Below are 138359 nucleotides of genomic sequence, written 5' to 3' on the forward strand. Positions count from 1 at the left end.
CGACGGCTAGGTAGATGGTTTCGTAGAAGTTTGTGGCGAGGAACATTATTCTTTGAAAGTACTCGAGCCGCCTCAGGAGTGCTGTAACGTACGTCAGTCATTTCTGAACATTGCCGGAGATATATGGCCGCCTCGTCGAGCAGGATGATAGCATTCCAGTCGGCGGTGTTTGCAGTGTGTCAAAGGAATACTCAGACTACTTAAGTATATACTCATTGAGTATTGAGTAGACTATAAGTAGGACAAATTTTGGTTGAGTAGAGTATGAGTAGGGCCTATTACTCTACTCTACTCATTTGATACACTTGTGTTTGTCATTATATCGTCGAAAGCGGGGTCGACCAAAGTGGGTGTCCCCATCTCGCTCGCAGCAACATGATATAACGGCAACCGGATCTTGTCAGCGATTGCTTCGGCCATCAAAGTCTTCCCAGTGCCTGGAGGTCCTGAAAGTAAGACGAGAAGACCTCGGCCTTTACCCGCTATCACATCGTCGCTTCTTTTCGGGTGACCTTTGTGATGTTGCACAAGGGATCATACAAGATCTTTGTTTTGTTCTGGGTAGACGAGGTGGTTGTTGGCTTCATCAGTCAAATGTAGAGGAAATATTTCATCGTTCTGGAAACCCCTCCAGGATTTCGAGGAGAGAGGAAAGCCTCCAGTATAGGGGAACATAATGTGAAGGCAAACCTCGTCTTTACAGACGATTCTGCAGTTTTCTTTCTGTTGCTTTGCTCCGGGTCGGCGGAGTTAGAATTATTCTCGCTGGGTGGATCGAGCGCGGATGAATCAAATTGGCCACCACGATCGTGTTTTCTCTTTTCAACCTTCTTATAGCCCGGCAGAAGCTCTCCGCTAATGGGATCAAAAATACATTTGCGGAATCCGAAGAAATCAATTATGACACGAGTCTGGATCTGTATCACAGTGTTATCAGCACTCAATATTGCGATACGGCTTCAAGAGATTTTACCAAGTTGCCCGTAAGGTTACCCCCTGGATCGCCTGGAATGCCCTGTCCATCATTGCCTAGATCCTGAAACCGCATGTACTCAATACCCTGGAAATCAAGTGCCCGCCGTCCGCGAGCGCAAAATTGTTCCTTAAGCAATTTAGGACCAGTCGCGGCATCAATTGGGTAGTAGGTAAGAGTATTGATCGGTTTCTTTCCTTCAAAGAAGGGGATTCTGAGTGTCATCTCATTGATTCGGTAGCGGATCCCATCGAACCTGACATATTCGACCTTGACTTTGAAGTTTGAACTTGAAGAGGCCATTCTGGTGCTTTGAAGAACGCGGTATACAGACTGCGGCTTTTGCTTTCTGCTGCCATTTTCCACGGCAATTGTCCCTTTGGGGAACAAGGTCCAAACCAAAGCATGTGTGATCTGATTATGCTTCTCGAGGTCTTCGACTTCATCGATGGTAGGGCCCAGTTCGTCATTGATAAGCTTACAAAGTTGTTCTAGATGAGCTTGAACTTCTTTCTCCTGAGCGACTTTCGAAAGCTCCGCAACCCTCTCGCGCGCGAAGTATATCGGCTCGAGATGCCAATGGATTGTTGCCTTGTTCTCCCAAATTACACCACGGTATGTGAGTACATCTTTCAGCTGATCCTTGATGTACGCAGTGTGGGCTCCGATAAATTATCGATCGGGATTATCGATTAGTAATCGTTATCGGCTAAGCGATCGATAAACGATCGATATCGATAATTATCGTCGATAAAAGTGGGCCCAGCCATTAAACGAGCCCCATTACGGCTTTCTAGTTTAATTATAAACCGATTAGTATTAAGATTAGTATAAAAGTAGACTATTATTATTATACTATTAGACTTTTTAACTTTCCATTTAATAGTCTATTATATAATATAGACTAGCTAGTATCTAATCCAGTTATTAATAATTCCATTAATAAAAGTGGGCCCAGCCAGCCATTAAGCAAGCCCTATTACCTTAATAATCATTAATAAAAGTGGGCCCAGCCAGCCCTTAAGCGAGCCCCATTACCTCGATAATTATTAATAAAAGTGGGCCCAGCCAGCCCTTAAGCAAGCCCCATTACCTTAATAATCATTAATAAAAGTGGGCCCAGCTATTAAACGAGCCCCATTACGGCTTTCTAGTTCAATTATAAACCGATTAGTATTAAGATTAGTATAAAAGTATACTATTATTACTATACTATTAGATTTTTTAACTTTTTATTTAATAGTCTATTATATAATATAGACTAGCTAGTATCTAATCCAGCTATTAATAATTCCATTAATAAAAGTGGGCCTAACCAGCTCTTAAGCAAGCCCTATTACCTCAATAATTATTAATAAAAGTGGGCCCAGCCAGCCCTTAAGTAAGCCCTATTACTTTGATAATTATTAATAAAAGTAGGCCCAGCTAGCTATTAAGCGAGTCCTATTATATAAACATCTCGCTTTCTAGTTTAATTATAAACCAATTAGTATAAAGATTAGTATAAAAGTAAACTATTATAAATATACTATTATACTTTCTATTTAATAGTCTATTATATAATATAGACTAGCTAGTATTTAATATGTAATACTAAGATTCATATTACTATTTCTTCTAAAAAAGATTAAAATTTTCATACTCTCTTTTATTCTCTCTTTAATATATAATAATACTTTATTTTCTATTATTTAAATATGGCTTCTAAATCTATCTTATTAATCTACTAAGCCTCTACTAATATAGACTCGATTCAATCCAAATCTAATTCCAAATAAAAAGATCTTGCAAGAGCTATTTGGGCTTATACTTGTCTTAGGTATCTAGATATAAGAGAACTATTCAAATACTACTATTATCTTCCTTATAAAAAGGAAAATCTACTAAATATTTATTCGACTTTAGTCTCTACTAATTAATATAATTATCTCAAGTTAGTATATAATATTACTATTAAGAGTAGATTAGAAATTAGTCTATTTTAATTAAAAGTAATTAACTAGCTATAATAACTTTATTTATAAGTAAAGTTATCTGGCCAAATAACTGAAATTAATATATATATCTTTTAATAATACCTTAATTAGGTAGTAATTTATAAAGCTTTAATTTTATTAATTATTATCTATAATTTATCTTTTCGAGTAATTAAATAACCCGAATTTTATATCTTTTATTAAGTACTTAATTCAGAATCTTAGTTCTTTCTTTTTATAACTTACTCTTATATAAGAAAAAAGCTTAGGGAATACTAGGTTAGCTTAAAGAATATTATATAATAAAAACTCTAGTCTATAATTTCAAGTATTTATCTCGCTCTTAATATCTAGACTTTTTTATAAGAATATCTTTTTTTAAGTATTATTATATATTTTATTAAATAATAAGATAAGAATTATATAAAGGCCCTTCTAGCTCTTTATATAATACCAGGTTATTTAGGAAAAGACTAATTTACGGTTTTATAACCTATATTTCAAGACTATAATATTACTAAATAACTTGAAACTATTATTAGTAATAATACTAGTATAAATAATATATTATATTAAGCTATTTAGGCTTATTTACTAAGGAAAAAAGAATTAGAATAAGATACTTTATAATAGTAAGTTTATTATTTAGAATATATTATTAACCTTTTTATATAAATCTTTTTATTTTATAATATTTTTATAAATAGAAAATTAGAGGCACTTAATAAATAAGAGAACTTAGGAGATTTAGAAGCCCTATTAAGTAATAAGAAAAAACAAATGAAATTTCGACTTTTAGGACTATTAGGCTAGCTTTATAATATTATTATATATATTTATTATTCTCCTAGTCAGATTACCAGATTTAAAGCTCTTATTAGAAGAATAATTCCTTTTAATAATTAGATATAATAAAATAGCTAGTATATAATACTTAATATTACTCTTTAGTAATATACTTATCTTAATACCTATTATAAGAAGTATCTTACAGATCTGAAATTAGATTACCTTAGTCTAAAAAACTAAAGAAGGCTTTAAATGATTTCTATCTTTCTTAAACTATTTTATAGAGCTATTCTTGAGATTTAAAAAAATACTATAACTATTAATTAAGTGCTTTTTATAATAGATATTTTAATTCGAGTATTTAATAAATTACTAGTAAGTAATAATTTTTATACTAATCTTTATACTAATCTTTATACTAATCTTTATTACTTGAATTAATAATACTAATTATAGTATAATAAAATATATATATAAATAATAAAGACTTTTATACTTGAATCCGGAAAAGGTAGGAGGTCTTTAATATATATTATTATAAGTCTAATAATATATCTCTTTATATTATTACTCTTATACTTTATCCGAATTACTATATAAAGTATATTAAGGCCAATTAGAAGAAAAGATAGGTTTAGTCTACCTTAACTAAAGTTAAAAAGCTTTAGGAGAAATATCGAGATTAGATATCTATCCCTAATAGTTTAATACTAGTTAAGGAAATTAAATAGCTAGTAAAGAAAGAACTAGATAATTTTAATAAGATTACTTAGATATTAGGGGAATATATATAGCTAGTAAATTAAGACAAATATAAGAATTATTATTAGAAGAAGCCATATAATATTAGGGACTTATCTATACTTTAATAATAGTATTAAGATATATAAAAAAGGTACTAGCTAAAGCTCTTACTTATAGTAATTAATATTCTCTTAATTCTAGTAATAAGTATTAAAGTAAAACAAATCTTTTCAGGTACTTACTATATAATATTATGAGATAGGACCTAAATAATAGCTAAGACTTTAAAGATAATAGAATACTTGAAGTATTAGAAAAGAAGTAGGATTTTGAGTATTTTTATTAATACTAGTAAAAAATAATAAGATTAGTATAAAAATTAATATAATTATAATTATTTTCTTTATAATTTATAACTTCTAGTATCTTAAAGATATAGTATCTAGCTAACTACTGCTTTTACTAAAGAAGTTTCTTAAATATTATTAAGTAGTTATAATATCTTCTATAACTTATAACTCAGAATTAGATAAGAAAATATATTAGTATAAGCTATTCTTTAGCTTCTTTCTAGTATATACTAGTAATATTACTACTTTATAGCCTTTTCGAAATTTAGTAGAAAAGTAAAAGCTAGTAGTATTTAACTTAGCCTCGGATTCTGGCTACTAAGTAATAAGACTAGGAAAATCAATCTATTTATTATCTTCTTATATCTAACTAGCCAAGTTTCTCTAAATAGCCTTTTTACCTAGTATAAAGAATTTAGTAGAACTAATAAGTATAATATAGTTACTATATAATAATTAGTAATTAATATAAAAATAAGTAAAATCTATACCTACTATATAATAATCTAATCTTATAAAATAAGAATCTCTTCTTCTTTTACCAAGTTTCCTATTATACTATAAACTTAATATACTTATATTTCTATTTTGGTTAGTTTTATACTAATTTTTATACTAATCCAAAAAGAAGTTATATACCTTAGCTAAAGCTTTTTATATACTATTAGCCTTTTATTTTATTTTATTCTCTAAAACTTGCTTAATCTCTTTCTTTTAATTAAGCTTTTCCTTAGTCTTTTATATTTTCTTAAACTATATATTATTCTCGGAATTATATTTAATATCTTCTTATACCGGATTACTATTATTCCAAGCTATATATAAGCTATTATACTTACTATAGCCAAGTAATTATTTAATTACTTTCTAATTCTTTTCTTATTATTTTCTAAAGCCAGATTAATATAAAGATTAGTATAGGAATATTCTGAAAATACTTCCTTAATTTAATACTTATAATAAACTCCTATACTATTTCCTGCTATTTTAATAATAAAGTACTCTTATATACTACTAAGCTTATTACCTTGCATTTTACTACTATAATTATACCTTAATCTACTATCTTTATTTTCTTAATCTTAGTATAAATAAAGTCTTTTATAAGAACTTTATTATATTTATATACTTTTATAATATTTGGGTTTTGAGACAGATCTATTAGTACTTTTCTCTTATAAATAGTAGTATAAATAGATCTAATAAAAGAAGCTAGTTAAGATATTATATTAATATGGCTACTATCCTATAATATTATAATTAGTATAAAAATTAATATAATATAAGTATAAACTTATCTTAGGTTCTAGGGATAATTTAATAATAATTAGTAATATTTTATAATTACTAATATATTTAGTATACTAATTATAGTTTATTATTATAGAATATATTATAAGGATAATCTATATAGAGATTAGTAAATTAATTAGTATATTAGAATACTAATTTATAAGTTATAGTATAGAGTTATATAATAGTATAATTAAGTAATTAAGAAGAGATTAAAAGATAAGCGAGGTAAAGTGAAATAAAATTAACTTTATAATATAAAATAATTCACTTTTAAGGTATATAAAAAAAATTTTAAGCTATTATCTTATTCTTTTCTATTATTTTATCTTAGCTAATATCTTTCCTTTAATTATACTATTTTAATCCCTTAATTAATCCCTTAATTAACCTCTTCTATAGTATATCTCTTAATTTATATTAATTACTATACTAATTAAGATATAGTAATTATAATCTCTAGTTAATTATTTAATTATAGTATAAATCAAGCAAACTAATAGCAAGCGTATTACTTCTAGGAAGGCTCTTATAAGCAAGGCTCTAAGAAAGACACTTGGCAAAAAAGGCCATATTCCTGCTATTATATAAAAAAAGAGAAAATATAGGTTTAGATCTAGTAATTAGTTAATTAGTAAAAATATTAGTATATCTACTAACTGGATTTATAGCCAAGATCTTTTAAGAAATTAGAAAATATTAGAAGAATACTAATTTATTAATTCCAAAGATATTATTTCATTAATTAGTAAAGGAGATTTTGGCTCAGGAGAATAGATAAGATATATATATCTAAGCTTCGGCTTTATATACTTTATAAGAGTCTGCGGAAATGCTTCTTATTACGGAGTTTAAGTATAAGTCATTTTTCTTAATTATACTAATTTTTATACTAATCTAATTCTAGTAACAAACCTTATAGCCATTTATATAAAGCGGGTTACTATCCAGAAAAAGAATATAAAGCTAGTCTAATAAATGAGATTAGGAATAATAGGCATTAGTAAGGTTAGTAAACACCTTATAATAGTACTATAGGGTAGTTAGTTTATTTAGATTACTAGTAAAGTAACCAGATCAGGTATTAGGGAATTAATCTTTATATCTAAGGCAAAGTAGTTAGCTAGCTATTAGATTAATAAAGCAATAACTCAAATTATTACTTTTTTAATATATCTCAAATTAGTTATATTCTTTAAAGAACTAGTATAAAGATTAATTAATTAATTAATTAATTAGAATAGAGAGCAGGAGGGGCAGATTCTGCCGGGCCCCTCACTGCCTAGAATAATAATTATCGCCAATTATTAATAATTATCGATTATTAACAAATTAGCGCGATTATCTAATCATCGCTTATCGAGCTTATCGGAGCCCACACTGGATGTACGAACTGAGCAATGAGATGGATGAAACTTTGAAAGTTGTCACGTTCCCGAAAGACCGATTCGTTTCCTGAACTTTGTAGATTTGTATTGCGTAGCCTTCCAATTTGACCTTCTTTTCCCGGGAAGAGTGGGAGGTTGCCATTCGACCCAATTGATCTGACTCGAAGCCCTATCCTCTAGAGGCGCGAGAAATTACTTGGAATTAAGAACGAACTTAAAGACCAAGAAAAACAGGATTAGTTAAAGTGGGGAAAGGGCACGAGAGAGGGAAGCGGAAGAGAAGTGGTATATAGAGAATATATAATATAATTGTGCTGACGGACTTTTTAATAGTTGAGACTAATATTACCACAATTTATGGCTCGCGAAATAAGCTTCCGGGCGACTCGTTCTCGTCGAGACTGCCAGACACCTTAGCCATGTAGTGTCCATGTTGTACTGTACCAGGTTCTCGTCCCGCATCTCGCGCTCAAGGGGAGTCAAGAACGAGTCTGACCTTCCGCACGGCTTCACCAAGTTCGTCCATCCTGCCGTCCAAGCCGCCTTTTCTTTTTCACCAAATTCCTCCCCGGAGAAGTGGATACTGCCTTGGACCAACTTCTCGTTGGCCTCGAAAACCAAAACCCTGGTGTTACCATTGTCCTCAGCCCCGACGGAAAATGTCAAGAGAAAATTCGAGCTACCAAGATGCTCCCAATTATCCACGTCACAACTCGCAACGGAAAAGCGAACAGGTTCTTCTCTTCCGAAGAGCAAGCCACTTGGTTGTTGCGAGATCTGGAAGAGATGACGAATAGCAAGCTTGACGGTCTTGAATGAAAGGCTATCGCACTGTCCAAATAGTTTGGCAACCCAAGGCTTGCGAGGCCGGCACTGGCTAATGCTGGGGTCGAAGTGCCATATGATGGAAAATGGAATCTTCATGCGGACGTGGAACGCGCCATCTTCGAGAGGGAACCGGATCGAGCTATCGGCAGTGAAACCGGGATAGCCGCCATTACGATTGCTCGAGACACGTATCGATCTGACGCTAAATGGGGAGATTTTATCGATAAGTTAATTGAAAGGAGAAGCCTGCTACTAGGGAAGTGACTTGATCCGTGGGGTACGGGCTCGGGTCTTAAATAATGTTTGTATTTGCGGATTGGATAACGAGTACTAAGTGGACCTGATCAGTAGGCGATCTTCGAGGCAGCAAGGCAGGGACGCCGCGTAGAATTGTGTCAATGCTAAACGGCCCGATTGACGGGAGGCGTGCGAGTTGGGCGTTATCTGCAAAGTTATCGGATGGCCCATCGCCCAATGGGCAGGCTCTGATTCGGCGGCATCTGTTGGAATCTGCTGAAGGCTTGCAGCCGGGTATCCTCTGGGACTCGAGAAATTCGACTTCTCCGTCTTTCGCCATACTTGGTGATAAATCGGAAAGGGATTGGGGGACATTGCGAGAGACAAGATTGAAGGAATGAAGGAGACCTCTGTTGACAATTTCACTTTACTCGGAGAAAATGATACAAGTGAGCAAGTTGAAACATCCCGTCAAAGAATTTCCTGGACTATATGGGTTCTTGCGATGATCCTGTGAGACTCGGAAGCGGCAGCAGTCGGGGCTTAACACCGCCGGTCCTCCTCACGTACTCTACATCTCCGTTCCGAGAACAAGCAGTGGATGTTTGCCGAGACGGTGGCTTGTAGACTGCATGGTCTGGGTGCATGTCGGCTCCGCAGCCTTGGGTTCCTGACCCAGTTAAGAGTTGTCACAGTTGCCCAGCATGGGGTACCGTGCTTGGGGCGTATTTGTGATCCACTCGAACCCCAGATATACAGGAGGTGGGGAGCAAGAAGTTTTGGTGTGTGGAGAGCTGACATGGCATTCTCTTGGCCATCGGAAAGGGGGGAATATGTAAAACGACACCACCCCGGGTGTCGATTGGGGTGTCAATTGGGGGCCACTAACCCAAAGTAAAGGCGCTCTGACAGGCACACCAAAAGTCCAGCTTTCTCTTTAATTTAATACTTCTTTGATTTTCTTATAGCGCTACTAAAGGGTTATTCAATTATATATATATTTTAAAAATATATAAATTAGTAATGGTTTTTTAAATTAAAGAATTCAAAAAGCAAATATTTTATAACTTAAAAGTAAGCTTAAGAAAGTCTAAAAATTTAGCGAATAAGTCTCTAAAACTAGAAGTGAGAGCCTTATAAGCCCCTAATTTAAAGGACTTTATAGGGCCTAAAAACTAGAACTTAAATAATTAACATATAAATTCGTTTAAATTAAAATTCTGTTTCAAGAAATTATTTTATTATAAGTTAAGAAGCACATGATTATATTATAAGCCTTATAACATACTAGCTTATACGTATATTAAAAATCTCAACTTAAGGTCTTTAAACACCCCGGCCCCCAATCGACACCCCTATCGACAATCGGGGGTGGGGGGTCGTTTTACATATTCCCGGAAAGGGGGGGTTGGCCAATCGCAGTAGCTCGGAAACTGGAGACTTCGGAGACGCGAAGTTGTCAACAGTATTGATACACGGCATTGTTCCTACCGGAAGTAGGACAGCACGGTTTTTTACAGAACAATGATGGAGTAGAATTGCACGGAGGATCAGTTTTGTAGTGAATGATTGTTTGACCCGGGGTTTGGACTTTTAAGTCTGTTCCTGTCTTTCGAACGAATTTTTAGTAGGTATAGCTTTAAAGACTTGACGTTAGCAAAGCATTCGCATCCTTTGTTTCCTTTCTCAAAGTTTTGAACGGTTCATAACAGTGGGATTGTTTTCGGCAATAAACACGGTCTGAATAGGATATTTTACTCGGAAGAAGTTTAATGTGGCACGTTTGGGTCATTTCTCCTCTGTTACTTTCTCGACACTGAACTTGGCCTATGTCTATCTAGGTTTCCCGTATTCTCACCCTTCGGATACCTGCTCCATGGAAAGCAACCTGGGAGTACCCTTGAGTACAAGGAAACAATTGCCCCTTTAGGGCTACAATCCCGTTCCCGTAGACTTGTATCGTACTCCCCATTCCGTGCCACCCCTCCATCCCGTCCCGTACCATGCCATAGCGGGTTTGCTTGAAGAAGGTAGGAAACGAGCACCGGATACTTGCGGTGTCCAAAACCCTTCAAAGGTCATAGGATATAACACGGAAATTTCCATCACAAGGTAATTAACCAAATGGAGAAGGATTTTCTGTTTAACTTGAAGGATGACGTTGGCGATGAGGTCGAGTTGGAGACTCAGACCATCCTCACCATTGCATTTCCTATCACTGCATTTCCTATTCTGGATAAAGCATTCTTCTTTTCTTCCCTTGGGAATCAAACCAAATCCGTTGAGGCTTTCCGAGGCTGATCCGTATTATTGGGCGACATACAAGAAACAGGCACACATGCAGTTTACGACCATGCCAGCCGCAGCATCCACATTAGTGTCGACACGCACCGATTTAAGAGAATCAGAGCACCACCTAAGCAATAAATGGCTTCGAGCCAGCTGATGAGCAGTTGACAAAGTGGTGGCTTTCCCGCCCGCTATGGAGAACATGGGATGAAAATCCTAAGTCACAGGCACTTTTTAAACTCAAAGACATGCATAGAATGGTTAGAAGAGCCAAAGGGGGGAGGCAATCCTTGAGTCTTAAGAGAAGACAGAATTTCCAGTAGAATATTTCCAGCAACAAATGAACAGAATCAAATAGATTGATGAAATACATAAGCCACCTTCCAAATTAATTATCCTCCCCCTCCCTGTAGGCTGACCCCGCGTCGGCCGCGGGGAAGCATTTACCCCACCTTTGAGCTGTAAGGTAGCCTGAAACGCGTTGTATATTTGAAATCAGCGATGATCGTAGGCCAATTAGGCTCTTGAACCCCCGTCCCTATCTTGTATCGCTTATCTGCCCCCTACTTAAAGTACCACCTTCCCTCCTAGGCAAACCACTGACATGATGCGGGAGAAAACACCTTCCCAAAATCCCAAAATCTCGAATAACGACGTCGAATGTGGAGAACCTCTCGACGAGAGTTCCATCTTTAAACGAATTACAATAATCCTGAGAATTCCCTTTGGAGTCGGAAACGGCGACCCATGCGACAATGCGATCGCTTCTAGATTTTGCCGGCCTCCTTTGCACGGCAATACTCATTTTTCGACCAGGGGTATTTGCTTTATCAGACCACTCACCGACCTTCGGAAGCAATGGTTTCGCAAATTGGGGTTCGGCAACATGGCCACTGTCCAGCGTAGGAGTACCACTCGTCCCGCAAACAACAGACCATGAAACTCTCGAACTATTGAAACAAATAGACTCGAAACGAATCCAATCAGCAATACAAACACTTGTTAATTTTGGCACACGGCATACAGCTTCAGACACCACGAGTCCTACTCGGGGCATCGGAGCAGCACGAAAATGGCTATTAAGTGAGATGACCGGGCTGGCGAAACCGTCGAATGGAGCCATGAATGTTTCCATGCCGTGTTATTTTCAGGCAGCTCAACCGAGTTCTGGGATGCCAATTGGGGCGGACGTGTGTAATGTGCAGGTTGAGATCAAAGGTGCTGTAGACCCGAATAGGACTTATGTTTATACCGGGCATTACGACTCGAGGAGGTTGAATAATAGCAACAACATGGACGACGCCCCAGGGGCTGATGATAATGCTTCTGCAGTGTCTATTGCTTTAGAACTTGTTCGCATTCTTGCTCCCATTGTTGCAAAGAACCCGCCTGCTGCCAGTATCATCATTGCAGCTGTTTCAGGTGAAGAGCAAGGATTGTATGGCAGTAACTTTCTCGCTCAAACGCGTGAGTACTAATTCCTTCCCACCTGCTCCCGAGTCTGGTCTGATATCGAGAAGTGAAAAATGCCTCAGTCAACGTGCAAGGAAACTTCAACGACGATATTGTAGGAAGTGGTTCGAACGCCCCCTTCGACCCTCAGAACCAGCACACCGTCCGAATTTTCGGCGCCGGAACAGACTATTTGACTCTCCCAGCCCGCATCATCACAGAAATCATCGCAACGGGCTATCAAGATGACACTCCAGCTCGCCATCTAGGACGTTACGTCCAAGAACTCAACGCAGGTGCCGCATTTGTGACTGATATGGATGTAGCACTCATCTACAAGCCCGACCGTTTCCACCGCGGAGGCGACCACGAATCCTTCCCCAAAGCTGGATTTCCAGGCATCAGATTCACGGAACCGCAGGAGGATTTCTATCATCAGCATCAGGATCCGAGGACTCAGGATGGTGTTATTTACGGCGATGAGATTGAATATGTAGACTTCGACTACACCGCGAGAGTGGGGAGAGTGAATCTACTCAGTCTTTGGAGTATTGCGAATGCGCCTGCTACCCCGTCGAATTTCACGTATGATGTGAATATTGGGTTCCTGGCGAGCAGCCTGACGACTCCCGCTGATTATCTTGATAATATTATCAAGCTTTATTGGAATACGAATCCAGTTGATCCGTTGCTGGATTATTATGAGATTGTGTGGCGGCCGATGTCTAGTCAACAGGTGAGTTTACTGGAGATCTTGGGAGAGAGGATGCTGACTTAATTACAGTGGACACATATGGTAAATGTTGGGACTCAAAACACGACTCGCCTTCCGATCAGTAAGGACAACGCGGTATTTGGATTGAGGGCGGTAGGCAAGAATGGGAAGAAGAGTCCAGCTACCTATGCGTTGGCAGTGGAGTCCGAGTACTTCGGTTCTTAATTCAGGGACAAAGGGGGAAAACAAAGCGAACAGCAGGGAAGGAAACTTAGGAAACAATGATATTGTTCCTTTGTGGATTTAAAAGGGCGAGGAACATAGCAGATAGAACAGTATATAACAATAAATTATCAACCTTCCGATCCTTCTGCATTGCTCAACATACCAAATACGTGGGAGCTTTTGCTGGCTAACACCCCAGACGTCATCAAAATGCCGAAAGGAGGACACCATGACAAGAAGTCCGAAGACAAGAGAGCCCACGACCGGAAGAAAAATCATCATGACAAGAAGTCTGACGATAAGAAAGCTCACGACAAAAAGAAAATCGATGTCAACGATTCTCGCCGCAAGAGGACTCGTGCTCTTCATCTCTCATACCTGGATGGCCATGATCCTGGCAACACCAACCATCCACAGTTCCTCGATGAACTGCCCGAAACTAAGCCACACCGGTACCGCCCCAAAGAGCTCAGCTACTTGTTGTTTCAGAATGCCAGCAAGCGCCATATCTCCCAACTCTCGGCCACCGCACAACATAGATTGAAAATGCCAGTTAGGATATGCGACGCCAAGTCTGACGCCCAGAAGCTCGTCAAGGAATGGTTCCCAATCCTGGATGAGATCTTTTTCTTCAGCACAGTTGGTCCACATTTGATGAACGGGATTCATGTCTATAACGACCCGACCCCCGAAACGAATAAGAGCGTATACGACAGCGCCAAATCGTGGATCGAGGTCAACGTCGGGCATGAGCTTGGCCACCGGCGCTGCGAGCGCCAGTTTCTTGCTACCCTGCTCCACGAGATGGTGCATGCATTCCTCGGGACCTTCTCATGTGGGAAGAAGTGCTGTCAAGATAACGCCAAGGAAGTCAAAGGGCATGGATCAGTCTGGTGCAACGCTATGGTCAAGGTAAAGACTAAATTCGAACAGCTGGTTGGCTGGGAAGCAGACTTCAACATTGCGAGCTCCGTGATGTTGGAGATGGAAGAGAGCAGCTGGCAACCAAGAAAAGACCAGCTGGTTCGATGGGGTCTCTCAAAAACAACAGTGTTCAATGAAAAGCTGGGTAGAGACGTTGGCTTCATACGATCGGAATGGTCTGGCGTCGATGAGGAAAGATCCGATGACGAGAGAGAGTCCGGTGATGAGGAAGAGTCCGGTGATGAGGAAGAGTCCGGTGATGAGGAAGAGTCCGGTGATGAGGAAGAGTCCGGTGATGAGGAAGAGTCCGGTGATGAGGAAGAGTCCGGTGATGAGGAAGAGTCCGGTGATGAGGAAGAGTCCGGTGATGAGGGAAAGTCTGAAAATGGAGATATAAGCCATCAAACGCCCTCAGGAAGGAAAGGGCATCGTCACAAGTCCTCCCACCAGAGGAAGAAGCACCACAAGTCCTCTCACGCACAGTTCTTGGATAAGCTCCCCAATCCAAAAAAGCACCGCTTCCATCCCCGAGAACTCAGCAACATCCTCCAGCAGAATGCCATCAAAGTATCATTCTCGCGGCTCCCTGCAAAAGCCCAGCGTCTTTTCGAAAAGTCCGTCCCTAGCTGCCATTCGACCAGTGAAGTTTGCCACCTAATGAAAAAGTGGTTCCGCGTACTTGATGAAGTATTCTTCTTTGGCAAAATCCGCACACACCTAAAGGGCGGACTCACCGTGTACAACAAAGACTATAAACGCTTCTATGGAAAATTTGATCCGAACAAACGCAGGATCGAGATCAATAACGTTGCGCACGGCGACGGAGAGGGGCGACGTTCGCACCAACTCATCTCCACTCTAATCCACGAGATGGTGCACGCATTTCTTGGCATCTACACTTGCAGAAAGATATGCTGTTGGAGAAAGTTCTTCACGGATATTGATAGGTTGTTCTGTGGGGGTGGACATGGACCTGCTTGGTGCGATGCTATGATCAAGATCGAGACCAAACTTGGGGAGTTGGTCGGCTGGTCTGTGGATACTGGCATAGATGTAGCAGTCATGATGGAGATGCAGAATGAGCGTTTAGAGTGGCAGCCCACCAGAGAGCAGTTTGTGCGATGGGAATTACAGGGAGAAACGACGGCCAACGCAATGTTTGGGGATGAGGAAACGGGCTTCGTGAGGAAAGAGTGGCCCGATTCTCGCCATGACCACCGACACCACCACCACCACTACGAGGACAGTGAATACGACAGTAATAATAGCAGTGATGATAGCCAAGATCAGGACCAACAGTGGGTACTCTGTTCTGTCATGTAAGCTGCATGCACTTCCGCAGTTCCTTCATGGTTTGCGAAAATTCGACGACCCATTCTTTAGGTATTAATAGCAGTTACTAGACTCTTGGGATCCACGTGCGGCAATTCTGGCAGTAGACAATAGGATATTCTCTTACTATAACGGAACCTGAAATTGACGTGCATTGTTAAAATCTTGAAATGTAACAGCAGACATGTAGAACTGAATCTAATACTGAACTGATAACATACGATGGGAATTGATTGCGTTGAACACCGCCTAACCCTCATAAACACAATCGGCTTTGTAATGGCTCGTAGACCCCTCATGTTTTAGTGTGCTGTACCAGCCACCTTCATATTCAGCACCTGAGGTAAAAAGGTCTCGCTTAAGAACAAAGGGGGAACAAGCGAGATTAAATATGGAAATAAAGAAAACAGTCGCATTGTTTATTGTTTATTGGCGTCTTTCGTTAAAGCAGAAAGGAACTAATTTAACAGAGCAATACGTAATCATTGATAAAATATCCCACACCTTAATCTTTCCTCATTATCTGACAACCCAAAGGAAGCCGGACATTTTCTAACGGTAAGACTCATCACGATGGGGAAGGGAAAACATCACCACAAAAGTCTAAGGATAAGAAGAGCCTTGATAAGAAGTCAGCTTCTAAGGATAAGAAATATGACACCAAGAAACGTCTTCCCGACCACCTATTATACTTGAAAGTTCACGATTCCGGTGTCTCGGATCATCCAAAGTTCTTACGCGAGCTTCCCAATACTAAGCCCAACCGCTACAATTCTAAAGAGATTAGTTACCTCCTCCAACAAAATGCCGAAAAAGGAGACGCCTCTCAGCTCTCTACTGCGGCTCAGATCAGAGTTAAGATCCCTGTCCGCCTGTGCGAGAACGAGGCCGAGGCGCAGAAGCTCGTCAAAGAATGGTTTCCTGTGCTGGATGAGATATTCTTCTTCGATAAAGCACACTCAGTCCTAAAGGGAGGAATAACACTGTATTCCGACAACGAGGAGAATATTCATGGCGATTTTTCTAAAGATAAGAGCGATATTGAGATCAACTTGGCGTATCTACTTGGCAGATCAGGGTACTTGCAACCCCAAGGGGGCGAGCAACGGATCGTCTGCACTCTGCTCCATGAGATGTTGCATGCCTTCCTCCATTTCTATGCCTGCAGAAAGAAGTGCTGTGAGAAAAGAGTCTTTTTCCCTGAGAGCGGACATGGAGTTACTGGACACGGAAAACTTTGGTGTGACGCGATGGTAAAGATGTACGCCTCCCTCGATAGGTTGGTGGAGTGGCCTGTTTGGTGTGATATCGGGTCGTCAGTTATGAATGAAATGCAGAACGGTGGGACGAATGGGCAGCCAACGGAAGAGCAGCTAGCTCGATGGGGGCTTTCTGGGCAGACAATTCCCAACTTGAGGGGGAAGAGATGAGCTTCCTTCGGCATGAATGGCTAGGCGCTGGCCCGCTACCTGTACGGCCGGATTTTGGACTACCCGTTTCGGATCACGAGGATAACATTGATAACAGACATCGTGGGGATGACAGGCATCATGGTGACGACAGACATCGCCATCACCGCCCCCTCAGACATCGTCAACATAAGCATCGCCGACATCACGATAAGGAGCCTGAATACACATGGGTGTTGTGTGTTGTCATGTGAGCTACTGACAGCCTGACACTTCCGAAGTTTCGTTCTTCTGAAAAATGGGGGCAAATTGTATCTTAAGACGGTCACTAACTTTAGCCAACATGGGCCTCACTTCCAGGATACATAATTACAGCAATAGGGGGTGGAGAGCTTTCTTCCCAAGGTAATACTTTGATATTGATAAACCTTGTGAATTATGTGATATGTAATAGCAGGAGACAACTCAAGACACAATACATCTAACAGTATATTCATAAATTAACATTAGGGCATGGGATCCTTCAATGAGCCACTACTTCACAACTCCAATCAATAACTCAACCTCAACACCAATTCTAATCCATCTAAATCTAAACGAAATAAAGTCTCCCGGGAGCAGCTTACTCAAGTCTAAACCTCTAAACAAAGAACGCCCCAAAAAAGATAACACTCGTAAAGATCGTAACGCCCGAATACTGCATCTCATGCCAGAACGTCTTCTTCGAGTACCTTTGTTTCTTCAACGCCTCCTTCGGCCTTGCAATACCCGTCTTCGGGTCCCTCTCAAGCAACTCTTCTCTGTCCGGCATAGTGGGTGGCCAAATTGCATATTTGATCGGTTCACAGCATGCCGTGATACAAAGGAGCCACAGCATCGGCGGCCAGAACGCGTGTGTCAGGAGGTAAATGTACAGTTTATGCACAGTCGTATTCTCCTTGAATCCCATAACTGTGGAATAAATAACGGCAGCGAGTACGAAAAGGACGTAAAGGAGGTGGAGGTACACGTCGCAATCCCAAAGGATAACTTTGAGCCGCCGGAATAGGGGTGCGCGGGTTTTCGGATCCCGTTCATTGAGTTCCGATTTCACGCTCCCGGAAGACGAGAACGCCATTGCCTTGCCGCCGAGCCAGGTAGGCAGGATGAAGCTGCGGATGATCGTCATGGCATGGAAAGGGGCCATCCACATCTGTGCGCCTGTATCTCTCTGCGCCAGTCTGTAACCGGAGGGCAGGTAAGTGATCCATTCATTTAATCTCGTCAGCACAAGAGATGCGAAGCAGAGGCGGATCTGCCAGCGTAGTTGGTTGTTTGAGCTATAGGCGACGAGTTGGCCGCCCGAGATGAGCACGATGGGAATGGTGAGGAGAGCGATAAGGAGGAATATCTTGAAGAATGCGTCGATTGCGAAGACGAATGCTGATAGTCGTGCAAAGAAACTCATTCCTTTTACCAAATCTCCGTAGAGACAGAATTTGAGTTTTAGAGCGGTTTGTAAAGTGCCGAGCGTCCAGCGGGTGCGTTGCTTGAGGTGTCCAGTGAGGGTGTCAGGCACGGTGCCGTATTGTAGTGCTTCGTGGCAGAAGGCTGTTTTCCAGCCTGAGCCGAGAAGGAGGGAGGATGTGAAGGTATCTTCGGCGAGGGAACCGACGGGCCAGCCGCCGATGGACTCGAGGGCTTGGCGGCGGATGGCATAGCCGGAGCCGGTGCACCAGGCTACCCCGTTGGCGTCTTTTGTGGGCTCCATGACGTGGACGAAAGTGTCGAGAGATTGAACGAGAGGGTCGTTCTCAGGGATGTTGTAGAATAGCTAAGGTATCATTAGCAATGAAATGGCGATCACGTGAAGGAAGACTTACCTGCGGAGGACAGACCAGCGCCATCTCTGAATCGCTGACCATGTGAGCGATGATTGCTCTCAGCCAGTCTGGTTCCGGAATCATGTCTGCATCCAATGCAGCGATGAACTCCCCCTCACCACCATCTACCCTGGTCACAAAGTCGGTTCCGCCAGTCAAGTTCCCTGCCTTGAAGTGGTGTGGGACGCCCTTGATCTTGATACGAGCATGGTAGTAAAGGTTGGGGTATTCCTGGCTCAAATCTTCGATTGCCTTTTCTAGCTCAGCATCTTTTCCGTCATCAAGCACAACGACTCGAAAGCGGTCTTGAGGGTAGTCGACGGCACATGCAGCACGAGTTGTATCCAAGACAATGTCAACATCCTCTTTGCAACATGTAATAAAAACGTCAACAGTGGGAACGTTCTTGCCAACTAGACGAAGCTTAGGGCGGCGGCGACCGCGGATGGAAAGCATTTGGTACATTTGGTGTAGCAGTGCAGGACCTGGATCATATTAGACACGAAAGACCCTCCGGCTGAGAAGACTTACACGCAACACAGCCCTCCGCAGCAATGAACAGCCATGCCATTATATATGTCTTATGATATGCTCGCTGAGCATACACTGTGCAATGAATTCGATATCCATAATACAAAAAGTAAGCGGCGACAGCCAGGAACGTGAAAAGTGGCGAAAGGCGATAAATTTTCCGTTTCCAAGGCACGAGCAGGTCAGCATCGTCGTGTTCGTGTAAAGTTTCGATGGTGAAGGTATCGGGGTTGATGTATGTCTTGAACGAGCACGCACTCTTGGATGCTGCTGCCAAGTTTATGTTGTAGAGCTGGTTACCATCACCGAGGAGACTTTCCGGGTTGGGCGTCGGGCAAGCTGTTGAGCCGTCGCACTCATCGTATTCGGATGTGAGAGATGTCGATGAAGGGCTGCGGCGAAAGGTTGGCAGGGGGTATCGAGGCAGCTGCGTCGTTGAGTCTTGATTATGATTAAGAAAAGGTGTTGAAGAAGATGCCGAGTGCGAGGGCCCATGGGAGGTCAGAGGTGGGCTGGAAAGGGGGGAGCTTGGTCGACTAGGCAATGGTGACAACGGTTGGAAATGGCCGTATGGCGAACTCTGCCTCGACCTTGATGAGAAAGAAGCCATTGCCAAAGAAAAGGTTATGAACGAAAGATGAAAACGAAAGACAGTGAAGTGGAACGAATGTAGTGTTGCTGGTTGACGAAAGAGCTCTGGGGAGCGTTGAAGGACTATCGATGGAATACCCAGACAGTTCCTTACTCCGCCTGATATATAAGATTGAGAGATATCAATCGGGGCTTAGAGCCACACCTATCGGACAATCCGGCCCAGACTGCCTACTGCGGACGAAGCCCATCTCGAGAGATGCAGATCGTCCTGCCGGACTTGGCCACGTTCACAAGCTTGTTCAGATCTCCAGGGGTGGACCATAACTAATGGTCTTTAGCCAACAAGACCGCAGAAGAGAGCTCTCAACAAGTGCAATCACTACACTTGCCGCCACTAGCGCGCTCTTCGGAGCTGACAATAGTGACGAGTAACTTGACTTCTAACGGGTCGCATGGTACGCGCCCCAATGCATGTAGACCCTAGGTGCGGGACAGTCCGCAGGAAGGCCAGGAACCATTGCTTTTGTCGCATTCCAGGATATTGATAAGCTTTGTCCCTGGGGGGGGTTGGAAGGTGGTCCCGGAACGGTACCGATGTGCGCTGCGGCAGGGAGGCCTTCGTCGGGACTTTTGGTATCTCCTTTGAAGTGACCAGGTGCAATCTGGATGAAGTCATGCGGCGAAATGACTCCTGGTCTACATCAGCCCTGACTTGGTGTTCAACGGATGTGAAGGTCGACCTATCATCTTCATGTCCAAGAATAGACAGCCATGATTGCGCCTCCACCCACGGATCCGTATTAGCTTGCGCCTCCACTTGCGCGGAACGGCAGAACAACAGACGAACCTGACGGCTTGACAAGATCAGGGTTCGTTTCATGTGTCGAAGAATTCTTGTCAACGTCCTTGGGCTCCGCAGGCGCATTGACGTGTGGGTCTGCCACGCAGACCTTTTCGTATCGGCACCTGTTCGTATCGATATCGGTGAGCATGGATTCGGATGAAACTTCAAAATAGAACATCAGCTCCGACTTCTGGTCGATGGCAGACTCTGGGTGATAAGAATTGCACTCGTGGCTCGTGTGAGTTGATGAGCTGAGAGCCTCGCCGGTGGGATGTTCTTCGTGTGGAAAATTGTAGCTTTGCGGCTGATTTGGATTTTAGCGAGAAAGTTTACAGTAGTAACCTTAACCTTACGAGTCCCTGGGACCCGCTAGCGCTACCGAATCGGGATATTATCCAAATAAGGTTGCCCCTTTCCCCTTTTCAGTCATGATGCATCAATGGCGCCCCACGCAATTTCGGAGCAAACTCGATGATAAGAAAACACCCGAAACAGGAGATTCGAAGGCGGGTTCAGAATACGTCATTCACCCCCCCTGGCACTCACGGACGGTGGGCCTGGCCCCTAATTTTCAAATCCGGGCACGCTCAACGAGGTGTTTATCTCGAAAGCCATGAGCCAAAGATTCTTGAGCAAGTGAGATTACTGTATCTAGCTTTCATACAATCAGCAAGTGGCCAAGCACTTTATCTCTCTGTATCACAGGCAGGATTTTGGAGGCCTCCGCTCGCATGTATTGTGCACTGCACGAATATTTCCACAGTATTTTGAGCTTATCGAATTGCTGTCATATGTTGACACCCTATTTTGTTCTATTTTAAGCACAGGTTCGGGGGTTTTGTCGTGTTTGAGTCTGGTGCGGCAGAGCCAGAACTTGCATTCGTGAGACCCTGCGTTGTCCGTGTTACCGGACTTTCTTCGTTTACAGTTTTACTAGGTGAGAAGTATACGAAGGAGAGGGTCCAGTGGTTGATAGTCCCCGTGGTTGATTACGTGCCGTGTCTTTAGTACTTTTTGAGTGCTTGATACGAGCTGCTGAACTTTGGATTTACTTTTGTTCCACGAGCTTGTGGGTTCGAGGCGGCATGGGTTGACAATGGCACTTCTTGCCTTCTCCAAGGAGAAAATTTGGTTTATACGTGCGATTGCAGGACGAAGGACTTTTGTTCGGGGGAGGAGTAGCGTGGGAGTAAGGTAGAAACCCCGAGAGTGGAATGGAAGTGCTAACCCGGCTGGCAGCTGGCTCGAGGAGCAGACAAAGGGACATATGGGCATTCTCTGTCATTTACGAAGAAGATAGAATTCTATTTGAAAATCAATCTTTGAATTGCAATTAGGCTAGATTCTTCCCCTTCGGGAATCGGGATCCAGTGTCTTTTGCTGCACATATGAAAGAGACAAGATCAACCCGCTGAAAGCCTTTGAGAGCTCACAAAAGTATCTACTCTGAGTACCCTCAAACCCACACATCCTACAATTCTCCAACCTGCGAAGAAATCGTTCCTCTTACCCGAGAGTCACTGAGAGATCTTCAAATCCCATGACAACGCCCGTTAAGAAGCAGTAAATTGCCGTGGATAAATTCACAAAAGAAGAGATAAGATACGCCATCCTCATCTGAACTTAAAATGTCCTTCAACAGGGATATCTGATTGTCGGGCGACTTGGCAAGGAGGTTTGGGAGGAGCTGGAAGCAACAGGAGATCAGAGAGGAGATGGCGAGAATAATTTATGCGACGAGTGACATGAAAAATACGAGAATGAGATCAGGGTTCTCCTTGACGAGCTCATAATTGCCATTCATATTTGGCCATAATGGCTAGATTGATCACTGCTGATATTGTACAAAAATTGACAGTCCATTCAGTGATACAACGAGTCGAGACTTCGTGCTAGTCTTAATCGACGCACAATAAGCCCCAATATCATGCAATCGAGGCATTTATTATAGAGTAAGTCCTAATTCTTTAGTCTCTTCAGAGTCAAGCGAATGACTAACGGCTTATTCTAGGACGTTACTTTAGCAGTGTTTCGAAATGAGGATAGAGGGGTAAAGTTTGCTATACAGGTTATACAAGACTCACAAAACATGTTATAAAAAAGAAAGCATATGGCTTAAACAGTATTCTATGTTACGACAAGTATATCACTTGCCCTTCAACTAGACAGAGCACTAGTTCTGGGAGTTCTAAAGCTTATTTCTCTACTAATATTAGGACCTTAATAAGCTAGGGGCACGGCGTTCGGCGCCTTCGGCTCCTTACAGGAGCGTATATATACGTATATCTTAAGTACAGGAAGCGTACATATATTCTTGAGGATGTACTTCCTAAGCGATTACAAGTAAGGGATAGAGGAACGTGCATCTTGTCCACCTTTTATACGTATACCGGAGGCTAAAGAATAGCCGAAAAAGAAAGCCTTACTTTATGATAAAATTATAAAAATTAGCTTGCGAAGTGCAGGGGAAGGGGGCTAGAAGAGAATCTAATTCTCAATTGTATAAGCACCCGTTCTAGGGTTTACCCAGAGAGGGTGCTTATATATTCTAATCAGAGTTAGCCTCCTGTCACTTCCCCTTTGGGCGTACACCCATGTTTTAGGAATGCTATGCGAGCAAAACAGGGATGTTGCAGGGATTGGCAGGGGCACACTGTTTTTGTATCTATACAGAGAATCGGCATTGCCGATCCCGAAAAGTACTAGCGCTCCAGATTTTCGGTCCTTCATCCCCCTCCCTGCTCCAGGACCATCCAACCTCATATAGACCATTTTCTTGTATTGATATTATAACGATGCTCTTTAATGAAACAATGAATCCGTTCAATATACGTAGTACTGATCTTCCTCTTCCTCATCTTCGGAATCTTCGAAATCGTCGTATTCTTCGTCAGAGTCTTCGTCGGAGTCCTCGTATTCGCCCGATCCTTCAGCTTCTTCACTAGAGTCTTCTTCGTCAGACTCTTCTTCGCTCATACGGTGCACAGTAGCAGGCAAATTGCATGACATATGCTGATTATTAGCCATAGATATCAGATCATCCCACAGGTCATCCCTCTCTGCACGAAACTCCGTTTCGTCTCGCCAATGCGGCACCCATGCCAACCCATAGTCCACGTATAGATAATTCTCAAATCTAATCAGTTCCATGTGCGAATGGTGATTCGGAGGAAGAGCACTTACAGACCGAAGAGCCCGATCAATAAACAGGAAGGCGAAAGTGGCCCAGCTCTTAGTTGATTCCGCATCCGACAAAAATCTCCCGCCTCGAAACTCTACGGTTCCCGAACCATTATGGAGTGTGTTATTAAAATTCCAAAGAACTTTTCGCTCCTCGCCCTGCATATACTTTACCAACTCCGCCGTCGATCTGAAGCTACGGATTCGCCTGCGGCACTCAATCAATCCTTCCTCGTTCTTCAGCCAGCCGAAGTCATTCCATAGCTGGGTGTCCTTCACAGAGCTGTTTGGAATACAGTATTTGTTGTTCCTTCGAAATTCAGGAAGAATAGTGAGAATATGATCCTCATGAATGATCGTGGCAAGGGCGATTTGCTTGAGCTCCCCCAACGTGAAGCTCCGGGTCGAGGGAGCAACATGTATATGACTTCCACACGACAGGTTCGAGTCCGTTAGGTCAGAGCTAAGCCAGAAAAGATCCTCCATCGCTGTCCAGAATGCGTCAATTTCCACCTCCCAGCACGATGATACTTCGAATTTACGCGACACAGCCTCAAGCGCAACTGTAACGGGTGTATTAGCCGTCTGGCTCTTGACAAGAGAAGCAGTTAACCTCGCTGGAATGAGATATAGACAGTCGTACCCTCGTGATCCTCTGCTTTTAGAGATCCATCTCTTGTAATGTACCAAACGTTGTAGTTGGTGCCCTTTCTCCTGTTTCCTCTATTCCAATCGGCTCTGATATCGTAACATCCGGCGAGCCTCCGAGCAAGCGCCTCGTAATGCTGAACGTCATGTGAGCGATATTTTCTTGGCTGAACTACCGCTTCAATCTCGATTCCAAAACTAAGAGGAGGATCGCAACGTCCAGCGGTATTGACCATCTCGGAAATGTTCCACGGGTTTTGACACGTCCTAATCGGGAAGGAACGGCTGGGTCATATAATCGACTTTAAGGGTCACAGTAGTCAATACTCTAAAGTGATCCCGGCGCACAAATCCTCAGGTGGCGCGGGACGCGATTCCTTGCTTCGTCATGGTACACAAACTGCCTGACGCCTCAAAGCCTTGCATCGCAGACTTTGGTGGTGTGGCATCTGTCTATGTCCCAGAGCAAGAGAGAATGAGGCGAGGTGGCTTGAATTGTATACTTCCATTCGATGAAAATCCGTGTTCATTCACCTTCCATACCCTGCCTGGCACCTGGGCGGACCATGAGAAAAATTGCCAGCGATGTATATTCAGCCTCGAGGCTCCGCATGGCGTCAGGCTGTATCTTTTGAGTCATCAGCACCTGGCATCTGGTTCTAAATCATGTATGGCCATATCCGGATCACTGAGTGATTGTGGTGCAGAAGGCGTTGTTCGGTATTCTGCAAGTTCGAAACTTGAGAGCTTAACAGGGCGTATTCGCAAATTACGCCGTCACGGACAGCTGGGCTTGCATTAGCCCGCCGTTTGGGCAAGTATCCCGGGCGTTGCGCCCCATGAGGCGACCATTCAGGTTGACCACCTCTTGATATCCCTCACGGTGTGGTCACAAATGCACGAACATGATAGTCGATGTCCAGTACTCCGTATACTAGTCTTGATTCGTTCACTTGGCCACACCCACACCACGCTCCGCCTGAAACCTTTCAAATCAGCGGCAAACAGCACCGCATTCGACCGCGGACTTTGGGCCGACCTTCACGCCCAGGGCTCCTTCTCACTCATCATCTTGAAGCTACTTGGCAGATGTTCATCAATTTTCAGAAGCTTTGCACTGCTCCTCAATTTCGTCCAGAACCGGGCTACTTCTGCAGCCTTTCCATTGTGAGAGACACAATATGGCCCTGGAGAGTTTACAAGATTCTGCACCACTTGTTAGCTATGCACTGCTTTTGATTTCATGTGCTGCCTTACTTCTTGCAGTGCCATGGCAATGAACGTGACGGCAAAAGAAAGCCAAGCCAGCGTCCTCAAATGCCCTCGCATATGCCGGCCGCCCCGAAACTCAACCGTATAGGTTGGTGGATACCCAGCGGTTGGTCCTCGTGCCAAATTCTGGAAATTCCAAAGCGTTCTTCTACTCTTCACGTCTTGTCCACTTCCTTGCATATATACGACCAACTGACTAAAGTCTGCGCATGCCTTGATGTCGTTTGAGATCAGCCGCAAGGCGGCAGGGGTGCGCTGTTCGAACAATTCCCTCATTCTGCCCGGTCGTTTTGAGTTGCGTACACAATATGGATTATCTCGCCGTGCTGTAGGTAGGAGAGAAAAGACATATGGCTCATAGATACACGCCGCAAAAGCGATTCGTTTGGCATCATCGAGACTGAAGTTCGCACCCAGAGATCCGATGTGAATGTGGGTCCCGGCTGATGGGTTCATCTGAACTTTGAACACAATCCTCAAAGACTCCCAGAACAATTTGATTTGATCTGCGTAGTCTCCATTTAGCGTCATTTTTGGCGAGACGGCTTCCAAGCTCACTGGGAAGGTTGTTAGTACCATTTTCAAAGAGCTTCCACTTTGAGAACTCATGGAATGCTCTACTTACCTTGTGGCTCCACAGCGTGAAGGGATGCATCAGTTGTGATGAACCATTTATCATAGTGATCGGGTCGGTCAACTGATGCTGCAAGACCTCGGTTCTCCAAGGCTTTTTGAAGTCTGTCGTAATACTGCTGGGGCCTCCAACCCTCCCTTACTTTCCAGGGCTCGCCAACAACCTCGATCTCGACCCCGAAACTAAGCCGCCTCAGGGGGGTAGACATGATGCAAAACCACCTCTAGAAGTGCAAATATAGAAAGAAAATGTATTTGAAGATGGTGGGCCTGAACCTCTCCCTATACTCACAAGGTCGAGGAGAAGATTGTGATTGCCGTCCCAGCCATTAGATATCAGGCAAATGAGGACGTGAGACCAACGCTAACAGTACTTGATCGCCTCATGAACTTGCGCCCAAGCAAGGCCAACCCTTCATTCGTGTTGCAGGACGGCAGAAGCTTGGAAGGACTCTCATTTCAAGACACCGTCCATGAGCTGGACGGGTCGACTTGGTTGTCCGCAAACGAACAAATCACATATCCCGGACGAGCTGCAACAGCTGTGAATAGGCGAATAGAGTACGGACCAAATCACAAAATCGAAACTCCGTTGAAATTCTCATCAAGACCTCAAAAGCTGGGCGTTGGTTGTTTCACATGAGACCACTGGTCTTCGTGTGCAACTGCAGCTCATGTGCAGAAATTCGGGCGCAGCATGCAGCTAGTTGTTAGCTCCGTCACCTCCCCGAGGCTGTGTGCAAAGGCACCCTGCAAACACTGCGTGGCAAGCCAAACGTCCACCCATTCTAGGCTCCAGCTGCTCCACGCAAGACTCACACTACAGGGCGCAATGACAATGGGAGTTTGGCAACTTTTGATAAAGCTCGCAACCGTGTCGTCTTTCGAAAATACTAACATTTCGCAAACCTCACTACAGCAAGAAAACACGATGTTTTCCAAGCCATCGGGAAATGGCCAGACGATGTATTTTGCATATGGTAGTAATCTCCAAATGAAGCAGATGGCGAAACGCTGTCCAGAGAGCCGCTTGATCGGTTCCGCGACACTTCACAGTTATCGATGGCAGATCAACGAGCGGGGTTATGCCAACGTTGTTGCAGATAGTCAAAGTTCTGTCGAAGGAATCTGTTATCTCCTCAGCGACAAAGATGAGGCCAGATTGGACCGCAGTGAAGGTGTTCATACGGGGGCATACGAGAAAGAAGAGCTTCATGTAGAGCTAGTGTGCGCACCGGTAGCTTTTGTGGGCCGAGACGTCGAGCAGATTGTAAATGATGGGAGCCTCGATACACTTTGCAGAAACGCCGAAGAACAGCACAGATGGGGCGACAACCATCGGAGATCGAGTTCGGTACCAGTCGAAAGAAGATCCAGGACAATATTGGACGGGCCTAGGAAACAGGGCGAGTTTGCGAAAGCCTTGGTGTATTTGAGCACGTCGTATACGAGGGATGGTCCGCCTCGAGACGAGTACATTGACCGCATGAACTTGGGCCTGATTGATGCACTTGCATTAGGTGTATCGCGACGCTTCGTCAACAACACGATCAAGCCACGGATCAGCATAAAGCCCAAGCAAAGGCCCAGAGGAAAGGGCACGATAGCTGCCAGATCCAAACAACCCAAGGCAACCCAAGAATCGGAGAGAAGACTGACTCGTGGACGGAGGACTCATCCGGCATCACGAGTTGACGTGATCCACGGAGATGGGTATGATTTGTCGTATGTTTCAGGGCCTGTTTCGCAGGAACGCATGTCTTTTGAATACTAGTAATTATCAATATCCAATACTGGCACTCAATACTCGTTATTCAACGTTAGTATCCGTACAAATTAGTGGTGTTTCGTAAGATACATAACTATTATAATTACGGAGGTTTCAGCATTATAGCCACTAACTTATTTAGCCTCTATTTTTAGCCTCACTAATCCCCCACTTGTTCTTTCCTAATAATTAGTAAGTAGTGCCTATAATTATAAAGTATTATAGCTAAATATTTATTTTTATTAAGAGGCTAAAGTAATTAATTTATTAATTACTTTATTATACCTTTATTATGCCTTTATTATAAAAAAGATATTATAATATTATATAATAATTTAATTATAATTAAGTCGCGACTCTTTAAAGAAGCTTATAAATATAAATAAAATAAGTATTTAAATACTAGTAATTAAATATATAAGAAATATATTTGATTTTAGTATTTAAAGATTATAAAATAAGTACTTAGTATTTTAAAATAAGTATATAGCAGAAACTCGATATAATAATATTAATTTTAGTATTCTTTTCTAATAATATATTATAGTATTATTATATTAAGAATTATATATACTTATATAAAAATAACAAAAGTTAAAAATAATATATTAAGAAACCCTTTAGTAATAGCTTTTTAATGCTTTTTAAGCTAATAAGGGCTTATAAAATAATAAGATTAATAATTTATAACTTCGAGTTACCGGAATTTGAGAAATAAAAGGCCTTATAAAAAAGTGAAATTAATTTATTAAGTTTAATAATTTAAATAATATTATATTAAAAGAATAATCTCCGAATTATAAATTCTTATAATAATAATTATAAGCCTAGGGCCAAAAAATAATAAGGCTTTATAACTATATTATATTATTAAAAATATTACTAAATCGAGACTTATTATATCGAGTTTTTATTATATAATTAATAAATGAAATTTTATAAAGAAATTTAAATAGTTAATTAAATAATAAAACTAATTCAAGAAATATTTAATGTAATATAAATATAAAAAGAAGATTTTTTTAAAAAAAAGTAAAGAAGTATTTTCTTTATAACTATTTATATTAGTTTTAATTTATATTATAAAAAAAGTATAAAGTATATTATAATATATATAGGATCGCATATAACTAAAAGATATATAATAAACCTCGAATATTATAGGTATTAATGAGGGAGATTAATTAGGGAGATTAATAGCCCTTTAATATTATAATTATATTATTATTTATATTATAGGCTTTAGGCTTATAAATTACTAGATATATATATATATATTATTAGAAGCTTCTATTTAGAGAAGGCTTCCCTGAACCTTATAAAAGAAATAGAGATTAGTTTTATACTGAATTTAATACTATAGTTTTATAACTTACTAATAAATACCTTATATATATTTTTAAAAAGTATTTATTTTAAATTTCTTAAGAATTTAAGCTTATTTAAGTAGCTTTTAGAGTCTTAATTAATTAATACTAATATATAACTAATATACTTAATAATTACAAGACACGAAATATAAGTCGAATTCTATTAAATTCCCTTAAACAGTGGTCTAACTAGTATAGTGGGGAATCAGGGGACGGTCACGTGGCTGGGTCAAGTGCTCTCGGCTGTCCACTACCCACATATATAGCTCTCTCCCCTCTCTTCTTCTCTCCTTCTCACGATTATAGTATCCTGAGTACTCGAGTTCTCAATATATATTTTAGTGTCCCCACGTGCCCCTCTTCACTAGTAGCCCAATTAGTGGACAACTAGTGATATAACTACTATCTTAACTAATTTCTCATAAGACATGTTTCGGGAGTTTATATTTTTTATAAGACAGCCTAAAAATAGCAAAAATCGAGAGAAGGGGAAGAGTGCTCTCCATTCTCATAGGCTATTCTGGGAGTACTGGGGCAACTTCAGGGTGAATAGCCATGATGCTTTTGCTTCCACATAGAGAACAAGCGTAAATCTCACACGTGATTATTTGGAGGTTGGGGTTTGCTCACTTTGTCGCAATCCGCGTCTGATTGGTGCATAAGCATGTCGGACTTCAACCCGAGAATCTTCATCCATCTCACTTTTGCAATAAGGAAGCACCTCCACAAATCAGTATCTCTCCTATTTCTGGTTAGCCCGCCCATGGGCGAAGCTCTGTAGCATTCGTTCAAACGTCCCTTCTACGCGGGGTTCCAGTTGGTCGAGGCCACAGACCAACTCAAATCCTCTCCTTGCCGCCCCTTATGCGCTTACAATCCCCTTGGCCGTTTTTGCTGTACTGCTCGAAATTCTCCCTCCCCTGCTCATTCCATTACACATATAGCTTCATAATGATCTCATTCTATCTTTAAGAAACGAGCTTAGCCAGGATTGAGATTAGAGTCCAGCTTTCGTGGTAGTATGGGATGATGAGGACGGGTTGCAACATTTTCGGCAGGCTTCTTGATAGGGGCTTTCCTAGCGTCTACTATCGTAGCCATCGTAGTTTTGGAAGGGATTGAGCTTCTCCCCTCCATGGTTTGCATAAGGCGTACTTAACCTCTCCGGAGTTGGAGTTGCCTTTTCTCGGGGCTTTCTCACGGGATCCGGGCCTGCACCAACACCGGGAAAATCTTTGAAAATATCTCCATCCCGGCGGAATAACTCGCGGAATACGGACTCCGAGTCACTGAATCTGAAAACGAAACGAGCTGGACCAGGCTCGCCGGATATGTAGCCTCCATCGCTTACGCCAGGGGCAGCGCTGGGCTTGTCACGTTGCGTGACGTAGCTTCCTCTCGGTGCTGGAGGCTCGTCGCCAGCACCAGGTGTGTTGGGCATGAAGCCTTTCCGATTCGTAGCACTCGAGCTGCGTTCGACTTTGCCGTTGCGTTCGCGTTTCTCGCGCTCGTGTTTCTCGCGACGACGGCGACGGCGTTCCAGGGCTTCTTCCTCGTCATGGGCAGCTGGGATAATTAGCACTTGGTACGTTCGATTAAGGGGCAAGACAAACCTCTGATTTGCTGAGTGGCTTCTGCATAGGCTTGAACTTCCTCTCTGGATAGAACTCTCCAGACGATAACGAAGTCTTCTCTAGCTTCAAAGCGCTCCTTGCCAAGTTCTAATGCTTCGGGGTTTACTAGCTTTCGACTGATCTTCGTCCACCGAGCGTCGGGAGGAATACCGTCGTTCTTGGCGTCCTTGAGGGGAGCAACGCCTTCTCGGATTGGTTCTGGCGGTTCAGGGAACTTCTCACGGGGAGGACGAAGGATGCCTTTGGGTTTTCTGAGTGGTTCATTTTCTGGAGGAGGAACAATGACTAAAGGGACCTTGGCTGTTGGATCACGAGGCTCTGCGCCAGCGCCCTGCACAATATCCGTCCATCTATGAATTTCTCGTAAATTTGAATCTCTTCTCTCGTCTCGTTCCGTGGCTTTTGGTCTGCGGCCTGTTGTATGTTCTTGCCCTATATTATCTTGTACCGTGCCCTCCGGATGACCGTGGTAGACTTCATCCTTCTCGAGCAGGGAAGATTCGTTGGAATTTTGCAAACTATTCTTCCCCAAATTAGGCCCTCCAGCTGGCCTAAAGTCACTATTCAAATAATTTGTAGCCTCATCGTTGCGGATTGGTGATGTGAGGCCGGGCGAAATCCCACGGGGAGTACCGGGAGTCGTCGCTTTATATGTGCGAATTGTTGGTGGTGGTGTGAGGCCGGACGACATCCCACGGGGATTACGAGGAGCGACGTCCACGGGCTTGTCACTTGCTGCAACAGCGCCAACTTCACCTATGTTGTTTCGAGGATGATTGGGTTTCACAGTCTGGGATGTTTCGCTTGCAGATTGATATGATTTGAGTCCAGCATGAGATACAGTGTTGTAATCGTCACCAGAGATTGTGAGCTGTTCAAGTCCGGATAATTCTTGTAGCGTATCCTCATCCGGAGTTTTCTTAGCAGTGCCTACAAGAGCATGATCAGCTAGAGGTACTAAAACGTTGCCAATATGGAAATAAAAGAGCTTGATTCGACGCTTTCACATGCGCAGAATTCGACAGCAACAAACAAGTGTCACCTAGAGTCCACAATACTTTGAAGCCTACAGCACAGGTAGGGAAGTCTCAATAGATTGACTCATTATAAGCTCCAGCAGGCAAACAAAGAACATATACCAGACTCTTCGAACAGTAACATTAAAAAGGGTTGAAAAACTTACTGGAAAGAATCCATTCATGTTGCAGTGCTTGCGACGCTGACGGCCTATCCTTTGGCTCCGTGACGAGAAGGTACCGAAGGAATTTTGAGCCCGTACTCTTTATACCACAGTCGAACAGGGGATCAACTGGAAAAAGAGACTTGTCTTGACAGTATTGTACCAAGGCTGGGATGGTAAATGGAACACTCCCAGAGACCAGCCGATATGCAATGCAGCCCACAGCCCAAATATCAATTGCGTCGGTGTAATCGGAGCTCCCATCTGGGGAATAGAGCATTTCGGGGGCCATATATGACTGTGTGCCTGCTTTCGTGTGATATGCCGTGGTATCCGTCAACTTCTTGCTCAATCCGAAGTCTGCTAGCTTCACCCACCACATCGGTGGGCCGTGAACGACCAAGACGTTCTAGAAGACACAAGACATTAGCTCCTCAGTTTCAGGCAAAAGAAAGAAACTAAGCCAAAGAAGTTTTGGTATAACAGTAAGAGCTGACCTGCGGCTTCAAATCTCGGTGCGCAAACATTTGCCCGTGCATAATCTCTAGTCCTGAAAGTATCTGCTCGATTATGCTCTGAGCCTCGCCCTCCGATATCTTTCCTGAATGTGCCGTGATATTTTTCTCGAGATCCCCCAGAGGAACGTATTCCATTGCAAGGAAAATATCGGATTTGTCCTTAAACCAACCAAAGAAGTCAATAAAGACTGCAGCTTCTCGAGACTATATATATGTAAATAATTAGTCAGAGCCTGGTGGAGGGGACAAGGCGGCTTTTACCTTTGGCTTGGAAAACTCCAGAAGAGCCTTTAATTCTTTTTCGCACTCCATATTTGTCAGGTTAGTTCCCATCATCGCGATCCTCTTCACAGCTCTTGCTCTCCCATCCTGCCTGTTCCTTTCCAGACGGACCTCCCCAAAGCCACCGCGTCCTAAAAGACGCTCGACCTGCCATATTGTCGTCTCTGGCCGGCGTCTTATGTTCCTAGCAGGATCAGATACATAATGCGTCTCCTCCACACAATCTTTGTGAACGATTGCGTTGATGTGCCAATGTTCTATGTCGGAGGACATACTCCAGGGTGGGGTGAGGCTAGCCAGGCGCTGACCTTGCCATGTGTTCGAACACCAGATCAGCAATAACAATGAGAGCTCGTAGGCGCGAGGGCTGTGCGGTAGCATAAGCAGGAAGTAGTCCTTCCAGCAAGTTTCATTCTCGACGATCGTGATCCCAGTCGGACGGTGTGTGGGTGTAAGTTCTGCTCCGGATCTTCTTGTGCGCTGCTTCAGCCTCAGCCACAAAAGCTGCAGGGCGCATCCAAACAGGAAAAGCGGCGCTGAATGTATCAAGTTGAGTTGGAAGATTTTAGATGTTATCTTTGCATGATCTCCGTTAAAGCTCTGGTATGTTTAAAATTTACTTCTCCGGATGTTTTTAGGCGATTTTTATTACTAGATACATTATTCACCCTTTCCAAGTCTGATGGGACTTTACTATGATTTGGGACATTGAAACAGAGTGCCGCTTTTTCTGTCCATCACGAGGCTGGCTAGGGGCCACCCGGGAAAACGTAAAACGAACCCCCCATTTGGGGTGTCCATAGCCCACTAACCCAAAGTAGAGGCGCTCGGACAGGAACACCAAAACTTTGGCTTTTTCTTTAACTTAATTTAATTTAATGAGGAATTGATATAATTTAATACTTGTTTTATTTCCTCATAGCGCTAATTAATAGCTATTTAAATATAAGCTTTTTATAAAATTTGGATTAGTAATGGCTCTTTAAATTGAAGAAGTTAAAAATTTCATATTTTCTAGCCTGAAGGTAAGCTTAAAAAAGCCTAGAAATTTAGCAAATAAGTCCCTAAAACCAAATATAGAAGCCCTATAAGTCCCTAATTTATAGGGCCTTATAAGGCTTAAAAACTAGAACTTAATTAATTAGTATATAAACTCCCTTAAATTAAAATACCAAGGAATGTTTTTATTATAAGTTAAGAAGCACGTAATTATAATATGAGAGTTATAATATAGTAGCTTATACTTATATTAAAATATTTAACTTGAGATTTTTAAAGAGCGTAGATAGCCAATTACAAGTCGCCAACACCCCTGCCCCAAAAGACAAGGTCGTTTTACTTTTCCCCCTAACCCCCTGCAAAGGCCTTGACACCGAGGCGCTGAATGCGCGGTCCGATTTTGGTGCCAAAACACTGCCCTCTCTCCAGACGTAACGACTTCCTCCTTTCCAAGAACCATCCATGGAAGGTCGAGCACGAATAATCATGGATGTTGGCAATACAATGGCTGCTATAGCCTTCGCTGATCAGTGTCTCAAGTGAGTCGGTACAATCAAGGCGCACAGCGGCGACTGATGCACTCAGATACGGCAACAAGTTTGTGAGCAGGTGCAAGACCTATCTCCATGCCGAGGATGAGGCCAAAGAGCTACTTATCTCTATCGAGAGCAACTGGATCAAGATGGAGACTCAGATGGAGATCCTGAAGAAGGTGGCCCCAAACCTGGATATGAGGCTCCAAGACATGCAATCTCAAGTGCTCTCTCAGCTCGAGGGTAAACTCAAAACAGCAAGTTACATCATCGAACAGTTTAAACCAGACAGATTCTCAAGGGCCAAAGGGGCGAAGGTCAAGCAAGGTGATTGGAACCATGATGCTGGGGAACTAGAAATATTGACCGATGCCTTCTCCCACATGAAGCCGCTCGCAAAGTCCAAGTTCTCTTTGAAGAAGGAGGCACTTCTCGGGATTGTTGATGAAATAGAGAAGTGGCAAGCAAGATACGACCCAAGTTGGATTTTGATCATGCAAATGGCCGTTGGGGGAATTGATGAGGCAAGTCCCAACTTCCCGGAGTACTGATCCCTTGTAGCAATACCTCAAGAGTCCATGGTGCATTCTGCTGGCAGTTTCCTACAGCCCTTGAAACCTTCTACTCCCGAAAATCCTTGGAAAATATGCTGACTCCGATTTCTTGGGAATAAGGCCCTCCAGAAGACACAGGAAGGGCCGGAGTCTGAACAAGTGCCTATCATTGTGGCCGCAAAAGGACTTCGGGATGCAGCACGAGCCAACCAAGATTCAGAATCGAAGGACCAGAAATCAATCTGGATTGAGCCGGATGATATCGAGCTAAATATTCAGAAGATTCGGAACTCAAGCGTCCAGCTCTCGCTCGGCCCGGACGAAAGTATGGTTCTCATCGACACTATGGCCTGTAATCCTGCAGCCAATATCACCAAGACCACGAAGGAAGTTCGAAATCTAGCTCGTGTCTTAGCAGAAGTTGATCCTTCTACATTCGGTTTACTCAAATGTCGAGGTGTGATGCGGACTTCCAAGCCAGGTTCCGTGCACCAACTTCTCGATTTCAAGTTTATTTTCGATGTGCCGCACAAACTCACAAAACCTCAAAGTCTTCGAGCGGTTCTTCTTTCCGAAAACCCTTACCCACTGGATGAAAGACTTGAGCTAGCAAAGAAACTCACTGCCTCGGTTCTCTTTGTTCACACAGTGCAATTCGTTCACAAAAACATTCGACCAGAAACTATCATTATTTTCCAAAACGAATGCTCGGAGATCGGAGCACCATTTCTTTCCGGCTTTGAACAATTCCGTCTCGAGGATGGTGCTACTTTTCTGTCTGGGGATGATCTTTGGCACCACAATCTCTGTAATATACGGCCCTCCCCGAAGAGTCTCAAAACTAACGTCTCTCCTATAGACCGACATCCTTCGCGCCAAGGCATGCAACCAGAAATCGAATATGTCATGCAACACGACATTTATAGTCTTGGCGTTGTTCTTCTCGAGATCGGACTCTGGACTTCATTCGCACTCGAAGATTCTGAGTGTGATTCGAATCTCCCAACTCCAAGCAATATCTTCGATATAACCAAGCTTGATTCTCTATATCCAGTATCAGCTGCAGTAGAAAAGAAACAGAGGCTCGAATATCTCGCTGCCTACGAACTGCCTCCTCGCTTGGGAAGACGGTATGCGGACATCGTACTTCTGTGTCTTCGATGTCTCGATCCCGGAGATGGAATGGGTGATGAGAAATCGTCGAGTGCGTGGACTGACCAAGATGGTGTTGTAATTGGAGTAAGATTCATCGAAAATGTGCTTACGAAAATGCAGGAAATCAGGGTTTAGAGGAAAGATATATCTCACCTTCCAAATACTTATTCCATGCACAATTCTTTCAACTCCGGTTATTACGGAAATGATAATAAATGATACAATGTATCATTGATTAAATTCATACGGGTTTAAAGTGTGTCAAGACAACTTTGTAAACTTTATACTGCATATCGTCCAACCGCCCACAATCACTTGGTTACTCACCTTCGCCTTAACCTCTGCTCAGGTTGCTTAGTCAGGTCCTTGCTCTCCTTCTATTTACCAATTAAGATTCGCTTACTATTTAGCTCTGTTATCTCTACTTGTCATATAATCGACCCTGCTAAATACTCTATCCAAGTCTGAATCGGCTCTGAGAGGTTCAGTTCTTCTAACGAGATCTTGAAGTTTCTGCAGACCTTTAAGCAACAACGAACATGGGCTAGGAAATTGTTGACCCTTTGCTCCATGGTGTCTGGAGTGATTTGTCAAGCTGGTTGAAAATTGAGTAATAGCACACCTGAAGGATATAACGAGCAAACCGCACTCTCCCATCTGGGGCCCATCGCATGGCGAATGCACTCGAGCCATAAGGAGTGGAAAGCCATTGGCTTTGCAATTGCGAGTCGCTCCCCGAAAAAAACAGCCTCAAGCTCGCTGAAGAGTTCCCTGAGATGAAAGCCCTCCGCTGCTAGGATGCCGCCGTCTGGAAAATCCGTTGCTGTTAGCAGGCAAGAGTGCCCGAGAAAGAATTCTCTAGGATCAAAATTGCCAGACCCTTCGGTTTCTATCATTCCATGAAACTGTAATAACTGCCATGCGTCTCCATCTGGTTGAGAAAGTCTCTTCTGAGAAACACGAAACGTCTCCATGATCGAGGGCATCTCGGGGCTGGTCCAAGAAGCGTCTTCTCCGCTGCCGTTGATGCATTGTTTTGTGAGTAATATATATATAAGTAATATTATAAGTAATATATATTAAAGCAATATATATAAATATAGCTTTAGTATAAAAAGAAGAAAAGTATACTTGCTTTAAATAAAGCTTAGAACTCCCAGAATTAGCTCTCTGGCTAGTTACAGGCTGTTCGGAGACGGCTTTTCGTATACAAAGTACCAAACGATGAAGAGCAGATGATATTTATATTCCAGCGAGCAAGGACCAGACAGCGCGAGAGAAACATTCACTTCCCTCAAACCTCGCAACTGGGTTACTTGGCTCTTGAACTATAATTTCCATTCTGCGAATCCCATATTATTGTGCAAATCACTCGCTGTTTTTCTCCTAGCTCCCACCGCTATAAAAGGCTGATCGTGTGCCATTTAGGAGGTCATAGCCGGCTTGCCCACCGAAGAATGACTCGGTTCTTTCACAAGAAGAGGTACGATTACAGGGCAACCATTCCCTCCACCTCTGAACTATGCACATCGCGCAGTTTACTATTCCACCAACATTTTTGTCGAGACTACGTAAGTTCAATTTCAGCAAGCACAATATCCGCACGTGCTTTCGATTTCTGCTGTCGTCAAATCTCCTCCTTTACACTTATGTATTTTCTCTCGTTCTTCACTCCTCTGCACAGCCTAGGTACTCTCTTCGTCTCCAAGTTTTGCTCGCACTAGGAAGCCTGATATACGGTTTAAGCAATCCTTAAGCCTGAGTTTATCACCCTACAAAGCATCCGGCTCTGGGGACGTACGCTGCAAACTTGAGAACGTGTAGATGGATCCCGTGGGCTTTCATACCTGCGCTATGAGTTGGATTATATGCCTTGGAAATAAAAAACAGCGCTTTCGGACTTCGTTTCCGCGCGAGCTTTTGCCGTCGAGACTCTCAAGCTCGAATTCAAGTTTTGATGGGTAATCGAATGTGCTGTATATAGGACTGAATTTTCGCAGGACTCAGATCTTCGAGCACGACGGGACACGGAGACTACAAGCCGAGAGCGAAGGGGCGATGAGTTGAGTTGTTAGTATCGTATCTTTGAATATGTTATTGGTGGGGGGAAAAGAGGCTATGAAAACGCTCTGACTTTAAGCTACTGTAGGACTAGGAAAAATGGGCTCTTCTCCATGTTGAACTGTGGGAACCGGATCCTGATTGTTCATTTCCTCCTTGTTGTTAAGCCTCCCTCCTCTCACCTGTTACCCCTCTCGTTTCACTCTTCTCGGAGTGGCAATTGTGAATTTAACCTTGAGTATGAGGTACATGGATAAGTGCTTGTTATTAATAAATGCCTTTAATGAACATTATCTCTTCCTGCCGTACCAGATATCGGAGCAGCCTTGCCCCTGCAAAATCTACGTCTCATGTAAAATACATGGCAAACCAAAGTCTCGGACTTTTCGTTTCCATTTTCGTTTTCGTATTCTCGGCACCACACTGCCGCGATTGGAACACAGTTGTGCCGCCAGGTAAGGGGTTAACCAGCGCTTCGGGACTATATCCTGGAAATCCGCACCGCTGGAAAAGTGAAAGCAGTCGCTTCCCGCTAGGCTGGGGTGGGAGGAAGACTATACATATCACATCAGTGTGCCCCCTGCCAACCCCTGTGCCACCCCTGTTCTGCCCGCGTAGCATTCCTAAAATAGGGGAATCCGCCCAAGGGCTTTCTTTTTGCGGCTATTCTTAAGCCCCCGGCACGCGCACAAAAGGCGGGTACTGTAAGAGGGCATGTCCCTCTCTTGCCCCCTTGGAATCGCTAAGAAGTATATCCTCAAGGCATGCTAACGTCCTAGCTTTCTCGGGCACGTGAATGCCGCTCTATATATAAATACATTTTAAAATGTAAATGCGCTTTTGCACGTGAATGCAACTCTAAATATAAATACGCCTTTTGTATGGGAATGTATTCTAAATATAAATGTGCTTTGCACGTGAATATACTTTTGTATGCCGCCGCACGCCGAAGGCGCGTGATGGCGTGCCCCTGGCCTATTAAGGTCCTGGTATTAGTATCGATAAGCTTTAGAACTCCCAGAACTAGCACGATGGCTAGTTTCTGTTGTCAAATAGCTCTTGCTAGCACCTCATTCTCAGATAGTTGGTACAGACCTCTTGTTACAGTACAGCACTGTCAGGAGAAGCAGATGGAGGCAGAGACGACTCTATTGGGATTCAAGCCGGAAGCCTTAAATATGGCTGGTTGGCTGACTAGTTCCTTCCTCTCGGGTGGCGTTACTAGTTACCTAACAAGCACCCTGGGCAGCTCCCAAGTAGCGAATGACGTTCAACATCACGTGCGAGACGCACCTCAACCTAGAGATGTATTGAGGTGTAAGTTGCGCTTGAGTGTGCCGAGTCGACACCGCAATAGGAATTGCGGCATTGAGGTGTACAGCCTGCAGGCTCCAGAAGAGGGACGGGGAAGCTCTTGTATACACGAGAGGAAGGCGAGGAAGAGTTGCGGACATCATATCGGTTTATGAGGTTATTTTCTCCGGGAGCAGACACCATGCTCTATTGATTAATGGACCGTACATATACTGAAGTGCTGAGAGTTCCCCGATTAATTCCTTCTATTTGATTTGTTGCAATGCTTTGGAGGTTGACGACTTGATTTTCTAGCTCACGCGGGGTAAGCACTTTACATATACGTCCGGTATGTAAACTACAGTGTACCAGCGTACACTCAGTTCCAACATGATTGAGGATAAGAACAAGTCACGTGATAATATATATAGATACATACATATATATATTCTATTCTTTTCCTTGTTTCCGTAAGGGAAAGATTTCTCGCGGCTCGGCTGGACATGGTGGGGTTAGTTGTCAATGGTGGAAGGAAGGTGCTCGAAACTCCCAAGTTATGCTTCCTTCTCCTTTTGCTTCAATTCTTTTCATCGATCTTGTGCGCGCCCGTCCCGATCCTTCTCCGTTGCCCTTACACCTTCTCCACAGCCCCTTCCGCCAACCTCCCCACCTCTTCCCCACTTCCTTCTTCCAATCTTTCCAGAGACTCCCCTTTCGTAAATAATCTGTCGACGTCTTCGAGCTCGAGTCCTTTGGTCTCTGGGAAGAAGAGGTAGATGATTGGCACCCAGCACGCATTCAACACCGCGAAAATTATGTATGTTCTGTACCCAATATTGTTCAGCGCTGGGGGCGTGATCTGCACGATCATGTAGTTGAATATCCAATTGCCTATTCTCATTTATCAGTTCCACAACGAGAGATGAGCGAAAAGGGAAGCTCGTAGAGTCGCAGAATGGGGAGGAAAAGAGGAAATGGAAGCGGACTCACAAGCAGTGCTAACCCCACTCCCCCTCTGTCTGAGTCTGAGCGGTAAGATTTCAGAAGGGTAGACCCAGACTGTGGCTTGGAAACCGATTGTGAATGCGCCTTCGAAGAGGAAGAGCATGACCGCTGCGCCGATGCCGCATCCATTTGCAATACTTGTTTTGTTCTGGACGTTGTAGATAAGGCCTGTCTGCACGACCATAATCGCGCTCATGACCGAGATACAGGAGAGGAGGAGCGGCCGTCGTCCGATCCGATCGATGAGGAACCAAGGGATGAAGGACGCGATGAAAAACCATGTCTGCAGGAACCCCGACATCAGTGCCGACAAGTGATCAGAGAAGCCGAGAGAGGTGCTGAAAAGAGTGTTGGAGTAATAGATCAAAGCGTTTATGCCCCCGAGTTGCTGGAACGCCTGAATTGCGCATGCGATCAAGAAGCGTCGTTGAGATTGGATGTCGTCGTTTCTCAACAGGTCTTTCCAGGAGCCAGCACCGAGGGATTTTTCGTATTCAAAAGTTTGGAGGATGGAGGCGTGAAGGGCCGAGATTTCTTCGCTGGTGCGGTGATATTCGTGGAGGCGGGTTAGGACGGAGAGAGATTGGGAGGGAGGAGCGTGGGAAGCTAGCCATCTCGGTGTCTCGGGGACGATGAGCAGGAGAAGTAGTATGGGGAGTAGGAAGATGCATTGTAGGATACATGGAACGCGCCACGTGAAGGAGGCTGTGTGGGATTGCGTGAAGCCGTAGTCGATCCAATAGGCGAGGAAGATGCCAAAGTTGAGGGTCGAGAGTTGCATGCATACATCTATTTTTCGTCAGGCCCGCCTTCACTACTCTCTATGAAAAGGGAAGGGACATCCTTACAGAGACCGCGACTAGCCTTCGGACTAAACTCAGCTTGGAATACAGGAACAGTGGAATTGATAAATCCCATTCCAACTCCCGAAACGATTCGTGCAACAATCATGTGTGCTCGCGAGTAAGCTGTCGATTGAAGCAACGCGCCGACGATCATGATGAGGACACCGATGCCGATGGATTTCTTTCTTCCGAGCTGTTCGCCGAAAAGGGAGACGGCGACGCTGCCGACGAAGCAGCCTACTTCGTAGATGGCGACGATGAGGCCGGTGATGGTGGGGCTGGGGGAGTTGAAGGTGGTTTTGAAGGCCGTCGAGTTGACGAGTCTGGTGCAAAGAAGGCTTCTCAGTGGAGTTCATTGAATCAGCGACTGTCTTACCCTCCCATGAGGCCATTGTCATATCCGATCAAAAGGAAGCCAAGACATGTCAACGATGTCACGGCGGTGAAGAGGAGTCTGCCTTCGAGGACCATGATTGAGGCCGAGAGGAGCGGCAATTATGCCTCAAGATGAGATGCCAAAATAGGCTCGGGGGGAAAGCGGAGACGAGATCACTGGACGCTTGAGAGTGATGAGTGAATGCCGAGTGCTGAGCGATGAGTGACGCGTGGAAACGAAGTCTGCGACAGGACTCAGTTGCGGAGGAGGGAAGAGGGAAGGGGAAAGGAGGAAAGGAGAAGGGATAAGGAAACGCGAAGCCAACATCGCGAGAAGAGAAGAGAAAATATGAGGTTCCTGCATGGCATCACGATGGGGTAACACAAGCCATTCCTTTTCCATGCAAGCATTACGCGCAAGGAGGGGACGGAGGGAGGGGGAGGTGGGCGAGGACCAATGGTGGAGGGATCTGAGTTCTGCCGCATTCTCCGGCGTACCAATCACAGGTCTGGTGTCGGCAGTTCTGAGCGAGGCTGCAGGGTCCCGGTTCCCCGCCCCACCGCGCTTTGCCTAATCCGGCTGCGGGCAGGAATGAATTTCTTGCCCGAGTCAACACACCCTCCTCTCGCGTCTCCTACGACCGACCTCCCACCACTCAGTCCCCTCCTCGTCTTCCCCTCGAATTGCCTCCAAATCCCGACAGCTCTTCTTCCACACCCGTTTACCCCCCCCCCTTTTCCCCCCCCCCCCCCCCCCCCCCCCCCCCCCCCCCCCCCCCCCCCCCCCCCGCATCGCACCGCCTCACCGCCTTGCCGCCTTACTGCCCACCAGCCCTTCTTCAATCCCCGACGTCGTGCATCGTAAGCATCGGCCTTTGCTCGACTCAATTTCAATATAGCTTCATCTCCACTACTATCGCCAACAGCAACATATGCAACGCGCTCCGTCAATCGCCGTCCATCCGAACTGCGAAAACAGCCCCCGCCCCCTGTCCAGCCCATGATGTCCGTCCCAGGTGTAGGCCCGCAGAACATGCTGCCTCCCATCGGCAATGTCACGAGCGCTTCGAATATGCTTCCATTGATGAATCCGAGTCCTCCACAGACTGCCGATCCAATGCGACAGCTTGCTGCTCCAGCCCCAAATGCTGGGATCGGGAACGTGGCTCACGCCGCTGGCGCCCCACCGGGTCGTCCTCCGCAGCCACCACTGGACAACATGAGAGCCTATCGAGCGTGTTTGAACTGTCGGAATCGGAAGAGCAAGTGTGATTTAGATATCAATGGAGGGAGGCCGGTGAGTTTATTCCACTTTTGGAGGAGTAGATTCGATTGAGATCAGCCTTTGTTATCGTGAGTGCAAGCAGATCATGGGACACCGTCGCCGAGAGGCCGGGGAGTTCGACGGCGTTTGTGTTTGAGAGAATCATGCAATTGGGTCTGCAACTGTCCACCTTGTCTTGTGGTCTTCCCACTCACTATCTCTGTCGATGAGCTTGCTCCCAACAGGTGGAAGACCACGTGACAGCTCCCAGTCGACTCCTGCGGCCAAGGCGAATGGCGCTGACTCTTATTTTAGCCCTGTCGGAGATGCCAACGAGAGAACAAAGACTGCATCCTCGGAGAGAGCCATCGCGGTGGCCGAAGAGTGAGGAAGAAACCCAAGTTGGAGGGAGAAGAAGGAGCCGCGAACACCCCCGTTACACCAACGAATCAAGGTTTCTCATCATCAAGCGGACCCAGTCCCAATTACAGCCCTCTCCCAGTTCAACCGCCTCCACAACCGTCTCAGCCCTACCATAGCAGGTTCGGTAGTCGACAGGAACAAGGCTTCGCATGGCAGCATCCTACGTCAACGACGGCTGGTTCGGATACTGCGAGTGTGTCAAGGCAGACCGAGCAGACGAATGTGAGAAGCATCTGTCCCTCGGGTAATACTTCCACTAACATTTATAGATCACGACCCCACAAAACCACCAACCATACCGACAACGTGCGGAATCGACTATCAGCCTAATCGGCAAGCAAGGTGAACGAACAGCAGTTCACGAGGGCATTGCATCAGCTGACCTTCAAAATCCCTCCGATGCTCTGGAAATATTGGCCCAAGTAGCAGACCGCGCAGACGACGGAGAGTCTACCGGAAGTGGGCAACAGACTCCAGGTCAATCCAAGAACTCGAGAGCGCAACTACGAGGGCAGGACATATCCCCCCAGAAAATGGATGATTACTGGAGCTACAAGCCGATTCAAGACGGCATGATCATTCCAGAGATGGTCTACTCGTTATTCCAAAGGTACGCACTGCCCCCCTCCCCCCTTCTGGATCAAAGCTGACCCTTGTAGCTACGAAGAATTCTTCCATCCCTTCTTCCCCATTATCCCACAGCAAACCTTCGATCGCATACGACTTCCATGGCTCTCAAGAAACGAACCTCATTTATTCTCCGCCATTCTCACCGTTGCCTCCAAAGATAATGAACGAGTACATCAAATTTGCTATGATCATATGCAACAACTCATTTCGAATATCCTCGCAGGCGCTGATGCAAATGTGGAAGCAGTCGAAGCACTTCTCCTCCTTTCTCAATGGGTGTCTCACCGTCCTCAAGCCTCGGTCGCCGTTGGTCGTGGAGAAGAAGATCGGGTAGCTTGGATGTACATCGGTACTGCGTTGCGACTGGGATATTTCCTCGGCATTGATCGAACATCGTTCAAGAGTGATTCCCAGGAAGATCCGGGATTCAATCGAAAGCGACTTGTCTGGTCCGCATGCTATATTTGCGATCGGCAAGTTTCTGTCAGAGTTGGCAAAGGATTTTGGGCCCGTGGACCTGGCCCGCTTTCTGGATTGAAAGCGAGTGACTTTCCAACTTTACAACCCCAACCCACCATGTCGAATAGCGATGACTGGGCTTTGATCTTCCAAGCTAATCTCGAGTTAACTCAAATATTCTCCAATGTCCACGACATCCTTTATTCATCAAAGGGCCATAGTTGGAAGGAAATGCTGGAGGGGAGGTATGCGAAGTACCTCGATGACTTTCGGACAAGTATACGAAGCTGGAATGACGTTTGGGGGACTCTGATATGTAAATCTCCTGCCCGTTTTCCCTCTATTTACTGATGATCCAGGCTCCTCACGGCTGAAAGCAAGCCTCCTCCTCACCTACGACTACCTCCGCCTCTATGTCAACGCCTTTGCCTACCAAGCAACCATTTCCCGCGCTCTCACCTTCCAACGAGATAGCCAACATAACCCCAACCGCCCCATGCCGCTGATCAATGCCACCGCCCCCGACGCAAGATTCATCTACGAAGCCGTCGATGCCGCAAAGTCCCTTCTCTCGACATTCAACAACTTCGTTGATCCGCAGACACTAACATACATGCCGTCTTCATACTATCTGTTTATAATCTACAGCGCTGTATTCTTGTACAAGGTAAGTCCCCTCGCCTATCCATTCTTTTTTTCTGATCCCCTAACCTCCCTCTGGTTTGAGCGCTCGTCTAACACCCTCACAGGCACGATCCACTACCACCATGACAGAAGAAGAACGCCTCTTCGTCCGCCACATGATCCACCAAACCATCGAGCGCCTGCAAAAAGCCTCCGTAGGCGTAAACCACATGGGCTCTCGCTACGCCCGCCTTCTGCAACTCCTCTGGCGCAAACCACCAAAACACTCCAAACAGAATCAGAGTCAGCGGAATCAAAGCATTATCGATCCGCGCCTCAATCTGCCGAATCCCAACGACCCCCCTTCATCTTCCCAAAATCAGAATCAACAGCAGAGCTACGATCCGAGTGATCCTAATAACTTCGCGCAGAATCTTAATCAGATGGGAATGGGTGGTAATGGGGGTGCCGGGCATGGGTTCTCGTGGCTGGACCTTGGCGCCACCTGGAACTTCGCGACGCAGAACGGGATTGGCGACCACTCCAGCACCGGGAGCGCAGGAGATTTGGAACCGGAGGCCGGCGGACTTGCGGAACTGAGCCCGTTCGACCTGGGTCTTTTGACGGACTACTCTTTGCTGGACGGCGAGGGTGCGGGGTTGATTTTCTAATGTAAAGTTAATATGTGGAAATGTGCGGAGAAAGGGAGAGGGAGGGACAAAAAAGTGGCGGCGAAGGTGTGTGTTGTAGTGAAGGTTGTGGAAATGACAAACATGTCATGTCCAGCGGCCGCGCCTTCTTCGCCTGAGCCGGAATCTCTAATCACGTGACTGCCTTGGCTTGCCCAGGCTTGGCAAAAATTCCTGAGGCATCGATACCGGTATCGATAGTAGAGGTATTTTTCAGGTATCGCAAGGAATCGATAGTATCGATACCAGAATCGATTCTTACCCCAAAAATTGACTCTTTCTTTTATTATTTAAATTATTATATAATATATTATTATATAATTCCTTTAATTTCTAGTCTTTCTATGGAAAGAAATACTTACTATTATTAATTAAAGTTAATAATATCTTAAATTTAAAATAGCCCTCGTATTCGGAGAATTAAGCCCCGTATTCGTATTTCTTATCAAGACGCTAAATATATAAGCGAGCCTCACGAAAATCTCAAAAGCTCAAAAGCTCATTTTTACTTAAAATAGCCGCATTGAGATGAGTTTTAGTCTAAAATATAAGATAAGTAGCTAAATAGAAAGCCTAAATTAAGTAGAGTATTTGCGCTACTAAAAATTTTCTTATAAGAAAAGTGGTTCTAAAGTTAATTACAATCAAAGGGGGGAATTGGGTTCGGGGAATCGATTCCAGAATCGATAGTATCGATACCTGACGATTCTGGCATCGATACCTATCGATACCGGAAATTAAGGAATTTTTGCCAAGCCTGGGCTTGCCTTACCTTACCTTCTATATCTGACGAAGACAGCGCCCCTTTCTGATATACCAACACACCCGACCCGAATGCGAAAACTTGAACCACGGTCTCCCCGGTGCAGGGGTTGGTATGCTGCGGCCCTGTGTCTAGACTCTCTTGCGTCTTGGGGACTGGGTGTTGCCTTTTCGACTGTGTGCTGGAGGGAAGGGAAGGTGGGTTGCAATACATATATAGAGAAGGGCGGGCTGGAGGGTGGCGGAGAACGTCTTGTTAGCTGTTCCAAGGGAGTGACGACAGCATGCCTTGGTGCGCTGAACGTTAATTGTTTGACAATTGGTATTTTGAAAGAGAAGTGCGGGGTTAACTGTTTGAGTGGCACTCCGTTTTCCTGTTGTTGTTGTTGTTGTTATTGTAATTTGGAGAGTATCCCCCCCTTCTTCATCCTTTTTTTGGAGGAAGAGGGAAGAGGGGGAGGAAGGGAAGGGGCTTGTCATGCCAGGTCATGCATGGCACGGTCTTCTTCCTCTGCTCTTCGTGTGTGTGAATGGAAGTCAGGGTGGGGGATGGGTTTTTATGTGCACGTATGCTCTTTCGCTTGTAGAGTGGGAAGGTAAGGGGTTGCGCGGAAGGAGGGGAGTGGTGAGGAGCGGAACGGTTGGTTTCGAAGCGAAGGTCATGTGCGGTGGGCATGAGTGCGTGTTAGCTTTAACCAGCCTGTAACATTTGCGGTCTCTTTGAGTCTCCGGAATGTTTCCCTACAATGCGAGAGATCAAGTTATGCGGTTTGTTGAGATTGTTGAGTGAAGAGAGGTTGATGTTAATCATATTTGTTGGCAATAACACCCGGAATTTATCTTCTCTAACTAAACGTAGTCCGGATTCAGAGAGCGGCGATGATCGTTGTACGGAGAATGATTCGAAAGAAATGTAAGGAGGAAATGAGGGAATTGGAGAGTTCTATTTTTTACTCGCTGCAAATACATAATTGGCTCGGCGGGGAGGCGGATTCAGGTCCTCTTCCACTTATCTCCCTTGGGAATCCAGAGGTCTTATAAGAAGATGAAAGTGTGTGTAGTAATTATTATGATGATGACTTGAAATGCGAAATGTGTGGGAAAATAGAGTCACAGGTACCCCCTGGTAGCTATTCTCCACGTGCTCGCGCTTACGAGGTTAGGACTGGAGTTGCTCCTAGGGTGCGAAATAGTATACGGCCGTATTATGGTGGCTGATATTGGGCTCCGTGTATAGTATTAGTCTTCTAATAGGGATTGAGTACCGTGCCTTATTAGGTCCCGTATACTAGTTCACAGTATATACACCGCCCACGTGACACATAGGTGATAATTCTTAATAATCCCTCCTATATCCAAATACATAGATTACTTACATACTCTCCTTAATAGATACTAGAGCCGAGGGCTATAATCTAATATCCAACTTGGCCCTGGTCGGATAGGAGAGCAATTGCATGTGCTTTGGAAGGTTCTAGTACGAGGTCAAGTCACGTGAAACCCATGCAAAGTGTAATCGGTGTACTACCAGTAATATCCAGCATTGTTATATGCTGTTTATACGGCTAGTGATATCAAATATTATCCGATATATTCGCCTGTGCAACAATCCAAAATAGCTTAGCGGGATCGATTTGGTAGTCCGGCTCGATGAAGTTTTTGTCATCCTCTCCCATCAATCCAAATAATGCATAGACTTTGTCCCTTGGATCGATCGCTTCATGAGCCATAGATAGGCGGAAAAGCCTTTTTATTTCCAGACTTCTGGTCTCCTTCCACTCACGCTGTAAGAAAACTAAAGATGCCACATACGGACCTGGCTCTCTCGACCCTGGCCAGCGAAAATGCGGAACCCGATATCTCGCGCTATTTCTTCTCTCAGAACATAAACTAATTTCGATATTTCTTCCCACGCAAACTCTTGTTTTCCCCAACGTGATGTAAGGCTTCTGGACAGGACTGTCTTCTGGATGATCCATACGCGCGAAAACCAAGGCAGGGCAAATATGATCGCAAGTGCTGCCATCCGGGGATGACCGCTAACTGTCTCTGTGGTTTCTTGGGCAGAAGTAACAGTTAGAGCTTCTGTAAGCATCGGAATGAAGTTGAAGGCCGCCTGACTAGTCATGGGATCCGGACATGCACCAAGCCAAACAATCGTTTTTCAGCATTATCTCAGTATTAATAGTTTAATGAAGCCATTGCCTGATTATACAATAGCGTACTAGCTTGATCGTCCAGTCCAGTTTCTTAATCTTATAGTCTTGTAGAAGTACTAAATAGTGATCTCTGACGTCTCTAAATATTATAGGCTATGGAAATCCGGGTTTCGATCCCTTCTCGCCTATAGGTCGAGAGTTTTTGTCCCAATTCTCCGCTTCAATCTGGTATCTGGTATAGTAATTCTCTGTTTCCTTTAGTATAAGCTCGTTAATTATAGGGAAGGCCTAGAAGAAGCTGCTATATTCGTCTCAATTGCTTTATTATTAAACGGGTTAATCTCATCCCAAATGCCTTTATTGCCGGCTACTTTACGGAGAGTATCGAACTAGTCCGCCTATTACAGGTGCAGTATTCGGGGCTTGGAAAGCAAGGTAGAAGGTCTCTTACGAAGACGATTTAAAGCTAAGGAAGGGAAAACTAGAATACAAGAGGCTGCGAGGGAATATATATACCCCATAATACGCTAGTCCATAAGGGGCTTAGCCTTCTAAATATCTCGAGTGCATTCCAAGCATGCTTCCCTAGCGAGGCGGCCGCGTTACGTGCGTCTAGGAGGCAACGGGACATGGGCAACCATTAGGTGACTATGTCAGCTGACAAGGTCAAAAGCTGAATCGTAACACCGCCCAGAAACTGCAGTCCTTTAGGACGATAATCTTTACTATAGCTTCCAATATAATTGCGATTGAGCTTATAGAAACAGTGGACACTGTGGAAATGGTTTCTGTCAATTGGTTAATAACGGAAATGCAAACTGAAGTGTGTATTTCGAAGAAATTAATTGAATAAGCTCTTGAATGCTCTCTGCGGCGTACTAATAGAAAGCTTATTAGTGCGAGGCCGGGCTCATAACTAATGCACGTAAAGATCGCAGAGTAGGGAGTTATATTAATAGTAAAAGAGTTAATTAAACTAGCTAGAAAAGAGCTCAAGTGAAGTGTAAAGCTCCAGAATATAAGTATACAAATTCTGACTAAGCAGAGCAATTACGCTAGCCCGAAATTAGTAATTCTTACTTCAATAGAAAGCTAGTAAGAAAGCGGACGACTTTATTATATATGTCTTATATAGCTTTATATTTCTCTGATCTAGTATATATAGTAATAAAGGCATTTATTATAATAGCGAAGTCGTTTATTATAGTATATTAGATACGGGCTTTGCATTTAAGGGCTTCTAGCTAGCCAGAGATGGCCTTAGAATAGTAGTGCAGGTACAAGCATTACTATCTAATTCGAGACGGGGAGAAGGATTAATATTGAGATCCTTTTGCCTCTTTATAGTGCGGTTAAGGTTAGAGGGTAATTGAGGTTCCTGCAGGTATGTGAAGTTTGCGTTTTGGCTTCCGGAATGGAAGGAATTCGAGTTTTTGGGGGTGAGAGACGCCATTATCACTTATAATGGTGCGCAAAGTACTGGGAAAGATGAAATGAGGTCTAATGAATTGATTGGGATGGTTTTAGTGTGCGCTTAGGGCTTGTAACAAAAGTTGTCGAGCAAACAGTGAGTTTGGGGAAAATGTTGTAGGTGGTTTTAAAGGAGGGGCAGTTCGCGCGGGCACAATAGATAATAGAGAGGGTTTTAAAAAGGAGAATATAAAGGAAGGGGGCAAAGGAACGGGCGTTAAAGGCAGCGGAGCGATGTGAGTGGTAAGAGAGAAAGGGACGAGAGCCATGGGCGGCGGCTATACGTAGAGGTGACAACCCGCAAGCACAGGGGGGAGGAAGCTATACGTGCGAGTGAGAGCTTAGGGGGCTCTGCGGACGTAGGAGAGATCTTACGGGAGGGCTTGGCAAAGGGCTCGCAGGGGGAAGAGAGCTGGGAAGGCTTGACGGACGAGGAAGGGAGCTCTACAGGCTTACGAAATGGCTGGGGGGTGCGCGTGGGGCCGTAGGCCGTAGCTTGCGAGGAGGTAGGGCTTAGGGCTCAGATGTAATGGTTGCCGTTGCCATATTTCATCCCAAATTCTAGCGCATTTCATCACCGACCACCCCTCATATAGCGCTCTATCTCTGACTCTTCCTTCCACTCCCCTCCTGCTGTACTATAAAGCTGACTCGTGTCAAGTCTCCACAGGTTAAGGATCGAAAACGAAGGCGATCGCCCCCTTTACTGCCACTCCCTCTCAAAAGCGGCCTCGGACGTCCCCTCCAATCCCCCGAATTCATTTCACTACACAAACTCCAAATTCTCAAACCAACGAAACTATGTCCCTAAAACTCCAGCATCTTACTGGCACCTCCCATCTGCTTCCATCGAACGAGATTCAAAATACCCATTGGCTTATAGGCAGTGCCACCCACTTTCTGGCCTTTTTACAGAATTTGTGTCCCCAAAAAACCTCCGATCTTAGATCCCTCCGGATTTGCCCTCACGCCGTGTACCAGAAAACTGGATTTGGCTAGTTTGGCACCAGCAACTGCAACCGGTAGAGACCCGACAACAAATTTCTCACCTTTTGGTGTCAGCCGGCTATCAATGTCGACCGTTACGACCTTCGAGACCCCAATCCTACTATCCCCGGGTATGCCAGCTCCTTTCTCCGAAGTTCCGTGGTCTCTATCATACCCAGGATCCAAATAAATGGTGGACGAGAACTCTGGCGTGGACCACTCCCCACCCAGACGAAACCGAACGAGCACAATCGCATCATATTGGTCGAATAATCGAGACAACTCTTGGTATTCTGTCAGATGGGCCTTGTGACCACTGCCGTGAGACTGGCGCGAGTGTTATATCTACCCTCTCTTTGGTCACCGGCAGATCTCGAAGTGTGGACATGCTTGTATACGAGTCGTGTCCAACAAACCAAGGGTGGTTGCAGCTGCACTACGAAGAGGGGTTCTTCGATATCGAGCAGTGCGAGTGGACCTCGCAAGATCCAGTCTCGTGGAGATAGAAGTTGACCCCGAGACCGATGGCCAGCCCCGTGAATATCCTGACCCCAGTCCCCAAAATAGTCAATCGTTTTCCTGGAACGGTGGGAAAGCGAGTCCAATTGGGGCGCCCGTAAGTATGGCGACTCTGCCAATCCAAGAGTTTTCGTTGAGTACATGGGCAGAAAGCCGCTTCTGGATTCCAGCTCAGTTGTTTCTCATTCACTCTCATCAAGCTGTCACAAGCAGGCTTGGCAGAAATACCTAATTTCTGGTATCGATAGGTATCGATGCCAGAATCGTAAGGTATTGATACTATCGATAAAGTAAGGCTTTCTTTTTCGGCTATTCTTTAGCCCCCGGTATATATACAAAAGGTGGGCAAGACGTACGTCCCTCTGTCCCTTGCTTGTAATTGCTTAGGAAGTATATCCTCAAGAACATATATACACTTCCTGTACTTAAGCTATACATATACCTGTACTTAGGGTATACGTATATATATACTCCTGTAAGGCGCCAAAGGCACCGAATACCGTGCCCCTAGCCTGTTAAGGTCCTCGTATTAGTAGAGAATATAAATGTGCTTTTATATATAGTTATGCCCCGTACTCCATATCCTATATGCCATAAGGCGCCAAAGGCACCAAACGGGGTATCCCTAGCCTATTAAGGTCCTAATATTAGTAGAGAAATAAGCTTTAGAATTCCCAGAACTAGTACTCTATCTAGTTAACTTTAGAACCACTTCCCTTATAAGAAAATTTTTAGTAGCATAAATATTCTACTTAATTTAGGCTTTCTATTTAGCTACTTATCTTATAATTTAGACTAAAACTAGTCTTAATACGGCTATTTTAAGCAAAAAATAGCTTTTGAGATTTTGATAAGGTTCACTTATAATAAGTATTCTAATAAGAGATACGAATATAATACTAAATTCTCTGAATATAAGAGCCATTTTAAAATTAAAATAATATTAACTTTTATTAATAATATTAAGTAATTTCTTTAATAGAAAGACTAGAAAATAAAGAAATTATACATTAATATATTATTATATAAATTAAATAATAAATGGAAAAGATAATTTAAGGCTAAGTATTAATTTGGTATTAATATGTATTATTCCTTGCGATACCTAAGTAATATCATCTAGTAATAATACCTTATCAATACCAAAAGTATTTTTGCCAAGCCTGGTCACAAGCAGGTTGCGGATCTGGAAATAACCTGAAGCACTCGGTTTGTCATGGTATTTAGTTTAGTATTAATAATTACGATTTACAAGATCCATTTCTATTCATTTCTGAGAAATTTCAGGCCATCGTGCTGAACAGCAGCGGTGACTGCTGGGCCAGCTGGTATAATTGGACCTGATCGACTGAAAGCAACGCTACCCTGGGTTGGCAGAGAATCCAAAGGCGATGTGACCGCAGTCGCAGTCGCATCCACTAGCACAGGTGCTGTCATTGTGGGATAGGCGGTTGGAGTTTTTACCCTGAAGCCGTTAGTTACCGCAAAACTCCATGCAATATCAAGATGATACGTACCGCATCATTGGTGTCAGTTGAGTGGCGCAGTTTTCTCCAACGCAATCAACGTAGCCTGAATTTTCCATCTGCTCGTTCAGCATATCCAATGCATCCTCATGCTCCTGGAGCATGATGTTGTCGGCGAGGTTTTTAAGCTCGCCTGGAGTAAGTCGCCGGGAGGAGTTACCTGTATCGACAAGAAATTCACTTGGGTCCAGGTCTCGCTTACCAAACGGAGGGCTTTTGTTTCCAATCAGATTCGGGCTCGGTGCTGCTGCCCATAGAGCAGCATTAGGAGCTCTTCCGTTGCGGGCGAAGTAAGGATCTGTGTTAAGAAGTGCGTATGATGGATCATCAACCAATATCGAAGGCCAGCACTCGTTTGCACTAAGGCCGTCATCTGCATACTGAGCCAAGGGAACATCTTCCATCTCGAAACTCATCGACATTACTGAAATTTCAGTCAAAACTTGGCAAGATAGTGGAATTGTATGCCACTCACCTTTGAGAGTCAGCTCCTTTTCACAGAATGTTGTCACAGCTCCTCTTTTACCCGCTGGTGGGTTCTGAATGCGCTCAGTACCAGGTACGCAACGGAAAGAAGCGTGCTCAGGGCAGAAACTTCTCCAAAGACTTGCTGCACCGGAGTTGTCCGAGTCGGGGATCAGTCGAATGAGCTGACCTGGGTCTTCCTGCCAAAAATGCGTCGGCGGCCACTCATCGCGATCACACTTGGAACCTTCGCGTCCTAACCAATCTTTCCATTGGGCGTTGTGTTCCAATGCCCATTGTTTAATGGCTGGTGTATCCTGTATAAAGTTTCGTGAAGGAACCCATTCCGAGCAGGTTACCGGATTGAACCTAGGATTGTTGGCCACACCTATCGCGGATGAGTAACTGGAAGATCGGGGAGTCAGCGATTTCCAAATCAAGAGTAGTTGGAGAGCAAACTGGGAGATTCTTGGTGTACGGGACAATATCGGGAGTAGAAATGAGTACATGACGGGAGAGTACAGGAGGAGTAATTGAGATCGGGTAGTATAAATTCATGTGAGCCGATTGTCCTTACTGCCAACAAGCTTGGGGCCACTTCTTGCCATCGCACACTTTTCCAATTATCTGGTATATCGGAGGATCCTTTATGGCGGTGTAGGATGTTACAGGTTGAAAACAAGGGCCAGCTCTTTTGTCGAGATCTCTGGCCTGATTGCCACAACTATTGGTTGGGGTACTTGTGCTTGGGGAAGAGTGGCTCGAGGTTGGTGGCCTTGTTTCAGAAGGCTTTTCGGTGGGCTTATCCATGGACAGAGTATGTTTCTTGCCAAAAACTTTGAATTCAGCTTTACCTTCCTTTTCGATACCTTTGACGCACCCTTCGATGATTGCAGGGGTAGCAGCAATTTCTGCAATATCGAGTATCTCTCCAATGATCGGAATGAGGTCTTCCAGCAGCTCAAGTGGCGCAAGAAGGGCAGGGACGGCAACTCGACAGAAAGCTTTAGCAGCAACATCGAGCGCTGCCTGCTCTGCTGCTGCTTCCGCCGCGGCCTTAGCGGCATCTTCTGCGTCTTTTTCGAGTTCTTTCTTTGAAGGGGCAGGCTTGAAGCCTGCACAACAGTAGCTTTGGAGGCCTCCATTGCAAGTCTCTAGGTAACGGGTGAGTCAGTAATTGCAGAGAAAACACCAACCCAACGCATGTTTCAAGAGAAACTTCTCCCGAGACAGGCTCGATCAGGAAAACTTCTTATCTCCCATCAACTTACGGTCTCCTTTCTTTTTGTCGTGGTTATTTTTGTTGGTCGTAATTTCAGTCTCGCCGTCTGCACAACCGCTGATGCAGGACAATCCAGCTCCTCGAAATCCACGCCACTGACATTTTCCCATCGTGGTGCCATCATCACAGCAGACTGACTGGTATTCGCCCTTTGCACAACGAGATGACGTACTCAATTGGCCAGGCTGTCCATTAGTTTCAGTGACTTCGTTGCTTCCAGTTGGGCATTTAGAGCCACAAGCAGTGGTACGACAAGTAACGCCAGCTTGCTGATCTGCTGACATTTTTTCAGCAGTGCTTTGCTGATCCGATGAGACATTTGCGTCAGGACCAAGCCCGTTAGACGCAGTCTGGTCCACCTGGTCCATGGCCCAGACCATAAGTCCACCCAAACAACGACTGTTCGCAAAGTCTTTTTTCTGTTTGAATGTATCTGCATCATCATAGGAGACCCATTGATTTGTGTCCCAAGTTATCTTTATACAAAGTCAGCGCCTTGTTATTTAGTCTAAAGATAGGAGTGAGGACTCCAACTCACCCATTTTACCGCTGCTGTCTTATCCCAAACGGGCTGCAGATTGTTTTGAGAAATGATGTCGTTGATCTCCTGGTCATCGAGGATACCAGCTGCGTTTGAGCAAGAGCCAGCTTTGGCGGCTCCTGAAAATTGGCAGACGCCATTTGGTATGTTGCAAGAAGGATCTGACAACGTGAAGCTGCGTCCATACCTGAGGATCGAGGAGTCAGTTATTTCCTGATTGAGAGTGTTTTAGGAACAGAAGGAGTCATACTCCTGCGAGAGAAAATCATAAGGGGTACATGACGGGAGAGTACAGAAAGAGTAAATGAGAACGGGAAGTGGAAATAAGAGGCCCGATCTTCACCTACCAGCCTTGGCCGAGGACCACCATATCGGGAGTGACTCCAGCACGCCACAACAGGTCCATTGCGAGATCGATTTCCGTGAGGTTTGTATGGGGGGCAATATACGGTCCGACGTACTGGGAAGCTGCATCCCAGACACCGTGTAAATCGTAAGCCATGAGGTTGAACCAATCAATATGTTTTTGAATTCCTAGCAGGTCGAAGTGCTGGAGATACCAGTATGAAGTTGGAAGCGTCATGCTGATGCCATATTTAGAGCCGAATGCTTCTCTGAGCTCCTGAGCTAGGAGCACATAGTTTTCCATATCGGCGGGTCCTCCACCACGATCATCCGCCCCGGGGTACTCCCAGTCCAGATCAACACCGTCGAATCCGTAGGTGCTCATGTATTTTATGAGGCCTTGAATGAATTTGGCGCGTTTGGCTTGGGAACTGGCCATATCGCTGAAAGCAGTTTGAGTTGCTCCCGGATCGGTGAAAGACCAACCTCCCACAGAAATCCATGTCTCAAGTCCACTTTTAGTGCTCTTCAGAGCAGTGAAGCGACTGTACAGCGATGCACCGTTGGCATCCATTGGTGTAATTTGGAAAGTCGAAGGGTCAAAAAAGGAGAAGGCGAAATTGATGTGAGTAAAGCCCTGAAGATTCAGGTCTTCTGGAGATACGTTCGAGCACTTGCGGATGTTGGACCAGCTTTCGTAATACCCAATCGTTCGTTTGGAAGCGCTTTTTCCTCCTCCACAACTGGGCCTATCCACGTCTCCACAGCCACCATATTGCGTGTTGCAACTTGGGTAGACAGGGTCGGCAGGATTTGTCCAGGTGCAAAATTCGGTGGTCGATCCGCAAAAGCCAAACTCGGAACAGCAGACATTAAGGGGACACTTTTGGGAATCCTGTGGAGCATACGGTCCGCATTCAGATGTGGCGTTGCAGTTGAATTGACAACCGGTACCACAAGACTTTTTCGAGTACCCACAGACTAGAGTGGATCGCAGAGTCAGCATTACTTCTTCTAGACGGGTTTTGAGGAATGATGAGGAAGTCTCAGTGCTTGGGACAGGGCTTGGGAGGAAATCCTGTCTCATAGCTATTGAAACAACCCGGATGAGGAAGAAATAACTCAGAGAAACACTTACGGTTGTCACTTCCACAGCAAGCACCGTTTGCACATGGTGTTTGAGAGTTGCAAGTCCCGGTAGGAAGGACGTCTCGCGGCTCCACAGGAAAGTTTGTTACTCGAGGGCTTAGAGCCTGTCCTCTGACATCAAGTGGAATGCCATGTATAGGGCTGGTTGCTGGGACCAAAGACAGATAGTTGAGAAGGACAACGATGTAACTGTTTAGATACATGGTCTAAAAATCGGAAGAAAGAATGGACGCTGTGTTGGACGCAGCTGTACATCAAAAGAGTGACGAAGGTACTTGAGAAGAAAGATTTAAACCCGAAAGAAATGATGCAACTTCATGAATGACAAGGCATGGCGGGCAAAATATTGTGAGCTGTACAAGTAGGGCGGGGGAGTAACATCTTACGGTAAGAAATTTCCATCTTTCAGTCCTACATCTTGAGCACAATTGCCATAAATTAGTGTGGCGTGAATTGCATACAGATACGAAGGGCAATTTAAGCTTGAAGCTGCTTCTTTCGAGAGAAATAAGATTTTTCATGCCGGAAGTTACATGGTTTCCTTGCTGCCTTGTCCTTTGTAGGGATTAACTCCTACACTGGGTTACTCCAGGGGACCGAGCGTAATTGCGCGATTCCACCGGAAGCGATTGCTCTAGCGCCAAAAATAGGTGCGGCGCCAATCCTCAGACATCAAATCACGCAAACTATGCTCCTTTTAGAATTGCTAATATAAAATCGAATTGCAACCAAAAAGCAAAGCCATATATAACCACCCAAAAACAGACTTTTATATAATATATATAAATATTTAAAGGATTAATATTACTACCGGAATTAAGCTATTAAAGCTTTGCTAATCTCTTACGCCTTTCTTTGCCTCGAAAGCTCTTTACTCTCAAAGAAATTATCTTTACTACTTTCGTTTAGCTTATCGGGCCGGCGGAGTGGCATATTAAGTTGCTACGCCTCCCATAATATCGTTGAAATTAGTATTAAAATTTGGGGAATTAATATGTAAATGATTATACTTTTAATAGACCTCAGATATTAAAAAAATTATGAATTTTCATATTAATTGCAGCAAAATGGGACAATTTTTGGGGGTAGATAGCAAGTGCAACGTCCAAATTCGCTTATTAATCAGTGAAGCCCTGTAGGCTCTAAACGATACGCTTGGTCCCCTGTAGTAACCCAGTGTAGGAGTTAAGCGAGAAGGCTTCGGCTATCGTAGACGGAAATTGAATGACAGTGGCAATTGTGGATCGAGTACCTCCGTACATCCGCCTTACTCGCTGTGCCACACATGAACATAGTGAGCTAGCTATTTTGCAATAGGCAGGTGAACTTCGTCTCAATTACATCCCCCTTACCATAATGAATGAACGTTCACCAAGATCGCTTTAGCCATTAGGTAAGGCGTTGATGGGAATAAGCCAGATCTGGCAGGAGTCTGGGTGGGGTTTTATGATGAGAGGCATATTTTGATAATTGTCGTCTTGGCGAAATCTTCAGCATGAATCATCTACAGCAGCAATTAATATTATCCCTTTGTCTGGCAAGACATGGTCCGTACTAGCAAGGGGGCCTAGCTCAGGGCGAAAAGGCGACCTTTGCTTAGAATTTCTTTAGTCATATGTTGCCTTTTCGCCCTGAGCCAGGCTGTTGAACTAGCTAGCTTGGCTAGCATCCTTTCCTTCCACTCCAGGTTCAACCACTAATTCAGTTCGTCCGATTATTGGGTATTACTTACGTACGAACACACCAATCGTTTATTAGTATCGCCATTCGATTACGTTCCTTAAACGTACGTACAGGAATCAGATTGGTAAATCGTTCCCACCACCAAGTAAGTGCGGGGTAAATCACATGGTGGGGTGGAAATCAGGAATATAGCTAGGGAACCCATTCCCTCTGTTTTTTATGGAATCACTCTCCTGTATCTAGTCAAAACTAGTTATTCTACAGATTGTCAATCTCTAATATATCGATTTTCCACCGATAAATCGATCCCAGTTCAATAGGTTATGAGCCCGGATAGCGCCTACTAAGTGCTTTCACACGATCCTCAGGTCACGTGACCTCACTTAGTATTCACTTGTCCATTTCCGATTTCATCAAAATCGTTAATTCTATTGAATTGCACCCACCGCATTGGCCTTGCGTTAGCAGAATTCACCAAAAACGCAGCCATTTTTGGGCAAAAGTTCTCCGCAAAATCCGCCATGCCGGACAGCAAAAAATCAGTATATGTCACCTATAAAGGGACAAAAATCGAACCTCTCTCAGATAGTAATATCTATTCCTGGATAGACGATGCCATGAATATCTTTATTATCGAGGATCTATGGCAGTATATCGACCCAGATCAAGCTCCTGCTCTCGTGGAATCGGCCCAAAAGGATAATAAAACGACTGCTCATTAAGTAGTAATCGCTCGTACGGTACTAAATCTACTTATTACCCATAATACCTGGCAATAATTCAAGGAAATCAAGCTTATATACCAGATCTGGACCCAGATTCAAGCTAAAGCGAACTAGCTAAAAGCTCAGAAAGAAGCTCTATACCTTTAATAGTTAGAAACTATCATGTTTGATTCTAATAAGGGAATGGACGACTTTATTAACCGCATTAGCCGCAAAGTAGCTGAAATCAAGGGCGTAAACGGGTCGATTTCGGACGTTTCTATATCCGGATATCTGATTCGTGGCCTTCCAAAGGAATACGACCTTTACAAACCCCTCCTGAATTCCATCAGAGCTAACATTAATAAACTAAAGCTGGAATTACTCAAAGCGGACGCTTCCACCAAGGAGGACAAACTTAGGGATAAAACCCCTAATTCCACTTCTGATTCCACTCCAAAAGCACTAGCTACTCAAGGAAATTAATCGGGAAATTAGTCCAAAAACAAGAACAAAAAACCGAAGCGTCCCAAGGATCCAAATGCCTACTATACGTTCCATAAGTACAAAGGGCACGATATCAAGGACTATATAAGCTACAAATTAGCTCAGGAATTCTATGATTCCAAAGGAAAAGACACTAATTCCACTAGTAAGGAGGCGTCTTCTGATCCCAAAGCACCTGTATACCCCAAAGCGTATACTGCCATAAAGTCGACAATTAGTGCTCTCCTCAGTGGACAGTCACATGACGAAAATTCCACGAATATCTGGTATATCGATTCGGGTACTACGGACCATTTTACGGGGAGTAAAAGCTCCTTTATTACGTACGAAGAGATTGATCCATTTCCAATTATCCTTGGCGACGAATCGACGATTCTCATTAGGGGCAAAGGAACCATTCTTTTAGCTACCTAACCAGAGCTAAAAATATAGCTCAATAACGTACTTTACAGCCCCCAATTCCGGAATACCTCCTTATTATTAATTCCCAAAATTATACGAGCTAGAGGTAACGTTATATTTTCCCAAGGGAACGTCCGAATTATTAATAAAGGAACAACCATTACAACTAGTACTTTTAGCCCCTCTATAGGGCTATATTAGCTTGACTAATTTGGTTCAGGGCATGCCCTAAAAGCGTCAAAATCGGAAGCTTTAGCCTCCCTGGAAACGTGGCACTAGCAATATGAATACCTGAATGCGAAGTATGTCCTGGAATCGGTAAACCATATCCATGGGCTCTAATTCAAGAACCAAAACCTATTCGATTGCGATCCATGCGATATGAGCAAGATTACTAGGGCTAGTATAACTGAGCTATACCCTAAAAAACTGCTCCCAGGGGAGTATATTATAATCGACTTGTGGGGGCCATTAAGGGTTCCATTCCTTAGCAAGAACTCCTATATGCTTTCCACCACTTGCAAGGGTACCAAATATCGTATGGCAGTATATAATTCGGATAGAAAGGGCTACTTTACAGATCTTTAGTATTAAGTAACCTTCTCTGAAACCCAAACTGGGAATAAAGTCAAGCGCCTATACCTTAATAATGCTCCAGAATTTGTATTAGGTCAAGTCAAGAACTAGTGCAAATCAAAGGGCATTCGTCTGGAACCAATAACCATTTATATACCTGAATAGAATGGTGTTTCTAAATATAGTATGCATACGATTATCGAAGCGGAGCATACGGAGCTAGAATAATTAGGCTTACCGTACGAGTTTTGGGAGGAAGCAGCTATATATGGGATTTATGCCTATAATTAATGCTACCTGCCCAAAATCGGTATGACTTCATATGAAGCATTCTATGGAGTTAAACCGGACGTTTCTAACCTACGGATATTCGGTTCCTTGGCGTATGTCTATATCCCCAAGGAAATAGCCTCATAATATAAGTATATAGCCAAGGCCTTTAGGGGCATTTTCACTGGCTATGGTGGTTCCGGATATCGTATTTGGAACCCGCGCAAGCAGATATTCGTTATTTCTAACCATTATACTATTAAAGAATACGTTAAGGAAGTGTGTCTCCTGAATCCAGTATTCCAGCTATACAGAAGACTGGTTAGTACTACTAAAGATTATAACGATACTTCTAGCAATAATACGTATGATCCCGATATAATTTATGGAGATACCATTATTATTAATACTGGAAATTAATAGCTTAATATTCCATTAGAAGATAATCGAGAAAATCACTCCGATATTAAAGGGAATACTGCTCAAAGCGCGTTACGTAACCAAATTAAGGATGCTTCTAGTCCAAGCGAAGCTCCTGAACCCCTATTGGGGAATAATAACCAAGAACCAGAACCGCCTGCAAGTGGTTCTAATTCAGGTTCTATAATTCAGGAGGCACCTATACCTCCCGAAATAGTTCTAGTCAGGGGTAAATTAATCCCTAGACGTCCGAAATTAACTAGAATTGCCGGGGAATAGCCTGATCCTCGTACTTTGCTAGTTATTAACCAGAACACCGAAGCTTCCAAAATTCCAACGTTAATTAATAAAGCTTTTACTAGTCCTAACGCCTATCTTTGGAAACCTTCTATTAGGAAAAAGCTATGATCCTATATACGTAATCATATGTGGGATCTAGTAATCAGAAAACACCAAAAAACTATCGGGTATCACTAGTTATTCAAAATCAAGGCTAACGGGTACTATAAATCAAGGCTAGTGGCACAAGGCTATACCCAATAATATGGTATAGATTACTTTGAAACCTTTGCTCCAGTAGCTAGGCTTTCTACTATATGCATTATATTAGCCTTAGCGGCTAAATATGGGCTCTATATTTAGTAAATGGACGTCCAAATAGCCTTCCTCTATAGGGAATTAGAAGAGGAGTACTATATGGAATAATCTCCTGGTTTTATTAAAGGTACTAACCTGATTTGCCGCCTATAAAAGAGCATTTACGGGTTAAAACAAGCCCCTAGGGTTTGGAATCAGGTAATTAATAGTTTTTTCCGTACCATTAGTTTCCTGAGATCGCTTTGTGATCTAGCCCTATATATATTCCAAGAGTACGAGGTTAATTAGCTACCTCTTCTAATTACTATTTATATAGACGATATAATTATCGTTAGTAAAAGTATGGCTCAAATTAACAAAATCAAGGAGTAACTCCATCAGAAATTCAATATAACTAATTTGGGAGAAATCAAAACGCTTCTAGGCATGGAAATCATTCGTTTTTAGGACGGTTTTGTATTCCTGTACCAAAATCGATATCTTACGGATATGCTCCAAAGGTATTAAATGGAAGGTTCCACCCCTATTTCCATACCAATAGCTCAAGCTACGGTTCCAAAAGGGGAAGATATTAATATTACAGAATATTAGAGTCATACGGGATCACTTATATGGCTATCCCTAGCATTAAGACCCGATTTTTGCTATGCCGCTAGGTATTTGGGACGTTCCAATTCCTGTCCTAAAGCCTCCCATAGCTCTATACAGAAGCGTATAATGCAATATATCAAGGGATCGCTTAATATAGGCATTCTATATGACGCTTTATCTAAAGAAGGACTTATTAGGTACTCAGATACCGATTATAGAGGCGATTTATAGGACCGTAAATCAACCTCCGGTATGGTTTTTACCCTATTTGGTAGAGTAATTAGCTAGGCCAGCACTAAACAGAAAACTATAGCAACTGCTACTATGGAAGCGAAGTATATCGCCCTTACTCCGGTAGTCAAAGAAGCCCTATGGCTAAAGTAACTGTTTGAAGAAATATCGATTCCTATGGGACCAATCGAGCTAAAAACGGACGCTCAGGGAGCTCTTGATTTAGCTATGAACGTACGATTTTCTCAGAAAACCAAGCATATCAATATCAGACATCATTTTATTAGGGACCATATTAATACCAAGGATATTGAGCTCAAGCATGTTCCTATACAGGAAATAACGGCCGATATTCTCACCAAACCATTGGCTAGACCCGCTTTTGAACTGCTACGTTCAAAGCTAGGTATTATTAGCCTTACTAACGTCAAACCTCGACTATAAGGAGGAGGCGTATTGAACTAGCTAGCTTGGCTAGTATCCTTTCCTTCCACTCCAGGTTCAACCACTAATTCAGTTCGTCCGATTATTGGGTATTACTTACGTACGAATACACTAATCGTTTATTAGTATCGCCATTCGATTACGTTCCTTAAACGTACGTTCAGGAATCAGATTGGTAAATCGTTCCCACCACCAAGTAAGTGCGGGGTAAATCACATGGTGGGGTGGAAATCAGGAATATAGCTAGGGAACCCATTCCCTCTGTTTTTTATGGAATCACTCTCCTGTATCTAGTCAAAACTAGTCATTCTACAGATTGTCAATCTCCAATATATCGATTTTCCACCGATAAATCGATCCCAGTTCAATACAGGCCCCCTTGCTAGTACGGACCATGTCTTGCCAGACAAAGGGATACCCTGCTACCTCGTGCCTCGTGCACATCTTTGAGAGTATCCTTGTGCTTTTTCTCAGCTGCAATCACCGGTTTTTTACGGATCTGGAGTTCTAGGCGTGAAAAGTTTTTCTGCAAAGAACTGACTCGGATGCGAGGGACAATTTTTGAACATGGGCTTTCAGGGGCAAGAGAGTTTACTGCTTGTATTGATCATAATCTTTGGCATCTTCTTTCTTTAAGCTTTGATTCCTTGGTTGCTCCTTTGTAGACCACGTTTAACCTAATTCTTTAAATTTTCCCTTCACTCTCATTCATTTCACAGGGACACGAAGTTTTCAATTCATCTTTCTTTTGGAAATGTTGAATAGGGCGCTGTACATGAGTGTATTGCTACTTACCAGTCATGCGGTTGCACAAAATTTTAGTTTGTATCCTACCGTGGATGAAGTCAGCCTGGCAACGGCACTCAACATCAGCAGTGACTGCTTAGAAGCACTGTGAGTTCTCTATTCCTTATGAGTCGATTGTAAGTGGAAGCATATAATCCTAGAAAGGTGGAGGGGGGGTGGGCCTGCCCGCTCAGCTACCGCTCACTTGATTTTCTTTACAATGCCAACTTCAGTGACATGAGTCAAGAATTTATAATATATTGCTGTTAGCTGACTTTTGAGCAGCAATACCACTCTACCTTGCGACCCAACCTTGTTTCAGATGGCCAGTTCGGTGGATAACTACTGGTGGCTTTCAGACGACCTTACCAATCTCTGCACAGATGCTTGCTTCGAGGCTGTTCAAGACTGGAACGACGATGTTGCAAATAGATGCGTTTTTGACAGCATTGTAGCATACAATAAAGTTGTTGATGCTGGATCCGTCGCCGGAAGGTTCTACGACGGTTTTCAAATTGCATGTCTCACGTCCGGGAAGTAAGTTGAAGTCAATATTAATCCCAGAACTGAACTATGTGGACAAATAATAAATCTATCAATAGTTATACGGACGCTGATAGCTCAAACGGAGATGAGGATATAACTTACTGTTTGCTGGACAGCCAAGACTGGGTGGGTAGCGATGTTATTCGACCTGACTGCACGGTAGACCCTACCGATCCGTCTTGTACTGATCCAGCAGATATGAGCCCCGATAACGAGCGTCTTGCAAATCTGTATGCAGACGATGTGGTAAGAAATACCAGTAACATATCCTACCATGATCCATGCTAATTATAAACTCAAGCTTTGTAGTGACTGTTTTGTACAGTGAGTGTTTCTAGCACGCTCCTCTCGTCTCCCAAATCTCTCCTTTGAGGTACTATGATTGCCATGTCTTTTGAGTTGAGGCATACCTCTAGCTTCGGGAAACCAAAGTTAATGTTCTACCCTCCAACTCGGTGGAACAATATTGACTCGCATATTTTGAAAGGTTGATGTATCAGAGATTGATCTCGCCATATCTGCCGGACCATGACTACTCGGACTATCTCATCGAGCAAGTACGTATATGGGGAGGAGATTTTTCCCTATTTCAGACTGTCTCAGGAGGAAAGCGTGGATCACACGTTGCTTTCAAGACATTCCGTTTGAGGAAGTCTTCCAAACCTATCCTAATCCGTCCGCGTTCCTCCAGATTCCTCCTAAACCCTTCCAAATGAGGCAAAAACTGACTCTCTACTCCGTGTAGTACCAAGATATTCTAGATGTTTGCAATTACACCGACAACATGCCTGAGCTAGTCATCAGAGCTCCGCCTGTCTATCTTGATGCAACTCCCCCGCCACTCAATCTCAGCAGTTTTGCCCCCAATACAACGTGTACTGGTCAGACGATTGTGAAAAGCACTCTCGACCCCAACGCAAATTGCAACACAATCTCGCAGGCATTCAATGCAGCAACTGGCGACGTTCAAGCAGCGACTGGAAGCCCCAATTGCACCATCACGCATTCGTCATTCTGCTTGCCAGAGCCCTGCGCTCTTGAGCAAGTTCCTTCCAATGCAAGCTGCGATTCATTAGCAGCATCGTTCTCAACTGCCAATCTCACCGTCAGCACGGTTCAGCTTTTGACCTGGAATCCCAATATCAACGGGCTTTGCGATAGCCTCACCCCGGGCGACTATGTTTGTGCCGGCGCACCAGGAGGTTCGTATATCCCCCCAACTCTTCCTCCCGGAAACTCAAGCGATGCTGGACAGCAACGCGGAGGCGACGGTGGCACTCCTACTAATCCCGCGGGGCCAATTTCCACCGCAGAAGTGCCATCGCCAATCCAGACTGGTATTGTCGTCGGATGCACCAAGTTCACAAAAGCGGTCTCTGGCGACTTGTGCTATCAATTCGCTTCGGATAACAATATCACAACCACTGAGCTCTACGCATGGAATACGATCCTTGGGAGCGATGGCAGCAACTGTAGGACCGAATTTCAAGCTGGTTACTACTATTGCATTACAGGCCCATCAGTGAGTGCGACTAGCACCAGCAGCGCTCCGACAGCATCATCTTCCTGTGCTGGAGGAACAGCACCACCAGAGCAGACTCAGGCAGGTATCGCATGTAATTGTGACAAGTGGGCGGAACAGACCGACGGGGTGTATTGTGCCGATATGGCAAGCGCAGCTGGGATTACTTTGGCCCAGCTCTACGCACTGAATCCAGCTTTGAATGGCGATTGCTCTGGACTGTGGGGTGGATATGCATACTGCATTGGTCCGGTTCCTACTGCAACGGCTACGATATCATCGACTGCTCCAACATCAACTTGTGCTGGAGGGACTGCACCGCCAGAGCAGACGCAGGCGGGGATTTCTTGTAAATGCAATAAATGGGTAGAGCAAACGAGTGGAGTGTATTGTGCTGATATAGCAACTGCGGCTGGGATAACTTTGCAGACTCTTTACAGTCTTAATCCGGCGTTAAATGGAGACTGCTCTGGCTTGTGGGCAGGATATGCTTATTGCATTGGACTTGCCGCTTAAGGGCTAAGGATGCGGATGCCAGGGGAAGAATAATATTAATGAATGTAACATACTGCACCACGTCTATGGAATCGTGTGACCTAAAACAGTCATCTGAAATGCCAGCAATTCAATCTTTAGAGATTGACAAAGCTTTCAACCTTGGTTTGATAATGAAATGACAAATATATTTCAAGCAAAGGGGCATTCCCAATGCGCCTTACGAGCCTACTGAGATAAGTCTGAGTTTTCAGGCTTTTCGCTACCCTAAAGGAATGCTAAAGCCGAAATTTGAATTTTCAGATCGACTCGGACTTCATCGAACGAGTTTAGATAATCAACGTTGAGTTTCTTTAAGAGTGGGATTCCAAATTTAAACGATTTTGATTTGTAATAATTGAGCAAAGTTTAAGTAAAGTAGTCGATTTTCGTGTTTATCGCTTGAAAATGGCCCGAAAAGCAGCCTGAAAACTCAGACTTATCTCAGTAGGCTCGTTAGCGAGACGCTAGCGATAATACCCGGGCATATGTGTTTCGACCAGCCATCCTCGTCTCCTCTTGTAAACAACACCAAAGTGAAGAAGCACCATGTCAGGAAAAACACCCTATTCCCGCGATGAAACTGTATCAGCCATCAAATCATTCTATGAATTTCTCACCACACTTCCAGGTCTTTTGCCGTCAGCAATCCAAGACGCACCGCCAAACGGCTGGCCTGAAATCGACTCGAACACCTTGGCACCGCTGAAAAAGAACGAAGCCGTCATCGACCTCCTCCGTCATATTCCATACATTGACAACAACAATTCCAGAGGGACCGTTGAAATCGCCTATAAAACCTTGGCGCTTCAGTTCAACAGGCCAGCCAAAAAGAGACCTATCGATTTCAGCAAATTAGAAGGCAGTTATATTCCTGTCGGCTGTGAGTTACCAGAACACGTGGTCGCGTTGACGAAGGGTGGCGAGTATGGGAGTTGGCTGTTGCTCGATACTCAAGAAGGTAAGTTGCTCCAAATATATATATATATTTTACCAAAAAAATCTACAGCCTCGAAGATGTGATATATAAGGCTGACAATGCAGGCACTGTCACGGATTATATCATGATGGAGCGCCCAGAGCGTGACTATCCACCCCTGGATGATCCAGAAAATTGGCGTGCATATCACACACTTCCCATTGTGGAGTTTTTCGAGCTCTGGAAGGAGAAGTATCGCTCCCTCGAATGGGTTGTTCTTCCTGAAAAGGGGCATGAGGATGGGGTGTACATTCAGCCAAGAAAAGAAATAGACGTGAGTAACAGCAGATCAACATGAAAATAATAATTACTGACGATTTATATTGCAGGAGATTCGAGACATCTATCGTGCGCATGGCTGGCCATCTTCATTTCGTTTTCAGGAATGCAAGGATAAATTGTTGAAGCTGGAGGAGAAACGCCGGGAGGAATTTTTGAATCAGGTTCGAGGTCAATATTATTCGCCTCCGGAATAGGTGAAATCAAGGAGCTCGAGATGAAGTTCGGTGATTTGATGAGGGAGAAAGATCCACTAACCGCTTCAATAAAATGACAATGATTCGTCTCAGAAACTTGAGATCATATTTTCAAAACAGAGTAGGTATCTTGTTTTGCAAATCGAGCAGATTGACCTTAAATTCACTAGCCATCTTCTTTTTTAAGTCAAGTAGATTGACCCTAGATTCCCTGACCGTCTTCTTTCTAAATCTAGCAGATTGCCCCCAGATTCACATTTATCGTATCTTATCCTCAACACATCTATTTGACCTTGACCAGACAGCGAGATAATAGCATCACCTCGGATACTCATTCTACCTAAACCCAAGCACCCACATTCTAATTTACACACCACAATTGGTTGATCGGCAACTTAGTTGCAGAAAAACCCCCTTCAGCTAAATCCGTCGGCCTTTTCGTGGTCGCTCCGGCCTCTTCCATCTGCATTTCTCGACCCCTACCATGATCAACAAGCTCGACGGCAATCAAATGTTCGTCTCGCTTTTTCACTCTCGCTACGACGCATCTCTGAGTGGCCTTTCCTCCGGATTCAGAAACCAGTGGCCTAAGAGCGATAATCGCAAACATACCCGCACCTTGAGACCAAATGTCCACTTTCGTGGAGGACTGATAAGTGTAGCTCTTGTTTTCCTGGTCTTTAAACACCAGTTTGCCAGAAATTTCATTTTCTAAATGTATCAGAAAGCCTGGAAATCTGACCTCGAGTCCATCTTCTGTCACAGTGCCTGCTTCTGTACGAGACTCTTGAAAGCCGTCGGGATCAAGAAATGTTTCTGGGGCCCACCCAAATCCCGAAATCTTGAGCTTCGGAGTTGTGCTGAAGATGATGCAGCTATCGATATATGACAGCAACTTCCAGATGACTGACATTGCGAGTTGACTGTCCTTTCCTGCTTGGAGGACCTGTTCGATATCGAGGCTAAGAGTGTTGGCTATGCATATGGCTTCGTCAGACTTCACAGTAGTCGAGCGGTACTGCATCGCCCGGTAGATAACGTTAGAGGCCATTTTGCTGGAAACTTCCGGGTTGAAGAGATTTCTGTTGAAAACCGAGCTCGTTAGAGTGAAGTTGGTAAGCAGATTTCTGGCCACTGTGTCCCCAGTGTCCACCACGTCTCTGAATCTCTTATACACATCAAAATAGTCGACCGGACCATCACTGAACTGTAGGAACAGCTCGTTTGCAAAGCTGCCTTCCTGAAGTGTCCAAAGCCGGTGCATCCACCGAGAGCACTCAAGTCTGAGAAGAATCTCTTGTTTAGATGTCTCCCGGAAAACTCCTCTCTGGAGATAGGAATCCAGGACTATAACCGAGCTGGCCTCTTTATACGTCTGCTGAAGCATCTTTATGCCAAGAGTCTGCGCTTCTGGTGGATGAGTTGGGCAGCATATAGTATCAATCCAGAACGGTGTTAGCGGCTTACTGAATGGAACAAATGAGATCGTCAGAGCGCCTGAACCGATACGGCGAGTTGCTCGGGCACGTTCGATTCCTGAAGCTAGTTTTTGCAGCCGATCAAGTTTGCACACCCTTAGCCGGTTTGAATGGGGGTTTCCGAGTCCATCCGACCAGACGTGCGAGAAGGCAATGTACTGCCGCACCTCATTCGACGACTTGATGGCGACATTGAGTTTGGCGGGGTTTGAAAGTCCTGCTAGAGATTCCCACATTTCGCCATCATTTGCTACCAGAATGGCAGGCAAGTTCCCTCCGAGCAATATATCATGCGCTTTGTTGACGTCTAGCTCAAACCATGGACATTCGCAACCATCGGCAACGTGCCCAGGCTCCGGATATGTCTTCATATTCGAGTACACCTCCAACATTCTGCAATTTTTTTCGCCACACTCAGCATGCTGATACCGAGGGTTTGGGGGCTCCAGCTGAACAGAGGCAAGAATCATGTCGAGATTCTCGGAGATCGAAATCATTTCGGACGGGCACCATCCGTGGCTGCGCAGCCTCTTCTTGATAGGGTCTATCAATACACCAGGCCATGAATATCCAGACCAGTAGCCTGATGGTATCTTTTCAGAGGATCCACTCAGAGGTCGAATTGTCCCCGAGAGGAAGTTGACAAGAATAGCTACGCCCATCAAGACTTGCGTATCAGCCGCAGGCGGCTCGCAAGCCAAGGATACGACTTGAAAGGCTCGGTCGAAACACGCCAATAGGTGTCGGGGTCGTTCCTCTTTGTCTTGTCGTGCATCCCAGTGGCTCTTTGTGGCTACCGCAAGATTTTTGGTGCAAAGAACAATCTCCTGGGCGTCATTGACAGAGGTCCAGTCCTTGTCATTCGTATAATCCTCCTCCAGAAACTCGTGCAAGAGCCCGAAAAAGAGCCAGGTCTGAAGGACTGCCGCCTGAGAAGCTGGTGTGTCGCTCTCCTGGAGAATGGCATCCTGGCTTTCAAAGCCTTTGCGATTGGGATAGGTCAAGAACGGCCCTTTGTCATACTCCTCAACCCCTACGTAGGGAAACTCGATTGGAGTGCCAACGGCATTGTAAGGACGTGGAATGTGATCCATTTCAGATGACGATTTATAAGAGAAATGTTCTTTCCAATCTCAATGAGATGCGGGTCGATATATAAGTTAAAATGAACCTGCACAGCCTAGTCCCGTAGGCGAGTGCTTTTTCAGCTCACCGAAATGTCTCCGTATTTGATTGGAACACACTCATGGCCACAGGTGAGGCCGCGCTTGGCTACGTGGCACTGCTTCACATGCCGCCTATTCCTGCAAGGCTCTCCAATTACATCTCTGTTGTCAGTTACACTTTGTCATTCAGAAAGCCGATTTGACTTTGAGGCCTTAGAATTGTTTGAGTAGGCGCTGCACTTCTACTGAGGCCCACAGCTAGCTAGCGGACAAATCCGAGAAGCGAAAAGTGATTTTCTGATTTTCTGATTTTCGCACTGGCGCCCCGCACACCCCCCTCCTCCCCAAGGCAGAATTCCTAATTAGGGGTATAGTACCCATACGTGACTTTCGGCTTAGATAACGCAATAATAGTAAGGCTGCTTGCTTGTCTAATTAACGAAGTGAGAGCCTATACTACCGTGTGAAATCGTGCCAAAATTAGGCCGGATAGTATAATATAAAATTAAGTATTTATTACAAATTACTATAGTCAGGTTGTTGAATTGGTACTAGCTTACTAGTCCTTCCAGTACCAGGTTCAACTACTAATATTAGCTTCGCCACTCTCATTTATAATGGTTTACTATGGAAGCCTATGGAATAGCTCACTATGGAAGCTCAGGGAACGCTCACTAATATATATGAGTCATCTGATTTATAATATACTAGAGGAAATCGCCACCCACTAGTTGGTATATAAGAACTATACTTTAGATTCCTCCTCTCCTTTTTTACTCTTCACTCTCCTGTATCTAGTCATTTTACAGATTATTAATCTCTAATATATCGATTTTCCATTAATAAATCGATCACTTTCTAATAGGTTCTGAGCCCGGCTAGTGCTTTACTAAGCGATCCAAGCGTCACTTGACCTTAGCACTTACTTGTCTATTCCAAAACCATTACCAAAATTTATCAAAATCGTTAATTTTGGTAAATTATACCCATTAGTTTGGCTTCGCGTTAGCAGAATTCGCCAAAAACACAGCCATTTTCGGTCAGAAATTCTCCGCAAAATCCAATATGCCGGATTCCAAAAAATTAACCCATATTACCTACAAAGGTACCAAAATCGAGCCTCTCTCGGACGATAACATCTACTCCTAGATAGACGATGCTATGAACCTCTTTATAGTCAAAGATCTATAGCAATTTGTCGATCCTGATCAAGCTCCTGCCCTTATTTCGTCCCAAAAGGACGATAAATCGATTGCTCGTCAATTAGCAATTGCCAGAGCGGTACTAAGTTTACTTATTACCCACGATACCTGGCAATAATTCAAGGAAATTAAGCTCGTACACCTGGTTTGGAGCGAGATTCAAGTCAAAGCTGAATAGCTAAAAGCTTAAAAGGAAGCCCTATACCTTTAATAAATGGAAACTATTACATTTGATAGTACCAAGGGAATGGATGACTTCATTAACCGCATTAGTTGCAAAGTAGCTGAAATTAAGGGGGTAAATGGGTCGATTTCGAATGTTTCTGTATCCGGATACCTGATTCGTGGCCTCCCAAAGGAATATGACTTATATAAGCCCCTCCTGAATTCTATTAGAGCTGACGTCGATAAATTAAAGCTGGAATTACTCAAAGCGGACGCTTCTACTAAGGAAGAGAAGCTTAGGGCTAAACCTCCCGCTTTCAACCCAGATACCACTCCAAAGGCACTAGCTATCCAAGGGAGTGGAGAAAATCAGTCGAATAAGCCGAAGCGGGGAAGGGATCCAAATGCCTATTATATGTTCTATAAATTCAAAGGATACGATATTAAAGACTATACTACGTATAAATTGGCCCAGGATTACTTTAATTCCAATGGAAAGGACTCTAATTCCACTAATCAGGAGGCGCTATTAGCTTTATTAACTGTCTATAAAAAAGCTTATACTGCCAAAAAATCAACTACTAGAAAATCGATATTTAGTGCCCTATTTAGTAGCTAATTACTCGACGACGATTTTACGAATATCTGGTATATTAATTCGGGCGCTACGGACTATTTTACGGGAAGTAAAAGCTCCTTTATTACCTACGAAGATGTGGAACCGTTCCCTATTACTCTTGGTAATAAATCTATGATTCTTATTAAGGGTAAGGGAACTATTATTTTGTTAATTACTCCTGAGCTAAAAGTATAGCTAAATAACGTACTATATAGCCCCTAATTCCGAAATACGTCATTATTATCGATTCCCAAAATTACCCAAGCTAGAGGAAGCGTTAATTTTTCCACTGGGAAAGCTTATATTATCGATAATAGAACGACCATAGTAACCGGTATATATAAACTATTCACTGGGTTATATTAGCTTGACTAATTTGGTTTAGGGCATGCCCTAAAATCGTTAAAATCAGACGCGCTAGCCTCCCTGGAAACCTGGTACCAGAGATATGGCTACCTGAATGCGAAGTATATTCTGGAATCGGTAAACCATATTAATGGACTTTAATTCAAAAATCAAAACCCATTCGACTATAATCCCTGTAATATAAGCAAAATCACTAGGGCTAGTATGAGCGATTTATACCCTGAAAAACTGCTTTCAGGGGAGTATATCGCAATTAATATGTGGGGGCTATTAAGGGTAGCCTCCCTTAGCGGAAATACTTATATGCTATCTACTATTTGCAAGGGATCTAAATATTGCATGGCAGTATATAATTCGGACAGAAAGAGCTATTTTACCGATCTCTAAGACCAGGTTATCTTCTCTAAAACCCAAACTAGGAATAAAGTCAAATGCCTATATCTTAATAATGCTCCGGAATTTGTATCGGGCCAAGTCAAGGAATAGTGCAAATTAAAGGGTATTCGCTTGGAACTAATTATTACCTATATACCTGAACAGAATGGTATTTCTGAACGCAGTATACGTATAATTATCGAATCAGAGTATACGGAGCTAGAATAATCGGGCTTACCGTACGAGTTTTGGAAGGAAGTAGCTATATATGGGATTTATGCCTATAATCGGTGCTACCTATCCAAAATTAGTATGACTTCGTACGAAGCGTTCTATGGGGCTAAACCGGACGTTTCTAATTTACGTATATTTGGTTCCTTAGCATATATTTATATACCTAAGGAAATAGCTTTATGGTACAAGCATATGGCCAAGGCCTTTAAGGGCATTTTCACTGGCTATAGTAGTTCCGGATATCGAATTTGGAACCTATGCAAGCGTATATTCGTTATTTCCAACTATTATACCATTAAAGAACACGTCAAGGGAGTTTTACTCCTAAATCCAGTGTCCTAGCTATATAGAAGACTAGTGGGAACTGCTGCAGAATCTGATAATGGTTCCACCGATAATTCGGATAACCCCGATACAGATTACGGAGATACCATTATTATTAATACTGGAAATTAATAGCTTAACGATCTATCAGAAAATAATAGAGGAAATCACTCCGATATAGAAGGGGGTACTGCTGAAAACGCATTACGTAAGGTAATTCCGGGTACTCCTGACCTAAGCGAGCCCCCTGAACTACCTTCTGGGGAGAACCAAGAACCTGTAGTACCTATAGGTGCTTCTGAACAGGGTTCTACGAATTAGGAGGCGCCCGAAATGGTTAGTTTTAGGGGTAAACTACTCTCTAGACGTCCGAAATCGACTAGAATTACCGGGGAATCAGTGGATTACCGTGCTTTACTAGTTACTAACCAGAATATAGAAGCTTCCAAAATTCCATTATTAATTAAAGAAGCTCTCTCTGGTCCAGATGCTTATCTCTGGAAACCTTTGATTAAGAAGGAGCTAGATTCCTATTTACGGAACCATACCTGGGATCTAGTAGTACGAAAATACCAAAAAACTATTAGATGCCACTGGATCTTCAAAATCAAGTCTGATAGACGCTATAAATCTAGACTCGTAGTATAAGGATATACGCAAGAATATGGCATAGATTACTTTGAAACCTTTGCACTAGTTACTAGACTTTCTATTATTTGAATTATATTAGCCCTAGTGGCTAAATATAGGCTATATATCTAATAAATAGATATCTAAATAGCATTCCTTTATAGAGAATTAGAAGAGAAGTACTATATGGAATAACCCCCTGGTTTTATTAAAGGAACGAACCTTATTTGCCGTCTATAGAAGAGTATTTATGGCCTGAAACAAGCCCCTAGGGTTTGGTATCAGGTAATTAATCGATTTTTCTATTCTATTGGGTTCTAGTAATTACTTAGTAACCTAGTGCTTTATATTTATTAGAAGTACGAGGCTAATTAGCTACCTCTCCTAATCGCTATTTACATAGATAATATGATTATTATTAGTAAAAACATGACTCATATTAATAGTATTAAAGCTTAATTATATTAGAAATTTGATATAACCAATATAGGAGAAATCAAAATGCTTCTGGGTATGAAAATCATACGTTTTCAGGACGGTTTGGTGTTTTTATACTAAAATCGATATCTTATGGATATGCTCCTAAGGTATAAAATGGAAGGTTGCATACCTATTACCACTCTAATAGCCGAACCTATAGTACCTAATGGAATCGATATTAATATTACGGAATATTAAAGTCGAACTGGATCACTTATATGGCCTTCTTTAGCTTTAAGATCCGATTTCTGCTTCGCCGCAGGCTATTTAGGACGTTCTAATTCATATTCTAAAGCTTTGCATGGTACCGTATAGAAGCATATAATGCGATATATTAAGGGATTGCTTAATATGGGCATTTTATATAGTGCTTCGTCTAATAAAGGGCTCATTAGGTACTCAGATGCCGATTATGGAGGCGATTTACAGGATCGCAAATTAACTTCCGGTATGGTTTTTACCCTATTTAGTGGTTCTATTAGCTGGGCTAGTACCAAGCAAAAAACTGTTGCTATAGCCACTATTATAGCTGAATATGTCGCCCTAACGCCAGTAATTAAAGAAGCTTTATGGCTAAAGTAACTATTTGAGGAAATATTGATTCCTATAGGCTTAATCGAGGTAAAAACGGACGCTTAGGGAGCTATGGATCTAGCTATGAACGCCCGATTTTCGCAAAAAACCAAGCATATTAATATTAGATATTATTTTATTAGGGATCATATTAATACCAAGGAAATTGATCTTAAGTACGTACCTATAAGGGAAATGACGGCCGATATTCTCACTAAACCACTCCCTAGACCGGCTTTCGAACTACTATGATTAAAGCTAGGGCTTATTAGCCTTACTAACGTCGAACCTCGACTGTAAGGAGGAGGCATATTGAATTGGTACTAGCTTACTAGTCCTTCTAGTACCAGGTTTAACTACTAATATTAGCTTCGCTACTCTCATTTATAATGGTTTACTATGGAAGCCTATGGAATAGCTTACTATGGAAGCTCAGGGAACGCTTACTAATATATATGAGTTATCTGATTTATAATATACTAGAGGAAATCGCCACCCACTAGTTAGTATATAAGAACTATACTTTAGATTCCTCCTCTCCTTTTTTACTCTTTACTCTCCTGTATCTAGTCATTTTACAGATTATTAACCTCTAATATATCGATTTTCCATTAATAAATCAATTACTTTCCAATACAGGTGACTACAGGCTATAAGCCCTTCTAGGATAATGCTATTAACAGGATCTAATAACTTCCTCAATATTCCCGAGGTTAGAAATAAGAAAATTAAACTATTAAAATAACTAAGAAGCCGGCTAATATGGGAGGGAAACTGCGACAAGACAAAAACCCACATAAAGTATACCAGAGTACAAAACGTAACTTAATAGCAAAACAATAATTCAAAAGTATAAATAGTAAAGCATAAATAGTATATAGTATATAAAAGCTTAATTAATTAAATACTCATAAAGGATTTTTTTCTAAGTCTATAGAAAAACCAGCTTTCTTATATGATTTCCGCAAGTCACATATAAAAGGCCGCGGCGGATTATATAACTAATTCTGATTAGTATATATAGAACTACTTTTAGGAACTGGCCTATACCAGGAATTATAATTACTAATACCTATAAAACCGGATTACTTTATTAGTATTTTATATATAACGGATCCAAAACAAGATATATAGGTTTATAAACTTATAAAATATCTATAAGATTAGAAAAGACAGATCTAGGCCTAATATAGTAGCCGGCAAGCTATTTAGACTATATATAAGGCCTCTAGATAAGGTATAGTACTAGGGTTATCCTATAAATATAGAGCTTTATAATATAATCCTTAATAATTATTTAGTTTAGAATAAGTAATATAACCTTATATAGTTCTATATAAATAGTTTACTTATATACTAATATAGATATTAATGAGTTTTTATTAAGAGAAATACTAGAGTAGTACTATTAGAAACTTATATCTTATAGTATAAATATAGCTAATATTTATATAGGAAATACTAATAGAAATAGTAACTAACTATATATTTAAGCTTATTACTAGCTCTAATATATAGTTCGGATATATATAGCCTTAGGGCAGCTACTAATATTAGGAGAGTCCGAAAAGCTAACTAGTAAATATAATATTATTATTATATAAAATAGAATTCTTAAGTAAGTTATCCTAATAAATATAGAATATATAAATAATATATAGACTAGAAGAATACTTATATAGTTCCTAATAATTTAGGACTTTATCTAGAAATGACCCTTTATTAGTAATACTTCTAATAATATAAGGTAATTAAATAAGCTAATTATAGAATAATTAGATATATTAAGATAAGTATTATTTATTATTAAATATATTATTTTTAAAACTTTTTTCTTATTTTTAAGAGTAATACTAATAGAATTATTAAGTTTATTTACTATATAAATATTTTATATTTTTAAATTCTTATTTCTTAAAATAGTACTACTATTTCTTAAAACCTATTCTAATACTATATATTTTATAGCCAAATACTAATATAGTAATATCTAATATTATGAATTCTATTAATTTACTAATAATAAATATAATATAGAAACTATTACTTTACTTGCCTAGAATAGTAATACTAGTAGACTTAAATCTTATAGCTCTGGAATTCCGTCTATATCTGCCTTCTTTTTTATATCTGGAATACTTTAGATCTTTAGCTTTTTTTAGTATTCTTATTTTATATCTTTTTTTCCAGGAATATCTATTATATCTATTTCTCTAATTATTATTACTATATAGCCGCCAGATACTAGTTCTGCTTTATTTCAGGCTTTTTCTATTCTAATAGCCCTATAACTACTTCCTTTTATATTTTCTTTTATTATAAGCTATATTACTTAACCTAATTACTTTTCTAATAGTACTTATACTACTATATAAGCTTAACGGGCTATAAATACAAGAGTTACTCAGGCTACTATCCAGGCTATAGCTTCTTATACCGGTAATAGGTTACCTAGAGCCCTTTAAGGTTTTATAAATCAAAATATAGCCGGATTTAGTCTTATAAAATTACAGACTATAGTTTTATAGCTAGTTCTCTATAAGTAGATATTTAATAATATAAAGAATTAGAGAGCTAAGTAAAGAACTATCTAATTTTTTAAAGAAGTTAGTAGTAAGTTTTCTCTTATTTCTTTTACTAGATTCTCTATATAAATTCTAATAAATGTTTTTTAATAAATAGCTTTTAATTTAAAATAAATAATCGAGTCTTTTCTACTTTTTCTAATATAGTTTCTTAGTAGCTATTTCCTTATTTCTCTTTCTATATTAGTAGACTTACCTACTATTATTAATTTATTAATAATATAAATAAACTAGTATTCTATACTAGTTTTAATAATAAAAGAGCTTAGGAACTTATAGTCTTACTAGGTTCTATTTAAACTATCTTTAATTTTTCTTATTATAATATATATCTGGGCCCTAAAAATATCTAAATAATTTTCCTTATTTTATATTAGAATAAGACTTTATATAAAGATATTTATCTTAAAATTATTTATAAAGAGCTAGAAAATACTTAGAAGAAGACTCTATATAAAGATTTTCGTTTTAAAGTTATTTATAAAAAGCTAGAAAATACTTAGAAAGTATAATAACTTAAGGAAATTAAATAATAGACTAAGGAGGCCTAGAGAGCCCAGGAAAGTATTATCTATTAATATAGGTATGAGATTTTAAGAGTAAGAAGAAATCTAATAAACTAGTAAGTAAATAAAGGTATATATATAATTCTTTCTTTTAATTCTGATTCTTATTCTTTATTTCTTCTATAAACCCTTTTTTGTTTTTAGGTTTAATTAACTTATATATATTAGGATTCTTCTTTATTTATTAATTTCTAGGAGCCGTAAGATAATACAAAAAGTATTACTAAAAGTATTACTAAAGCTAATTCTAATAGTAATAATAATAATAATAGTAGTAGGCTATTAGATCCTCTTTTAATTTTACTATTCTCTTTTCTAGTAAAAGGAACTATAATTAATCTTATAGATTATATAAGTATTATTTTATAATAACGGGTATATTAGAGATATAAATATATTACTTCTTTTTCTTATTAAATATAGAAAATTAATGGGTATAATATTTTTAGCTTTATAAGTAAAACCCAAAGTACCCGGGCTATTATTAGTATTTTGCCTATTACTTTAGATAGAAGTCTAACTATTATTATTAAATTCCCTAGGCTAATTAATCTTATTTTTTCTAAGTAAATCTATTATATAAGGTCTAATAAATTATATATAAATATTTATAAAGATTAAGGTAATTAAGAAAAAATAGGCCTAATATCTAATATATTTTTTCTTATATCTTATAATTAGCTTAGTATTATTTTGGGTCTTATTTCCTTATAAATATATATATACTTGAAATTTATAATTAATACTTTAAAGTAATACTTTTTAATTAGTTCTTATATAATTTAAAAATTAGGCTACTAAATTTAATACTTTTATAATATTTAAATTTACTTAAGTTTATAAAGTTTTATAATTATTAGGGCCTTTATAATTCTTTGCCTTTTGAGTTTAATACCTAAATAGTATTATATATTTTACCTTTAGTATAGAGAAGGCTCCTAAAAGTCTAAGGTTATAAAGGGATTTTTATATTAAGAATATATTAAGAATATATTATATTATAATAATAAAATTACAGGTATTTATATATAAATATATAATATATTAGACTAGCTATATTAAAAACCATATTATATCTATATATAAAGTTATTAATTACTTTATATTAATACCGGACCTATATAATTATATAACTTTATATAATTAGCTAGCTATAAAAAAGCCCCAAAGCCCGAAACTTATAAAAAGTCTTAAGAGCTTTAAGGCTTCCGGATTATTATTAGTATCTAATACTTTTTGGGAAAAAAATATAATATGTTTTATAATAGGTAATCTATTATAGACTACTTAACTTTTAAATTAAGTAGGAAATCTGAAGGCCGGATTTATAATTTAAGTCTTATTAAGGTTATTAAAGTTTTTACTAGCTAGTATTATAGATTTAATAAAAATATTACGGGAATTCTATAGGTTCTATTCTAATCTATTTAGAAATCATATATAATATATTTCCTTATTTATTCTAATATTTATATATAATTCCTAAGAGCCGAATTATTACCTAAAAGGGAAATAAGAAGACTAGACTAATATCTTTAAAAACCAAGGCCTTAATAAATCTATTTAGAAAAGCTTACTAATTCTTCTAAAAATAATCCAAGAAAAGTTTGAGTTTATTATATATTATAACTTATATAACTAAGAATAAGAACTACTTTAATAGGCCAGAAAAAGTTTCTTATATAGCTTACTTATATAACTAGAAATAGGAACTTGAATTTATTATATAAAATTACCTATATATAGAGACTTCTACTATAAACTTCTTATTTAAATTAATTAGTTAAATCTATTTTTAATACTAAGTCTTTATTAAGGCAACTTTCTATTTCTAGAGGCTTTAGATAAAATAGCTAATAAGTTTCTTAGCTATTAGCTAAGACTTATTAGCTAGAAAATCTATAAATAGTAAATAAGATTATAAAGTAAAACTTCCCTAATTATAATATTAAGATATTTTATTATAATATAAAGTAATTAGATATAAAAGCCCTATTAAATATAATATATCTTAAATTATAAGTTTATAAAATAGATATAGGAAGTTTTAGTATTTAACTAGTATTATAGTCTAGCCCAAAGGTATCTATTATTTTTTATATCTAATTTAATAGAAATAAGAAGTATTTATATTTTAACTTAAGAAATAATTAGAACTTTTATATAAACTTAGGGTAGTAGTTTATTTTATAAAGAAAGAATAAACCAGAAATACTTATATTATATTAATCTTTAGGAAAAGTTATAATAAATACTATAATTCCTGAAATACTTTTAAGAAAGCTTTCCCGAACCAAAATAGGCTAGTTTATAATTCCGAAAGATCTATAAGAGTCTTATATATCCGAGAGTATAAGTATTTAAAATAAATATTATTTGAGTTCTAACTTATAATAAAAGAAAAGTAAAGTATATAAAATAAAATATATAAAGTAAAAGTAAAATAAAATATCCGGATATTTAATAAATAGAAAGCCTAACTATAGGTTATAAGAACTAGTATTAACTAGATATATATATAATAATATTAAAGAAGAAATAAAGTAAGGGAAATTAAAAAGTAAGTTAGTATATATTTTATAAAAGTAAACGGGGAAATATCTAAATAGCCTAAAGATAAGAAGTATATATTAAAGAAGTCAAGATTAGAGAAAGAAGAACTATTTTCTATAAGAATAAGTTAGTATATATTTTAAGATAAAGAATAGGGATACTTAGTAATAGCCTAAAAGCTTTTATAAGTATTAAAGAAAGAAAGAAGATATTAAAGTTCAGAGAAATCTAAATAGGAGTTAGCCTCTTTTTTAGAAGTTCGAGAAAAGATATTCCTAAAGGGCCTAAAGATATAAGAGGTATTAGAAAAGAAAAGAAGATATTAAAGTTTAGAGAGATCTAAATAGGAGTTAGCTTCTTTTTTAGAAGTTTAAAAGAGGATATTTCTAAAGGGCCCAAAGATATAAGAGATATTAGAAAAGAAGAGGAAGTATTAAAGTTCAGAGAAATCTAAATAGGAATTAGTCTCTTTTTTAGAAGTTCGAGAGAGGGTACTCCCAAAGGGCCTAAAGGTATAAGAGGTATTAGAAAAGGAAAGAAGAAAATATTAGAGAAGGGGAGAAGGAATCTAAAATTTAGCTTTCTAAAGAGCAAGTAGGTTAAAGACTTATAGTATAGGAGTTCTAGATAAAAGTAATCCGGAAATAGTAGTTAGATACTAGCTTTTGGTATTATTAGTAGAAGTATTAAAGAAGGAGGGGTTTAGAAGAGGGATTTGGAGAAGAGATTTAGAGGGGTTCAGAGAAGGAAAGAAAGGTTATAAGGTAGTTAGATATTAGCTCTTAGTATTAATAAAAGAAGTATTAAAGGAGAAGGAATTCGGAAAAGGGATTTGAAACAGAGATAAGGAAAAGAAGTAAAAAGAAGTAAGGAAAAAGAGAGAAAGGTTATAAGGTAATTAGATATTAGCTCTTAATATTAATAGTAAAGTCAAAAAAATATAGAAAAAGAATAAAGGTTTTAGAATAAAAATAAAATAGAATTATAGTTTTATAGAAAATAAAGTTACTAGTATAGGGTAATTATATTATTATATAATTTCATATTTACTTTTATTATTTATTAAGGATATATATCTTTTAGGAAAAAGTATTATTTAGAATTCTTAAGTCTCTCTAATTTAATAATTATATATTTAAAAAATAAGAAATAAATATAATTATATATATTAGAATAAGAGAATTCTTCTTATTTAAAAATTATAATTATAGTATTACTAAATATAGAAATATAAAAGTTTATATAATAAGCTATATATAGAGATTTGAGAAGATTTAAATTATCTCGAATTATTTATAATTAGTAAAATAAATTAGCTAATTATATAAATCGAATATAATTTAATTATTATTAGTATATTTTAGCTTTTATAAGTTAGTAAAAAAAAAAATTTTTATATTTTTATTTTTATAATTATAATACCTAAAATTATAATTTTTTTAATATTTAAATATACTTAATCTAGGACTATTAAATACTAATATTTCTATTTTCAGATATTATTTATTATAAATTTATTCGGATTTAAATAATTATATTAAATATATATTTTTATATTCTAAAAATAAATAATAAAGATATAGTTATACTAGCTTTAATCTTAGCCTTAATCTTAATCTTAATCTTCTTCCGAAAATAACTTTAATTCTAATATATAATACTATTATTAAAGCTTTCCTTTATTAAAAATATATTAAATATAGCTTTAGGTAATAGCTTTAATAAAGGCAAAAATAGTAGAAAAAATAATAAAGCTATAAATAAGTAAAAAGATAATATTTATAATATATTTTCTAATAATTTAGATTTAATTTATAATATTTTTTCCTATTAATATATTTAATTAATAAATTCTTTTATTTCTTGATTTCCTCTTTCTTTTCTATAATAATACTTTAATTTCCTTATATTACCTAATAATGCTACTAAAATAGTAAAGCGAATTAATAATAAGACTAAAGTTAGAGAGATAGAGCTATACCAGGATAGAGAGCTAAAGGAATTAGAGAAAGATAAAGCAAATCTAGAGGCAAGCTTAGTATATACTTGCGGAACCGAATTCTCTTAAGCTTATACTACTTATAGTAATAAGAAGAGACTAAGGGGCCCTTTTAAATACTATATAGTTATAGAAGGTGAATTTAATAGTACTTATATAAATTATAAATATAATAATAATAGTAAAGTCTATATTTTCTATTAACTTAATACTAATCCTACCAAGTCTAGAAAGCCTTATTCCGTATCTGCAAAACCCTTTATACTAAAGCCTTAACTGCCTATAAGATATAGAAAGTAAGTATAAAGATAGATATAAGATTAGAAGGCAATAGGGAAGGAGGTTATAGTAGAGGAGGGTAAGGATACTAGAGGAGAAGGGGACGAAGGAGATATAAATAATTCGAGTAATATAGGCAGTATAGAGGATATAGAGAATAAGAAAGATGGAGATATATCTCGTAATCCATGGGATTTGCCTTACGGACCACGCAAGCTAAGGGGGGGTTAGGAGTAGTCGAGAATAAGGCGTATATACTGTACTTTTTTTTTTTAGTGAGGTGTGGTGGGGGGGGGGTGTGGGCGCGAAAATCAGAAAATCACTTTTCGCTTCTCGGATTTGTCCGCTAGCCCGCTAATGGCCTCAGTAACTTCAGGCGAGAATGCTGACAAACCCTGGCTTTGGAAGTCCACCACTCCACATCATCTATCACGGGGTAAACCCCATATCTCGTCGGAGGCAGAATTGTACCGTGTGTGTGGTACAAGACATTATTCTCTTCGCTTTCGGTCCCCAAGTGGAACAGCGATACTTTCGAAAGGCTTGACATAGCCGAGTTGAGATAGACAGGCGATCTTGTATCGAGATATTTATCCAATGAAAGTTTATGAAGCGCATTTATACGACGCCAATTGGACACGTATGCGTCAGATCTAAGAGGTGTTCTATCTGCAGGAACCATTCGCAGTCGGCAGGATCTTACGAGCGGTTCACGGAGAACATCAGACGACATATTGGATTCTGCATGGGCTAAGATCAAGCAGTTGAACAAGACGTTGAAGGATTACAAGCACTGCCAATATCCGAAAAATGGCAAGGTTCTCAAGCCACTTTCAACAAGTATTAAGTCTCGCTCGCGCTGAGCTTCTAGTTCGTAAACATTGTCCAACGAATTGTCGTTGGCCTACATGGGGTTTTGGCTTATAAGCCCTACCCTAGTTTAATTAGGGCTGCTTAATAAGTACCTTACTTATTTAATAATTATTAAGTAAAAGTTAATTTATTATAGTCACGTGACAGATTAATTAGATTAATTATTCTAATCTAATCAAAAAAATCCGAATTACGTTAATTATATTCTAATCTAATCATGATTAATGTAATTAGTTCTTTGACACACTGGTTGAAAGAGACGTAGCCGATCTAGGCCTTGGTGTAAGGATATGCTCGCATATCTTCTAGGCTCAGCTTCGAGCTGTCAAGTAAAGTCGGGATACGTAGTCGTGAGAGACTTCAGCTCTCAGCTTGTTCGAGGTGGAGGCCTTGTAGCCAGCGACAGGCTTTAGTGTACAGAGAAGGGTTCACAAGCTTTCTCAACACGATACTGAGCAGCGGCTGCACCACGATCTGGCGCGCTACAATTTAGCGCACTACGATTTTAGCGATGGCGTATGAGGCGAATGAGTAGGTGATTGAGGCTGTGGCGCTACTTGGCAGGTGATCAAGATCGAACCATGGAAATTTCTTTTAAGCCATCTTAGTCGTGCAATTTCGGAGGACGTACTTTCTTACCTATTATGATTGTGGTGAGAACTGAAGAATGGAAAGTGTTGATGAAAGGTATGTAGAAGTCTGGAGAGTACTGAAGGTATCTTCAAAAGTCAATGCTATTGACCTCACAATAGCCTGTCCAGAACAGACGGTCTACTTGTATAGCGTTGACTTGCGTCTGGCTATCGACTCATTGAAGAGGGGACTGCATGAGCAAGAAATCGCGAGGGGTTTTGATCAGGATTTGGCACAGTCAACATTTGAGTCTGCGGACAATGCTTTGCTTCAGTTGATGCAGAAATAGGCAGAACAAGTAGGCTCAAGCATTGTAGTGAAATTCATTTGAATTTAGCTGATAGCGATCATTGAGTAAACCAGGCGACAGACTTCGTCGGAACTGGGCGGCGTTGGCGCTGTCTGTGGAAGTTAGGCATGTCTTCATGGCCATCTTTACGGCCCGCTACAGCCTAGCTCCGAGAGCAGAAGGCGGGGACGAATGAGTGAAACGGCGTATAGAAGGAGGGACGGTCTGTGTTATCTCCTTCGGCATAAGCACTAACTTGCAAGATCTCCTTGTATGGAGCCGAATCCAGCAGGCCATGGAATGATAAGGACAGAAGAAGAGAAGCGAAGAAGATCAGATGGAGACGATGTAGAAAGGTCATAGCTTAGTAGTAGTGTGCAAGATAAGGCATATTGCTTCTAACAAACTTTGCGCTCCAAATTCCCTATAGCCGTCGACGCTTCCTCGATGCGGTACCACCAAGCTTCGTAGGTAGCGTACTTGAATCGCCCCCGAGGTGCGGGAGGGCAGCGCACCAGAGATCTCTTTCCACGAACAGCCATCCTCATCTCTCATCCTCACCAAAGTCTCGTCCTCTTCTTTGGTCCATGGAATGCGTTCCGTTGGATGCCTCGATTTGATGTGGCAGGCCTTGGAATGTGCGACAACGCTGTGAGAAGTTCGACACTGAGACTTTTGTCGCGCCTCCTTGCTTGAGCGGATTCCAAAAGTTTTCGGGACTGATTGGCAGGCACCCCTGAATCCTGCGAGCCTCGCATCACGTGAAAACCACCCCCCCCCCCTATTAACAGTTGGTACTTTTTTGAAACTAGGCTCGGTGCCTACAGTCCGTCTTCTTAGTCGAAAGTTCGTTGAGCAATTGAGCTGTGGTTGCAGAAAAGCAAGGCCGAGGTTGGCAGGGTATAAGAGGGGAAGCGCCATGTCGGACTGTGCCGGTTTCCTGCATGGGTTAGTCTCTCTGCCTGGAAGCGTCCCTCTCCAACTGCTATCTGTCAATCGGACGTCGGTATTCTTCCAATGTCAGGTTCTACCGGTAGTTCTGCTATAAGTGGTTCTCGTGCCTAGAGCTCCCTTTCCGTGTTTAGCGTTAAGCAGGGGGGGGGGGGGGGGAACTAGGGTAGGGGCATCCCTGAGAACTACCCCACCAACCATTTACCTCGTTATTGGAAGAGCAAAAGGTTGGAGCATCGGAAATATTGTTTGAATATCAAAGCTTGTGTTCCACTGAGGCATATGATATGGTGGTAAGCCTCGACTCGCCGAGGGTTTATAGATCGATGACTTGCAGTGCCGATCTCGAGTTCTGCAAAGGGGTTTTGCGGGGTGCAGTTGCGGGGCAGGTACGGTAGCTTCACAAACCAGCTCATCTTGCAGCGCTCATGCGGGGTGCATGATGCATAATGCAGCTTCAGGTCTTTCAACACAAGGTAGGCAGTATCCTTCTTCAAGTCGCCGAGGTATTTTGGCAGTTGCTGCCAAGAAATTTGTTTTCTCACCAAACAGCTATCGTAGCATCTCGTCGGAAGAACATTGGCAGGGCTTCCTGAGATTCTGGTAAAGATGTAATTCTGTTTGGGCAAGCGAAAGAAAGGAGGGGATAAGAACATGCCTCGGCTTCGAGTGCTAAGATTTTTCTATATATACGACGATAATATCCTGAAGATGAGAGGGTTGAGTAGAGCAGAAGTCTACTGAGCCATTGAGCAGATTGCCTCACCTGACCGCACTTGATCTCAAGCAAGCTGTTGCAAACCATTTATTTCTCAACTGCAAAAATGAAATTCCAATCTACGGCCATTGCGGTACTCCTCTACTCTATCGCAGCGACTCCGGTTCTCAGCAACCCTATTCAAGATGTCAGTCGCCTCGAAGCACGACAAAGCGCAACTTCCGATGAGCTGAAAAATGGGGCGTGCAAAGAAGTGTTTTTCATATTTGCGCGTGGCTCAACCGAAACAGGGAACATGGTGAGCCTTGCAATGTAGAATTCAGTGCCTCTGAAACTAACCTAGGCAGGGAACCGTGGTTGGTCCTCAAGTATGTTCGGACCTAAAATCTGCCCTCGGCGATAGCGTAGTTGGATGCCAGGGAGTGGGCTCCCCATACGAGGCAACTCTGGCAGATAACTTCTTGCCTCAAAATACTAGCCCAACGGATATCGGGGCTGCCACCACACTCTTCGACTTGGCTGACTCCAAATGTCCAAATTCTAAGATTGTAGCCGGCGGGTACAGGTGAGTAATTCAACTTGTGAACATTAGATAATAATGAGTCTAACGCTCTTGAACTTCTAGTCAAGGAAGCGCCGTCATGGACGGCTCCATCCAGGCACTTCCCGCCTCAATCCAAAACAAGATCTCTAGAGTCGTTCTGTTTGGGTTCACGCGCAACCAGCAAGATGGTGGCGAAATCCCGAATTACCCTGCAAGTAAAACCAAGGTCTTCTGCGCGGTTGGTGACCTTGTTTGCGATGGCACGTTGATAATCACTGCGGCTCACCTAACTTACGGGGCAAATGCCCCCGCAGCTGCGAGTTTCCTTGTCCAGCAGCTTGGCTTGTAAGGTCAAAGTCTTATGCATTGTTGTTGAAGAACGATTAGGTAGTTTCAAGTGGTACTTGGCAGAATTCTGTGATGTAGGGTTTGGAAAAGGGTCGCGCTGGTTCGCACCGTACGCTCGTTACCGAGACCAACAAAATTCATGGTTGCAACCAAAGATCAGACCAGCGTGAAAAGTAGAATTCAATGCCCCCAACGGCTGTGGCAGTGATAAAGTCCTCCAATCCTTGAACAGTGGCGCTTCTGCATAACACGCACGACCGAGCCAAGTTGTTTCAGACTGGTTGAGACGGTCATCCACCTGCTCACATTATCGACCAATCGCACAAACGCCGAGGCTTTCATGGCAGCGGATGCAACACTGCCAAGTATGTCCGCTGTATCCAAATCATGGCAGAGGCGTTGACAAAGTCCTAGTGATGAGAACAAAGTGGGGGTGAAAATCTACAAGGCAGATCGCTGGATTCTTCAGAATACATCTCTCGCATAACAGAATCCTGAAAATTGCTCAAACTCACGGTCTCTACTCAGCAGGAGACTTTTGGATTCAAATATAAGTAAATGAAGGAGGGGAAAGGTACCTTGGCATTAGACCGGGTGGTGGCGGTGGTGCAATTTAAGTGCTCATAGATCCTATCCACTTAGCTTTGAGTCGTTACCTCGCTTATTTCAATGACAACACTCACAAATTTAGTGTACTGAATTTGCATAATATTGAATCTACTGAAATAAATGCATAGATTCCCTTCAGAGTATTTAGGTAACATAGAAACACGGCCCGAAAAACCATCGGGAGGCTATTATGGTGAAGTGTTGAGAGTGAAATAAGCGAGGGAAGTGAACATGAGATTAACAATTGCCTTCTTGAGATCACCAGCTTTCTCTATCCTCCAAATTTATCCTTCTACCGTAAAGCTCTGGATGCACTCTACCATGACTCTTTTGTCTAGAACTCATCAACGACCTCTGAGACCTCTCCCAGGGAGCTGTCCCCCAGGGAGCTGCCCTAAGGAGCTCTTCATATATCGCAGTGAGTTATCCCCCAAGGAGCTCTTTACGTATCGCATACAAAGAGCTCCCTGGAGGGCAGATCTTGAGGGGAGAGCAGCTTCTGGGGGGGCAGCTCACTGCGATACGTAAAGAACTCCCTATAAATAGTAAGCACGAGTCTAAGTATAATTTTAGTGCAATTCCAAGCCTAAAGATTTTAAGTAGCATGCGATTTGTAGCTTCGAATTTCATAGTCTTGGTGTTCTGGTGCTCAAGTGCTCGAGTGCTCGAGTGTTTTGACCCTTTACCGCCTAAAGTTCTGCCCTAACCTTCATTGACTATTCGCGAAAAGAATTCCAAATCTCTTCCTTCCCACCAAGTCGTCATCACAACATCCGCCAACACCATGGCAGAGTTAAGACCTCCTGGAGAGACAGAGCTCCCAACCAGAGAGAAAGACGCAGAGAGCATGCATGAGATTGAGGCGGGCACCTCCGTTGAAGGAGGTTCCAACTCAGAGGTGGTTAATCAGGAGCAGCGCAAAGCAGCGGCTGTGTCAACGAAGAGATCAGAGAAGAATTGCCGCCCAGCGACAGCTCTTCGAACGAGTGCCACTCCACTTCTTTCATTCATTTCTGTGCTGGAGAATCCAGAAGCAAACTTCAACTCCAGTCGCCGTTCAATCTAGCCAGTACCGCCTGCAGACTACGCAATTCACTGCCCACCTGCGGACGAGTCTGCCAGTCCCAGCCTTTGACGGCAATGTCATCAATGCTACCCGCAATCTCGCATTCCTCGGAAACTTGGTTAGCATCCTCAGAATAGCCCCTTGCGTGTCTGATGTAGGCTGTGCCATTTCTTAGTCAGCTCCTTGCTTGCAATTCTAGTGGCTCGCTTCTGGATTGCCCCTGAATGCTCGTATCTTTTCTTCCTCTGCACGTGATCGAGTCCTTTGGATCCTCGCACAACGATACAAGGAGAGTGGAGGATTTCCTCCCTGTAAACGAATCATGCTCAGTTATAAAAATTATAAAAGCGCTACAATCATGCTGTTTCCAAGCATTGTCTTCACTGTTCTACTCAGTCATTCAACATTTCTATTCCTGTTTCCACTGTGTTCTCATTTCTTCATCAATTTTTTGACCCGTCTCAAACCGTAACAAGATATATTACTTTCCAGCAGCAAAATATGGCATTAGTATTATTCTTCTCCTTGTTATCTCTCGCAGTGGACACGACCATCGCGAGTAACGCTACCACTCCTGCGGCAGTTTTTCTGGAGATTTCGCCTTCTACAAACTTAACCTGGCATCCGTGTCTCGGAAGGTTCGAATGTGCGGTTCTAGATGTAAATGGAACCCCTATACAGTGAGAACTCGAGATTGACCAACCCAATTGTTTAGGTTCCTCTTGACTACAGCAACCTGTCTGGCCCAAGAGCATTCGTTCCCTTGGTCAGGACATCCGCAACCACAACCCCATACAAAGGCATGGTCTTGACCAACCCTGGAGGACCCGGAGAGTCTGCTATCGACGACTTCATCAACAGCGGTGTCTACGAAGCTTCTATCGTCGGCTCGAATTATGATTATGTTGCGTTTGAACCTCGAGGGCTCGGATACAGTATTCCAGCCACGAACTGCTCCTCTTCCCTCCCCCCAATACCTGGCATTGAAAAACGCTCCACAAGTCGAAGATCAAGTCAATCTGCCCGTTTGACAGGCCCGTTTCTAGGCAGCACATTCTTCAACGATGACTACGAAGGTTCGATTGAAGTAGGACAGGCCTGTCAAACACTGACGGGTGGGCCGAATGATGCGGGACCACACATGTCGACTTTATACCTCGTGCAAGATATGCTCAGCATCGTCGATGCATACGCCTCCAGTCCTCAGTCTCAAGGGCTCGAAAATGCTTCGCTGGTCAATTTTTGGGCTTTCAGTTACGGGACTTACGTCGCGCAGACATTTGCTTCCATACATCCAGATCGAGTGGGACGATTCGTGATGGATGGAGTCGTGGATCCGGATGACTACCGCTCCGGTGATCTGCTGAAGAACTTGCAATTCACTGACGAGGCTTTCTCTACCTATTTTGTTTACTGCCATCTTGCTGGCCCGACCGTATGCCCCTATGCTACAGGGACAAGCGCCTATGATATTTTCAGTCGTTTTGAACGGACGGTCAGGAGGCTCGATGTTACGGAAGCAGAGAAGCAGGGGTGGGCTAATGCAACCGTGATCTCGCTCTTGCTGGAGGGCTTGAAGCAATTTGCGCACAACGTTGCCTATGAGCCGATCAATGCATTCCCTGCTCTCGCTCCCGTCTTACTATTCATGGAAACCGCTTCACAGAATGCTACCGAAGCTACTGTTCAGCAATTCAAAAAGCTAACCGGGGGGAAAATCACGATTGCGCTTGGCTCGATAGAATGGACGAGAGCAGTGGCTTGTTCGGATATGGGCAATGTGTTGTTCAACCAGACTTTGGAGGACCTGTCGAATGTGGCGAAAATAATGGAGTCGCAGAGTTATGTCGGCGGGGAGTTCTGGGCTAGCTTGAGAGTTGCATGTTTGGGATGGGGAATTGGACGCGAGGGAACGTATATTGGTACGAACCTCCACTCCGGTGCTTCTGGGAATGTTTCCTGAGAATTTATAGGCACATTCGGCGGTGCAAGCAAGAATCAAATGCTCTTCGTAAGCAATACGATGGATCCTGCAACGCCGTACTACAAGTAGGTCTTCTCCCGTCTCTCCTCACCGCGCGGACTTCAGATTAAAACAAATCCAGCGGTGTCAAAGGCACCCAACTCTTCCCCGGATCCGAACTCCTCCTTATCGATGGCGTAGGCGTAAGTCTTTCTCTTTAGTTCTCTTCGCTCCAATTCTTCAATAACTTTGCGATTTGTTCATCCTCGGACTAAAATGAGTTGTGTAGCACACAACACTAGGACCCCTAAATAACTGTGGCAACGCAAAGATTAACGCTTTCTTTCAAAACGGCACCCTTCCTGGAGACGACAAATTCTGTGAGCTTGAGGCAGGACCTTTTAATATCACCATCAGTGACGGGATTCAGAACAGAAATGATTGGCAGGATCTGAAGGTTGGGATGAGAAGTTTGAAGCAGGGGAAAATCAGAAGCATCGTGTAGAATGTAAGCCAAATTAGGATCACATTCCAAGTATTAGAAGTATTAACAAGATATCTGCAAGTTTAATCTCAGGACTCTCATATAAAGAGGTTAAGACGGTCGCCTCGACCAAAGGAATTATTATACAGGGAATCGCTATGAACACGGTTAAAATAGTTAGTATAGACGGCGAATGGAGGGAATGGTTTTATTAAACAAGCCATAATCAGATGTCACATCACCTGTTCTCCCCCCTCAGAGTTCCACTTTACCACATTAGGTATGGCTCATTTGCAAGGCCTATAAATATTCTCTTTTGCACAGATTCATGTACTTTAAACTACTCAATACCACTTGATTTGGACCCTCCATTTTGGCTAGTCAAATTGATGCTTTTTACCCAGTGATTTAACTGACACCATAGTCAATTTTGAAAAATTGAGGAGAGTTGGATGAGGAATTAGTTTCTATGCCTATCTTTGAATAATTTTTCTTACTATCTGCTAAGCTAGAGCCAGAGCTAGAAGTAGCGCGGATGATTTGAGCGCAGGTTGCCGAGGTTTATATTGCTACAATGTGACGTGGTGATGTGATAGGCATGTCACGGGTCGGCAGTGCGGTAGAGAAGCTCCGCTTTCTCGAAATTCTTCTAATTTGCTTCAAAAGCTGCGCTCAATGAAGTTATCACGACAGCGACAGGCTACGCCGCCGAGGCTGGACACCACTAAAATGGCGACTTCTCGGGGCGATTCTCGGGCGGGAGGCTCTGGCGATATGTGCCTACAACGGGATCGGCCAGTCACCACCCAGGCAGAGTGGCCAGCGCCATACCCCGCCGCCGGGAGGGGTTTTCATCCCTGCAAGCATCAGCTATTACTGCCTACTCGTAGTAGGGATAGATAAACCCATGCCCTGTCTGGATCCACAGACGCCGCAGTAAGGGGTATGGGCGAATAAGATAGCTGGAATTCAAGGTTTTGTGGAGGCGAACCCACTAGAAACACGCTTCAGGGTAGGGGTTGGTTTATCCCAATCACCAAGTACAGCATTGCAGGACAAGTAAGCGATGGATGTACAGGCGACAAGGGACCGAAAAGCCGCGAGTCTGCCTTGCGCTCCTTGCGCTCCTTGCGCTCCTTACCCTCCTTGCACTTAACCCAGCAACCTTCCTATAATCTGTGCAACTGGCAAAACCCTTGAGTTCCACTTCTGTTATTGTCTAACCTTCACTCTTCTCGAGACCTGCCTCTCCTCCGCGCCGAATAGCCAGCCAGACCCTTCCTTTCAGCCTGTCCTGGGCAAGATGCTGGCAATCCCAACCGATTGGGACCTGAATTCAATCCATTCATCTTGACAGAACCCTTTGTTTTGCCCCAAGTCCTAGCTCGGTCGAAGCCCTTCCACAGCCTTTTGTTGCCGCTGGCCACGCGCTGCCGGTCCCTTGGCCTCTGGCTTCCCACGGCGACCGTCAAGCAACTTCGAAATGGACAATGCCAGCTCACTGCCCAGCGAGGCCGAGCAGGTTCGCAGGCACCAGGTCGAGAATGCCGTCCGCGCTATACAACAGAAGAAGCCACTCCCCGAGATCGACTTCACCATCCACACTATGGAAGATGGCACCCAGGTCAGCACCCAGGAGCGTGTCTGCAAAGGTATGAGGGCCTCCGCTGTCGTGCTTCACCCTCATTTCATTTCAAGCTCCCTATCCCCTTCCGCCCCCAACCCCAAGCATGCCTCGCGACCGACCGACCCAGCGCTGATGGGCTCTTGTTTTCGCAGACGTGCAAGCCCCTGCCTGGTTGACTCCCACCGACGAGACATTCTACCATGATGAGACGCGTGAGAAGCCCAACATCCTCTTCCTGAAGCAGCATTTCTACCGTGAGGGCCGCCTTACCGAGGAGCAGGCTCTTTTCATACTTGGGAAAGGCACCGAGCTGCTCCGCGCCGAACCTAACCTCCTGGAGGTGGATGCGCCCATCACCGTCTGCGGCGACATCCACGGTCAGTACTACGATCTCATGAAGCTCTTTGAAGTTGGTGGCGATCCAGCCGAGACAAGATACCTCTTCCTTGGTGACTACGTCGACCGCGGCTACTTCAGTGTCGAATGTGTTCTGTATCTCTGGTCGCTAAAGATACACTACCCCGACACCCTTTGGCTGCTGCGCGGAAACCACGAGTGTCGCCACTTGACCGAATACTTCACCTTCAAGCTAGAATGCAAACGCAAGTATTCTGAGGCCGTCTACGAAGCCTTCATGGAATCCTTCTGTGCTCTCCCGCTCGCCGCTCTAATGAACCAGCAGTTTTTGTGCGTCCACGGCGGGCTGAGCCCGGAAATGCATACTCTAGATGACCTCCGGGAGGTTAGTTGCCTTCTCTCTCTCTCTCCTCCACCCAATGCCCCGCGAGGGGGGCTGGGGCGTCGCTAATCTGTGTCGTAGATCGATCGTTTCCGCGAGCCACCCACCCATGGCTTGATGTGCGACCTACTCTGGGCTGATCCCCTGGAGGACTTTGGCCAGGAGAAAGCCTCTGAGTACTTCCTTCACAATAAAGTTCGTGGCTGCTCATATTTCTACTCGTACTCGGCCGCCTGCAACTTCCTGGAGAAGAACAACCTCCTCTCCATCATTCGGGCGCACGAGGCACAAGACGCAGGGTACCGCATGTACCGCAAGACTCGAACAACAGGCTTCCCCAGTGTAATAACCATCTTCTCAGCGCCCAACTACCTCGACATGTATAATAACAAGGCAGCCGTGCTGAAGTACGAGAACAACGTCATGAACATCCGGCAATTTAACTGCACGCCGCACCCCTTTTGGCTTACCAACTTTATGGATGTCTTTACGTGGTCCCTCCCCTTTGTCGGCGAGAAGTTCACAGACATGATGATTGCCATATTGGGCACAATCTCAGCAGAGGAGCTTCGGGAAGATTCCGAGCCCGCCTCGCCATGCCCCGTGTCCCCGGCCATGCCCTCCCCTGCCAGCCAAGATCCCGAGTCGATCGAGTTCAAGCGACGGACGATCAAGAATAAGATTCTTGCCATCGGCCGACTCTCACGCGTCTTTAACGTCCTGCGCGAGGAGTCGGAGAGAGTTACGGACCTCAAGACCGCTTTGGGTGGCCGCTTGCCCGCCGGAACTCTCATGCACGGCGCCGAGAGCATCAAGGATGCCATCAGAAGTTTTGAGGACGCCCGCAGGGTCGACATAATGAACGAGAGACTGCCTCCAAGCCACAACGAGGTGGTGCGACAGGCAGCCGACGAGCGTCAGCAAGCTCTGGACCGGGCGGTGCGGGAGGTTGACGGCGACAAGAAGCTGCAGACCCTCTCGAGGAAGTTGAGCACGTACGTTGTCGTTTCATTACTTTGTTTGCTTTGATACTCGGTACTCACTCCTATCTTCCGGCAGTGATCGAAAGTGATGGACAACGCAGGCAACTGTACAGGAACAGCAGCAGGCGGATATGGAAATGCCGGGCAGCATAGACCACGACATCGTATATCATGATATCTAGGGAAGGAAAATGGCACGGCCCATCTAGTGAAGAGTGGTTCTTAGACAAAATCAGGTGGTTGGAGCTGTAACTCTACATTATACGAGCTCTGTTTATTGGGTCCAAATACATGACAATTGGCCCATCAAATGTCGTATTGTCCTTTTCCGTCCGATGCTGCTGTGATACCCTCACGCTACAAGTGATTCCCGCACCTGTCTTCCCAAACATAAGTGGAACTACATTGGGTATATGTCAACGTTGGGCTTGGAGGCAATGGCGTGTCTGATTCTTCTAGGAGTAAGGGGTAAGCTAGACTGATATACTGGAATGCAAAATATGACGAAACTTGACCTAAGCAAGATAAGGCACATGATATGTGATCGTTTACAGTATCCGTTGAGCTGCCACCAGGAACATAAAAACTCCCAATCTATGTTTACATGTGAATAAACCACTTAAACACTCAATTGCACAATAACCACGATGCCTGCGGACACTGTATTTGACTCTACCGATAAAGAAACTCTTCGGCCTAACGAGGATCCAATTTCTAAGCAGGGGGCTATGTTTAAACCTATGCAATTGCCCAATTGGGAGTACGAGATGACCTTACTAGTGGACACCTTCCCCGGCGGTCCCATTACATTATTTACTATATAATATATACCTGAAATCGCCGATTTGATAGTTGAAAAGACAAACGACTATGGACGAAAGCCTCAAGACGATTCATGGCCTTACGCACGAGCAAATTAGTGGTTCCCTAGATGTTACAACCCACGTGACTCAAGGGCCATAGGCTCAATACTCGAACGAGTAGCAGGAGACCCTTGGGGAGCGTTCTCTTATGTATCTAGCAGGCTATGCGCTGGGCCGTTGTTGGTTACTAGCGAACCAGGCAATTGTACGGATTACGGGTCACGTCATGAGGATCATTGGATCAGGGGCGACCCAGTGATCCAGGATCGGTGGACCATGAGCGATCCTACGATTCAATGGAACCAAGGTTCTATATAAGATAGGGCTTCCTCCCTTTAGATAGAAGCTTTTGCAATGGGGAGGGATTCTAAAGTCTATCCAAAGAAAAGCATATCACAGATTAGTCAAGGAGCTGAAGAGGTGCATGTTAAGCTAACCAAGCCTGCGAATTGTGTGCGGTAAGGGCTTGAGATTTGGCGACTGGCCTAAAAACGAGTTGCACTAGCTCAAATTGCAGCTAGTAAGAGCAGGGAAAGCTCGAGGCACGAGAGTATATCTGGTTGCAAGCAGTGCAATGTTTATTTATGTAGGAATTATGGGTTTTTTGAGGTATGCCGTAGGGAGAAGTAAGAACTGATACATTTTTGGGGAGGAATTCAGCCCTCTGATTGGCCGGAATTAAGCGAAAATCGCTATGCATGGTCCAGCCCGTTCCTGGTGGCAGCTGAATGGATGTCGATTGGGGGCCGGACTAACCTAAAGTAGAGAGGAACACCAAAAAATCTAGTTTTCCTTTAAGTTTAATTTACTATATAAAGAATTATTATAATTTAATAATTTTTTATATTATAGAAAGCCAGATTATAAGCTAATAAGATATAAAAAATTTGTTATATAATAATTAGTAAATTTAAGAAAATTTAATAAAGGTAATGAAAGTCGTAATTTTTAAGGTATTATAAGAGCCTGAAAATTTAGCGATCAAGCGCTTGGAACTAATTTACCTTGTACGCAATTATTGCCTCGCTTGCTCCATGCCCCAAATTAGAGCTCTTATATATAAATTTCCTTATACTTATATTAGGAAATCTGATTCGAGAGATGGACTTAAGTAAGAACAAGCAACTAATTAGGCATTATTTAAACTCTAAAATCTATTAATGCGTCTAATCGACACCCGGGGGGTGCCGTTTTACATTTTCCTGTAAAAGGAGACTTCAAGCGATACGATAGTGTGTTCTAAAAATTGAGATATCTTCTAGAAGAGAAGCCTAATGCTCGTAAGAAGTTTGTAGGCAAGACTAAGTACTTGTACTGTAGGTACTCCTTAGCGTGAAAGTTAAGCGAGGTTGCTGCCTAAGACTTAAACTAATTTTCCCCTCACAACGGGCCAGGGGGCTCGTTCCAACCTCGACGTCCCGCTCCATCCGTCATCAGAAAATCAACAGAGGCAATGGAGAATCTGCACAACGATTACCCATATTTGCCTTTGGACGCCGCCCAGGATGAAATCCGGCTGTTGGAGCTGCTTCCCAGAGGTTTAGACTCGTCGGCACCTCTTCAAGTACGCCTCATTCATCGGTCCCTAAAGGAATCGCCAAAGTACGATGCACTATCGTATGTTTGTGGGAGCACACTTGATAAGGCTACAATAAGAGTGGACGGTAGCAGAGACTACCCAGTGACTAAAAATCTTGAACGGGCTCTAAGACACGTTAGTCATTTCCAGACTCGTCAGAACGAACTGGTCACAATATGGGCCGACGCGATTTGTATCAATCAACGGAACGTCGAGGAGCGCAATTCCCAGGTCAAGATGATGTGGAGAATATATGCCGCGGCTGAAAATGTCAGAACTTGGCTGGATGTTGAGATTCCACATGCAGTGCTGGGAGGACTCATGCACCTCTGTAAGGATATCCAGTCAGTCGACGATCTAGGCGACGATCCCGGATTCTGGCAACCCATTACCACGATAGTCGAGGATCCATACTGGAGTCGAGTCTGGATCCAACAGGAAATTGCATATGCAAAAGAGCTCTTAATTCACTGTCGTGAGATTCCAGTTTCTCATGCAATTCTTAGTTGGTTCTTTGTGGTTTTGGAAAAGTACATGGATAAGTATAGTCCAATCATGGAACACGGTGTAGCCATCAAATGGAGAAGGCTGGCAGTTGGATCTGGCCCATTTCAGAAAAGCAAGTCTGCCCGTGTCACAAATCCACGATGCTATAAAAACATATACGACTCTTTACACTGGACGAGTCACCTGAAAGCAACCGATATTAGGGACAGGATATATGGGCTGCTAGCGCTGGTTGAAGATGATGTTGAGGACATCGAAGTGAACTATGGGCTCCCAGTCTCAGAGGTTTATTGTCAAGTGGTTCAAGTCCTTATTCAGAATCACCACTCCTTGGCATTTCTGAATTTTGCGGGCCTGAATGTTTCGCAAAACGATTCTGATCTACCAACCTGGTTGCCATATCCTAGGGGCCATCCCACCGGGGTACTCAGTTCTAAGAGTGATGAGGGGTCAAGCTGTTTCTCTTGGCTTCAGTCTCTCCATGCCGATATCTGCCATAGCACTGCCATTTTACCTTCCCTTTCCACGGATCATGAATCTTTGTATGTTCATGGCATGTATATCTCTAAAATCGGAGATGTGTGCCGAACTATGAGTTGGCAGGGTGTGCACAACTTTGGAAAGTTCCTGCAGGCATGGGACGAATATCTCAACAAATGGACTGCCATAAACAGCGAAAGAGATAGCTCGCTCACAAGAATAGATGCTATGCGATCATTCGTCTCCCTCATGCATATTTGCAGGACAACAGAAGCTGTCAGTCGTTTCGCGGACACCGACAAGCTGGCTCGATTTGAGCAACTTTTCCCTGTAGCCCTTGCAGAGCAACTAAAAGACAATCCTAATCTCCCGGGGGCCATGCGTCAATTTGACTATGTCATGTGGGGTCTGATGAGCAGAACAATGGCAATTCCTTCACTGAACCGATATTTGGTTCTTACGCAAAACGGCATCATGGGGCTAGCCCCGATGGCAACGATCCCTGGCGATGAGATCTGGATGCTGTTTAGACATCCCATTCCCATAGTGCTTCGACGGGAAAATAAACATTTCCTTGTGGTGGGACCAGCGTTCATCGACTTTGTGGTGCAAGAAAAGTGGGATGAGGCCATGGCAAAATATGAAGAGGGGGATCAAGATTGTCAAGGTCAGGAGATTCGATGTATTTGTCTAAGGTAGGAAGTTGCTCAGCAGGAGCTGCTTGGTTGGTTTACTTGGGGTTAGGAGAGCATCAAAATGTTCTGAATTTCGATGGAACAGTGGAATACAGTGTCTTGGATTACCTCATAAAATGAACCATGAAATTGAGTCTAGGCAGAAGTGGTATTACAGGACTAGAAATCCAATCTACACTCAATATTGCAGTGCACAAATCCCTCCTGGACCAATCAAGCATTGTGTGTATCTATGTCTTACCCTTGTCCTTGTCATCACCTTGTCCTTGTCATCACCTTGTCCTTCAATAACCTTCTCCTCAGCAGGATCCTCTATCAATGGGAAGGCCTGGCTGGCAAATGGATTCTTTGGTGCGTCGGTGGGCTTGGTCTTTGGCTTCGGTTTCGTGATGCCGTGGCTCTCCGTCTTTCTAGTCGGGGGCTTCGACTTTGACTTGGGGGGTACTGGGTTCTTCAACGTCGTACGAGAGCGTGTGATTCTTCTGGCTGTTGAAGTGCGATTGACCAAAGTACGCGGCTTTCGGTCACCTGAACCCTTGGGTGTCTCATCGCCATCGCCATCAGAATTAAAATCATCACGATCCAAATCGTTATCTTGGCAGCCTCCAGAAAACGGAGGAACTCCCCGGTTGTTCTTAGGGTTCTTCACAGGATCTGACTCGCTGCCTGGGTCAATCTTACGGGGGGATTCGGTAAAATGGTTTGCATCTGTCATCTCCGTATCGTTATCCTCATTCTTGTTTTCCAAGACCTCCATGCCCATGTCTTCCTCTATTAGCTTTTGTGTCTCCTCCCCATCTTCTGCATTATGTGAAAATTGATGTTTTGGTGGTTCAAATCCTCCAACAGCTGCTTGTGCCAGGGCTAGAAGATCCTCCGGACGCGATTCGTCTAGACTCTGCTGGATTGCAACTTCTATGAGGGCATCGTAGAGAGCATCAACTTGCTCTGGAGAAGGTCCATCGCTTTTAAGACGTGAAAAAGCGGGTGAGGGAGTCGTAGATGGAGGATTATTTGGCTTCTCCATAACGTCTGCGAAGAAGTCAATATTCGTCGTCGAACTATCATGCTTGAGACATCATGCAACCGCTTCAATGGTGTAGAGCCTTTGTTATGACCAGGGGCATTGTCTGAAACAGTCTCATTTCTGTTGACTGTGTTCAGTGATGAGTTATTGTTGGTGGAAAATTTGTGAAGGGTTGCATTGGAAATCGTGGGATCGTTCACCAAGGTTGGCTGGTTGGAGGTGGCTGTGGCAGGAGGCGGGTGAGGCAACTGCAATGCTGGCTTTGGATTTCCGTTCCGCCAGCAATTTGTCATTGCAGCTACTTCTGGGAAAAGGATAAGGTGGGCATACAGGTCGTTCCAAGACTTCAGTGCAATTTAATCCGCCTCTTCTGCCTCCTTCGGAGTAATATGGACAAAGTTGATGCTGAAACAAAGTTCAGGGGCAAGGGTATATTGCTGAACTACATCGAAAGAAAGGATTTCTGACAACAAATTCCTCGCAGCCCTGGCTACGTCATAACGTAAAACTATGTTTAGTGGCTTCCTGCACTGGAGAGGATTAATAGTGTAAAGGGATCGCTCCATTACTTCTTGCGTTCCTCGAGCTTCGGTATTCTTTTGACAAAGCTTGAACCTGATCGGTGGTATTCTATAAGAATTAGCCTTTGAAAACCAATAGCGCTAGTCTCTGCGTCAGATGCTTGCCTTGAGACCATCCTGCATGTGCCGCAGAAGGATTTCGTAACATGGATACCACTTCGCAACCAGGCCACGATCTTCCTTTGTTCTGGAGCACTGTGTTCTCTGAAGGTCATTAATGATGGCAGTGCCATTCCTCGTAGATATATTCAATCTACTGGCATTTGCTTGTTGCATCCAAGCACATGTCGCATAGTTCTCAGCCTCCAATGTAGACTGAGTAAGTCGTCGAGATGCCGGTTGCTGGGGTTGGGGTTGAGGATCCATTCCATTGTACTTAAAAACTCTAGGAGATTCGATTCCGAATGTTCCAGCACGACTGTGTACAATCGCCTGCGAAGACTTCGTGACTTGAGTTGCTGCGGTTGCCTTGACGCGTTTGTTGTGGTCGATAGCAGGAATTGGCCGAGTACGAGCAAATAATTGTGGGCGGGGCTATCCGCTGCGCTCTGTTTGTAGCCAAAGTGCGGTTCTGCAGTACCTCAAAACTTCGTGAATAGGGGGGGTTAGCGGCGCACGGACCATCAAAACAACAAAGACCTTTCTGCTGATGTCAAATTATGTTCGCGGATGGCTGGGACGAATAGTATTTAGTAGGATTGGAAGAAAGAGCCTCAGCGGCTTTTGGAATCTGTTTTACAGCACATTTTTCAAATCCCCCATGGGTGCTCTTTTAGAATATTCTATTGCTCACATCGTGCAGGCTCTGAAAAAGGCCTCGCATCTGCTAAGATTATCTACGACACTCAGATTAATAGTCTGCTCTTGATATTACTCGTTAAGCAGTGTGGCGACTTGGACTCTTGAAAGAAGTGTTGAAAGCTAACGATTTTTAGGTCCACCTGAGGCATGGGCTCTATTCCGAAACACCTTCTTGCAATTCGATCCTTGCTTCTAATCGATGGGCTCTACCGGAAAGCAGCTTCATTCTGGCCAAAATAGACGCGTCCCAACCTCCCTCAAAAGAGAGAAAAATCGGACATAAAATCGATAAGAAAATTTCTAGAGGCAGAAGAGGTGGCAAGGATGCAGACGATTGGTTCTTTGATTTCATGGGGACTCTCAACGCCACAATCAGCTGGAGACTAGGTTAGAGCCTGGCAATCTCTTTGCTTTTCTGTTCCGTTGAGAGTTCCGAAAGGCAACAAAGCCTGATTCTATCACTAATTTTCAGAACATAATTAACGGCTCCTCTTATTGATCTTTCCCTTATCTGCTCCTCGCTTCGTTGCCTCAGGTAAGGCGGTGGTAGCCGAAGCCGGCTTACAAGTCCCATCTTCGCTCCACAACCTCCTGATCCTCAACCGCTCTACGGTATCTAACCAGAAACTGGCGCTCTCACTCATCCCAACGGGTTCGGACTCTTCAGCTAAATCTATAATACAGCACCTACGAGAAGTCGTCTCAATGCGCACCACGCGTGGTTGTTGTCCCGGCTGGTCAAGGCTTTGTGTTCACCAAGGGCTCCAATGCTCTCTCCCATGCTGATCCTCCATCGCCTGTCACCGCCAAAGAGAGCCAAAGAGGTATTAGAGGAAGATGGCAAGATGGATTGAGGACAGGTTGAGAAAGTAGGCGGCAAACCATTCTCTGTTCTTCAGATGTCATGGTTGAATTAGACAGCAAGCAGGTTTGTGCACCAATTTATTTGGACGAATACTGATACTGATGTTAGGACTGGCGATTCAGGAACAGCCCGCTTGTGATTGCCAAGTCAAAAATTCGATTCTTCCCTCAACAATACCGCGCTCCGAATTCCTGTCCAAAGATGCCACTCTCTACGCCGGCCGGAACAGTGGGCCCAGCAAGAAGTTAGCCACCACACATACTCATTCCGATAACCAAAATCCGTCGTTCTACTCCCCATAGAAGACGTTCGAGATCGAAAAGCCAGACCATATTGAGAGAAATTCAAGACTGGGGAAGATCTCGAACGTTGTCTGGTAATATCGCCCGCCACTTCTGCTCTTCTTTGGCGTTGGCAGTTTGAGGGTATCATGGCATCCTTCGGGCCCCAATAGCTGCGCTCTTGCTCAAATACATCCGAAGACATCACTTCTGCCCTCTTCGGAACTGGCAAGCTCGACTCTACCGAGCCTTTGTTAACTGGGCGGGAGATCTGCAAATTCAGCAAGTCGAAGACAAGCTGGGCCGGGGTACACATTGGGCTTTGAGGGAGTTCTCGAATCTACGTTTCCAACTTCAAACCATACAGTTCCAGTTTGTGGGCACCGAGCAGAAGGGTGACTTCTTGAAGGGTTTCTTCCTCTCTCAGATGAGGATTATGCGGAGCAATCATGATTCGAGCAACCGAGGCGATTTGACCTCATGGACAAAGTCATCAGCTCACACGAGCAAGAAGACACTTCTAAATGTTCGAGCTGATGGTGTTGCAGAGCCTCATACGAAAGATTGGTTGTCAAAACGTTGGCTTTGGCAGTCAAGTAGCATTGATGTGCCCCTCAAATATAGAGAGGGTGAGAGGCTCCGAGCCCAGAAAGAGGCGGTGGCTGTACTGGAGCGTGAAAGTATGCCTCTACATAGATGGGGTGCAAGCATACTTAAGGACGCTGATGGCCTAAGAAACACGGTTCTCCCCTTCAGAAGGAGCGCTCTCATCCCAAACTAATGGGAACCAGATCACACACCTGTCTCAACCCTAACCATCACCATTTCTTCTATTTCGACTTATGTTCTCCTCCCAAGGTAAGGGTTGAGTATCTAGCAAAGCATCCGAGTTTTGCTCTGCATGAAGAATCGTTTTATCTAGATTAATAAACTAACATTGACTGCTGGCAGCCGATAAGATGAATCTCCGGTGGTTTCTCGCGCTCCTGGTGCTCTTGTTCTTCTCACCCAAGGTAAGTTGAAGAATTAGCCATTGTCAAGGAAGTTTTTGTTGGCAAATTTGCAGCCACTCCTGAATCCACTACCGGATACTCGGAGCCTGGCATCAATGTGGCCATTATGCATGCCCTGAGCAATCCGTTTAGTTCCGGTTCTCTCACCGTCACAAACCAACACATCCGCCTCGCTCTCAACCCGACCCCTCCGCAACCTCCTCACTCGGAAATCAGCTCACTGAGGGTCTGTTGGCTACGAACGCTCAGTGGTCATCGTCTCTGTTGCTATCGACGTCGAGGCACAGCCAGATCTTGAGATATTGCTTGATTCGGAAACTTCAATCCCATGGACAACTACAACAACGACTCGCCGCATTGTCAACGTGTCGATCCTCCAGAAGCCAGACTTACCCGCGACTTCGGATTCGACCATGCAACTCAATATAAGGATAAACAACTGTATTATGGCTATAGCTCAATCTCAAGGCCAGAGTGATGACTCCGAGGGTTACCGAACGCTGCTAAACTTATCTACTCCTGAGCGCACTCATACTAAGTAGCTTATTCTTCATATTGCTACTCTTAATGAACATTACGTACCTGGTCCAGCTCACGAGGTCCTGATGATTAGCAGCCTGGCCATATCAATGGACAGAATTCCGTAGCCCAGCGTCACCCCAGCTTCTTCTCTCACCCAGTCCAAACCCAGTCAACAAAACCACCAGCAGATTAAACATCGCTCTCCATGGCTCGATCTTGAACGACCTCAATACCACTGTCTCTCATGTCCACTCCGTCCCCAAGGCCTCGAGCGCTTCCTCCTTTCTCTCTTTCTCTCTCCTCATGGTTACCCACCCACGGTTCCCGACAGCACCCTGAATGATCCTGGATCTATTTGAGTCTCTGTTGTCCCATATCCAAGTAAAATACAGCACGAGAAACGCTGTCTGCAAAATCTGCAACTTTTAAGCCCTCATGCCACTCTCGCCACACATGGAGTTACCGATACACCCAAATTTACCGGCGATACCTTTGCTATCACACCGAAGACAGATGAACTTACTAGAGCAAAGTGATCAAGCGGTTTGCTGTTGGTCTCAAGAAAGCTTCCACGTTTTGGCTTCGGCTTTCGCAAGGGGAAGATTGCGGTTGAACACCACTTCTCACTTCGGAAAGAGAGCTCTGCTTCAGATCCTCGAAATTGTAGTTTATCTCTAAAGAGCATATACCACAGCCGCCTTTCTTGCCGTTTCAATACCAAATAGGGCGTTTAACACCTTCTTTTGACAGTCCTCGAACCTTGCATAACACGTTGCAGCAGCGGCTGCTCAGGCGTATGTATTGCAAGCCATCAATCTTACACATGCCTAATCTTCTAGCAGCTTCTCTAGCAAAACTAACATCCTTGAGCCAAAGACTCCTGCGACAAGGAGAGTTGGCACAGTATGCAGCAAACTTCTCAAAGAATCAAGGCATTGGAGAAGGTGGGAGAGTGTGGGCGGGACAGCTTCCGGATCTTCTCCAGTCTTGAACCCGACGTCTGCAATCTGTATTCCCTCCCTTTCACCGAAACTTACACCACTTTTCTGTTAATTCGACCTCTGCCTATATCATCGGTAATGGCATATCCAATTCTCAGCGTGAGTCAACCTCTTCTCCTGTAATCTCCTCATTGAGCTCTTTGGGCCACAGATGCAAGCTTCACTGGTCTTGTCGTTATCCTTCCCGACTCAACTCATGCCATCGCCGCTTCTGTCGTTTCCACCTCTGCCTCCACTTCAGTTCCTACTCACGTTGACCCAACCACGACAACATGGCCCGATGGTTGCAGCTACCAGATGGTATTTCTCATTTAATTTAACAATGGGTGCACTGCACCTCCTCAAGAACAATCAGCTATAGTTGTCAGCGCATCCGGAAACACGATCTGAGTGCCTCACTTTGTTGATGGGATCCCTAGAGGGTTATCGACAGCGTGATTATCAAATTTGGTCGAGGTCTCCGCCATTCACAATGGCAGCGATCACTGGAGTAGGTTGGTCAAGCATGCTGCCCGAATTTGGAGAATGCCATGATTGCCAATTCGGGTGCTGTCTGGTGCCTTTACAGCAAGTACTGTTACCAAGAAATTCTGGCGAATGTCACGCAAACCTTATTCGCAAGGATGTCGAGATATAAAGCATCATTGAACTTTTCATGATGCTCGAGCAAAGCCCGCTGAGCACGAAGAGGTTCCTCTCATTTCCCGAGGCGGTTTGCATGTGATTCCAGTGGATTCTTCAACTGAGCGTCGAAGCCAAGAAACTTGCACTTGCATCAAGCTTTGGTTGCAGTGGAAAGCCGGGATGTTTCAGTACGTACTGTACCCATAATAGCTCGCGGTTGGCCTTGACTCAGGCTCGGCAACGATTGGCGTTTTGCACTATTGATAATAATCGATACCATAATCGTAAGGTATTAATTATATTAATAGTACAATCGATTATTTAGCGAGCTAATCCCTATATACGTACGATTTTACCCCTTTTCTAATTCCAGAAGGTTCAGAAGTTTAGTAAAGTACTATACTATATATAATAAAGGAAAGGCTCTCTATTATTTACCTATTTAAAGAAAGTATCTAGAATTCCAGTCCTTTTCCAGTACTTAAGGCACTCCCGCATCTCAATTATCTCGGCTTCTAGCTATCCCCTATCCCAGCTTACCATACGACGAGCCCCTGAAAAGACTCTCTCTGGTTTATTACTTATTAGTACTATTAAGAGGATATTAATAGCCATACGAGAGAGCTTAGGCCAGCGTTACCTTTGCATATCTTGGCACTACTATGCAAGGGCCCCCTTTTTACCAGAATCATACGATTCCTCTATATTAAAGTCTATATACTCGTCCCTACTTACTGGTCTAGTAACTAATTAAAGGGCTAAGGCAAGCCGATTATAAGTATCGAGTGCTTCTGGCTCCTGAGAAGAGCTAGTAGTTAGAATAATTAGAGCTTGTGGCCCCTCGTCCCAATACCTTTCCCAGAGCTTTTTTACCCTTAGTAGAACTAGCTTTATTTACTTCTTTGGCCAGTACGTTTCAATATATCTCGTATGGTATATAGGGTTCAGAATTAAAGTAGTAGTATAAATAAGAGACATATCTATCTTTATATAGTACTTATTAAATACTATATATATAATATTCAGGTATTAAAAGAAATCTTGGCTCTTTTTATTCTTTTTCTTTTTATATTTAGTCTATAAAAGTTAATTAAGTAAAGAGAAAGAAGAAAGGAGAGAAAGAAAGGAAAAGAAGTAAGCTTATAGTTATTTCTTATAAGTATTTAATTAAAATATCTATTATAAAGAGTATAGTATTAATAAATATAGAATCTCTCTCTATAGCAAAAGTAGCTTATAAGAAGGAACTAAGGAATTCCTTAATTATATAAAGCTTTTTCTAGTCTTAGTAACTTAAAAGATCTAGTTCCAGCTTTTTCTTATAGTTCTGGTAATACTTTTCTACTATAGGCCTTAAATTAAGAAGTATAAAAAGTATATTATACTAGCTATTCTACCTTATTTAATTATCTATTAGAATTAGCCTTTTTATAAGAGCTTTAAAGGCTGCCATATAGCCTGGTAATCTATAAATATAAATAATAATATTATACGCTTAGCTAAGTAGTTCCAAGAGCCTAAACTTGGCCCTAATTATTTCCTTATCCGCAAGCTCTCTAGTTTCTTTCTGGCCATTATATAATTTAAGCTTTTCTGCTCTAATTATATCTATAAATAGGAAGGCTTAAATAATAAGATTAATAATATGGCTAATATAGCGAACTTACTATTTCTTTATATTTTACTTCCTATTATATAACTTTACTAAAAAGGCTTGAATATATTAATAAAAAATATTATTTAAGGAAATATTATTAGTAATAATAGCCCTAAGCTTTTATATAATACCGTAATCCTCAAGAATAGAATAAAGAATAGAGAACTAGTTCTCTTTATTATAGCTAGATATTCTCTAGAAAGTAAGAAGAGCTTTTTGCTTCTTATAATTATATATAGTAAAGTATATATAAACTACTAGAAAAAGTAATTAATTTAGGGAGATCCAAATATCGAGCGAAATATGGATAAGTAAGATTACTAATTAAAGGGTCTTTTATATAATAATCTTATACTTTCTCTAAGCTTCTTTAACTTTATTATAAACTCTAGAATAAGAGGTTATAATCTTGCTCTTATAAGCTCGATTTAGAATTTGGCAAAAGGTATAAAATTCCGGCTATTTAATAAGACTAAAAGACAGATTCCGTATAATAATTAGAGAGATTAGAGCTTTAGTAATAACTACTATATTAAGGCAGGCTCCAAGGACCTTATTATTAAACTCTTTAATCCTATTTCCCTCCTTAGCTTAAGCTTTATACCAGAGTTATTTGAGTTACTAGTTTATAATAATTTGGCTCTTACTTTTAGCCTTTAATATTATAATTTAGTAGTAGCGGCTTAAATAATCCCCTATATTTCTTAATATTCATATATTATATGGCTCAGTTTTATAAAGGGTATAATAAAGAATGTCTTACTTAAGATTATCTGGAGTAGGAATATAATAAAATTCCTAATAAGGTGCTCTTAACTTTGATATATCTAGAGTACTTGGAGTGGAATCTACTAAAACTAATTATGTAAATAATAAATCTGGTTTAAATAAAGAAGACATTTTGATAATATCTTTGGAAAAAAATTAGTGTACGAGGCAGGGAAAATAGAGAGAAGAAGAGAGAGAGAGAGAAGAAAAAAATGGGGGGATACAGGGTAAAAGCGGTAGAATAATCATTTAGTAATCGATTACTAATCGATTACTCAGCAATCGTTGCCGAGCCTGCCTTGACTAACAGACTTAAAGGGAAGCCAACCTTAACGAATCGGCTGAGACTGTTCATCATTGGGACCAGGAACAACGCTCCCAGACTTCGGCCTCGGACTATGTATATGATCCAGGTAGAAACTCTCTGCCACCACCTGTTCCGCAAACCACTGAGTCGCCGCAGGTTCAAGCTCTCTATTGCCTTCGCCGTTAGTTCTTTCGGACGACAACGATGGCGCCAAGCAAATTAATGATGATACTGGAGCGCAAGACAATGGCATTGCTAAACATGGTGAAGCATGGGTCCGAGCCCATGGAGGTCATCGAGAGTCGCGATCAAGAGGACAAGGAGTGTGAGCATGCCAGTGCTGAGAAGGTCGAAAAGAGCCGAGTAGCGCATACGATGGAGAGAAGAACGCTTTTGATGAAGCCAGGGAGCAGTCTCGACTCACCAGACAACTGCCAATACAAGCCTTGCGTTACTTTGCAGAACTTGGCTGGACTCACAAGTGTGAAATCTCAGATAGACAGAAGTACCTCGATCTCGCTGGCGTTGGTCAATATCCTGGATTCCGCGCCTTCGAAAGTCATAATTTAGCTGTGACAAGCCAACCCGGTCGGGGAACCCTGTTATAACTTTCATACTTTCTCTCTCATTTCATAATCGTAAGTCTTATTAGTAATGAATAATCTGTCGATTGGTGACACTGGAAGCAGCAAAGACTTCTCATTTACTGCTCACGCCGTTAATTCGTTCGGAGTGAGGAATGCTGGTACTGAGAAGGTGGAAGGAGCGCCGAATGGTGTAGAAGGCAGTGAGAAGAGCGCCTTCAATGAGGTCAAGGAAGCAACCTTAACGAATCTGCTGAGGCTTCCCTACACCGCAATCAAGCGCGTCTCACTCAACCACGTCGTCGCATTGCCACCTCTGCTTTCATCACTGTGGTTCTCTCTTCTTCTATTCCCAACATTAGCCAAACCTTTGTCACTCTCTCGGATTGGTTCATTATCCTTCAGCGAGAATAATCGGGGTTCACGAGAAGCAATAACTTGTAAGACTTACTACCTTTGTATTGGCATGCTTTCCTACCAGACATGGGTGCAGAGGCTTCGCGACTGCTGGCTCCTTCATTGGAATTTGTATCTCCCTTATCCAGCAAACCTTTCTATAGTAATCTCGAAAGTTCCCCAGAAGCATGGTACCGGCCTCATTCCAGCACCTCATTCAACGCCGATACGGTCGAGCCAGAGAACTTGTACCAGAGACGCCGTTCGGGACTGCAGAAGTCTCATCAAAAGCTGAGACAAAAAAGATCACAAAAGATGTTAATTTCTACACCTCTGACCAGGTCTCCCAGTCTCAGTGTCAAGCAATAAAACGTTGGGAGACTGCGTCACAGCAGTCTGTTAATTGCTCTGCCAGGTAATGATTCAAGTAACGCGGTGGGCGCCAGTATACTTCTCCATCATAAGTGCAATGTTGTTTTACGCATTTTGACTGTTTGAGCCCATTGACAACTCTTGAACAGAATATTGAATATAATGTTGAGTCGATAGAATGGCGTTCATTTGAGTATTTCGAGACGCGCTGTTGAGTACTTTTGGCTTCTATGGACAAAGAGTTGTGGCTTTGGGAAGCTCGTTCTGGGAAAGGATGCCTCAATCATGCGCAGTCAGGTCTTGTAACAAAAACATTGTTTGCCATTTTATAACCTGGTTGATCTTGTTGATCTTTCGCATCAAGTGAGGGACTCCGGCTCTTTTTCTGCAAACCAAAGCTATTAAAGCTACGGAGACAGCGGCATAAAGTAACGGGAATACAGGGCATATTTCATAATACATTAATAAAAGCCACTAATAGGCCTTATAGGTCTTAGTTTTATCTCCCCATAATAATATCCTAGTCCCTATAAGCCCTGTAAGGGTCCCCTAAAGCGATTAATTAACCCCGCACCCCCTCAAAAGAAGTAAATAGGAGCCAAAGTATCTTTATAATCTTCTATAGATTATAAAACTTCCCTTAGTAATATAATTTGTGGGCCGGTATATTGTTCTCTTATATAATTATATCAGGGTAATCCTTTTGGTACTCTCTTATAAAGGGCAAGAGCTTCTCAATTAATTTCCTCTTCTAATATTAATACTAATTGATTCCTTCTTGTCTATTCTTTATAACAAAGGCTCTAGTCTTCTTATTATGCTTTTATACCTTTTGTATATCTCCTGGTACCAGGCCATAAATCTTTTTCTAATCCCTTAGCCACTTCCTTTACTCTTTCTCCTACTTTTGTTTATTAGCCTTTTCAATTAACGAATTCCTCGTATTAAGATCAGCTTTATACTCTCTCTTTTTCTCTATAGCCTCCTTTTCTCATATATAATAAGGCCCCTTTTTATTAAAAGAAAAAGCTCCCCAAAATATAAACTCAGAAAAGCCCTTCTACCTTCTTTATATATAATGCTTATTATATGCTTCTCCAGGTAATCTCTATATATGTCTCTTGCCTCTTATATCTCCTAATTATACTATAGTCTCGTCTATAAAAATCATATTTTTCCAGTCTTCTAATATCTAGTATACTCGCTCCAAGTACTAGTCCAATCGCTCCTTTTTATTAAATTTATTTAATCCAGGCTTTACTATTAATTTATACTGAGAATAGCCTGCTTGCTTGAGGACTTTCCAGATAGTTCTGGGAGTAATTTCATACCCGTACTTTCTTACTTCCTTTATAATTATAGTATAAGAAAAGCCTCTTATAGTCGAGTTCTGAAGTATAATCTTTAAAATATACTTAATCGCATTAATCAAAATTAGAGGTCTTCCAGATTATAATATATTTAGGATATAACTTGTTTCCAAGGGTATATCCTTATTCTCTCTCTAGCCATACTCTCTAGTAATAGTATATAATTAATAAACGGTTATTTTGGGTACTCCTATAGCGTTTTTGATCTGAGCCGGAGTTTTTCTATCCTCAAGTATATAAATTGCCTTGATTCTCGTACTAGTAAAATGCTCTTTATATATGGTAATAGAAATAATAAGTTCAGTTAAGGGTACAGGTTATATGGGAAGTATCAAAAGTAGTAGGCTTAAATTATTGTCTTTATTCTCGTCTTCTGAATTAGTAGGTAAATTATACCATATATTATCTTTATCTTTAGTATACTTATCAGAATACTCGTCATTAGACAAATCAGGAGGTAACGAGAGCTCTAATTGCCTATTTAATAAATCAGGAAAGTCAAAAAGACCTCTAAAAGTAGCTATAATAAATTGAAGTAAGAGTAAAGAAGAATAAAGGATATAGGAGAGCTTAATAGGGGGGTAAAAGCTTAATTTACCCTGCTACCGATTACGGACGCACGTCTAAAAATATAGGGGCTAAGGCCCTATAGAATGCTGTGGCTTAATATAACGTCCTAATCGAGCTATAGGAGGTTTCAGTAAGCCTTCAGGGGTCTTATGGCCTTGACTCAGTGTAATTACAGTGGCTGCAGGGCCAAGTGAGACACTACAGGGCATATTAGAGGCCCTAGAATTATGCATGCCCTGTATTCCCGTCACTTTATGCCGCTGTCTCCGTACCCGCCCTTTCATGACCTGCCTGGCCCCAAAGCGTTTAAGCGACCCTCTCCACACGAGTGATGCCTTGGTGTCTCGCTACCCCAACCATACAATACATATAACTTCAACGCGCCGGCATTCCTCTGCCGCTGGAACTGACATGTTGGATTGTACAGGGAAAAGGGACGTCGTGTTGAGCGATGGGCAGCGGTAGCCGCGATCAACGTAGGGGAAACGTTGCCTTCCATCTTCCGGCGTGAAAAGTGGTACAGTGAGAAGCAATTGGACCATAGCCACTACCGGTACTTAAAGACGGCGACAAATTATTAATTAAGCAGTTTATGATATAGTTACAAGTGAACTTACGAGTGCTATCAACCGGAGCTTGCATATTTGGACCCGGGGAAGGGAGGATTGTAGATGCATGACCACGTTCAAATTAGGCAGCTTTCAAGTGACACCATTGAGCCATTGAGGCAATTGGTGGGCGAGCGGAAGTGCAGTTGCTCCTTTGGAGGCTCTGGGAAAAGACTTGAGGATAGTTGAACAGTTTTGGATCCCAGGTATGTTGGTAACCCACTTTAACAATCTGCGCTCGTCAGAGGGCGAAGCCAGATACAAGTGCTCGAAAATCTGAGATGTCGCGTCCAGGTAGTAATCCTGGACCAGCCCAGCTTTGAGGATTACTCCGTCGAGGGCGCTATCGGCTTGTGAAATTAAATAAATTCGGAGTGACGTTCAAATATCGCGAGAGAAGGAGGTACTTCAAATCAGTAGGACAATCATTTCTAAGAAGACATTAGATGTGGTTTTGGCCGCTTGAAAAACGTACAGTCTGGTGCGGAATGATTGAGGGTGGGACCATCAGGTTCGAACATGGTGAAGCACTACAAATATCTATGTGCTCAGACTCAAAAATCGTAATTTCATTTCCTCATGATAAAATTGATAACGCAAAGTTGTAGGGAAAGCTGCAATGGATGCAAAGAGAGGCAGATATCGTAGATGCCAGCTGCAAATACGGGCAAGTGACAGTGAACGCGATGTAATTGCTGTGCAAGATCCACGCCACTGTTGTGCTAGATGAAAGAACGTTGTGTATATTCGATGCTCTCGATGATCAAATTTGGGTTATGGGCGGTGTGGATGTTGGTGGTGGCATGATTATTGCATCAACTGCGCAACAAATATTATCATTTTACTCCTCATCTACTTCTGTAATATAGGGCGAGACGAAGGGGCCGTTGTTGGAGAACGGAGAACTAGCGTGGCTCGACAGAGGAAATTGGCGCAGAGGTCAGAGCTGAATTGGGGAAGGACGCAAGCAGGGACGTGCTAGGAGTCCGAATGAGAGTATTCGAAGCAAACTAGCTACGAATCGTGGACAAGTCGGAGAGCGGGAACGAGAGACCTGGAGGAGGACGCTTAGCATGTTGGATAGTAGGTTCGACAGCGTTCTGTGTGAGGGCTGGTAGGCGAAATGTGATGGACTTCGCCAGGCGTCCACTTCCTTCGTCAAAGCCGATCACTCCGGAATCTGGTCTGTTGATTTGTTGTGGGCGATGATGGCGGGAGGGTTGAGTTGGTCTATTTCCATAGATCGCAGAGCCTGACAAGTCGCTGTTGGAAATGCTGACACCGTTTTGACGGCACAACTCCTTGATAACTTGCTCCAGGGGCTGCTGGTTCTATGTCAATGTGTTTGAAGGAGGTTGGGGGGGGGTTCCCTCCTCGAACGGAGAGCCGAAGAACTGCACAGAGAGCGAAAGTGGTATGAGGTCAATTCGCTATGGAGAATAAACAATTCGGAGAGCAATGCACGAGAGATGTTGGGGAGATCTCTAGTCTCGATGTGATTCAAGAGGCAGTGGTGGTTTCGCCGAGCCCTTTCCCATCATAAGTTGACAACACGTCCTCTGCTGACAGCAAGGGTCAAATCTTCAGCGACTGGTATTCAAGGCTGGCTGTGCTGCAATTCTTTTTTTTAGGGCAGCTTCCGCCCTCGAACTTGATTTAACCAGGACAAACTCACTCGTGTACATGTAGCTCCAAGTCGTAGGCGATGGCGCAGGAAGCTTCTGTCGGAAGTGACATGGTTGAAGTAGTGGCCACGAAGCTCAGATTATTGTTGTTCCGTCATAATGAGTGCTCGCCTGGATCTCCGCTTGCTACTAAGGTTGAAGTCTGTTCTCCTCGAGGAGGTTCGGTGAAAGACTTCCTCGGAATTGAACAGGAGATCGCCCAGCAGTTCTGTTTCTGTCGTGGTCGTTGGGACGCAGATCCTTGATCGGTCTGAATATTCATGGCTCCAATGTGTCTTCCTCTTAACCTCAGTATCCAAGCCGCTCCCCGGCTTCCTGGCATCTGAGCGAGCGGAGATCCTCTCAAGTTCTGTGCACCGGGATAGCCAACTCTTTATCAACCCTCTCTAAAACATCCAGTAATGCTTTCCCCAGGTTCTAAAAGTTCATGTTCGTCGCTAGCTTTGTCTTTTTCCTCTTCAATCTACCAATGCCCGTCGCGAGGTTGAGAATTAGCTCACCCAATCCAGTTCCATTCCTCGCACTCACTTCCACAGACTTGCATCTCAAGTGTTTTGCCAATTGACGGCCGGCGGCCTCGACAACTTCCCGCTCGTCAACATCATCGCATTTATTCCCCACAATGACCACCGGTCTACTTGATCTTCCTGCCCTTCGAATCTCGGAGTGGTAGCTTTGATGTTGTCGAACGAGGCTTTGGAGGTAACGTCGTAAACGAACATAAAGTCTTCAGCTGTTTGGATGACACGATCGTCGAGATCGGATAGCTAGTCTAAAGTGATGGAGATCCTGAGGTCTTCGAGCTCGATTTTGTGTGTTTCGTCGTTGATGGTTATTTCTTGGCTATCGCGATCCCAGCCTGGGTCGTAGAAGTAGGGGGAGAGATTTTAGCAGTTTTGTTTCATCCGTCAGTCATCAGTTAACGATTGTGGATGGGAGGCGGAGGGGGGAAGGGGGAAGCACTCGTGCGATGGTCGAACTCTTTCCCACTCGACTCTCCCCCATTAACAACACTGCATGGTTCTTCATGCTGGGCCTCCTCTTCCGCAAATTCGGGTTATTGAAGTCCAAAACGACGGCGGATGGTGCAGAGTGCCGATTTGTTTTCGATAGACGAGTGCAATTTCATTTCCCTTTTTTCGTACTTTTGGGATTCTCACTTTGGCTCAAGAAGGTTAAGAAGTCCTGTTGCTTCATATATATAGCGCGGATTCCGCAACCTTTCCTGCGTTACCGTTACAGCTTCAATCTATCACAAGTGAACAATGGACGCCGATCAATAACGAGGATCGCGATATCGAACGGTGAACAGATCCTTACTCAGATTTATGATTTTCGAAGCTGAAGTTAGAAGGTCCGACGGGCGGATACATGTGACGCTATTCTCACACACCCATCGCGAGACCTCCGCGCTCTATATCCTTGCCGAGTAATATACACAATATATTGCCATCATTCCGTTCGCCAACGACCCATCATGTGAACTCGTCTTTCCTACGCCATGAAGAGCGCCGGAGATTGAAGCGTCCGAGGGATGTCCTCCCCCAGGTGTCGTGGTCATGTATCTCCGAAATCGAAGCCATCATGAGGGGATCTTATGTGCCACTGGACTATGCTAGCTGAAGTCGCGAGAGGGAGAGGGCCAGGTGGTACCATCTAGGAGTAAGGTGTTCTTGTGAAATGTCGGCCGGCTTACGCGTTAAGAGAGTGACCTGTATTCAGCGTCTCGCAGGCTGTTGTACCTGCTACCCGCATCAACGCCGGATTGGAAACCCCGCTCAGTAGTCCCTCCGAGAACCCCTGGAATCATCCTTGAGTCTTATTGTGACAAAGTATCTTGGACCGAACTTTTGATTTGAGGCACTGAATGGCAGCGGTTGGCTAAAAGGCGAAACAAATCGATCACAGAAGCTGTCCTATATTTATCTGACGAGTAGATTCGCTGGAGAGCAACGGGATGGCAGGCTACGATCCCGCTGGTGGTAAGCAGACAACAGATTTGTTCCCACTCTCCCGCGATGTCCGATGTGGCTTTGGTAGCGTATTTGTGGAAAGTAACACGAGCTATGAAGATTCGGCTAGGGTACCCAAAGGGTGGGTGGATATACCGAAATATATTAACAGAATAGCTTTGACTTCATTCAATGGACAATGCCAAGCTCGAGGGAAATGTTTGCGAGGAAGCTGAGCACGCTATTTCCTTCAACGTGTGGCCCATGATCCGTCGATGGGAGTGTAATTTCGAGCTCTCTTGTGTCTCCGATGTCTGTTTCAGTTCCTCAAAGTCTTCGGGTTTGGGTGCCGGTTTTCTTGGTTCGTTACGGGCTTCTAAAAATAAGACTAGAATATCAGCACCACTCCTGCCAAAAAACAGAACAGAACTTACATATTTGTAATTTCAAGCAACACATATAGCAGAGAAATATACTGCGCATTCTCCATCCGGAAGCGAGAAACCTCCTTCGCCTTCAACAATTGCCACGGAATCTTCATCGGCACAGGGTGTACACACGATTCCCCGCCGAAGCGGCATGATACTGCAGGAGTTTGGCCTCATCGGGCGCTTTGCCTCGGAGGTAGAGATCGTCTAGCCATTAAAATGTATCAGCCTGCATGTCCGTATCTGTATGCACCTCAGAATGGGAGGTGGTGATTACCAACGGAAGCAACGCACTGGACCGGTCTAATAATATGCTGGCCATTCAAGCCGCTGAGTTTTCCGGAGGAAATTCCCCGATCCAGCATCGGGTAGAGTGGGGGAGGCCTCGATTCGTTGCAGCAGAAGAGTTCGTTGGAGCAGCGAAGTTTGAACAAGGTTTGTCCAGTACCCCGCATTTGCCGTCAAAGGCCGACAGCAGCGGCAAATGACTCCATTCCTCACAATCCTTCCTTTGCCTCCCCAATTCCGCAAAAAGCAAAATCTACCTCTCCTATTCCCGTTTTCCAGCCGACGGGAGCAAATATCCTCCATCGTGTATTGGCCGGAGAAGGCAAGCATCCATGGAGAAGGCGTGGAGCTAGGTAAATGAACACATGCGTGGTGGACTTGTACCCCACGATTAACTTTCTCCTCGTGGGGCTGACAACTTTCCTTTTCCTTTAAAACATCTTGCCCCATTTCTTACTTCGGTTCTTCTGGAATTTTCTGCCAGGTAGAACCAGTTTTTGTTTTGAGATATTTGAATCGTCATGTCGAGCGCCTCTTCATCCGAGCCAACACCAGGAACAGCCTCTCCGGCTTCGTCAGCAGAGATGGGGAAGCCTGCCGTGTTGCTGATCGGTGCAATTACACATGTGAAGAAGGAGTGGGAGGAGTGTGGAGCTTTTGCTGAGCTGAAGGTGTGAATCCTGTCTCTTTGTGCATATTCTCTAGCTGATTTTGTGCTAGACTTTTACCGGAGCCACAAGACAGGAATTTTTGAAAGCTTGCGAAGATGGAAGCTATAGTGACGTTGTTGCGATATACAGAAGTAACGAGTCAACATCAGTGAGTTCTCCATATCCTGCTTTGGAGAGAGAAAGTGTTGACAAGTCCCAGCTGACAGGCCCCTTCGACGCCGAGCTTGTCTCCAGACTGCCCTCTTCAATGAAATATATCTGCCATAATGGCGCCGGCTACGATAACATTGACGTATCAGCCTGTACATCTCGAAGTCTGCCCTCTCATCCCCACTCCCAACGCCATTGGCTAACTTCTTCCCCAACAGACATCCAAGTCGCCCACACTCCCCAAGCCGTCAACGCCGCCACAGCAGATATTGCAATCTTCCTCATGCTCGGCGCCCTCCGCCGCATCCACGTCCCATATACCGCCGTCCGCTCTTCAAATTGGCGTGGTGCCTCCCCTCAACTAGGGTACGACCCTCAGCAAAAAGTCCTCGGGATCGTGGGCATGGGTGGTATTGGGCGAGAAGTTGCTGCACGAGCACGAGCATTCGGGATGAGCATTCAATATTTCAACCGATCCAAGTTATCACCCGAGCTCGAGAAAGATGCGAAATATGTTAGTTTCGAGGAATTATTGAAAAGCAGTGATGTTATTAGTTTGAACTGCTCGTTGACGAAAGAGACCGTGGGACTGGTTGGTAAGAAGGAGTTCGCGTTGATGAAGCAGGGTGTTGTCATTGTTAATACGGCGAGAGGGAAATTGATTGATGAACAAGCGCTTGTGGATGCGTTGGAGGAGGGAAAGGTGTTTAGTGCTGGGTTGGATGTGTATGAAGAGGAGCCGAAGGTCAACGAAGGGTTGTTGAACAATCCTAATGTCGTGCTTTTGCCGCATGTTGGGACGAGTACCTGGGAGACACAGGTATGTTCGAATTCTTATCAATGGAAGTGGAAAGAGCTGTGCTGATTATTTGATAGAGAAATATGGAACTTTTGGTCTTGGAGAACTTGGAGAGTGCGGTGAAGAAAGGCTTGCTGGTTACACAGGTTCCGGAACAAATAAGCAAGGTCAAATTATAAATGGTGAGCTTGGGAAACGAATTCATTACAAGAATATTGCTGGTCTGCTGTGGAAGTTTGGAATTATAATGGATGGATCGATGCTTTGTTGCCTAGTCGACACTGTTGATATTGAGGACCTGCCCAGAGACTTGGGAAATGAGATAGAAGGAACGGATCAATTTTTAAGCCCATTCTTATTGTCACTTTCCTTGGGGCATGGTGCACAATTTGTCCCCCTTTCTACACCAACAGCACCCCCTTTCTTCTTGTCCGCCCTTCAGTGGCCCTTCCCCTGCACCGACCGTAGGCATATCTGCGTCACACAGTCGTTTATGCTTTGATGCTTCTTTGACTAGATAACTAAGAGGCTTTGATTTCAATTTTTACTCTCTCCCAAATCTTCAATTTTATGCGTACTTTGTAAAGAACCGCAAGAACCCCAAGAATACGATACCACCGTCATTCCATGCCTATCACTGGTTGTGATATTCCCCTTCAATTTGCAGAGGGAGGGTGCAGCAGAAGTCGCAATAGTGAAGCTTGTGTGCTGAAATGATGAAACAGCCAACTCCAATATTACAGGTGCGCTCCTTCCTCGAGTCCATGCCGCCCCTGAGAAGTGCTTTCTCTTACCAAATTCGGATTTCAGCAATCATTCTATTAATCGCAGATTCCGCATTCATTGCCAGGAGCTCCTTTATCTGCCTCTCACCATCGAAATATCAAAACATTAATCAAACGAGGCTTTCGATGCTGCAATTCCTTCACCAAGTCGCAACCGTCTTCCACAACGAATGCTCACCATCGCATTAGCCAACCTTCATTGCTTGAAAAATATCACTCAATTATTCAGCCAAGGCAGTGGAGTAACACCATGAATGAGCTTGCGAGAAAAACTTACGAGAAAAGCCGCAGAGGACATCCCAGAAGCAGAAGATGAAGCCGGTACGCTTGGGTGCCTCCTGCCACTATCCACTCTTGCCAGTCTTCTGATATTCTCCAGATGCCCTCGGTGCTAGATTTTTCGATCTCGAACACACTGTAATCCTAATCACCGGACCTCGAACCAACGTACCAACTGGCAACTTCGGTATTGAGACGGAGGAATTGTTCTTACATGAGTTCCAGAACTCAACTAACGGAAAAGATATAAATGTGGAGGTCAAATTTGCAGCTAGTGCGACTTAGACAATTACGCAGGGTGGTGTGAGGATTTCCATGTCTTCTGTACCCATGGCGACAGGAGCATTGAAAAATAACTGCCATTTTCATTGATAGGGAGGTCATTCAGTCTTTATTTATGGAATAGATGTTCTCCGCCAAGGGCGCTTGAGAGACATTGCAACACGGATCTTTGATTGATACGGGTGACTAAGAATAGAGCACAAACAAATTACAAGGAATCTCGGGGCGTGCGATTGGGGTGACGAACTGGATATTGGTGTTTTTCTAGTCATTGACTCTTTCTCCATGATCGAGAAATGGCGCAAGAAGGGTTTGGCCAGAAAGACAATTCACGCGCTCGTGCAGAAAGTGCCGCGATTGAGAGGCCAGAAGCCTCGGTGTTGGCCGTCGCAGGATAGATCCTCCCAGAGACTATGGACGAGAAATTGGCGCAGGTGCCACTTGATTCTGATTCAGGTCAATTATGCCTCGGCGATGTTGCGATGCTTTTGCTAAAGAAAATGGAATTTCATAGAGTGAGACGTGAGCTGCACTCCGTGCTTTGCGTTGCAAATCGACTCTCCAGACAGACAGTGTTCGGTTGATACGACAACCGAAAGAGGAGACCAAAGGTGATTGTCTTATCAAAACCTAAAAGAGGTCAACCCCTCAATGACCTCTTTTCTGATCAGAGGCCCCAATCCGCTATTACGCATCGCTAAAGTACATTGAGTTCCAATATTAAGCATTGTACCAGCCTGTGGAGGAACATTCCGCTTTCCAGATCTCTCTGTTCTGCAGCTGAATGGCAAAGAGGCTTTTGCTAGCTATGTCTCCTTTGCAGAGTTCAATTCACTAATCGAGACAACTCAAGAACATTCAGTTTCATTGAAACTCACTGTACCAGCCATTTGCTGAACATTAATCCATTCTGCTACTGGAAAGGGAAGGCGCCCTGGCAAACTTCGTCAGGTGTTCAACATACAAGCGGCTCATCTATTGGTCCAAGTCATCCTTGTGCATTCCAATGCAATGCGACCACAAAAATAGAATACTAAAGTTGCTCCACCTTCTCTCATCTGGGACTCAGGTGCTGGGGCCGGCTCCATCTTTTTTCCAAGAACCCCTTTATACTCCAAATTAGTAGGAGACATTCAAAATGAATGTGAGTTATTGTACCAGCCCTCAATAATACATTAATAATTTTTTTGGTCCAGTATGCTCTACTTTCATTGTTTCAGAAACCTAAGGGACATCCTGAATCAATATGAACCATTGCACTAGCCTCTGGCAGAACTTTCTGTGTCAATTCGTCCCAGCTACTCCAGATTCATTGTTTTAAAAACCTGAAGGGCACTCAGAATTGAGGTACATCAATGCACTCGCCTTTGTAGAACATTCAGAGTTCATTCGTCTAGTTTGCTTCGCTCCCATTGTTCCAGAGAGCTCAGGGTCATTCAGCGTCGACATAAATCATTGTGCCAGGCTTTGGTAGGACATTCTAAGTAAACGTATCTAACCTATCTGCTCCAATTATGGTTGTTCCAGAGAGCGAAGGGATATTCAGAAACAAGGTAAATCAGTGTACCACCCTTTAGTGGGACAATCGGAGGTCATCCGTCCAGTTTTCGGCTGAAAGGGGGGTGAAATGCTGGAGTCAGTGCTATGTTTTTCAGGAACCAATTTCTATTATTCCGAACTAATAAGGGATATTCAAAATTAGCATAAACTATTGTACTAGCCTTTGGCAGGACATTCTGCACCAATTGTCCAGACTGCAGCCAGGAAACGGGGGCGGACGCTTGGGCCAGCACTAGCTCATTTTGGGAACTATTTTCTAATATCCCAGAGCTGCATGTCATTTGAAATTAATGCAGATCAATGTAAATCATTTTACCTCCGTTTTGCGGGACAGTCTGAATTCATTCGTCCAGTCTTTCGCTGAAAAGGGGTGAAACGCTCGGACCAAGCAGGATCGCTTCGTAGGCCAATGAGCGTTCGCCTTGAAGTCAACATGACCAATGCGGCCGCATTCAGGGGCAAAACTCTCCTTCAACACTTAACAGATAAAAGCCAACCAAGCGCCTTGGACTTTAGATGAGAGTTAATCCAAATATTACAGAGGCAAATTCATATACAGCAATAGTAAATTTTCTGTCAAGCAATCAAAAGGAATGGGTGGTAAGTTTGAAGCTACACAAAAAATCAAAAAATTGTGTGTATAAAAAAAGGTAAGCCGAGTATATCTTCCTTGGGATCTGGAGGATGTACTGAAGAGAGTGAGAACAATGGGGTTGTGCTGGCGCGATTCGGGACTAGCGCGGTTTGGTCGTTTATTCTAAATCCGAGATCGAGAAAAATTCAACCCTCGACGCCTTGACACAACCCACAACTGCCTCAAGACAACGACCTCAATTGTCCCAGATCTACGTGGTACACTCAAGAAGCCATAATGTCGAGCGACAACAGCCCGGAGGTCCCACCCAACGATGTAGAATCGTCCGACGGTCTGGACGCACTACCCAACGCCCCCGCACCTGCTACAGTCGACCCTCATTCTGGCTTGACAATCCCCAACGACGCAGTCCAATGCATCCTCACTCGCAGCCCTACCGATCCTCCTCTACATGTCTCTCGACCACCCCCGGGCAGAAAGATCCTCCCAGTTGAGTCCGACATCGAGAGTGAGGATGAATTAAAACGCCGACCATCCTCTTCTCCACCACCGAAGTCTGCCAGTCCAGAAGCTGACCTTCAATGTCCGGCCTCGACCTCGAACAACCGAAACAAGCCACCGACTCCCAAGGCAAAGCCAGTCAAGAAAGCTAAGCCAGCAGCACCGAAAAAGCCACTCGTCACAAAGCCTTCGCCTTCTCAAGTACCCAAGACCATTTCCAAGCCCAAAGGTACTACAAAGAGAAACCATAACGGCCCAAAATTCCCAGTTCGAGGCATAGATTTCCCCGATACAGGTTTTGTGCCAACCGGAACCAAGGCGAAGAAAGGACCACGAGAGGGTCACCTCACCAACAAGGATTGCAGAGGTAGCCCTCCCAACGGATGCAGCATGGAGGAGTGGAAGGACAAGTTTCGGTCTGTTGAATCAACACTCATGAGGCAGTTGGAGAAGGTCAAGGATCGCTTGGATGATATGAGGGATAGCGGTTGGATTAGAGATAGGGCTTTGTATATGTGGGATAAAGAGCAGCAACGGAAAGCAGCGAAGGCAGCAAAGGAAGCAGCAAAGACAAGATTGGCTGGAGAGAAGAACAAGGTGATGGAGGATGTAGAGGAGCAAGACGAGGAGATGAAGGATGTTGAGGAGGAAGGAGAGGAGGATGTAGAGGAGCAAGACGAGGAGATGAAGGAAATTGAGGAGGAAGGCGAGGAGGAAGAAGAGAATCAAGTGTATGTTCCTCCCCAGATTGAGGAGGACATGGATGATATTTACGACGCGTGAGGGAGAAGGGAGATGGCATATCATGGAGGAGAAGAGAAAATCATATCAACGTGTACTAGTACAGGCTCTTTGGAAGGAGCTTTTCAGTCAATACAATATTGTCACGATACCGTAATTCATTGCAGCTCGTAGTTTTTGTATATTGTGAGGATCCCTTAGCACCGTGGGTCTCGTACCTTGTGGTATCGCCTTCATGGTGGTGCTAACCTCGTTGTCCCTCGGAGGCTATCTACATCGTGATATCCCCTTTATCTCAATGTATCTCGTACTCTATGTGCAATGCAGCCTTCGTGTTTCTAACCCTATCCGGCCTTTCGCCGACAATGCCATGTGTTGACTTAGAAATGTACTCCTGCTCTCTGGAACAAGTTCCTCCATGCCCCCTCTCAACTGTACAACTTCCCCTTGAAACAATTCTCGTCCAGCTCCTATCAATGTCCAACATTCTTCCAGAGCAATGAATCCTAAGCCAAAGATTCAACCCCTAACCCCTGCGGCCGCAGACGCTCGTGCCACCCCCCTTTCCCTCGTGCCGAAGATATACCGGCGCTTCATCGGATGTCGATGGAGGAGGTCCAAATAGGCATTGAGGTTGACCCGTTCCGAAAGACAGATGCCCTTTGCCTGACGGCTGACAATGAGAGCTTGTTTAGTTCTGGTTGGTAGAGAGCTGGGAGGTGTCGGCTGCTATTAAAGACAAAGGGGAGGTGTTTTGTTGCTGCTAGTCGTGGTTCTGCGTGGGCGAGGGACATTCTGAGGACCAGGGACCTATTTGCAGCAAGTCAGCAAGTATAATGGAATCAGGCGCTCCTGAATGGTCGGTCGATACGCTACCGGTACAATAAAATCCTGCAGGTTGGGATGTTCCACATATGGCGGGGACAATGTCGAAGGAGTAGCTGACAAGGGGGGAAGCATGCTTGACTATTATTCAGCTTCTACACGAAAAGTCTCGGAATCTGCTCATGTCGAATCAGTCGCTACTGCAGTGTCTCAGCCAGCACAGAGCAAGAGCCCAATATTGAATTCTTGCAGTTACCAGCATTCGGCCGCTGCAGTCTGTTTCCTCGTCTGCCAATCACAGTGATGCAACAGCAATCTGAATGCGCAGCGAGGACGGCACGAGACTGGGAGGCTAGACATCACCGCAGGCCATTCTGGCACCTAAGAATACACTACCCTCAATCCGGTGGATGCGGCATTGTGGTGGCAGAGAAAGATAGGCCTGACGTCGCTCGTTTTAGAGTGATTGATGTGCATATGTTGCCATGAAATCTGAGACTGTGACGGACGAGCTCTAAGAAATCTCTGGTAAACCCAGTTCGTGACCTGCCTTGATGGAATATATTTTTAACCATCGCCGTTAGCATCGAGAAATTACTTTGTCTGCATTCATTCCATTGGGATCTCAGTTAGCTCTGCATAACTAAGGATTGTGTCCCGGATTCCGAAGAGCCCTTGGGCAGCACTGCTTCACTGACCGCTCCGCCTCAGAGCAGGCATCCAGTGCGACGCCTTTGGCTGAAAGCTGCGTCTCAACTCCTGCAACTATGGTGGTGGACACGCCATTTGAAAACCACGAGATGACGTTCGCAATCACGGAAAGGGGGATTACGAGCACGATTATGCTTCGACGTCCCGCAAACAAGTAGCAAATTCTAGCATCATGGAAGACAACACGCAGCTACATGTGCTATCTGTCAAACTAGCTATGCTCGAGCAGCAATCCGAACTGGACAGGCTTGCACGAAAACAGTTAGAAGAAAAGCTGCGAGCCGAAATCTATCCCTTGGCCAGCGCAAGCTTTAATGAAGGATTTTCATTTTTTTTTTATATAATTTCTTGTTTTCAACTTTTCTTTAATTTCTAGTTACTATTTTACTTAAAATTAATAGCATTTCCAAAGTTGCGTATTTTCTTTAGTCTTAGGAGTAATCTTTATTACTAAAATCTAAGCTACCTTTATTTTAGTTCTTAATATAATTAAAATTAATATATAAATTAATGATATAAGCTTATTTTCGGGCGCTAATATTTGTTTTTAACTAAAATACCAACTTATATTATCTTAATATAATTTTTTATACTATTTCCTTACTTTTTTTAATTTTTATAATTAGCTTTTATTTTTTATTACTTTTATATACTATAATATTTATTATATTTTACTACTAATTAGTATTTAAATTAAAGTAATACCCGAGATTAATACTTATATATCTTGAATATTTCAGCCTTAAATAAAAGGTATTATAATAATTTGGTTTTTCTTAAACTTATTAAATTTTATTATTTGCTTTATAAAGATTTCTTAAAACTTTATAAGATTATTATTTTAATTACAAGTAAATTTCTTTATATACTTATATATACTTCTTTCTTTAGTTTAGTATTATTAAAATCAGAGCTATTTTACTTTATTTTTCAAGCTTAAAACTAAGTTTTATAATATTAATTAATTAATAAATAAAGAAAATTATAAAAAAGACTAACTTTCTTATATATTACTTCTAAGTTATATAATAGTAAATAAGTTTTTAATTATATAATTATTAAAATAATGTAATTTTTATAAAATACAACTTATTATATTATAATAATTAAAGAAATATTAAAATTACTTATAAGATATAAAAAGAAAACTACTTATAATAATATAAGGGTTTATTTATTATATAAATTATAAATTATAAGAATATACTTTAAATAATTATAAAGAAATAAGAAATACAGCCTTTAAATATATATATTAGAAACTAAAATATAACTAAGAAAAATTATAAAACTTCTTTCTTTTAAGCTACGGAAATTAAGAAAACTCGAAAGTATATTCTTTATTTAATAATTAAATACTTGCTAAGTAATTAATTACTAAATAATATATAAAATAAAAGTATTATAGAGCTTATACTAGACTTACTATATTATAAGAGGGAATTCTGGATTGAAATAGCTCTCGCTGCCTAGATAGAAATTAGGACCGCTTTTTTGATTTTGTATTTATTAAGTAATAAGTTTATTTGCTCCTTTCGAATTATAACCGAGGAAGCTCACAAACCTCACTCCCCACCATTTCTAACAACCCGAAACTTCCTCGCCTTCCTCGGACGATACCCCACAAGCAACTCCACCATCTCCAAATCCTCTTTTCCAAAATCAGGATGCACCTCTAGATCATCAAACCGGCAAAACACAGTCCCAATTAAAAAGTACAGCTCACTCATAGCGAGATTCTTTCCCACGCAATTACGACTTCCTCTGCTGAATGGAACAAGACACCGCTCACGATCGCGAACCTCGTCCTCTGAGCCAAGCCAGCGGTTAGGATCAAATGTCTCGGGATTAGGAAAGGCAACGGGGTCGTGGTGCATGAGCCAGATGCTCATGCTCACCACTGTCCCTGGGGGGAGGGAGATGTTGTTGAATGTTGCGCCGCCCGGAGGGACAACGCGGGGAAGGTGGCCTGGTGTACCTGGGTTGATTCTGGACTCCGTTGGCGGGAATTTCTTGAGAAGTGGAAACTGGCTATAACAATCCAATGAAAACTCGGAATATGCTACGAATGACTCACCTCAAAGATTCCTTAATAACAGCACTCAAATAAGGAAGTGCTTCCAAAGCCATCAAAGTCATGTTCTCAGCGTCCGGAAATGCATCTCGTAGCTCCTTCACCAGCGTCTTATATATAACCGGATTGCTGATTACTTCGTAGATTGCTCGTTCAGCAGTGGCACCGGTTGTTTCAACACCCGCTCCTGTCAGAACGACGGCATCTGCGAACACGGCTTCGTCGGACAGTTTCTGTCGCTTCTTACCGGTTGATTCGAGAGGGGGATCTATCAGGTCATGAAAGATGGTTCGCCGTTCGGGCTTGACCTCATCATCGATTTCGCGGCGTACTTCCTTAATGAAATTTCGGATCACCTAGTGGTAGTCACATATATGGTTAGAAATACCCTTGCCTCACGTGTAAAACCAACTTTTCATTTAAAAGGAAAATCAAAAGAGTAAGGGGGAAATCGAGGAAGGAGGGAACAAGACACAAGTGAAATACTAACATCAAGACTCTCAAACCACTTCCTAAAAGGCGGAAACAGCAACATATTAACCCGATCCGGAACCCACCCAAAAACTGGAATCAATCTCGGGAACGTCTGGAACCAAACAAACATGGTCTGCACAGCACGAATCGCCCTCGGATACCAAGCCCCGAAATCTTCCTCATCGAGAAAATTCCAGCAGTTTGCATATGCATATTCAGTAATAACGTCTGTAGCAAAGGCTCTTATTGCGCCGTGGGCATTGAATGCTTTCTTCTTATCCTTACTCTCATGCTCAAGATCAATCTCGTCCTTGGAGAGAGCGGAAGAAAGAATTTCGCAGAACAGCAAAGATTTAGAGCGTACAACGGTCTCGAGATCTAGGACTGAGCGTCGCGAGAAGAAGGGATTGAGGGCTGAGCGGCGCGCTCGGTGGGCCTCGTTGGATATCACGGTTAGGATTACGGGTGTTCGGACTGGCCCTTCGATGGGGCCGTAGAAAGAGGGGTCTTTGGTGAATTTGCTGAGGACGTTATATATTTTGTCGTAGTTTGCCGGGTCATTGAGGTGAATTTCGTTTGGGGAGATGCGGATTATTGGACCTGGAGCTTTGTTAACTTTGTTGTCGGAGCAGAGCTGAGGTGTTGATATATCTTTTTTTTTAAGGAAGGTAGGGTTGGCAAAAATGGTGACAGTACCGTAACGCTCATGCAGTTTGGGAAGAACGTGGATGAGTTTCCCTTCTCTGAGAGCTTGGTGGTAGAGAATAGGTAGACTGGAAAGTGACCAGAGCAATGGTCCAGGGACTTTTGATAGGGGGTGGAAGTACCGACGACGGACGACGACATATCCGAGCCATAATACGAGAAAGACTGCTGTGCATAGTTGCCAATTATCTGAGGCTGTGGCGAGAATCATTCTTGCTCGAAATAAAGTTTCAGGAGTAAGTGCGATAACGTTGATAACTCGAAGATATAGGTGCCAAGTCGAAGCAAACTGAACCTGTTATAATGTTGAATAACTTTAGGAAGGCAAGCTACACTGGAGATATTTGATGAACAGCTACCGGCGATGGAGATCCGGGAAAAATCTAGTAAAGCAGCATCCGGCAAATGCAGTTGTTGTGCCGCATGTGGGCATTTCGATCTTGCTTGGGGTGGACGGGCGAAGGATTGCATTAGCCACCTGTCCGTGCATTCCGCATTCGCGGCCTATCGCATCAAATGGATATATCGTTGTTATTGGAAAAGAGTTTTACGAGCTAGTGCCTTGATTTTTGTGGTTGATCAATTGTTCACTCCTTGAGTGGATGGCTTCATATTCTTACAGGTTTGCATTTGCCGTTGTGGTCTCAAACAAAAGTGTCAAGTTTGAGTATTAAGATTTGAATCAGGGGCTAAAGTTCTAACAGAGAATTGCAACGTTAGCAAAGCAGAACAGAGGTTTCGTCAATAATTGACCTGGTCTCCTTGAGAAATCCCGGGACGCCACTAATTCTATCTGGCCGGAAAATCCCCGCTTAAACTTATTTCCTATCTTGCTTCCCACGTTATCCTGCATGACACTATTGGCTGCAGTTGGTGCACGTTTGGCTCTGCATGTTGGAGGTAGGGATGTACGATTTGTAATTATTACCAATATATAATAATAAAGTCCGGCATGATTATATAGTTGTCAAATACGTATTTCATAACGCACTGTATAAAAGAGTATATAAGTCGTGCATAATTTGTCACATGGAAGGGAGTAAATTAATGGATTTGATTATTAGGGAGCAATACCCAGTTAAAAGGTGGCTTCTGATTAGCTAAGATCACATGATATCTCATATGTTAGATAATATGGCCATAATCAAGTCCGAGTGATTATATTACAATATTACGTATTCAAGTCCCAAATAATATGATTTTAGCATCCCCGGTCGGAGGATACGCAAGCTCACGGCAGATGTGGAGCTCGCTCTCGCATCACGGGGAGAATTGAGCCTGAACCCTCCCAAAAATACAGTCCCAGCGTAGCGGAGAAACGCCAAATCCCAGCAAATTAGAACGCTTAACATGGAATTTTTGCTCTCTGATTTGCTAGATTTACTCGCTTAGAAGTGCACGGTCTAGCACAAGCGGATAAGCCCCCTGTGTAGCCTGGTAGGGTTACACGTCCATACCTCCATTAGTTACGACTAGTGGTTCGTGGAAGCAACCTGGCCACACGGGCAACTTGGCCACCAACAAAATTAGTGTGCTAAATTCCATGGCACGGACCAGCTAGTGCAGCTAGAAAGAAGTGCCTCCTATATAAATTTACTATGTAAAATACTTGGCGAAGTTGCTCGTGTGGCCAAGTTGCTTTCATGAACCACCAGTGGTAACTAGTGGAAGTAGGGATGCTAAAATTATATAATTTAGGACTTGAATTCGTAATATAGTAATATAATCACTCCGACTTAATTATAGTAATATTATCTTGCATATGAGGTATCATGTGACCTTAGCTAATTCGAAGCCTCCATTTGACTAGCGATTTCGTATTCCTCCCAATGGTCAAATCTATAAATTTACTACCTTCCACGTAACGAATTATGCATAATTTATATACTCTTTTATATAGTGCGTTATGAAATACATATTTGACAACTTGATTATTATATAATCATAATAATTAGAAATCGTGCATCCCTAAGTGGAAGGTACGAACGGGTATATACCCGTACGGGGCTCCGTGCCGCTTGGGGGTATTTGATCTTTCATTGCGAACACAGCAAGCAGTGTTGGTATATCCACGCCGCTTTATCGAAACCAAGATTTGAAGGGCTAGGTTCGTATCATAAAAGGGAGCAAAGTGCAAGCATAGAGTGAAGGAATTAAAATCTATCAACTTCAGATAATAAGCTTAGTCTTGAGTTGTCTGCAGTCCGGCACACACCCTCTCTCTCTCGATCTTTTCCCTGCAAGTGTTACATATTACCTACATCATACGCACAAGCCACAGTATTTTGACAATAATGCCGACTGTGTCCGATATTCCGACCCAGGCCGCTGGTCTCGGAGGTGACGCATCAGCTATCCTGACTGAAACTTTGAAGTTGGACAATCAAGGGAGAAATCTCGCGGTGGAAAACCTATCGCCTCTAGACAATTGGTACTATCCAATTGAGATCAAGAATGATCTTCAAGGCGTCGATCTTCCTCCTGAATTCATTGAAGAAGCATTGACCTGTGGCTGGGAGTATACGCGGTGCATCATACCTCACTACACCAATTGGGACCGCTACATTGCATTCACACGAACCGTCATAATAGGGATTATTGCTGAGTTCCGTGGGAGTCTTGTGGATATAGCCGCTGGCAACAATCTCCTTGGTTACAACCTCGTCGAGATACTTGATACCCTCTTTGCCGGGACGCCAGGCCGCGATGAGATGGCTCGCCACTTTCGAGCTTTTCTGCTCTTCAGTGCAGAAAAGTCCAGCGACAGGCGGGAATCAGATCTCTTCCGCCGGTATGTGAACTCACTTGCTCGATCGCCGAGAGAGTGGTTTCGACTTCGCGATTCTGATGCGCTTGCGCGTTATTCCATGGCAGCAGCACTGGCATGCAATGATTTCGATGAAGTGTGGTTCACCGACGCCGAGTTTGAGATACTTTCCGAAGTTGGCATCACTCTCTATGACGCTGTTGCCTTTCACAAGCATCGAGCCGAAGGAGAAACTAACAGCACCTTCGCCTACGCCGATTATAAGATGCGAAAAGAGTGTTTTCGCAGAAGCCGAGAAGTCCTCTGGAGTTTGGACGTTGCATGGGCACATAGTCCCGGGCACCTATGCGTGACCAATTTCTTGCGCTCCTTCGGCGGCCCCATTCATATAATGATGCGACGGTACCGATTTGTCGAAGACGGTTTGATGATTGGGAGGTCAGAAACTGAAGAGGTGGTAGCTCAAACACGCCAGAATGTAAAGCTCTGGAATAGAGTTGACGCTACTGAGATGCCGAGTGCATCTGCTCAGAGCGCACGGTACAGAAAGGTGATAGCCGGGAGCAACACATTGCTGATCGAAGGACTTGCAGATATGCTGGAAGGTGGAAACGAAGGATTTTGCGGCAAGTGTGCTTATCGTTATAAGCTCTCGTACGGTGCTCAGGCTTCTGAACAGTTTGGTGGAGTAGAGCTGTGTGTTGGTTGCAAAGAAGAGTGGCGTTCTTATCTTGAATCGCTGCCCGCTCGCGCCGCCAAGGTCTTTCCTATTTTAGAGAAAGTGTCTGTATCCAATGGTGTCAAAGGAGGTCTAGCCCGAAATTGAGAATGTTGATGTCCCTATCTCGAATATGCTAGGTAGCTGGATGCTTGGAGAAAGACAGTTCAATTACAAGCCTCTATTAATGCCTTCAGCTCTTCCTCGTAGTCCCAGGCCTACTCATTCTTGGCTTCAAAACCGGTTTTAATGCCTTCACCTACATGAGCGTGAAAGCCTATGTCTCACCAGGCCATATCAGACCACCGCCTTCCATTTCTCCCTAGACATAAAAGCTCTCACATGTTTCCAGCGCTTCTAGCTCTCTCCCCTCCTCCCTTACAGCAAACGGCACGCGCGCCGTATGAATTAATAAGGTACATTATGTTCATTCATAAGTCTTGCTTGAAACACTAATGGCAAAAATAAGCAAGAAAAGAGATTGTAGCAAATGATTATAATGATTATCATGCTCGCTTGAAGGATTGAATGTAAGATTATCACCGCAAAAAAAAACGCTGCCGCACCTGCGCCCCAGATGCGGCTAGCGCGCACATCCCTCACCGCCCGAGTGAAGCGTGCGCCCGATCGCAAGACCCCTTTGATTAATTATTACGATAACAACGAGCATTTTTCTTGTAGAAAAAATTAGTAGAGTTGTAGTATAATATACTAATAGTAGCTCCTCGTTCTCCGTTCAAGGAAATACCTCGTTGCGGGCGAGTTATCTCAAATAATAATAATAAACTACGACTTACCCTGCTATTGAAAACGCTACCGCTGGCGGTAGCGTTTTTTTTTGCCCTGTAAAGACCGAACTTTCAATATTCGCAAGGTAAAATAAACGCTACTGCAAGCGGCAGCGTTTTCAAGAAAATTACCCCTCGTTCGGAAAATTTGGGTAGTAGGAAAGGGCTAACTAATAAGAATCCCGTATACTTAATTAATTACTTATTAAGTAGCTTCCTTACTCCCGTTACTAGTAATCTTTATATAGCCTTTCTAAATATATTCTTTTTGTAACGGCAGGATCAATACAATAGTCGAAGGCTCAAAGTTCAAAGAATCTTATATATTGGAAAATACTAAGCTATAGAACAAAGTAGGGAGGATGCCTCGATCTTTAGTATTATTCCGTCCAAGCAATCCTGGCTTAGCTTTATTTTATACCTGTTTCCGATATCCTGTCCTTGGCAGATTATACCCTTATACTAGCCGTTATATTATCCCCCTCCCAAAAAGAAGTCTAAATGCCCTTATTTAGGGGATTATTCAGCCGTAATATAGAAAAGAAAAAAGAGGAAATAACGGCCATTAATCCTATTCCGTCTAATTCCTATAGCTTATTTATAATCGAAGTATGGTCTTAACTCTACCAGAATAACCTAGTTCCTAGTATATTCCGGCTAGTCCTTAGTATCTATTACTTGTATTATGCCTATACCCATATTAATAATATGGTCTAGGAGTACTATATAGGCTATAGCCAATATTAGGACTATTATTATCGGGCGGTCTTCGAATAGGGGTGGCAGATCAAGTCTATCCGTTAATACAGGCTTCGATATAGTAGCTTGCTTACCTTTCTTCTTGGTTAGGGTAGTAGTATTTGGCTTAATTATACCGTTTTTGAGCTACTTAATTAACTTCTGGGCTTTCTCGAGCTTAATATATATATCCTCAAGTTATTCCTCTATAATAGAAACTTATATATTAAGGGCGGCTACTTGAGCTACTTTATTATTAAATTCCCGGGCCTTGAGCTATATAATTTTGGTTTTATAGGAGCTTCTAAGGGGTTTTCCGACTTCTTAAACGGTATTATTTACTAATTCGTTAATATCTATAGGGTATTACTTCTTTAATTCGGTATTTAGGATTATTTTCCAGCTTTTGGTTTTAGACTAGTACTTTATATAATAACTAGTATTTAGTACTATATATCTTCTAATTATAATAGGTATTTTAATACTAGTTTGGCTACCTTTATTATAGTTAGAGTCTTTTTTATTACTAGAAGTCTCTTTATTCTTAGTCTTTTCATTATTAAAATTCTTGCTATTATCTAATACCTTATATTTCTTAGATAAGCTAGCCTTATTCTTTTTAACTCTTTTAGTATTTGGCTCTATAAGATTAATAAGAAAGCCTTTATTAGTACTATTTATTCTACCTATTAGACTATTAGGCTTATTATTACTAGTAACTAAAACCTTTATTTTATTATCCTTAGAACTTTCTACTAAGATATCCTCTATAGTAATTTCAGATATATTCTTAAGAGTAATATAGGCTATATTCTATATATTAACCTGTTCTTAGATAAGAGAATTACTATTTTCGTTTATAAAGATAATTTAGCTAATAGTTATATTAATAATAATAGTAGTTACTAAACTTAAAATACTACTATTATTATTCAAGTTATTTAGGATCTAGTAAGCTACCTTATTTAGTCCGGCTATAGATAATATATTACCGGGATTTCTTATCTATTTCGTTTTTATTAATAGTTCTATTAAGGCAGTAGTAGTAGTATAAATAGTTAAGATTATAAAGATTAAAGTAATTAAGAAGATTTCTCTCGATTTTTAATAATATTTCGAACTAATATAGGCAAGTATTTATTTTTAGCTTAGCTTTAAGAATTCACTTTTTTTTTTATAATTTACTTAGATAGCAGAATATAATCTAGTATAATAAAAGAAGATATTTTATCCAGATTTCTAGAAAAGAGAATAGATATTAATATAGTAGAATAAAAGAAATATACTAGAATTTAGATAAAACCCGGGAAATATCTAGGTTTTTCTTCTTTTTCTCTAGTTATAGAAACCTTATTATTAAGATTTATTATTATTTAGATAGTCTTTATTAAACTTATTCTCTTTAGTATACCAAATTTATTTATTTAGCCGGATAGAAGGTCCTACTTTACCGGGATTCTATTTATAGAATTTATATAATTTAAGTACTAAGTTCTTAAAGTTTAATATAAGGTACTATTTATTATCTATATCCTATTTCTTCTATTTAATTTTATAGTAAAGCTTATTATAAAATACCTTGGAAAAGAGGATCTTTTCGATTTCCTATTCGAGTTTACTATTAACTTTAGTAGAACCAGGCTCTTTATTAGTTTAACCGGATAATAGATTAGTAGGATTCTTATAAAGTCTATCTATATAGAAAATTAGCCAAATCCTATATAATAAGGAAAGATCTAATTAATATAAATAGCTAACTATTTTATTAATCTTAAATAATCTAATAAGGGAATAGTCTAATTTATTAGATAGATAGTCCGTTTTCTATATCTTTTTAATTATATAGACTATATTTCCTGGACTAAAGTCTAGTTTTTATTATTTCTTATTAGCTTATTTGGCTTAATACTCCTGAGCTATTACTATATATTCTCGGATATAATTAATAGTAGTATTAATTCTCTTAGCCTACTATTATACTTCCTTCTAATTAAATTTCTTTCTCGGTATTTTAAACTCTATTATTAGTAATATCTAGTTAAAGTTTAGCCTGAATTTATATCTGTAATTAACTATTAAAGGAAATAAGCCAGTTAATTTATATAGGCAGGTAGTATTTATAGTATTAAATACCGGAAATAAATCTATCTAATTATTCTGGAAATAATTAATAAAGAAGTAAAGTCGGGTATTAATAATATAGTTAATAATTTCTATTTATCTATTAGTTTAGGTATATTCCGTAGTTAAGAGCTTTAGCTTGGTTCTAGTTAATTTTAATAGTTTATTTATAAAATCTAAAATAAATTAGGGTTCTCGGTTACTTGTAATAATAAGAGAAGATTCTCGGAATTACCAGATATAGTAGTAGAATAGGCTAGTAGTAGTTCTAGTTATAGTATTCTTGGTTATTAATAGGCTTATATATTATTTAGATAATTAATTAACTATAATAAATATATTATTATATCTCTTACTTATAGAGCCGGAAGTATAGAAATCTATAGACAAATCATCCCATATCCTTAGAAGAACCGGTAATAGGTATAATAGGCCTAGTATTTTATTTCTTGGCTTATAAAACCTTTAATATTTATAGTAGTTTACTATAAAACAGTTAATATTTATAGAAAGAATAGGCTACTAGTAGAGTCTCTAAACTAGGATTTTTATCTTATTTCGACCGGAATATATAATAGTTATTATACTATAGATTTATTACAGGAGCCTAGTTTATAGATTATTATATCTATCCGGTATAATAAGTCTTTTATTATAAAGTATATAGCTATTTAATATTTCCTATAGATCTATATTCTCCCGGGCTTTCTTATACTTGTTTTCTAGGACTAGGTCCGTCCGATTAGCTTATAGGACTTTAATTATAACTAATAGCTTATCTATTTCTTCTATTTTAATAGGAGTATAAGCTATATCTTTTATTTTAGTAGAAGTAAGAATTAGATCTAATAGAATAACTTATCTAGTTCTTTTAGCCTCCTTAGCCTACTTCTGGATTAGTATAAAATTATTCTTTCGGGATAAGATATTAGTAATAGTATTATCTTTATCCGGCTAATAAGTAATCTAGTAATAGAATTATAATAGGAAACCCATCTATTAGATTTATTATTTATTTAAGGGCCTCTTAATACCGAAATACTCGAAAGCTTTATAATTAATAATAATTAGAAAATTAGATAAGCTAATTAGTTCTATTTACTATTCCCGGAGTCCTTAGATAATAGTAAGGAGTTCTTTATTATAAATTTCATAATAGCTTTTGGTTTCTCGAAAAGCTTTAGAATAGAATGAGACTAGATATTATTATTCGTTCTCTAGACTTTTTTAAGAGAGTATACCTATAGTAGCTAGGTTTAAATAGTTGGTTTCCAGGCAGGTTTCTCTATTATATTTAAAATAGAGAAATATAAAAATAGAGAGAAATAGATTCTTAAGCTAATTAAAGATATCTAATTAGGTTTTATTAAATATAAACTTTAATAGAGTATTTCTTTTAATTAGATAATTCAGGAAATAGGAAATATATCTATAGGCTTAGATAAACCTATAATAGAAGTTATAAAAGCCTAAAAATAATTATATTTCTCTTTTTATTATAGGTTAATACTAGTTTTGGATAATAGAAGTTTTAGTAAAATCTACTTATATACTCTAATCCGAGATAATAAATCCTAAGAATATTATTCTAGAGATTTCAAATTTATATTTATAGATATTAACTTATAATCCGGTATTCTAGAGCTTCTATAAGACTATTCTAATATATTATTAATACTTCTTTTTATTCTTGGAAAAGATTAGTATATTATTAATATAGGCTAAGTAAAAGTTATCTAAATAGTCTATTAGAATAGTATTAATATATTACTAGAAAATTATTAGACTATTATAGAATCCGAATAATAGAACTACTAGTTTAAAAAATCTATATCTTGTTCTAAAAGCTACTTATACTATAGAAGCTAATTCTATATAAATTCGATTAAAAGTATATTAAATATCTAATTTAGTAAATACTAATAATTTAGCTAATTAGTTAAGAGTCTCGGTAATAAGTAGCAGGAGATAATAGTTCTTTTTTATTATAGTATTTAGCTATTAATAGTTAATATAAAATTATAGGCTACTATCTTTCTTTTTAATAAATAAGACTAGTAATAAGAAGAAGAATTCGGATAGCTTAATAAAACCCTTTTTCAGGTTCTTAATAAAATACTCTTTTATTTTTTCGAGTTTACTAGAGCTTATTTTATAAAGGTAGGCTATTCTTATTAAGGGATCTGGTCCATTAAAATAGAGCTTATA

At 42.6% G+C, this 138359-nt stretch overlaps 29 protein-coding genes across 29 annotated transcripts; 16 read left to right on the plus strand and 13 right to left on the minus strand.

Annotated features, from left to right (window-relative positions):
* Positions 1-318: 318 nt before the first annotated feature.
* Positions 319-1595, minus strand: K444DRAFT_87589 (uncharacterized protein; the record flags this gene model as incomplete). Its single annotated transcript, XM_024888766.1, has 2 exons — positions 319-917; positions 974-1595. Coding segments are annotated over 2 exons (949 nt in total), but the record flags the coding sequence as incomplete, so codon positions are not given.
* A 6263-nt stretch (positions 1596-7858) lies between these two features.
* K444DRAFT_633531 (uncharacterized protein) lies at positions 7859-8953 on the minus strand (the record flags this gene model as incomplete). The annotated part of the gene is made up of 2 exons (XM_024883623.1): positions 7859-8543; positions 8682-8953. 2 exons carry the CDS (start codon positions 8951-8953, stop codon positions 7859-7861), a joined length of 957 nt encoding a protein of 318 aa, XP_024732286.1.
* A 2627-nt stretch (positions 8954-11580) lies between these two features.
* Positions 11581-13398, plus strand: K444DRAFT_666652 (Zn-dependent exopeptidase). The gene is made up of 3 exons (XM_024887200.1): positions 11581-12334; positions 12388-13055; positions 13104-13398. The coding sequence occupies exons 1-3, from the start codon at positions 11623-11625 to the stop codon at positions 13257-13259; spliced, it is 1536 nt and encodes a 511-aa protein (XP_024732287.1). The 5' UTR covers positions 11581-11622; the 3' UTR covers positions 13260-13398.
* Positions 13399-13469: 71 nt separating this feature from the next.
* K444DRAFT_633533 (uncharacterized protein) lies at positions 13470-16945 on the plus strand (the record flags this gene model as incomplete). Its single annotated transcript, XM_024883624.1, has 2 exons — positions 13470-15502; positions 16057-16945. The coding sequence occupies 2 exons, from the start codon at positions 13470-13472 to the stop codon at positions 16943-16945; spliced, it is 2922 nt and encodes a 973-aa protein (XP_024732288.1).
* A 492-nt stretch (positions 16946-17437) lies between these two features.
* On the minus strand, positions 17438-19927 carry K444DRAFT_596260 (glycosyltransferase family 2 protein; the record flags this gene model as incomplete). Its single annotated transcript, XM_024878423.1, has 3 exons — positions 17438-18737; positions 18787-19271; positions 19318-19927. 3 exons carry the CDS (start codon positions 19925-19927, stop codon positions 17565-17567), a joined length of 2268 nt encoding a protein of 755 aa, XP_024732289.1. The 3' UTR covers positions 17438-17564.
* A 189-nt stretch (positions 19928-20116) lies between these two features.
* On the minus strand, positions 20117-21046 carry K444DRAFT_87607 (uncharacterized protein). The gene has a single exon (XM_024888767.1). It carries the CDS (start codon positions 20834-20836, stop codon positions 20306-20308), a length of 531 nt encoding a protein of 176 aa, XP_024732290.1. The 5' UTR covers positions 20837-21046; the 3' UTR covers positions 20117-20305.
* A 2401-nt stretch (positions 21047-23447) lies between these two features.
* Positions 23448-25221, minus strand: K444DRAFT_87620 (uncharacterized protein). The gene is made up of 3 exons (XM_024888768.1): positions 24579-25221; positions 23939-24498; positions 23448-23884 (listed from the first exon to the last, which is right to left on the minus strand). Exons 1-3 carry the CDS (start codon positions 24817-24819, stop codon positions 23579-23581), a joined length of 1107 nt encoding a protein of 368 aa, XP_024732291.1. The 5' UTR covers positions 24820-25221; the 3' UTR covers positions 23448-23578.
* K444DRAFT_87630 (uncharacterized protein) lies at positions 24697-25504 on the plus strand. Its single transcript, XM_024888769.1, has one exon. It carries the CDS (start codon positions 24972-24974, stop codon positions 25383-25385), a length of 414 nt encoding a protein of 137 aa, XP_024732292.1. The 5' UTR covers positions 24697-24971; the 3' UTR covers positions 25386-25504.
* A 120-nt stretch (positions 25505-25624) lies between these two features.
* K444DRAFT_633536 (uncharacterized protein) lies at positions 25625-26697 on the minus strand (the record flags this gene model as incomplete). The annotated part of the gene is made up of 3 exons (XM_024883625.1): positions 25625-25789; positions 25841-26412; positions 26481-26697. 3 exons carry the CDS (start codon positions 26695-26697, stop codon positions 25625-25627), a joined length of 954 nt encoding a protein of 317 aa, XP_024732293.1.
* A 633-nt stretch (positions 26698-27330) lies between these two features.
* On the plus strand, positions 27331-28459 carry K444DRAFT_617123 (uncharacterized protein). Its single transcript, XM_024881052.1, has one exon. The coding sequence runs from the start codon at positions 27420-27422 to the stop codon at positions 28260-28262; it is 843 nt and encodes a 280-aa protein (XP_024732294.1). The 5' UTR covers positions 27331-27419; the 3' UTR covers positions 28263-28459.
* A 3961-nt stretch (positions 28460-32420) lies between these two features.
* On the minus strand, positions 32421-33513 carry K444DRAFT_537639 (kinase-like protein; the record flags this gene model as incomplete). The annotated part of the gene is made up of 3 exons (XM_024875479.1): positions 32421-32849; positions 32938-33162; positions 33220-33513. The coding sequence occupies 3 exons, from the start codon at positions 33511-33513 to the stop codon at positions 32421-32423; spliced, it is 948 nt and encodes a 315-aa protein (XP_024732295.1).
* Positions 33514-34645: 1132 nt separating this feature from the next.
* K444DRAFT_596270 (uncharacterized protein) lies at positions 34646-36675 on the plus strand. Its single transcript, XM_024878424.1, has 4 exons — positions 34646-34778; positions 34825-35278; positions 35447-36134; positions 36186-36675. The coding sequence occupies exons 1-4, from the start codon at positions 34702-34704 to the stop codon at positions 36614-36616; spliced, it is 1650 nt and encodes a 549-aa protein (XP_024732296.1). The 5' UTR covers positions 34646-34701; the 3' UTR covers positions 36617-36675.
* A 3608-nt stretch (positions 36676-40283) lies between these two features.
* Positions 40284-42382, minus strand: K444DRAFT_617125 (sugar transporter-like protein). Its single transcript, XM_024881053.1, has 4 exons — positions 42062-42382; positions 41689-42008; positions 40826-41629; positions 40284-40726 (listed from the first exon to the last, which is right to left on the minus strand). The coding sequence occupies exons 1-4, from the start codon at positions 42154-42156 to the stop codon at positions 40467-40469; spliced, it is 1479 nt and encodes a 492-aa protein (XP_024732297.1). The 5' UTR covers positions 42157-42382; the 3' UTR covers positions 40284-40466.
* A 534-nt stretch (positions 42383-42916) lies between these two features.
* K444DRAFT_617127 (uncharacterized protein) lies at positions 42917-46222 on the plus strand. Its single transcript, XM_024881054.1, has 5 exons — positions 42917-43357; positions 43640-43969; positions 44017-44357; positions 44407-45152; positions 45196-46222. Exons 1-5 carry the CDS (start codon positions 43064-43066, stop codon positions 45870-45872), a joined length of 2388 nt encoding a protein of 795 aa, XP_024732298.1. The 5' UTR covers positions 42917-43063; the 3' UTR covers positions 45873-46222.
* A 2263-nt stretch (positions 46223-48485) lies between these two features.
* On the minus strand, positions 48486-49039 carry K444DRAFT_633542 (uncharacterized protein; the record flags this gene model as incomplete). Its single annotated transcript, XM_024883626.1, has 2 exons — positions 48486-48628; positions 48724-49039. 2 exons carry the CDS (start codon positions 49037-49039, stop codon positions 48486-48488), a joined length of 459 nt encoding a protein of 152 aa, XP_024732299.1.
* A 4212-nt stretch (positions 49040-53251) lies between these two features.
* On the minus strand, positions 53252-54209 carry K444DRAFT_87811 (uncharacterized protein). Its single transcript, XM_024888770.1, has 2 exons — positions 53564-54209; positions 53252-53511 (listed from the first exon to the last, which is right to left on the minus strand). Exons 1-2 carry the CDS (start codon positions 53992-53994, stop codon positions 53310-53312), a joined length of 633 nt encoding a protein of 210 aa, XP_024732300.1. The 5' UTR covers positions 53995-54209; the 3' UTR covers positions 53252-53309.
* A 401-nt stretch (positions 54210-54610) lies between these two features.
* On the minus strand, positions 54611-57211 carry K444DRAFT_537884 (glycoside hydrolase family 18 protein; the record flags this gene model as incomplete). The annotated part of the gene is made up of 4 exons (XM_024875498.1): positions 54611-55191; positions 55309-55795; positions 55858-56047; positions 56208-57211. 4 exons carry the CDS (start codon positions 57209-57211, stop codon positions 54611-54613), a joined length of 2262 nt encoding a protein of 753 aa, XP_024732301.1.
* Positions 57212-64554: 7343 nt separating this feature from the next.
* Positions 64555-67149, plus strand: K444DRAFT_537725 (carbohydrate-binding module family 50 protein; the record flags this gene model as incomplete). Its single annotated transcript, XM_024875486.1, has 6 exons — positions 64555-64673; positions 64851-65093; positions 65186-65357; positions 65413-65435; positions 65599-65668; positions 65857-67149. 6 exons carry the CDS (start codon positions 64555-64557, stop codon positions 67147-67149), a joined length of 1920 nt encoding a protein of 639 aa, XP_024732302.1.
* A 548-nt stretch (positions 67150-67697) lies between these two features.
* Positions 67698-68769, plus strand: K444DRAFT_666662 (uncharacterized protein). Its single transcript, XM_024887201.1, has 3 exons — positions 67698-68128; positions 68212-68420; positions 68476-68769. Exons 1-3 carry the CDS (start codon positions 67717-67719, stop codon positions 68620-68622), a joined length of 768 nt encoding a protein of 255 aa, XP_024732303.1. The 5' UTR covers positions 67698-67716; the 3' UTR covers positions 68623-68769.
* On the minus strand, positions 68760-71199 carry K444DRAFT_666663 (uncharacterized protein). Its single transcript, XM_024887202.1, has one exon. It carries the CDS (start codon positions 71192-71194, stop codon positions 68984-68986), a length of 2211 nt encoding a protein of 736 aa, XP_024732304.1. The 5' UTR covers positions 71195-71199; the 3' UTR covers positions 68760-68983.
* A 16587-nt stretch (positions 71200-87786) lies between these two features.
* K444DRAFT_537793 (carbohydrate esterase family 5 protein) lies at positions 87787-88573 on the plus strand (the record flags this gene model as incomplete). The annotated part of the gene is made up of 3 exons (XM_024875491.1): positions 87787-87978; positions 88028-88245; positions 88306-88573. 3 exons carry the CDS (start codon positions 87787-87789, stop codon positions 88571-88573), a joined length of 678 nt encoding a protein of 225 aa, XP_024732305.1.
* A 2259-nt stretch (positions 88574-90832) lies between these two features.
* On the plus strand, positions 90833-92288 carry K444DRAFT_497037 (uncharacterized protein; the record flags this gene model as incomplete). Its single annotated transcript, XM_024873290.1, has 3 exons — positions 90833-90907; positions 90963-92169; positions 92212-92288. Coding segments are annotated over 3 exons (1359 nt in total), but the record flags the coding sequence as incomplete, so codon positions are not given.
* A 1542-nt stretch (positions 92289-93830) lies between these two features.
* K444DRAFT_617134 (serine/threonine-protein phosphatase 2B catalytic subunit) lies at positions 93831-96347 on the plus strand. The gene is made up of 4 exons (XM_024881055.1): positions 93831-94346; positions 94474-95063; positions 95142-96055; positions 96120-96347. The coding sequence occupies exons 1-4, from the start codon at positions 94178-94180 to the stop codon at positions 96130-96132; spliced, it is 1686 nt and encodes a 561-aa protein (XP_024732307.1). The 5' UTR covers positions 93831-94177; the 3' UTR covers positions 96133-96347.
* Positions 96348-98335: 1988 nt separating this feature from the next.
* Positions 98336-100357, plus strand: K444DRAFT_617136 (uncharacterized protein). Its single transcript, XM_024881056.1, has one exon. It carries the CDS (start codon positions 98360-98362, stop codon positions 100169-100171), a length of 1812 nt encoding a protein of 603 aa, XP_024732308.1. The 5' UTR covers positions 98336-98359; the 3' UTR covers positions 100172-100357.
* Positions 100358-103480: 3123 nt separating this feature from the next.
* Positions 103481-105277, plus strand: K444DRAFT_695499 (uncharacterized protein; the record flags this gene model as incomplete). The annotated part of the gene is made up of 5 exons (XM_024887881.1): positions 103481-103504; positions 103550-103685; positions 103896-104402; positions 104682-104735; positions 104985-105277. The coding sequence occupies 5 exons, from the start codon at positions 103481-103483 to the stop codon at positions 105275-105277; spliced, it is 1014 nt and encodes a 337-aa protein (XP_024732309.1).
* A 13174-nt stretch (positions 105278-118451) lies between these two features.
* K444DRAFT_655016 (putative hydroxyisocaproate dehydrogenase) lies at positions 118452-119782 on the plus strand (the record flags this gene model as incomplete). The annotated part of the gene is made up of 5 exons (XM_024885979.1): positions 118452-118538; positions 118588-118686; positions 118738-118852; positions 118907-119508; positions 119565-119782. The coding sequence occupies 5 exons, from the start codon at positions 118452-118454 to the stop codon at positions 119664-119666; spliced, it is 1005 nt and encodes a 334-aa protein (XP_024732310.1). The 3' UTR covers positions 119667-119782.
* Positions 119783-123264: 3482 nt separating this feature from the next.
* K444DRAFT_633556 (uncharacterized protein) lies at positions 123265-124272 on the plus strand (the record flags this gene model as incomplete). The annotated part of the gene is made up of 1 exon (XM_024883627.1): positions 123265-124272. The coding sequence occupies one exon, from the start codon at positions 123265-123267 to the stop codon at positions 124270-124272; it is 1008 nt and encodes a 335-aa protein (XP_024732311.1).
* A 3059-nt stretch (positions 124273-127331) lies between these two features.
* On the minus strand, positions 127332-129230 carry K444DRAFT_655017 (cytochrome P450; the record flags this gene model as incomplete). The annotated part of the gene is made up of 4 exons (XM_024885980.1): positions 127332-127797; positions 127844-128196; positions 128331-128914; positions 129011-129230. The coding sequence occupies 4 exons, from the start codon at positions 129228-129230 to the stop codon at positions 127332-127334; spliced, it is 1623 nt and encodes a 540-aa protein (XP_024732312.1).
* A 2083-nt stretch (positions 129231-131313) lies between these two features.
* Positions 131314-132612, plus strand: K444DRAFT_537912 (BcABA3; the record flags this gene model as incomplete). The annotated part of the gene is made up of 1 exon (XM_024875503.1): positions 131314-132612. One exon carries the CDS (start codon positions 131314-131316, stop codon positions 132610-132612), a length of 1299 nt encoding a protein of 432 aa, XP_024732313.1.
* Between the last annotated feature and the right edge of the window lie 5747 nt (positions 132613-138359).

The sequence above is a fragment of the Hyaloscypha bicolor genome (assembly GCF_002865645.1).
Source record: "Hyaloscypha bicolor E unplaced genomic scaffold K444scaffold_125, whole genome shotgun sequence".
Classification (NCBI taxonomy): Eukaryota; Fungi; Ascomycota; class Leotiomycetes; order Helotiales; family Hyaloscyphaceae; genus Hyaloscypha; species Hyaloscypha bicolor.

Coding starts and splice junctions, on each gene's coding strand:
- K444DRAFT_596270 (XM_024878424.1), top strand. CDS start 34,702: ATGGAAGGTCGAGCACGAATAATCATGGATGTTGGCAATACAATGGCT. Junction 34,779..34,824: donor TTCGCTGATCAGTGTCTCAA/GTGAGTCGGTAC, acceptor TGATGCACTCAG/ATACGGCAACAAGTTTGTGA. Junction 36,135..36,185: donor TCTTTGGCACCACAATCTCT/GTAATATACGGC, acceptor TCTCTCCTATAG/ACCGACATCCTTCGCGCCAA.
- K444DRAFT_87607 (XM_024888767.1), bottom strand. CDS start 20,836: ATGCGCCTGCGGAGCCCAAGGACGTTGACAAGAATTCTTCGACACATG.
- K444DRAFT_87630 (XM_024888769.1), top strand. CDS start 24,972: ATGGTACACAAACTGCCTGACGCCTCAAAGCCTTGCATCGCAGACTTT.
- K444DRAFT_666662 (XM_024887201.1), top strand. CDS start 67,717: ATGTCAGGAAAAACACCCTATTCCCGCGATGAAACTGTATCAGCCATC. Junction 68,129..68,211: donor GTTGCTCGATACTCAAGAAG/GTAAGTTGCTCC, acceptor CTGACAATGCAG/GCACTGTCACGGATTATATC. Junction 68,421..68,475: donor AGCCAAGAAAAGAAATAGAC/GTGAGTAACAGC, acceptor TTTATATTGCAG/GAGATTCGAGACATCTATCG.
- K444DRAFT_666652 (XM_024887200.1), top strand. CDS start 11,623: ATGCGATCGCTTCTAGATTTTGCCGGCCTCCTTTGCACGGCAATACTC. Junction 12,335..12,387: donor TAACTTTCTCGCTCAAACGC/GTGAGTACTAAT, acceptor GATATCGAGAAG/TGAAAAATGCCTCAGTCAAC. Junction 13,056..13,103: donor GGCCGATGTCTAGTCAACAG/GTGAGTTTACTG, acceptor ACTTAATTACAG/TGGACACATATGGTAAATGT.
- K444DRAFT_87811 (XM_024888770.1), bottom strand. CDS start 53,994: ATGTCGATGAGTTTCGAGATGGAAGATGTTCCCTTGGCTCAGTATGCA. Junction 53,512..53,563: donor CAACTGACACCAATGATGCG/GTACGTATCATC, acceptor TAACGGCTTCAG/GGTAAAAACTCCAACCGCCT.
- K444DRAFT_617136 (XM_024881056.1), top strand. CDS start 98,360: ATGGAGAATCTGCACAACGATTACCCATATTTGCCTTTGGACGCCGCC.
- K444DRAFT_87620 (XM_024888768.1), bottom strand. CDS start 24,819: ATGGTCAATACCGCTGGACGTTGCGATCCTCCTCTTAGTTTTGGAATC. Junction 24,499..24,578: donor AAAAGCAGAGGATCACGAGG/GTACGACTGTCT, acceptor CACCCGTTACAG/TTGCGCTTGAGGCTGTGTCG. Junction 23,885..23,938: donor TTGATCGGGCTCTTCGGTCT/GTAAGTGCTCTT, acceptor ATTAGATTTGAG/AATTATCTATACGTGGACTA.
- K444DRAFT_617125 (XM_024881053.1), bottom strand. CDS start 42,156: ATGGTCCTCGAAGGCAGACTCCTCTTCACCGCCGTGACATCGTTGACA. Junction 42,009..42,061: donor GACAATGGCCTCATGGGAGG/GTAAGACAGTCG, acceptor TCTTTGCACCAG/ACTCGTCAACTCGACGGCCT. Junction 41,630..41,688: donor GAAGGCTAGTCGCGGTCTCT/GTAAGGATGTCC, acceptor GACGAAAAATAG/ATGTATGCATGCAACTCTCG.
- K444DRAFT_617123 (XM_024881052.1), top strand. CDS start 27,420: ATGTTTTCCAAGCCATCGGGAAATGGCCAGACGATGTATTTTGCATAT.
- K444DRAFT_666663 (XM_024887202.1), bottom strand. CDS start 71,194: ATGGATCACATTCCACGTCCTTACAATGCCGTTGGCACTCCAATCGAG.
- K444DRAFT_617127 (XM_024881054.1), top strand. CDS start 43,064: ATGTCCGTCCCAGGTGTAGGCCCGCAGAACATGCTGCCTCCCATCGGC. Junction 43,970..44,016: donor GGCAGACCGAGCAGACGAAT/GTGAGAAGCATC, acceptor TAACATTTATAG/ATCACGACCCCACAAAACCA. Junction 45,153..45,195: donor CGTTTGGGGGACTCTGATAT/GTAAATCTCCTG, acceptor CTGATGATCCAG/GCTCCTCACGGCTGAAAGCA.
- K444DRAFT_617134 (XM_024881055.1), top strand. CDS start 94,178: ATGGACAATGCCAGCTCACTGCCCAGCGAGGCCGAGCAGGTTCGCAGG. Junction 94,347..94,473: donor CCAGGAGCGTGTCTGCAAAG/GTATGAGGGCCT, acceptor TTGTTTTCGCAG/ACGTGCAAGCCCCTGCCTGG. Junction 95,064..95,141: donor CTCTAGATGACCTCCGGGAG/GTTAGTTGCCTT, acceptor TCTGTGTCGTAG/ATCGATCGTTTCCGCGAGCC.